Here is a 144,179-nt window from a genome sequence, read left to right as displayed (position 1 = left end):
TAAGCCTGTGTTTTGTCACATTTGAAGGCAGGGACCTATCTTGAGTTTCTCTCATCCCTAAAACCTCACATTAGAGCCTGGCACATTATCAGGGCTCAATAGCTGATTAATTGACTGATTAATTCTTAATAGCTAGAATGCAAACTTTGTGTGAGTAAGGATGGTGCTTGTTTGTTTTCCTGCTTTGTTTATTGACAAATTCTTACTGCCTTGATGACTATCTGGTGCACAGTAGGCACTCAATAAATATTAGCTGAATAAATTTAACTACTGGTTTGTAAACTTTACTCCTACATTAGGTACTTTCTGCACATCTATAAAATATTGAGAAATAATATTAATGGTCTTGAAATAAACACACAACACAAATCTAAATCATCCAATCAAAATCAGTTTTGAATATTTATATTAACAAATAAGGAGGAGCCATAAATTCTTACAATTTTTTCAGATCATCTTCCCATTTTCTGGTCACTCATGAATATAAACCTGCTGATGGAAATAATCTAAAATATATTTATTCATTTAAAACTGTGAAAGTCGCCGGGCATGGTGGCTCATGCCTATAACCCCAGCACTTTGGGAGGCCAAGGCGGGTGGATCACCTGAGGTCAGGAGTTCTAGACCAGCCTGGCCAACATGGTGAATCCCTGTCTCTACTAAAAATACAAAAATTAGCCCAGTGTGGTGGCAGACACCTGTAGTCCCAGCTACTAGGGAGGCTGAGGCAGGAGAATTGCTTGAGCCTGGGAGGCAGAGGTTGCAGTGAGCTGAGATCGTGCCATTTCACTCTAGCCTGGCCGACAGAGCAAGATTCTGTCTCAAAAAAACAAAAAAGCAAAAAATTTATGAAAGTCAATTGTACAAAGTGGGTCATTCTTGTCATAGCCGACTAAAGCAGAGTTGAGAAGTGAGTAGAAAAAGCACTCAGGGCACAAAACATTGCTGCAAAAATGTAATACTTTGCAAGCCTGGCAGCTGACTGCCTAAAGTAACCTGAACCAGTTTTACCTAATGAGTGCTGAAACAATCTGCAGCAGGTCAGACTAATTTTGTCCACCGCCTTCACTTCAGAGCTTCCCAGTTCCTCAAAACCTTACTAGTGCCAATGAAATTTCTCAAGGAGCAATACCTAACACATACTTATTTATGAAAATAAAACCTCTAACCTTTTCTTCATTCTTTGGAGAGAGCACTTTCAGTTCACAACAGAGAATATTTCTCCCCAACTTATAAACAGATATTAACAATAAAACTCTCTTTTCCACTGTGTAGCAATCCTGTTGGTCCTTTGGATGACAACATTTACTGAGTACATGCTTTGTATGTCTGCTTATCAGTCAGAGAAGCAGAACCCATTGGAAAGAAACAGATGAAAAGGAGATTTATTACAAGGAATTCTCATATGCAATTGTAGGGTCTGGCTAAGCAAACTGAAAGTGCACAGGGCAGGCTGTCAGGAAAGGAAGTACAGCACGCCAGAGATGCGTAGGCACTCGCTGAAACTTGTAGTCTCTGAACACAAAGAGGACCTGTGTCCCACTATAGAGCTTCTTACTAAATAGGAATATCCAGTAGTTTCTATTTTAATTAAGTTAAAGTCAACTAGATTAGAGAATTTAATAACATCTGAAAAATCCCTTCACAGCAACACCTAAATTAGTGTTTGTTTGAAATACTGGGAGAAGGTGTTTTTTACTATAAAATGGCCACTGTTTCCCTTCTGTTCTCTGACACTTACTAGAAAACATCACTTGTAGTCCACTCTATCTGGAAATGCATTAGAAAAGGATCCTGGAAAATATAGTTCAGCTTAGCTAAATTAACAAAACAGAAATTGTGGAGGGAAAATAGCAGATAGGAGGCAGGACAACTTACAGCTCCCACTCAGACAGACAGAGCAGTGCGTGGAGACCCACGCTGTGAACTTTTGCACCAAGAACTACCACAGGAACATACCAGGAAAGCTGAGAGAATCCGCATACTTTTTGAAGGATGTGAATTGCTGCCGCAGGCTCCATGAGACACCCAAGGAACTCCAAAGACAAAGGACATCATCTCTTGAAAGCTCTATAACCCCACCTCCTGCCTCATCCTCCCTATACTATCTCAGCTGATGCACTCTTGAAAGAGCCACCTCCTGGCTGGAGGCCAGTCAACCCAAAACCAGTGCACTTAACAAAAATACAACCGAGGACCCTCACAGAGTTCACTTCACTCCCCTGCTACCTCCACTGGAGCACATGCTTGTATACATGGGTGCAAGGCCTGAAGACAGATCACAGTACTCCTTGCTGACACTCCGCAGTACCAGCCCAGAGCCTCGTAGCTCCACTGGGTGGTTAGATACAGAAGAGAAATAACAATCACTGTAGTTTAGCTATAAGGAAACCCCATCCCTAGGGGAAAGAGGAGAGCACCACTTCAAAAGAGCACCCCATGGGACAAAAGAATCTGCACAACAGCCCTTGAGTCCCAGGTCCTCACTTGTAGTCTACCCAAGTGAGAATAAACCAGAAAGACAATTCCGGTAAGATGACAAAACAAGGTTATTTAACACTCCCAAAAGATCACACCAGCTCACCAGAAATGGATCCAAACCAAGATGAATTCTCTGAACTACCAGAAAAAAACATTCCGAAGGTCAATTGTTAAGCCAATCAGGGAAGCACAAAAGAAAGGCTAGGTCCAACTTAAGGAAATAATAATTTAAAAAAAAGATACAGCATATGAATGGGAAAATCTCAGTGAAATAGGATAAATAAAAAATAGTTACAACTTCTGGAAATGAAGGACACACTTAGAGAAATGCAAAATGTACTGGAAAGTCTTGGAAAAATAATTGAACAAGTAGAAGAAGAGCTTTAGAGCTCAAAGACAAGGTTTTTGAATTAACCTAATCCAACAAAGGTAAAGGAAAAAGAATTTAAAAAATGAGCAAAGCCTCCAAGAAGTTTTGGATTATGTTAAACAACCAACCTAAAAATCACTGGTGTTCCTGAAAAAGAAGAGAAATCTAAAAGCCTCAAAAACATATTTGAGAAAATAATCGAGGAAAACTTCCCCAGCCTAGCTAGACATCTAGACATCCAAATACAAGAAGCTCAAAGAACACCTGGGAAATGTATTGCAAAAAGATCATCACCTATGCACATAGTCATCAGGTTATCTGAAGTCAAGACAAAGGAAAGAATCTTAGGAGCTGTGAGGCAAAAGTTATCAGGTAACCTGCAAAGGAAAACCTATCATCAGATTAACAGATTTCTCAACAGAAACCCTACAATCTGGAAGGGATTAGGGTCCTATCATTAGCGTCCTTAAACACAAAGGCAAATGATACAGTGGCAAATGATATCATTAGCCTCCTTAAACACAAACACGAATGACACAATGGGAGTTCTCGACTAGCCTGGCCAACATGGTGAAACTTCATCACTACTAAAAATAACAAAAAATTAGCTAGGCGTGGTGATGGGCACCTGTAATCCCAGCTACTCAGGTGCCTGAGGCAGGAGAATCACTTGAATCCAGCAGGCGGAGGTTGCAATGAGCTGAGATGACACCATTGCACTCCAGCCTGGGCAACAAGAGCAAAACTCCATCTCAAAAAAAAAAAAAATGATACATTGGACTTTGGGGACTCAGGGGAAAAGGTGAGAGGGGGGTGAGGGATAAAAGACAATACCTTGGGCACAAACAACAGTGCTCAGGTTATGGGTACACCAAAATCTCAGAAATCACCACTAAAGAACTTATTCCCATGACCAAACACCACCTGTTGCCCAAAAACCTATTGAAATAAACTAATAATAATAATAATAGTAGATATTTTTTTAAAAGCAGTTACTTTGAAAAAACAAAAAAAAAATTTCTAATTTTTTAAATTGACAAATCATGAGGCCATCTCATGTGAGCAGACAATGAAAACACAATAGTGACCATGACAAGGACCCAGCCTTCAAAAGGCTCACAGTTTATTAGCAAAGACTCACAGGCATTCAAACAATTATGCATAGAGGCAGTATCAAGCTCTGATTGTGATACATTAAAGATATTGTAGTAGGAAAGAGGAAAGTTTAAATTTATTTACATTATAAATTATATCATGGCTTGATCTCTTTCAGCATCATCTCCCAAGTCTAGCCAACTTGACCTGCTTGCCTATCCCTAGATGAACCAGGCCATTGCATGCCTCTATGTATTATATACTTATTAGGTTTTGCAGTCCCACCCAAATCTCATCTTGAATTGTAATCCCCCAAATCCCCATAATCCCACATGTCAAAGGAGAAACAAGGTGGAGGTAATTGAATCATGGGGATGGCTTCCCCCATGCTGTTCTCATAATAGTGAGTGAGTACTCACGAGATCTGATGGTTTTATAAAGGACTCTTCCCCCTTCACTTGCTTACTCTTCATCTTCCTGCCATCTTATGAAGAAGGTACCTTGCTTCCCCTTCACCTTCTGCCATGATTGTAAGCTTCCTGAGGCCTCCCCAGCCATGTTGAACTCCGAGTCAACCCTGTTTCCTTTATAAATTACTCAGTCTTGGGCAGTTCTTTACAGCTGTATGAAAATGGACTACTACAGGCTGCCATAGAAAAGACAGGTAGGAATTCGATGTTAAGGCAAAAAAAGAGAATTAACACATTTGTCCAAACAGAGTAGTAGAAAGGTTTTTATAATTATAGAATCTTATAGCTTGAACAACCATCACAATCATTTCTATCAATCGCTCATTTTACCAACACAGAAATTAAGAAACGGAGAAATGAATCATCTTCTCTATGATTACCTAACTAGCCTAACTAATTATCAGTAAAGAGAAGGGAACAAGAAAGTCAGGTATGCTAGGATGCTATGATAAAATGTTGTGATATTGTATAACATGTGTAACTCTACATAAAATTTTCCACAACAACATACTAAAGCATACCAAACACTTTTATTTTAACTTGATATATCTTTGCTTTGTAAGTTTTTATTGAAGCTGTGCCTCGTACAAGGGAATTTTATCATTCATTGGCATTATTGAAGCATTATTTGGTAGCATTAAAGCATTCAGCCCAATAATTTTTATATAGGTTCTCCTTTATCAAATAAGAGGTATATTGGGGAAAAATCAAATAACTCTGCATCCAAGAAAAAAATAAATATAAAAAATATATAAACTCAAATTTAATTTCTTTAAAATAATACCTTTGATAAAATTGATATAAAATTTTGATAAAACTAAGACAATGTCTATTGCAAAGAAGCTGAGAGTATGTGTATTTCTATAAGAAAACAAACTGCTATAAAAATTCTTGGCTTGTCTATAATTGGAAGGATTAAATATAAAATGTTTATTTTCAGTCTGGCAGCAATAGAATGAAATACACTTTCAACTAAAATAGTACTAAGTTTGCAGAACATAAACATAGTATTCCACTTTGCAAACTAATTTTCTTTTCTTTTCTTTTGTATTGTCTAAGACCATATATTTATTACCAGAATTTATTACACCCTTTTTGACAAAAGGTATGGTTCCATTGGTCTTTTGCAAGAGGTCACTCACTACAACATGATTTAACTTTTTGTACTACAAATGAATGAGAAATTGCTATCAAAATAAAAACATGTAACTATAGAAGCATAAAAAGAAAAATTTACATAAGAGAAAAAAATGTCTAAAGTTATATGCTTGTGTAATGTTGACTCCCAATGTTGAACAAATACCTTGGCAGTTATAAACCCGATTTGATCCACAATTGCAATATGATATTTTAATATATCTTCTCAGTAAATGAAAGAGACCATAACATTTGTTACTATATAACAAGTATACTATATATAATTACATACTATATAAATATATAGTATATTTGTTATATATAAATAACAAATATAGTATATAACAGTTCTATACTATATAACTGTTTGAAAACAGTTAATAAACAATATTTAAGATACATGTACAGAAACTTTGAAGAAAAAAATAAACATTTTTTTCTTCCAAGACAGAGTCTTGCTCTGTCGCCCAGGCTGGAGGTGCTATGGCATAATCTTGGCTCACTGCAACCTCGGCCTCCCGGGTTCAAGCAATTCTCCTGCCTCAGCCTCCCTAGAAGCTGGGATGACAGGTGCCCATCACCACGCTGGGCTAATTTTTGTATTTTTAGTAGAGACAGGGTTTCACCATGTTGGCCAGGCTGGTCTTGAACTCCTGACCTCAAGTGATCCTCCTGCCTCGGCCTCCCAAAGTGCTGGGATTACAGGCATGAGCCACCACACCCAGCCTACACATTGTTTTTAATCACATGCAATCAAACAGTTGAAAATGAATGGAGGCAGTACATTCAGCTGTAATGGGAAACACTTGTAATCTGCAATCTTCCTGATATGAGGAAGGTGCTTATTCTCACATGAAAGGACAGGGTGACATCAGGAGCTGCACAATGTGGCAGAGCAGAAAGCTCTCATCTAGTTGGTTTTGATAGAACCATTTTAGCTTAGACTCATTTTCTAATGTCAATTATAATGCTTGTATTAAACCATCTCACTCCCGATTGCCAAAAGCAATAAAATCCTTGTTTAATCTGGCTTAAACCCTGCATTTAGTCTTTTACTTAAAAATCTCGAGGTTGGAGGATCCAGTGATATTCAACTATTCAATAATATTGTGGTCCTGGTGTCACATATCTGAGGTTCTCTTGGCCTTCTCCTTATGGTGATGGCTCCAACCATCAAGTCCTAAGACATTTGAAAGCAATAAGAAAGAGGTGAAGTAGAACATAATTTTTTCACTTGAGTAACTCTTTCAAACAGAAAAGAAAAATATCCCCAGTAATGGGATGGCTGGGTCAAATGGTATTTCTAGTTCTAGATCCCTGAGGAATCGCCACACTGACTTCCACAATGGTTGAACTAGTTTACAGTCCCACCAACAGTGTAAAAGTGTTCCTATTTCTCCACATCCTCTCCAGCACCTGTTGTTTCATGCTTTTTTAATGATGGCCATTCTAACTGGTGTGAGATGGTATCTCACTGTGGTTTTGATTTGCATTTCTCTGATGGCCAGTGATGATGAGCATTTGTTCATGTGTTTTTTGGCTGCATAAATGTCTTCTTTTGAGAAGTGTCTGTTCATGTCCTTTGCCCACTTTTTGATGGGGTTGTTTGTTTTTTTCTTGTAAATTTGTTTGAGTTTATTGTAGATTCTGGATATTAGCCCTTTGTCAGATGAGTAGGTTGCAAAAATTTTCTCCCATTCTGTAGGTTGCCTGTTCACTCTGATGGTAGTTTCTTTTGCTGTGCAGAAGCTCTTTAGTTTAATGAGATCCCATTTGTCAATTTTGGCTTCTGTTGCCATTGCTTTTGGTGTTTCAGACATGAAGTCTTTGCCCACGCCTATGTCCTGAATGGTATTGCCTAGGTTTTCTTGTAGGATTTTAATGGTTTTAGGTCTAACATTTAAGTCTTTAAATCATCTTGAATTAATTTTTGTATAAGGTGTAAGGAAGGGATCCAGTTTCAGCTTTCTACGTATGGCTAGCCAGTTTTCCCAGAACCATTTATTAAATGGGTATATACCCAAAGGACTATAAATCATGCTGCTATAAAGACGCATGCACATGTATGTTTATTGCGGCACTATTCACAATAGCAAAGAGTTGGAACCAACCCAAATGTCCAACAACGATAGACTGGATTAAGAAAATGTGGCACATATTCACCATGGAATACTATGCAGCCAAAAAAATGATGAGTTCGTGTCCTTTGTAGGGACATGGATGAAACTGGAAAACATCATTCTCAGTAAACTATCGCAAGGACAAAAAACCAAACACCGCATGTTCTCACTCATAGGTGGGAATTGAACAATGAGAACTCATGGACACAGGAAGGGGAACATCACACTCTGGGGACTGTTGTGGGGTCGGGGGATGGGGGAGAGACAGCATTAGGAGATATACCTAATGCTAAATGACGAGTTAATGGGTGCAGGAAATCAACATGGCACATGGATACATATGTAACAAACCTGCACATTGTGCACATGTACCCTAAAACCTAAAGTATAATAAAAAAAAAAAATGAAAACAAAAAACAAAAAATAGACAAAGAGCATGTTGTTCTAGAAGGTATGGAAAAGTGATAAAGCAGTAAAGATGAAATTATGACCCTGAGAGCCAGAGGGCTGCTGCTTTTAGAGACAGCCATCTTGATTCAGAAGGGTAACTTCTGAGATGCTGGTGATGGCCTCTTGATCTAGTGGTTATTCCTTCAACAACACTAAATACTGTATAAGTTTAAATCACTTTATCTATGTACATATATCATCTCACAATAAATAAATCTTTAAAAAAACACAAAGGATAACAGTTAGGAGAAAAAAAATAAAACACCATGTGCCTACTGCTCAACTCTACTGTTGAGAACAGCTCAGTGTATTTCCTTGCAGTCAAGAAAACACACTTCTCGCCCCTCTTCTGTTTCACTCATGGCTTCTGTAAAAGTACAATGGAATGAATGAGGGAGAGGAGAGGGAGGATCTCTTTTGTTTGGTTGCCTTTCAGTATTTTTCTCCCTGCATTTGAATGAGCCACATTGAATAAACAATGAGTTGATGGAACAATATGTGTCTAATTAAAAAAAAAAGAAAAGAAAAGAAAAGAAAAATATCTTCCCAGAGGCATCCTCCTGTGGTGGATGGTAAAAACGGCCACAGTTCACTGCAGTTCCTTCTATCAAGAGGTGGACCCTATTTCCCCGATCCAAAAATTTGTGCTATCTGTGGTTTGCTTTGGTCAATAGAATGCATATATGTGATGCTGTTAGAGTTTCAAGGCTGGACCTCAAGAAACTTGTACATTTCAACTCCTGGTTTATTAAATATTACAATTGTCATGTGAAAATGCCTGCCCTAGTCTGCTGGATGGTGAGAGACATGGGGCCTAATTATTCATTTTTCCCTGGTTGACAGATTGCCAAACACTAGACATATGAATATGGTCATGCTAGATCATACAACCACCCGCCCACCTGCCATGTGAACACAGAATCATGAGCAAGCCCAGGCCATATCAGTGGAACCTATCTTCACCAGAAGAAACACCCAGTCAAGTCATAAAACCATGAGTTAAATAAATCTCTAGTTTTTTAAAACCACTACATTTAAGAGAGGTCTGTTATGCAGCAAGAGTTACCTAATACATCTCCCATCAGCCTTATCCTTAAATCTATTTGGTCAGAAATCAAGTTGCATCTCCACACCTAGACCAAGCATGGAAAAAAGGAAATTATAATGACTGAAGTAGACACACAATGCTTTATCCCCTGGCACTGGACACACGGCCACCCAAATAACAGAGAGTTTCACTAGCAAGGAAGTAAAAGCATTGGCTTTGGCTAAGCAAACAACAGTATCGTCCACTGACATACTGAGGTCTTCAGAAAAAATGAAAGAGGGAAAATGTTAGAGGTGATTAAGAGGTCAGGAATTTAACTTTGACATAGTATCAGATACGAGCCTAAATATAGAATAAGCAGCTTCAACATGTGCCATAATTTAGATTCTAGAGATATTTAATTATTGGAATTTATCTTAACCTCTAAAGGCAGTTACTCTTTGCTATTTCTAGATGATCAGATTTAATTTGAATTCAATTTCTTCCAAGGGCTAAGATTAAGATGTCTATTTAGATATGAATAGCCATAGACATATTTTTTGGAGAAAAGATTTAGCTATATACATCCATACACACAAATCATTTCCCTGTAGTACTTCTCTTGAAATTCAATTTCTCATTTAGCATAATTCATTCACTTGAAAATTCAATATCCTATTTAACATACTTCATTTTTTCCTCTTAATCTTCACAGTGTTCAATAAGTATGGTCGAGGCAGGAGAATGGCGTGAACCCAGGAGGCGGAGCTTGCAGAGAGCCGAGATTGCGCCATCGCACTCCAGCCTGGGCGACAGAGCAAGACTCCGTCTCAAAAATAAATAAATAAATAAATAATAAAATAAAATAAAATATAAACGTACATACTTTATCTGCTTAATTCTTATTAAGTGCCAGCTGTACTATATATTAGCAAAATTGGTAGAAAGTACATTTTTAAAGAAAGAATACACTAAATGTAGAAGGCCAAAGATTTCACAACTGCAGTTTGAAAGAATAAAAGAAATTACCTTCATTTTATAGCATTAAAAATGAGATGAGACTGCTACTGTATTTTGAGAACAAAATAAATGTACTGACAAATACTCTTTTATCTTATTTTAAAACGTCAGAATTGTGCATATTTTTAGAAAACACAAAATGTTGAGCATCTATGAATATCACAAGAAAATGATGATATAGATTATGTTGAATGTTAGTTTTAAACTACAGATGGCTGCAAGTTGATTATCCAAATCAAATACAGCATGGCTTTCCTGGATGGACATCAGTTCTCACTAACGCTCATATATTAAGAAATTTTTGGAGTGGAGTCTGGGAGTAAAGTTTATTCTGTTACAATTAGTTGCACCTGAAATGCTCTTCAACTAACTAGTGTAAATTAATCAAGGTCTTATATCCAGGATACTGAAGTATTCAGAGTAATAAATGGTCTCTGCATTTGATTAAATGTAAAATGAAGCTGATGTGTTTAATCAACCACGAATGCCTTTTTACAGCAAATAAGTACTCTCTAACACATGGGCCATTATAACTTCCCTTCTAGCAAGAGAAAACTTTCAGTGTTTTCATCTGGCTGATAATGACAATACCATCCTGCTGTAAAGGAGTCGCTTCTGCCTTTTGCTGCTTACAGTAGCATCCACACAAGACTACCCAAATTATTATTTTGTTAAATTGAGCAAAATATACAACTGCTTTTTCTATAAAATTACAGATATTTTTACTCTTAGATTAGTGAAGTGAAGCTTAGTAGAATAACAATCCATAAGTAGTAAAATGTTATCTAAACCAATAAAGATAATTAAATCAAGCAAATGATCTGAGGTGGTTAAACATCAAAAAAGTACAAAAGCAATACATAAAGTGATGAATTGTCCTTCTCTTTTTCAGGAGAGGAAGATTAATGTCACAGGCTATAGTGTTCTATTTTTCCACTCCTTCTCACTATTTATTAAAAATCTAGGACTGTTCTGAGAGACCGTGTACTCTTCACTCTTGATTGTCTCTGTTTGACCTGGGACACAGCTAATAAAACCAACCCAACATCACTCAAGTTCATGTTTGCTCATTGACTCTGGCTGTCAACATTAGAAAATCCTCTTCCTCAAATGTGATTTTCCTCTCTGCAGATTCTTTATTCCTTATAGAGAACATAGAAAATTTCAAAACATTCATACTGATAGTTTATTCCTCTAAGACCTATGTAATCTATCCTTTTTCAGTGGTATAAAGGGCCTAAAATTCTCTGTGCAACATCCCTACTGGAGACAGGAACTGAATCCAATCCCATGAAAAAATCAGAACATTCTTAGAGATACAATTAAACATGTGAGATACAATTAAATTGCAATCTGTATCAGATTACTGCCATCCACAGAGCACAGCACTTTGAATACTCTAAGATGTAAGATCTACAAGGGTGTTCCATAAATGTTAAGTTAAATATAGAATTTAATCGAATTCCTAATATTCATAAGGAATCAACATGGCACATGGATACATATGTAACAAATCTGCACATTGTGCACATGTACCCTAAAACCCTAAAGTATAATTAAAAAAGAAAAAAAAAAAAAAAAAGAAAACACTATTCTAGACCCTTAATGTGACCAGCTGAGAATTTCCTAAAATAAGGTGCAAGTACAACATATCCCAGTGCTTCTTTATTCACCAATAAACCACAAGGTTATAGATTGGCCAATCTGATAAACCCACTGATGGTTTTGTGGTTCTATGATCAGTGTGCAAGGATTTTTGTAGCTCAGTAAAACACAAGACAGTTTTACAGCCCAAGACTAAACCTGTGATAAAGAGAAAAGGAAAAAAAAGCACACACATATCAAATAAAAACATTCAAATGTCACGGAAAAGTGTGTTTACATATTAAAATCACACACATCAAATATCCAAACCACTGCAAAATACAGAAAGTGAGAATTTTTTCTAAAGTGTGAAACACACATAGCTGATATTCATTATAATGACTTTAAAGGTTTGCTTGATCCTAAATGCCTAGAGGAGATAAAACATAAGTTAAATCCTGTATAATATGATTATAATATTTTTTGTTTCTTTTTCTTTGGTTTTGTTTTGTTTTGGTTTTGTTTTTTTCTTTGAGACGGAGTTTCACTTTTGTTGCCCAGGCTGGAGTGCAATGGTGTGATCTCTGCTCACTGCCTCCTGGGTTCAAGCGATTCTCCTGCCTCAGCCTCCCAAGTAGCTGGGATAACAGGCATGTACCACCATGCCCGGCTGATTTTGTATTTTTAGTAGAGAAGGGGTTTTGCCATGTCGGCCAGGGTGATCTTGAACTCATGACCTCAAGTGATCCACCCGCCTTGGCCTCCCAAAGTGCTGGGATTACAGACGTGAGCTACCGCACCTGGCCTATAATGTTAATTGTATTTTATTATATGCTAATTTCTTCAAAACTTAAAATTGTATCTTATAATAGTTAATAGGAAAATTCAGTTAAACATTATATCTTATTTTTAACATTTAGGAGTAATAAGAGTTACTTCATTAAGAAACTTGAGGGAGGTAGGCTAAAGATGCCTTCCCAAAGGAAGAAGAAGAGGAAAAAGGAGGAGGAGAAGGAGGTGGAAGAAGAGGAGGAGGAGAAGGAGGTGGAAGAGGAGGAGGAGGGGAAGCCATGACAAGGACAACCTGATACTTCATGTTTTCTTCCAAAGGCCCATGGTCTTTTAGCCTCTATGTCCACTAATTTTCAAATACTTGTGCAAATTTGAAAATTATATTGAAGTGTTCATTCATTTTGGGCATGTTTGCTTTTTCCATCAATTTGCTACATGAAATGCGAGACCAGGTAAAATATTATGTGTTTATATTTGTATTTTTGTATTTTCAAAGAATAATTATCTGGAAGATGACAATTTTATATACCATTATTTTAATTAGTATTTTTTAAAAAACAAAACAGGTTTAAGAATTTTTACACCAGCAATCCAGCTATTCAAGTAAAAAGGCAGCTTCATGTTGAAATTTGTTTCAGTATCACTTAAGATAAACTTGAAATGAGATAGCATTCTGTTTGCGTATGTTATTTGAATTATGGAAGTTTTTATCTTAACTATCTACTACAAGTAAGTGATTTTGATCAGAGAATGCAACCAGGAAAGCTATCATATTAAATGATAGAAGTTCCCAGGATTCCTTTGAATAAAATGTCCATTATTCTTTGGATTATTAATAACTCTATACTACTGAAAAATAATGCCCCAGAATGCTTTGTGTTCTCTCTAGAGATAAACTGATTACTCAGAACACTGAAGACATCTATTTTACTGAATAGAAATGAATCACACAAATGAACCAAGAACTCACTACTTGGAAGAAGTATTGTTCATACATATTTATTCCTGTTAGAAAATTCAACATGCTTGCCTTATAAAATCACCATCATGTTAGATTAAATCAGAGGGGACTGTTTTATTATGATACTGCTTTTGCTTTGCTTATTTATACTTTATGTAATTCACACTTTTACTTTAAATTCCACTTTAGAAGATATTATAAATTAGGTTGTCAAAAACAGTTCAAATCAGAAAATTTTGATATTATATTTACAATGAAGCTGATACACTTAAATTTGTCCTACAGGGATCCATTAGACAAAATATATACCATACGGCACACCACAGGAGTTGTATCCTAAATCTTCCTTCTATTTTTCCTCACTGAATATATTAACATTCTCTTGGGCCCCCTGAGCTTGAATCACTTTATAATTGGATGAGGGGGGAGAATTTGATATTTCTAAAAATAGCTTGATACATATATATTTTGAAATAAGGTAATTTTCAACAAAATGAGTTAAATAAAATAACTTGGGAATTTTCAGGCTCTCATCCTGGATTGAGTTTAATTTCATAATCTAAACTTCTAAACACTTGTCAGTGTCTCTCAACTGACTGCATCCTCTCTGGAAAAAAAGGGAACAAGGCCAATTTTAACTCACATTTTGGTAACAAATATCTTCCAATTTTGTAGCTGATTGGTTCACAAAACAGAAAAATGAATTCACAAGAAGGCTGTGTTGGTTTGTTTGTTTGTTTGTTTTTTGTTACAGAGTCTCTCTCTGTTGCCCAGACTGGAGTGCAGAGGCTTGATCTTGGCTCATTGCAACCTTCACCTCAAATGATCTGCCCACCTCAGCCTCCCAAAGTGTGAGGATTACAAGTATGAGCCACTGTGCCTGGCCACGAGAAAGACTTTGTTTCATTTTTGTCTCATATTTCTAGATTATAAACATATTTACATAAATTTCTACAGAAAAGCATGGAGATTGTGATTCTTTTACTCTCTGTTTTTTTCAAGTTGCATACTACTATACTTCATGGTGCTCTTCATTGAATTATTTTCCGTCTCAAAGTATTTTTTTAATTTCCATATAGAACAGTTAATATAATTGTTTACAACAGCCAAGAAATGCAATGCTAATTCTCAATCACAATTTTCATTGTATTTAAGTCTTGGTTTTAAAAAGTCAATTAAATGAGAGTATATACGTGACTGAAAATGAATCTATCAACACTACTGGAAAAAATTTAAAATATAGTTCCACCTAATGCCATCTTTGAATATAATTATCAACATTATCTAAACTGATAGCATAATGTTGAGATAGCATAATGGAATCAGTAGGATATTTTTTCTAAAATATTTTTAACATTATAATTTAAATTTATCAGCTTTCCTTTTTTTTGCTTACATTCCACAATGGCAGAATGGCAAGAAAAAGCAGCAAACTTCTCAATATCTCAAGTTTTTATACTTAAGATTGAGTGAAATCATATTTAAAGTTGTTTTTATGGTCTCAGACAGACTTACTTGGATTTCAGTTTTGGTTTAGTTGCATGATCTCAAACACATTAGTCACTCAATCCATTTTCTTATCAATAAAATAAAGTTTGTGAGCGTGTGTGTGTGTGTATGTTGTGGTAATGGTGATGGTGGTGGTGGTTCACAGTTTAAGTAAGAATGGAAGTACAATAGGGTAGTCTCTTCCGGCTTAATTGGGATGTGAATGTCATTAGAAGAAACATACCTCACCTCTCATTCAATGTTCCTCAACTCTTCACCTCCCTGAAGTAAAAGAAGAAGGAGGAGGATACATAGGATTTTACAGAGCCTATTCTTCAGCTGGTCCATGGACTAGGTAAACTCTTGTGATTAAATAACAGAGGATGGGCAGCTGATATACTAACTGATGCAATTGGTAAGATTGTGGACACAGATATAGGTGCTTTTAAGACAAGAAAACAAAGTATGGCAAATAATTGGGGAGAAGTCTATTCTCCTAATTCTTCAGTAATAATGACTGAAGTCTTCCAAGACTAGAAGTCTTGAAAGATATCATTCAGAGTCAGGTTACTTAATATTGCCATTGGAGGTCCCAATACAGGCAGTGGCCAATTGGCTTCTCAGGCAGTGTAGGTAGACAAATGAGAAACAGAAAAGGATGAGAAAAGTGATACCCTTAATAACTGTAGCTGACTGGATGAATTATAAGAATATCTGCAGTCTCGTTTAAGTACTTTTGAAAATCACAAGAAATACATTGAGAGAGATTAACATTCAGCCTCCTAGAGAGACGGAGCTTCAGTCCATGGAACCCTAATTTGGATATAAGAAATTTTACTGTTTTTTGTAGATACCAGCTGGTAAAGCCTAAGCCATAATATTATTCGTGACTGACTCTTACTGTTCTTTTTTTTTACAATTATCCTGTAAATAATTATCATATCTTCTCCCCTTTATATCCTGAAATACAGAAGGAATTGAGACTTTGACAAGTTATATGGACCAATATTTTGTCTCCAGACTAAACTATACTTTAAAACTGACACGTGGGAGGGGTGGAGCCAAGATGGCCGAATAGGAACAGCTCCGGTCTCCAGCTCCCAGCCCCAGCGACACAGAAGATGGGTGATTTCTGCATTTCTGCTTGAGGTACCGGTTTCATCTCACTAGGGAGTGCCTAACAGTGGGTTCAGGACAGTCGGTGAAGCGCACTGTGCGCGAGCCGAAGCAGGGCGAGGCATTGCCTCATTCGGGAAGCGCAAGGGGTCAGGGAGTTCCCTTTCCTAGTCAAAGAAAGGGGAAACAGACGGCACCTGGAATATCGGGTCAGTCCCGTCCTAATACTGCGCTTTTCCAACGGGCCTGGAAAACGGCACACTAGGAGATTGTGTCCCGCACCTGGCTCGGAGGGTCCTATGCCCACAGAGTCTTGCTGATTGCTAGCACAGCAGTCTGAGATCACGCTGCAAGGCGGCAACGAGGCTGGGGGAGGGGCGCCCGCCATTGCCCAGGCTTGCTTAGGTAAACAAAGCAGCCAGGAAGCTCGAACTGGGTGGAGCCCACCACAGCTCAAGGAGGCCTGCCTGCCTCTGTAGGCTCCACCTCTGGGGGCAGGGCACAGACAACCAAAAACTCAGCGAGAACCTCCACAGCCTTAAATGTCCCTGTCTGACTGACAGCTTTGAAGAGAGTAGTGGTTCTCCCAGCACGCAGCTGGAGATCTGAGAACGGACAGACTGCCTCCTAAAGTGGGTCCCTCACCCCTGAGCAGCCTAACTGGGAGGCACCCCCCCAGTAGGGACAGACTGACACCTCATTCAACCGGGTACTCCTCTGAGACAAAACTTTCAGAGGAACTATCAGACAGCTGAATTTGTGGTCTCACGAAAATCCACTGTTCTGCAGCTACCGCTGCTGACACCCAGCCAAACAGGGTCTGGAGTGGACCTCTAGTAAACTCCAACAGACCTGCAGCTGAGGGTCTTGTCTGGTAGAAGGAAAATTAACAAACAGAAAGGACATCCACACCAAAAACCCATCTGTACATCATCATGATCGAAGACAAAAAGTAGACAAAACCACAAAGATGGGGAAAAAACAGACCAAAAAAACTGGAAACTCTAAAAAACAGAGCACCTCTCCTCCTCCAAAGGAACGCAGTTCCTCACCAGCAACGGAACAAAGCTGGATGGAGGATGACTTTGATGAGTTGAGAGAAGAAGGCTTCAGACGATCAAACTACTCTGAGCTACGAGAGGAAATTCAAAACAATAGCAAAGAAGTTAAAAACTTTGAAAAAAAATTAGAAGAATGGATAACTAGAATAACCAATGGAGAGAAGGGCTTAAAGGAGATGATGGAGCTGAAAGCCAAGTTTTGAGAACTACGCGAAGAATGCAGAAGCCTCAGTAGCAGATGCGATCAACTGGAAGAAAGGGTATCGCTGATAGAAGATGAAATGAATGAAATGAAGAGAGAAGGGAAGTTTAGAGAAAAAAGAATAAAAAGAAATGAACAAAGCCTCCAAGAAATTTGGGACTATGTGAAAAGACCAAACCTACGTCTGATTGGTGTACCTGAAAATGATGGGGAGAATGGAACCAAGTTGGAAAACACTCTGCAAGATATTATCCAGGAGAACTTCCCCAATCTAGCAAGGCAGGCCAGCATTCAGATTCAGGAAATACAGAGAACGCCACAAAGATACTCCTCGAGAAGGGCAACTCCAAGACACATAATTGTCAGATTCACCAAAGTGGAAATGAAGGAAAAAATGTTAAGGGCAGCCAGAGAGAAAGGTCGGGTTACCCACAAAGGGAAGCCCATCAGACTAACAGCTGATCTCTCAGCAGAAACTCTACAAGCCAGAAGAGAGTGGGGGCCGATATTCAACATTCTTAAAGAAAAGAATTTTCAACCCAGAATTTCCTATCCCGCCAAACTAAGCTTCATAAGTGAAGGAGAAATAAAATACTTTACAGACAAGCAAACACTGAGTGATTTTGTCACCACCAGGCCTGCCCTAAAAGAGCTCCTGAAGGAAGCACTAAACATGGAAAGGAACAACCGGTACCAGCCCCTGCAAAAACATGCCAAATTGTAAAGACCATCGAGGCTAGGAAGAAACTATAGCAACTAACGAGCAAAATAACCAACTAACATCATAATGACAGGATCAGATTCATACATAACAATATTCACGTTAAATGTAAATGGGCTAAATGCTCCAATCAAAAGACACAGACTGGCAAACTGGATAAGGAGTCAGGACCCATCAGTGTGCTGTATTCAGGAAACCCATCTCACGTGCAGAGACACACATAGACTCAAAATAAAGGGATGGAGGAAGATCTATCAAGCAACTGGAAAACAAAAAAAGGCAGGGGTTGCAATCCTAGTCTCTGATAAAATAGACTTTAAACCAACAAAGATCAAAAGAGACAAAGAAGGCCATTACATAATGGTAAAGGGATCAATTCAACAAGAAGAGCTAACTATCCTAAATATACATGCACCCAACACAGGAGCACCCAGATTCATAAAGCAAGTCCTCAGTGACCTACAAAGGGACTTAAACTCCCACACAATAATAATGGGAGATTTTAACACCCCACTGTCAGCATTAGACAGATCAACAAGACAGAAAGTTAACAAGGATATCCAGGAATTGAACTCAGCTCTACATAAAGTGGACCTAATAGACATCTACAGAACTCTCCACCCCAACTCAACAGAATATACATTTTTTTCAGCACCACACCACACCTATTCCAAAATTGACCACATAGTTGGAAGTAAAGCTCTTCTCAGCAAATGTAAAAGAACAGAGATTATAACAAACTGTCTCTCAGACCACAGTGCAATCAAACTAGAACTCAGGATTAAGAAACTCAGTTGAAACCGCTCAACTACATGGAAACTGAACAACCTGCTCCTGAATGACTACTGGGTACATAATGAAATGAAGGCAGAAATAAAGATGTTCTTTGAAACCAACGAGAACAAAGACACAACATACCAGAATCTCTGGGACACATTCAAAGCAGTGTGTAGAGGGAAATTTATAGCACTAAATGCCCACAAGAGAAAGCAGGAAAGATCCAAAATTGACACCCTAACATCACAATTAAAAGAACTAGAAAAGCAAGAGCAAACACATTCAAAAGCTGGCAGAAGGCTAGAAATAACTAAAATCAGAGCAGAACTGAAGGAAATAGAGACACAAAAAACCCTTCAAAAAATTAATGAATCCAGGAGCTGGTTTTTTGAAAAGATCAACAAAATTGATGGACCGCTAGCAAGACTAATAAAGAAGAAAAGAGAGAAGAATCAAATAGATTCAATAAAAAATGAAAAAGGGGATATCACCACCGATCCCACAGAAATACAATCTACCATCAGAGAATACTACAAACACCTCTATGCAAATAAACTAGAAAATCTAGAAGAAATGGATAAATTCCTCGACAAATACACCCTCCCAAGACTAAACCAGGAAGAAGTTGAATCCCTGAATAGACCAATAACAGGTTCTGAAATTGTGGCAATAATCAATAGCTTACCAACCAAAAAGAGTCCAGGACCTGATGGATTCACAGCTGAATTCTACCAGAGGTACAAGGAGGAACTGGTACCATTCCTTCTGAAACTATTCCAATCGATAGAAAAAGAGGGAATCCTCCCTAACACATTTTACGAAGCCAGCATCGTCCTGATACCAAAACCTGGCAGAGACATAACCAAAAAATAGAATTTCAGACCAATATCCTTGATGAACATTGATGCAAAAATCCTCAATAAAATACTGGCAAACCGAATCCAGCAGCACATCAAAAAGCTTATCCACCATGATCAAGTGGGCTTCATCCCTGGGATGCAAGGCTGGTTCAACATACGCAAATCAATAAATGTAATCCAGCATATAAACAGAACCAAAGACAAAAACCACATGATTATCTCAATAGATGCAGAAAAGGCCTTTGACAAAATTCAACAACCCTTCATGCTAAAAACTCTCAATAAATTAGGTATTGATGGGACGTATCTCAAAATAATAAGAGCTATCTACGACAAACCCACAGCCAATATCATACTGAATGGGCAAAAACTGGAAGCATTCCCTCTGAAAACTGGCACAAGACAGGGATGCCCTCTCTCACCGCTACTATTCAACATAGTGCTGGAAGTTCTGGCCAGAGCAATCAGGCAGGAGAAGGAAATAAAGGGTATTCAATTAGGAAAAGAGGAAGTCAAATTGTCCCTGTTTGCAGATGACATGATTGTATATCTAGAAAACCCCATTGTCTCAGCCCAAAATCTCCTTAAGCTGATTAGCAACTTCAGCAAAGTCTCAGGATACAAAATTAATGTACAAAAATCACAAGCATTCTTGTACACCAATCACAGACAAACAGAGAGCCAAATCATGAGTGAACTCCCATTCACAATTGCTTCAAAGAGAATAAAATACCTAGGAATCCAACTTACAAGGGATGTGAAGGACCTCTTCAAGGAAAACTACAAACCACTGCTCTATGAAATAAAAGAGGATACAAACAAATGGAAGAACATTCCATGCTCATGGGTTGGAAGAATCAATATCGTGAAAATGGCCATACTGCCCAAGGTAATTTATAGATTCAATGCCATCCCCATCAAGCTACCAATGACTTTCTTCACAGAATTGGAAAAAACTACTTTAAAGTTCATATGGAACCAAAAAAGAGCCCGCATCACCAAGTCAATCCTAAGCCAAAAGAACAAAGCTGGAGGCATCACGCTACCTGACTTTAAACTATACTACAAGGCTACAGTAACCAAAACAGCATGGTACTGGTACCACAACAGAGACATAGATCAATGGAACAGAACAGAGCCCTCAGAAATGATGCCGCATAGCTACAACTATCTGATCTTTGACAAACCTGACAAAAACAAGAAATGGGGAAAGGATTCCCTATTTAATAAATGGTGCTGGGAAAACTGGCTAGCCATATGTAGAAAGCTGAAACTGGATCCCTTCCTTACACCTTATACAAAAATTAATTCAAGATGGATTAAAGACTTATATGTTAGACCTAAAACCATTAAAATCCTACAAGAAAACCTAGGCAATACCATTCAGGACATAGGCGTGGGCAAGGACTTCATGTCTAAAACACCAAAAGCAATGGCAACAAAAGCCAAAATCGACAAATGGGATCTCATTAAACTAAAGAGCTTCTGCACAGCAAAAGAAACTATCATCAGAGTGAACAGGCAACCTACACAATGGGAGAAAATTTTTGCAACCTACTCATCTGACAAAGGGCTAATATCCAGAATCTACAATGAACTCAAACAAATTTACAAGAAAAAAACAACCGCATCAAAAAATGGGCAGAGGACATGAACAGACACTTCTCAAAAGAAGACATTTATGCAGCCAAAAAACACATGAAGAAATGCTCCTCATCACTGGCCATCAGAGAAATGCAAATCAAAACCACAGTGAGATACCATCTCACACCAGTTAGAATGGCCATCATTAAAAAATCAGGAAACAACAGGTGCTGGAGAGGATATGGAGAAATAGGAACACTTTTACACTGTTGGTGGGACTGTAAACTAGTTCAACCATTGTGGAAGTCAGTGTGGCGATTCCTCAGGGATCTAGAACTAGAAATACCATTTGACCCAGCCATCCCATTACTGGGTATATATCCAAAGGACTATAAATCATGCTGCTATAAAGACACATGCACACGTATGTTTATTGCGGCACTATTCACAATAGCAAAGAGTTGGAACCAACCCAAATGTCCAACAACGATAGACTGGATTAAGAAAATGTGGCACATATACACCATGGAATACTATGCAGCCATAAAAAATGATGAGTTCGTGTCCTTTGTAGGGACATGGATGAAACTGGAAACCATCATTCTCAGTAAACTATCGCAAGGACAAAAAACCAAACACCGCATGTTCTCACTCATAGTTGGGAATTGAACAATGAGAACTCATGGACACAGGAAGGGGAACATCACGCTCCGGGGACTGTTGTGGGGTGGGGGGAGGGGGGAGGGACAGCATTAGGAGATACACCTAATGCTAAATGACGAGTTAATGGGTGCAGGAAATCAACATGGCACATGGATACATATGTAACAAACCTGCACATTGTGCACATGTACCCTAAAACCCTAAAGTATAATAAAAAAAAAAAATAAATAAATAAAATAAAAAAATAAAAAAAAAAATAAAACTGACACGTGCATTATTCCCAACTAAGAGGTAGAAACTTTGCAATGATTGCTAAGATATTGACATTGTCTTATAACAGCTGGATAAAGAAAAAGCAGTCACACAGTTTCACAATGTTGTCATCTTTCTTACTATGAGTTGTGAATTTTGTAATCACTCATCTTTCATGGAAGAAATGTGATATGATTTGGCTGTGTCCCCACCCAACTCTCGTCTTGATTATAGTTTCCATAATCCCCATATATCATGGGAGGGACGCAGTGAAGGTGTTTCATCGTGAGGACAGTTACCCTCATGCTGTTCTCATGATAGTGAGTGAGTTCTCACAAGATCTAATGGTTTTATAAGGGGCCTTCCCCTGCCCCTTTACTCTGCACTTCTTCTTGTTGCCGTCATGTGCAGAAGGACGTGTTTGCTTCCCCTTCTGCCATGATTGTAAGTTTCCTGAGGCCTCCCCAGCCATACAGAACTGTGAAACTATTAAACCTCTTTTCTTTATAAATTACTCAGTCTTGGGTATGTCTTCATTAGCAATGTGAGAAAGAGCTAATACAAAATGTCAACGTATTTTTGTTAACCATGCAGTGTTCAAAATTGAATAAGGAGTTTTATTACAGTGCAGAATGTGACAATTCCAAATTTTCAAAGCCATATTAAATCTTCACCTAAAAAAATTTCCAAATAGCCTGGCACACTCAGAAATATATATAAAGAAATGAACATTGTCATCATTATATCATCAAGAAATTCTGAACAATTTAGCAACAAACTCTGGCACCTACCAAGGGTGTATCTAATCTCTAACAATTTTTTCCACACAGACATAAGTGCAAATCCATTGCTATTTTAATTATTTAATTCATTATACTTAAGGCTTTCCTCCCTTACTAACAACTGGAGTTCTCTGATCTCATGCAAATATGAAATGGGAATACATCATGAGGGCTTCTTGGGGATTCAAATGATATATGTAATTTTTTCAGGACACAGGCACTCATATAATAAGAATACATTTCAAAAGTGGCACTCCTGTCTCATGGTAATTGCTAGTCCTCTCAATTTCCCATCATCTACATCCTGTAATTCTTAATATTTATGAAATATGAGCCCCTGTCATTCTATTAAAGCTGGCTTCTTTCTCATTTTCTTAACACAGGAATACATATGCCAAACCCTGAAAAGTAAGTTCAGTGTCGCTGATGCTTTATTTTTTCTTGATGTATTCAGGAATCTCACTATGACATCTTATTGTATTCATGCAGTCTATCCATGAGACAGTGTTATAATGAGGTTACACTGTACAATTGACTAAATACTGGTGTCCCCCTGAAGTTCCTATGATGATATCCTAATCCCCAATATGATGCTTATGGATGTAGGGCCTTGGCAGGTGATTAGGTTATGAGGGTGGAGCCCTCATGAATAAGATTAGTGCCAGCCCTTATGAAAGAGAACCTAGAGAAGTCCCTTGCCCCTCCTGCCATGCAAGGTTACAATGGAAGGCAGGTGTCAATAAGGAAGCAGACATTCCCCAGTCAACCAATCTTCTAGTGCCTTCATCTTCACCTTTCCACTGTCTGTACCTATGAGAAATAAATGTTAATTGTTTATGAGTCACCCAGTCTATGTTATTTTATTAGAGCAGACCAAATTTAATTAGACACACTGTCTGTGCCATTGATCTTTAAGCGCTTGAAAAACAAAAAATGGTTCAAAATAAATTTGTGACTTTCTAAATTTTACTAAGGAAAAAAATGAACCATTATGTAAGGCCACATTGTAACGTGTTTTTTACAAAAATCCCATTACATAACATCAAAATGTAAGGAATAGCTATGTGTCTTCAAAATGCTAAGTAAAAATAATAAACACAACTGGTAAATTAAGAATCCAGGATGTGAACTAAGATCTGTCTTAGTGCCCTGCCAAATTTCACCCCAGAAACAGGATAGTTAATGCCACAGGGGCAACCTTCAACCAATGAGTGTAAGGGATGGTGGAAAAATGTCTCCCAATTTTTCTGGATGGGTAATTCTGGTAAGCCTCCTGCCCATTTCTCAGGATATTCCAGTGGAATCAAACCCACATTCCTCAGAAAAGTAGCCCTGGAAATATACCATAAAATTGTTTTTTCCTTCTGCCCTATCTCATTTTCCCCAGCTCTCACTCTTGCTTCCTTGGACCACCTCCACAATAAGCCACCTGCACCCGAGTCCCCATTATCAGGCTCTGTTTTGGGGAAAATGTAAACTGATACAGTCATGTGTGCATCACCATAGCCTGCTACTTCCTCTAAAGGCTGACCCCACCAGGACTGTGTTGATTTAATTTTGCATACTTCTGAAAGTTATATGTTGCAAAAACACAAGATGTTATACAGGCAAAGGAAAGAGTCCTGGCAGAGTGAATAGCTTTTGAATATCTAAATGTTTCTTGATCAGTTCGTCAAAACTTGGCCTCAGTTTCCTCATCTAGAATGATATGACAACATGGTCTATAAATTATTTCCTTCCCAGAACCTAAGTTCAGTTACCTTAAAGTCTCATGAGTAAGAAAGAGATGTTTGATTAAGCAATCTGTACAACCTAAATTAGCCCAAACTGGAATGCTGAAATGATAAAGCTAGTTCTTCTTTATGGTTAGTCAAAGACCCATGGTCTAAGTGATATGACATGAGAATATTTTGCTAATTACTGAACACTTTTTTGAGAGCTTTTTTTTGGCAGCCACTGTATAATTCAGAGGATTCTATTCATACTGACATTATCTAAGATAATTGCTCTCCACAGCTATAAAGAAAGAGAAATGCTGCAATGAGATGATATACCTAAAGGTAAGCATGAGAAAATCTAAATTTAGCAGGATATCTATTTTTCCTATACAGGACATTTTTGCTGATTATTGAGATGGCAAAAGAAATTTTAAAAGGAAATATTATTTCTGTAACCTATGCGTTTTAAGCACTCTTACCATTGAGAGCCTTAAACCAGTCCAAGTTTGGAAAAAAGAGGAAGTGGGTGAAGGAATCATTAACCTCATTGTTTCCTAGGTTTTCTCTAGTGTGTATAAGTGAACAGGACTTTCTATCTGATTGGAATAAGTCCTGTTCCCACAAGGCAAGATGATGATAAACTAGACAAATTATAATGGTCTCTTTCATCACACTGCTTCTAAAATAAACTATAAAAATATTTTGAATTATTGAAATATTATGCATAAATGGTATTTTGTATTTTAAAACGTGGTCCTTTCATAATATTATTTACCTATAGCATATTTATGATGTTCCCATTATAAATTAAATTTCTGAAATTTACATCTCTACTCCCAATCGCTTTCCTCTGTTCCATATTTATAGACCCAATTTCATGCCAAACATCTTTACTTAGGAACTTCAACTTTGCAAATGTCCCCCACTCCAATATGTTCCAAAGGACTAATCATCATTGCTCTTCAAAACTTTCCCTCTTTTCTTCTCACAATTTTCTTTCTTCTAACAATTCCTCTCCTGGAAAATTACACCCACCTTGAAATCTTTTAGAAAGTCCTGAATAATCCCTATATCCCTCCTCTCATTATCTGTCTTAGTCTGCTCAGGCTGCTGTAACAAAATAACATAGATTGGATGGCTTAAACAACAGATATTTATTTCTCACAGTTCCTGAGGCTACAAAGTCCAAGGTCAAAGTGCCAATCAATATAGTTTCTGTTGATGACTCTCTTCCTGTCTTGCAGATGGTCCCCTTCTCATTGTTTCCTCACATAGTGAAGGGGGACAGGGAGTGAATTCTGGTCTCTTTTCTCTCCTTATAAAGATACTAAGTCCATCGTGGGGGGCCCTCTCACATGACCTCATCTAAATTTAATCATCCCCCAAAGGCCCTTCTTCCAAACATTATAAATACTAAATATTCGGGAGTTAGGGCTTCAACATATGATTTTGTAAGGACACAAACGTTCACTGTATAACATTATAACCCTGATTTCTAAAATGTATAATCTTCTTGCATACAAAATACATCTATTCCATCTCAAAAGCCCCAAAAGTCTTAACTTGCTTCAGCATCAACTCTAAAGTCCAAAGTTGTATATAAATATCATCCAAATCAGATATAAGACATGAGGTACAATTTATCCTGAGGCTAAAATCCTCTACAGCTGTGAATCTGTGATGTGAGACAAATTATGTCCTTCCAAAATACAGTGGTAGGACAGGCATAAACTAGATATTCTTATTCCTAAAAAAACAAACAAACAAACAAAAACAGAAATCAGAAGGAAGAAAGGGGAGATGGGTGCCAAGCAAGCACCAAAACTAGCAAGGTAAATGCCATTAGATCTTAAGGCTCAAGAATAATTCTCTTTGGTTCTGGGGCTTTTGTCCCACCTCTGTGGCTCTGTGAGTCTCCAGGCAACTGCTTTCTGGCCTGTTGAAACCCGGGTGGTCCCTTACCTTCCACTCACTACTTTGAAACTGAGGAGGCTACTCCAATCATCTTTGAATTGCCTTTGGAGTCTTTCTTTCTTGTTTGAAGAATAGTGAGTGTTCACAGCCAAATAGCTCTACGATCTGGTCCTGTAGAGTCTAAAAGGATCAACATCCTTCCTTCATCTTGTTCCATCTCTGTTTTCTCCTGTTCAGCATGGCAGTGGTTCTGCTGTGGTGGCTGATTAAGTCCAGAGTTCACACTCAGCCCAATGTTATTATCAAATTGTTGTTTGCTATATGGATAGGCTGATAATTTTCCAAGTCTTAAAGTTTGGGTTTCTTTGTGCTTAATAGTTCCTTCTTCATTTTCTTTCTCTCTTCTCATCTTTTACTATAGGAAGTCAGGAAGAACCAAGCCATTTCTTCAATACTTGGCTTAGAAATTTTAGCCAAATATACAGTTTCACCATCCACAAATTCTACCTTCCACAAAACATTAGAACACAGTTCAGCCAAATTATTTGCCACTGTATAACAATAATGTGCACCCATTTACATCTAAGACCTCACCAGAGTAATCTTTGCCAGCATTTCTACCAACATCCTGTTTATAATTATATATGTATTCTCTAAGAATAGATGCTCTATCTACAGATGTTCTCTTTTCTTTCGGAGCCCTCACCAGAATCTCTTCACAATCCTTAACAATCCTTTCATAACAATCTCAGCTTTTCTAGCACACACCTTAAAACTCTTTCAGCCTCTGCCCATTACCCAGTTCCAAAGCCACTACAACATTTCTAAGTATTTGTTACAGTAGCACTCCACTTCTCAGTACCAAAATGTGTATTAGTCATGATTCTCCAGAGAAACAGAGCCAATAGGATGTGGGGAGAGAGACAGACAGAGAGAGAGATTTATCACAAGGAATTGGCTTATGCAATCATGGAGGCTGAGAAGTCTAAACCCGAGAAAGGCAATAGTATAGTTCCAGTCCAAAATAGAATTACTGAAAAGCCTATTTGATAGCACAACAGAATGACTAAAGTCAATACTAACTTAGTTGTACATTTTTAAAAAACTAAAAGGGTGTAACTAGATTGTAACACAAACGATAAATGCTTGAGGGGATGGATACCCCATTCTCCGTGATGTGATTATTATGAATTGCATGCCTGTATCAAAACATTCCTGTAACCCCATAAATATATATACCTTCTATGTACCCACAAAAAATTAAGAATTCTATTAAGTTAAAAAGACAAGTGCAAAAAATAAAGAATGACTGAAGAGCAAGAAAACTAATGGCATAAGTCTGGTCCAAGTCCAAGTCCAAAACTAGGAGAAAACTGTTGTCCTAACTTAAAGATAGTCAGACCCAGAGAAAAAATTCTTTCCTACTCACTGTTTTATTCTATTCAGGCTTCAACTGAGTGGATAAGGCTGACCCAAATTGGGAAGGGCAGTGTGCTTTACTTTACCAGTTTAAATATTAATCTCATCCAGAAACATCCACACAAACACACCCAGAAAGTTTAGCTAAATATCTAGGTATGCCATAACACACAAAATTAACCATCACATTATCCATCCAAAATAGAAGCATCAAATTCAAATTTTCATCATTTATTGCCTAGAAAAATGTAATACTCAAACTAGCCTTTTCTCTGTCTAGTTCATAGTTTCCAGAAATATGTACCTAAAATAAAAATTTATTTCTAGCACCTTAGGATATGCCATCTGTATACTTTTGTCAATGTAATGTATCATCCTTCTTCACTCTTTCTCTTTGGTTAACTAAATTATTTGCATTTCCTCAACTCTACCATATATTCTCTTATCCCTTTTGCCTTTGCAAGTTACCTATGCAAAATTCAACTCATATTCCTTTATCTAAGTCAACTGTAAAATTATTTTAAGGTCTGTCTATACAGAAACAGTGAAATAGAAATACACTCAACACAGAAAATTATGAAAAGAAAAATAATCCATATGCACTCTATATTTGTTATGCTCTGGGAGATAAACTCTGTAGGCATATCCCAGATGACACCAGCCTGAAGGCAGAGGAACAAGAAGCTTCCATTATCATATATTCCACCAGATAGCAGAGGATACTTTGAAGTTTTTCCTTCAGGTTTCTGACCGTTTGGATTAAGGTATGGTCATTTTAATAACTCGCAGTAGATGAAATAAAGTTTCAGACTTGATCAACACTGAAGTGATGGTCACTGAGAAAATGAGAATTAGAGGTGTATGAAATCCTGTATCTTCTAACATGCACCCTCTGAAATGGGGGTACTCAGGAAGGGTGTTGCACTAGGGAGGAGGAAGCCATTAGATGCTCTATGTGAGAGAGGATGCGGAAAGAGGTGAAATGGTAGATCTGCCCTCCTCACAGGTTCCCGCAGGAACAAGCATGCATACCTCTTACTTCTCAGTATGCTGCAGAGAAACAAATAGGAGATTATGTTGTGCAGACTTCAACAAAGAACAGTAAGATACCCCCTCATGTTTATGTTAAGCAGCTATGTGAGTTGTATCAAGAGAACAAAAAATATACAGTATGTGTTTCAGTCAAAATAAATTGTTTATTAAGAATGGTAGCAAATACATTCTCCATCTCTGTACGCTTATTGATCTCATCCTCATACTTATTCTTGATGTTCTCCACCAGCCCCTGCATGTGGCCAAGCTCTGCCTCCAGTTTCAGCTTCTCCTATCCCAGAGTCTCCAGCTGCCACTGAAGGTTATGGATGTAGCTCTCCAACATGTTGTCCGTGTTGCTCCAAGCCATCTTCTCTGCTGCAGGAGGCTCCACTTGGTCTCCAGCATCTTGTTCCGCTGCTTCAGGACACGTACCTTGTCGATGAAGGAGGCAAACTTGTTGAGGGTCTTAATCTGCTTCTTCTCCTGGGTGCACACTGCGTGGATGTTCGGGTCCACCTCCAGGTTAAGGGGGCTCAGCAGGCTCTGGTTGACCATGGCCCTGGTTATACTGCTGGCCCCACCATAGCCTCTGCCTAGGGCACCCTGGAATCTACTGCCGCCTACTCGGGAGAAACTCGAGGAGCTAATGTGAGCACCAGGCCCCCTGGCGTAGGAGCGCCTACAGAAGGTCCCAGGGATAGAGGTGGGCACCTTGTAGGACTTCTGGGTCAACCTGATGGACATGGTCGAGGCAGGTGGGCTGAACCAGGTGGAGATTCCAGAAGGAGCAGGGAAGCTACTTCTTGGGACTTTTATTTCTTATTTCTTTTTTTTTTTTTTTTTTTGAGACCGAGTTTTGCTCTTGTGGCCCAGGCTGGAGGGCAATGGCATGTTCTCCACTCACTGCAACCTCAGCCTTTCCAGGTTCAAGCGATTCTCCTGCCTCAGCCTCCCAGGTAGCTGGGACTACAGGTGCCCACCACCACGCCTGGCTAATTTTTGTACTTTTAATAGAGATGTAGTTTCACCATTTTGGCCAGGCTGGTCTCGAACTCCTGACCTCAAATGGTCCACCTGCCTTGGCCTCCCAAAGTGTTGGGATTACAGGCGTGAGCCACCACGTCCAGCTGGGATTTTTATTTCTTTAAGTAATCTCCATACTCTTTCCCATAGCAGTTGTACTAGTTTACATTTTCACCAGCAGCCTAGAGGTCTTCCCTGTTCACCGCATCCACAGCAACATCTACTATTTTTGATTTTTTGATTATGGCCATTCTTGCAGAAGTAAGGTGGTATCACATTGTGGTTTTAATTTGCATTTCCCTGATATGTTGAGCATTTTTTCATATGATTGTTGGCCATTTGCGTATCTTCTTTTGAGAATTATCTATTCATGTCCTTAGCCCGCTTTTCGATAAGTTTTTTCTGTTTGTTTTTCCTTACGGATTTGTTTGAGTTCGTTGTAGATTCTGGATATCAGTCCTTTGTCAGATGTATAGATTGTGAAGATTTTCTCCCACTCTGGGGGTTGTCTGTTTACTCTGCTGACTGTTCATTTTGCCAAGAGAAAGCCCTTTAGTTTAATTAGACCCCAGCTATTAATCTTTGTTTTTATTGCATTTGCTTTTGGGTTCCTGGTCATGAAGTCTTTGCCTAAGCCAATATCTAGGAGGGTTTTTCCAATGTTATCTTTTATAATTTTTAGTTTCAGGTTTTAGATTTGTCTTTAATCCATCTTGAGTTGATTTTTGCTTAAGGTGAGAGATGAGGATCCAGTTTCATTCTCCTACATGTGGCTAGCCAATTATCCCAACACCGTTTGTTGAAAAGGGTGTCCTTTCCCCACTTTATGTTTTTGTTTGCTTTGTTGAAGATCAGTTGGCTGTATTTGGGTTTATTTCTGGATTCTCTATTCTGTTCTATTGGTCTATGTGCTTATTTTTATGCCAGTAACATGCTGTTTTGGTGACTATGGCCTTATAGTATAGTTTGAAATCAGGTAATGTGATGCCTCCAGATTTGTTCTTTTTGCTTAGCTTTGCTTTGGCTATACAGGTTCTTTTTTGGTTTCATATGAATTTTTAAATTGTTTCTTCTAATTCTGTGAAGAATGATGGTGGTATTCTGATGGGAATTGCATTAAATTTGTAGATTGCTTTTGGCAGTATGGTCATTTTCACAATATTGATTCTGCCCATCCATAAGTATGGGATGTGTTTCCATTTGTTTGTATTGTCTATGATTTCTTTCAACAGCGTTTTGTAGTTTTCCTTGTAGAGGTCTTTCACCTCCTCAGTTAAGTATATTGCCAAGTATTTTACTTTTTTTGCAGCTATTGTAAAAGAGGTTGAGTTCTTGATTTGATTCTCTGCTTGGTCACTGTTGTTGTATACAAGAGCTACTGATTTGTTTACATTAATTTTGTATCCTTAAACTTTGCTGAATTCTTTTATCAGTTCTAGGAGCTTTCTGGCGGAGACTTTAAGGTTTTCTAGATAAGCAAGCATATCATCAGCAAACAGTGACAGTTTGACTTCCTCTTTACCAATGTGGATGCTCTTTATTTCTTCCTCTTGTCTGATTGGTCTGGCTAGGACTTCCAGTACTATGCTGGAGTGGTGACAGTGGGCATCCTTGTCTTGTTCCAATTCTCAGAGGGAATGTTTTCAAGTTTTCCCCATTCAGTATTATGTTGTCTGTGTGTTTGTCATAGACAGCTTTTATTACCTTGAGGTATTTCCCTTGTATGCGAATTTTGCTGAGAGTTTTAATCATAAAAGGATGCTGGATTTTGTCAAATGCTTTTCTGCATCTATTGAGATGATCATGTGATTTTTGTTTTTAATTCTGTTTATGCAGTGTATCATATTTATTGACTTGTGAATGTTAAGCCAGCTCTTGCAGCAGGTTCCCTTAAACGGAGAAAAACTTTATACCACATCCACCATGATGGTTTACACAGATTTCCATTCCACCCCTGCACTTTCATATCTGTCCGTAGAGCAGATTTATAAGTGTAACCACACACACAAACAGGTTGAGAACTCTTGGTATAAGACAGTACACATACAAACATATTTGTTTTTTTTTCTTTTTCAAGCCAGGGTCTCACTCTGTCACCCAGACTGGAGTGCAGTGGCATGATCTCAGCTTACCACAGCCTCCGCCTCCCAGGTTCAAGGGATTCTCCCACCTCAGCCTCCCAAGAAGCTGGGATTACAAGCGTGCACCACCACCACCTGGCTAATTTTTGTATTTTTAGTAGAGACGAGGTTTCACCATGTTGGCCAGGCTGGTCTTGAACTCCTGACCTCAAATGATCTGCCAGCCTCATCCTCCCAAAGTGCTGGGATTACGGGCATGAGCCACTAGTTCATGTATTTTAAATGAATAAGTCTAACTATCAAATCACTACAGATTTTTCATTTTCTCATAGGTAGCAGTTTAATTTTTAAATATCAGCATTTATAAAATACAGGTCAGGTGCGGTGGCTCATGCCTGTAATCCCAGCACTTTGGCAGGATGAGGAGGGTGGATCACTTGAGCTTAAGAGTTCAAAACCAGCCTGGCCAACATGGTGAAACTCTATCTCTACTAAAAATACAAAAATTAGTCAGACATGGTGGGGGACATCTATAATTCCAGCTACTTGGGAGGCTGAAGAAAGAGAATTGTTTGACCCCGGAGTCAGAGGTTGCAGTGAGTCAAGATCATGTCATTGCACTCCAGCCTGGAGACAGAGCAAGAATTTGTAAAAAAAAAAAAAAAAAAAATTGTAAGATACTTAAAATTGCGATGTAAAAAAAATCACTGTCAAGTTAAAAATATCTGAAGAAAGACATTGTTTTTCACAAACTTTAAGGTACAAATGAGCAAAACTTGTAAAAAATTATTAAGCTAAATGTTGTCTAAGATCATTTCTGAAACCATGATTCCATGCAATATTATGCTCAATGATATTGCTACTATTCAGCTATAATTGTTTTAGCTAAAGAAATATTATGCTATAATGATAAACTATTAACAGAAAGCAAACTACCATAAGGATATATCCATATATTCCCGAAAGGTAATACATTATGTGTAGCAATTTTCCATGGTATAGGGTTGAAAGATCCTTTATGTTAAGAATTAAGAAAAACCAAAAGCTCGATTTGAGCGCTCATGAGTAGCTTTCAGAAATTTTAGAGACAACAAAAGGGATTTGAGAGCATTTTATTGTTTGAAATGTTATTAAGCAAAATTATACTTCCCCATTCTTTGCCTTCTCTCTTTTTCCTAACACATCCCACAGGAGGATCTGTAAATAAACATTTCCAACAAAAATTGTCATTCTAGTGGAAACAGTAAATTCTTTTTTTTTCATTCCCAGGGTTTGGGGTTAAAAAATGTAATATATTTTTCTATTCCAAACTCTTAGATTGATTGGAAACTGTATACTATCAACTGTAATGAAAAATCTTTCCCCTTCTTCAATAAATGCCATGGTTTTTATTTTATTGCTTAATAAACTATGTTGTAATATAATATTAAAATATTTGCTATGAATATAAAATATTTATAAGTAACATATTTATGCAAAGCACAGTTTCACAAATTATATGAGATGAATGCCTGTGTGTTTAACATAAATTATAATTTAGTTTCTTTGTGCTTTTAAGTGGCTAATATAGAGTTAATAATTCAGACTGTTCAATTGTATTTGTTGTATTTTTCCTCAAGTTTTTATTACATATTTGTCAGTTAGAATTTCTTCGTCTAATTTTCTGTTAATAAGGGGGTTTAAATTATAGTGAAAGCTCACTAGCAAGGGAATTCAATGGGATGTTAGCAATATCCAATCATACATGTCCAGAGTTCTCTTCAATCATAAAACACATGAGATCTATAATTTCAGCACTGATGCATGACTGTAGAAATTCTAAGATTAAAAAGCCCCCAGGTACTATTGAGTTCATTATAGAAAGCTGACAGTGCTTCTTTCAGCAGATAAAAGGAATATAATTATGGCCCTGTCCAATAGACAGTTTATGTCTACTTTGAATGTTATAGGTGTGATGTTTGCTTTCAGATTTTTTTATAACCTGTCTTCTTACTAATTCTCTATAGCAATATAGTTCTCCAAATTAATCTTGTATTTCAGGCAACAGTATTTTCAAAAATCAATCACCGTAGCAAAATGTCTCTTTTTTAATTTCTTTATCACATAATAAATATGAACTACTCCCTTCAAAATCTACTTAAGACTCATAGTAGAATTTCAAAGACTTTTACTCACTTTTGATTTTTATCAAAGTTGTAACTATGGTGCTCACTGGCTTTTGTATAAAATGCTGAGAACAGAATTGAAAACTGTGAGAAATGCTGACTTTTATTTCTAGTGTTTATAGGGATTTTTAAGAAAAATAATAATATAAGGTGTAAATGAATGCTTTCTTTTCTTTGAACCAAACAATGTCATTGAATCGAGAATTGAATGCCTGATAAGAAAACACTAATCTGATAAGAATACCTTTCCCAAAGAAATTAGACTGTTTCAAAAAATGATACATACTTTTTAAATTCATTATGCCTCCCCTGGACTATAAATACCATTAGTGAAAGTATTCACCAAAGAAAATAAGTATTGAAAGTACTCACCTCCAAATTATTCAAAGCAATAATGTATTGCACTCATTAGAAAACATCTAACTATGTGTAATTTTTTCTGTATTTTCACATTTTGCCATAATTAGATTAAACAGAACATATTAGTAATATTTGTATAGTAATTTTGATTTGCTTTCATTGACAGTAATAAAATAAAAGGAACAAAGTAAACACATCATCTTCAGGGTATAGACAAGAATGCTATATCCACAAAGTCAAACATCTACCCATGGAGTAGATAGTTTTACTATGAGTCATAGAACTGACTTTTTTGTGGAATTAAAGTAGATTCTTCACTTTTCAAACAAGTACATTGTTAACCTAAAGAAGTCATGTATCCTCTTCAAAACCAAATGTTACACAAAATGGTACGCAACTTTTAATACTTTTCATATGAAATATTAGGCAAGACATTACATAATTATGTTTTCTACTTGGACCCATTTAACCTATAAGTTTTTAGAATTTCCACTATGGATTAATACCTAACATAGCAGAAAGCACTGTAAAAATACTAATTGTCCACCTCATCAAATAAAATGAGTCATTTTTGACAGATACTAAGTAAGGCATTCCATCCATGAAAAGACTAATTTCAGGGGAGGCAAAGCTTCTGGGGTATTCAAAAAACATGATAGTAGACAATGAGACACCTGGGAGTCATCATAGGTATGCCATCAACTCAGCATTTTACCTCTCTAGGCCTCTGTTTTCTCCATCATCAAAAGGATGGGTTTAATAAATGAGCTTTAATAACATGCCATTCAAGCCACACAGCAGAACTCTTCAAATAGTTAGATGCATAGTAGTCACTATCCTTGTTCTTTAGCAGATACTACACTAATAATTCAACATTCATCTATCTTCTTATTCTCAACCTCTCTGTGCCAACTCTTACCTCTCTCCAAAAAATGCAGAGGACAGGAATACGGAAACCGTCTGATAACTGTTTGGGAGAGTGATTTATATAAAGACTCTTAGGAAATACTTGGGTATTGGTTAGTGGGTACTCCCAGCATATTAGAAAATCAAATATTTCAACTGCCTATCCCAGTTTTTTTCATAATAAATCTCTCATAGGGTAGGTAGCTTTTACTTCTAAGAAACACCTAACTTACATCTTCTGGTGACTGTATTAGCTGATCTTGCACTGGAGAAGGAGACACTGACGTATAGCATGACAATACCTGTGTCTAGCACTTCTCTCTGCTTAAGCTGATTACTCCATCACAAACAAGAATTAAAGAAATAGGCAAAAATAACTCATAATTTGTCATGTAGGATGAATACAGAAAAAAATTTTGAGGCTACTGTGGGGAGGGTGTATCTATGTGTATGAGTAAGTGAGTTGCTTTATACAGTTAAATTTAAAAAGAAATAAAGAGGTCATATTATCTAGTGGCTACAGTGGATTCTCTGAAACCAGAAGACCCGGGCTTGAATACTAGATCTGCCACTAACTGTGTACCATTGGCCAAGTAGTTTAGCTTCTTCATTCCTTAGCAAAGCTGCGATTTCATTTTATACTGTGCCCAACAAATTATGTAGCCAGTCCTGAATGTTAGCTGTAATTTATCTAAGTCTATTACAATAGAGTAATAAATTACAGCTAATATTTATTCACCCCTCCTGTACTTTTGCAATCACCCCTACTGTACTATTTACCCTTGAAGGTAGAAAATAAGTCTTGTTTATTCTACACCATAACAAAATAATTATTCCTTGGTGAGTCAACAGAATACAGCATGTTTTCTGAATTCCAATAACTTATAGAGCAAATCCCCATGATAAATCGAATTGTGATATGTCTCAATTGTGATTGGCACCCATCATGAACCTAATACCCATTCTCCAGTGGGGAAGACTCAAGTTCTAATCTTTTGTGGGGAGATAGAAACATAAAAGGAAAGATTACCCCAAAGAAATAACAGGTGATGTGTCTCAGGATATGGCAAGAGGATGTGGAAAAGCAGAAAGTAGTTTCTCTTTTCCAGTCTTTTCCTGCACCAAGGAATTGGAAGATTTCTAGAATCACTACTACTGTACTGGACGTCCCAGTCAATATCAGGACTCATAATCCTTTTCACTAATATTTCAAATAAGTCAGATAATTGCCACCAGGTAACACCAAAATACAACAGAGATTGGACTTGTCTCACGTCTATATTAATTTGAGGTCTTTCAGAACTTGAGGTCATCAAGCTCATTCACTTCATTAATTTCAAAATATGCCCATTCATTTAAATAATCTCACAACAATCTATTTTTGACCCAAGTTATTGTATTTGGTAGGGATTTTGTGGCTGGAAAAAAATAACTTATAATTGAGTGGCTTCTTTAAGTGTGTTTCACAGAACATGAATCCTGTGAAATATATTTTTTTCTTAAATAGTTAGTACATACTATTTTCCCTTACTTCATGAGTCTCACTACCAAACAGCATAGTAAATATTGAAAATTCTTACAGAAAAGGAAGTCATTTAGTTGTGTTTAACCCCATATATTTTCAAGTTACACTTATTAGCATTCTCATACTGGTTTCTGCAGAAAATATCTAAGAGAAAGTTAAAATACTTTCAAAAGAGATGAGAACTCAAAGACAGGAACATCTGTGTGGCCTAGGAGAGTAAGAAAAATATTCAAGTTTAACATCTTGTATCTCTGTTATCACTTCAAATCCTTCATGCAACAAGAAGTACTTTGCCATATTCTCTGAAACATCCACTTCAACAACACATTCTTAAAATAGCTATTTTACTATTTTATGAGAATATTGGAGCGAAAACATTTTGTCATATATAACACAGTAAAAACTTAATAAAATTCCCTAATAGATATTTCTATTTCTCATTCTTTCCTACTAAATTCTTCTTCCAACCTTGCCACTTAATTTCTTTTCCTTTTCCTACACAGAGCTTCCAAGAAACATCCACAATTGTGTTTCCTAAACTTACTTACCCTCTTCTACAAAATAATCGTTTACTAATTACACAGAAAGTAAATAGTAACCATCTATGTTTCTTCAAGCTTTGACTCCCTGTGCAGATGGCTTATCAAAGCACTTGCTTAGAAAGTCTCTTTGCTGCAAAAATTTATTACTAGGAAAGTAAGATTCCCTTCCTATTAAAAATATATATATTTAAAGAATTATTATCTGATATCTTAACCTAAGGACAAAAGGCAGAGCCTAAGCCATTTTTTATGGAGGTGTTGGGGAAGAATTAAAAGGGGCAAGAGGCCGGGCATGGTGGTTCACACCTGTAATCCCAGCACTTTGGGAGGCCCAGGCTGGCGGATCATGAGGTCAGGAGATCGAGACCATCCTTGCTAACACGGTGAAACCTTGTCTCTACTACAAATACAAAAAAAAAAAATAGCTAGGCATGGTGGAGGGCGCCTGTAGTCCCAGCTACTCAGGAGGCTGAGGCAGGAGAATGGTGTGGACCCGGGAGGTGGAGCTTGCAGTGAGCGGAGACCACGCCACTGCACTCCAGCCTGGGAGACAGAGTGAGACTCTGTCTCAAAAAAAAAGGGGGGGGGAGGGCAAGAGTACTAATGACTATTTAATGTATGTACCTATGTAACAAACATTAAGGAAGCATATGTCAGGCATTTTTCTAAATACTTTACAAACATTAACTCATTTAAAATATAGGCTTGCAAATAGCAACTGCAATCCCAAAAGGCAGTAATCAGACCTCCTCTTGTCTGCCTCTTTCTATCATGTAGTGTTTAAATTGGGATCCTCACCAGAGTGCTGCTGGAAAAGTCACTTACATTTCAGGCTACATCTTCCTAAACTCTGTCTTATTGGTCAACACTCCTCTGTAGCTCTTTAGTTACCCAAAAAATGTCTCATAGCTTAGCACTGGAGTGTCCAGAAGCTCCGTTCTTGGACTGAGTTTTTTCTCAGTTTATAATTACCCTCTTGGTAATTTCATTCCTTCACTTGGTTTTAAATATATCCATATGCTGATGACTTCCAACTTATACTTCAAAAACAAATCACTCCTCTGAGCCCCAATTTCTTTCAACTCAGTTTCCTTCTTGACATTGCCAATTAGATGAATAATAGACATTTCTAATTTAATGGTTCCAAAACTGAACTCCTAATCATTCTCCTAAACCCGTGCCTTCCACAGACTTTCCCATCTCAGCAATGACAACTCCATCCTGTCGGTTGCTCTATTAGTTTGTTTTCACCCTGCTGATATAGACATACCCAAGACTAGGAAATTTACAAAAAAAAAGAGGTTCATTGTACTTACAGTTCCATGTGGCTAGGAAGGCCTCACAATCATGCCTGTCTCACATGATGGCACACAAGAGAAGAAACCTTGTGCAAGGAAACTCCCCTTTCTAAAATCATCAGATCTCATGAGACATATTACTCTCATGAGAATAGCGTAGGAAAAACATGCTCCCATGATTCAATTGCCTCCCACTGAGTCCCTCCCACAACATGTGGGAATTGTGGGAACTACAATTCAAGATAAGATTTGGGTGGGGACACAGCCAAACCATATCATTCCACCCCTGGCCCCTCCAAATATCATGTCCTCACATTTCAAAACCAATCATGCCTTCCCAATAGTCCCCCAAAGTCTTAACTCACTTCAGCATTAACTTTAAAGTCACAGTCAAAGTCTCTCATCCAAGATAAAGCAAGTCCCTTCTGCCTATGAGCCTGTAAAATCAAAAGCAAGTTAGTTACTTCCTAGATAAAATGGGGGTACAGGAATTGGGGAAATATGGCCGTTCCAAATGGGAGAAATTGGCCACAACAAAGGGGCTACAAGCCCCATGCAAATCTGAAATCCAGTGGGGCAGTCAAATCTTAAATTTCCCAAATGAACTTTTTTGGCTCCAGGTATCACATCCAGGTCACACTGATGCAAAAGGTGGGTTCCCATGGTATTAAGTAGCTCTGCCCCTGTGGCTTTGCATGGTACAGCCTCCCTCCCAGCTCCTTTCAAGGGCTGGCATTGAGTATCTGCAGCTTTTCCAGGTGCACAATGCAAGCTGTCAGCAGCTGTACCATCCTGGGGTCTGGGGTATGGTGGCCTTCTTCTCACAGCTCCACTAGGCAGTGCCCCAGTAGGGACTCTGTGTGGAGGCTCCAGCCCCACATTTCCCTTCCATGCTGCCCAAGCAGAGGTTCTCCATGAGGGCCCCACCCCTGCAGCAAACTTCTGCCTGGACATCCAGGAGTTTCCCTACATCTTCTGAAATCTAGGCAGAAATTCCCAAACCCCCATTCTTGACTTCTGTGCACTCACAGGCTGAACACCATGTGGAAGCTGCCAAGGCTTGAGGCTTGCATCCTCTGAAGCCAGGGTCCACCCTCTACATTGGCCCCTTTCAGCCATGGCTGAAGTGGCTGGGACACAGGGCACCAAGTCCCTAGGCAGCACACAACACGGGGACCCTGGGCCCAGCCTGCAAACCACTTTTTCCTTCTAGGCCTCTGGGCCTGTGATGGGAGGGGCTGCTGTGAAGACCTCTGACATTTCCTGGAGACATTATCTCCATAGTCTTGGTGATTAACATTAGACTCCTCGTTACTTGTGCAAATTTCTGCAGTTGGCTTGAATTTCTCGTCAGAAAATGGGATTTTCTTTTCTATCACATTGTCAGGCTGCAAATTTTCCAAACTTTTATGCTCTGCTTACCTTATAAAACTAATGCCTTTAAGAACACCCAAGTCACTTCTTGAACACTTTGCTGCTTAGAAATTTCTTCTGCCAGATACCCTAAATCATCTCTCTCAGTTCAAAGTTCCACAGATGTCTAGAGCAGGAGCAAAATGTCTTTTTGCTAAAATATAACAAGAGTCACCTTTGTTCCAGTTCCCAACAAGTTCCTCATCTCCATCTGAGACGACCTAAGCCTGGGCCTTAATGTTCATGTCACTATCAGCATTTTTGTTAAAGCTATTCAATAAGTCTCTAGGAAGTTACAAACTTTCCAACATTTTTCTGTCTTCTTTTGAGCCCTCCAAACTGTTCTGACCTCTGCCTCTTACCCAGTTCCAAAGTCGCTTCTAAATTTTCAGGTATCTTTCCAGGTGCATTGTGCACCTGGAAAAGCTGCAGATACTCCTGGTGCCAATTTACTGTATTAGTCCATTTTCACACTGCTGATAAAGACATATGCAAGACTGGAAAATTTACAAAAAAAAAAAAAAAAAAAAAAAAGAGGTTTATTGGGCTTGCAGTTCCATGTGGCTGGGGAGGCCTCACAATCATGGTGGAAGATGAAAGGCATTTCTCACATGATGGCAGACAAAAGAAGAAAGCTTGTGTGGTTAAACTCCCCTTTTTAAAACCATCAGATCTTGTGAGATATATTCTCTATTGTAAGAATAGCATGGAAAAGACCCACCCCCGTGATTCAATTTCCTCCCACTGGGTACCTCCCACAACATATGGGAATTGTGGAAGTTAAAATTCAAGATGAGATTTGGATAGTGGCACAGCCAAACCATATCAGTTGCTCAGGCCAAAAATCTTGGAGTCATCCTTTACTCCTCTCTTTTTTAACACTCCTCACTTCATCCACCCTCTAACCAATTATCTTGGTCCATGCTACCACCATCTCTCACCTGGATTATTGCAGTAGCTTCCCAAGTGCTCTTCTCCCCTTCATCTTTGTTTCCCTTCAATTTATTCTCAAAGTAGCATCCAAAGGGATCTTTTAAAAATATAAGTCACATGTCATTTCTCACTCAAAACAAAAACCAAAGCTCCTATTATCTGAACTTATCTTCTATGACTCTTACTTTTGCTCATGCTGCATTGGCCTCCTCTAGTTCCTCAGACCCACAAGGCATACTTCTGCCTCAGGACCTCAGCACTAGCTGTTTCCTCTGCCTAAAATATTCCTCCTTCAGATATTTGCAAGCTCAATTTCTGTCCTTCATTTGTCTCTTCTCAAATATCAGCTTCTCAATGAGACGTGACCACTCTGACATCCCCATCTCTCTTACTCACCCCATAATACAATTTAACACATGAGTTAATTTACTAATTCATTGTTTTTATTGTCCATCATTCTCTACCAAAATGCAAACTCTTTAAGAGCAAGGATTTTTGGTCACTGAGTATCTTTTGAATTTGTATGAATAAAATCAAAAATGTCAGTTGTTACATTTCCTATTGATATGGTTTGGTTGTGTTCCCACTAAAATCTCAACTTGAATTGTACCTCCCAGAATTCCCACGTGTTGTGTGACAGATCCAGGGGAGGTAATTGAATCATGGGGTCCCGTCTTTCCCATGCTATTCTCATGATAGTGGATAAGTCTCTTGAGATTTGATGGGCTTATCAGGCGCTTCCACTTTTGCTTCTTCCTCATTTTTCTCTTGACACTGCCATGTAAGAAGTGCCTTTCACCACCCACCATAATTCTGAGGCCTTCCCAGCCTTGTGTAACCATAAGTCAAATTAAACCTCTTTTTGTTCCAACTTTCAGGTATGTATTTATCAGCAACATGAAAATGAACTAATACAGTAAATTGGTACCAGTAGAGTGGAGCATTGCTAAAAAGATACCTAAAAATTTGGAAGTGACTTTGTAACAGGGTAACAGGCAGAGGTTGGACTAGTTTGGAGGGCTCAAAAGAAGACAGGAAAATGTGAGACAGTTTGGAACTTTCTGGAGACTTGAATAGCTTTGCCCAAAACGCTGATAGTGATATGGACAATAAAGTCCAGGCTGAGGTGGTCGTAAATGGATATGATGAACTTTTTGGGAAATGGAGTAAAGGTGACTCTTGTTATGTTTTACCAAAAGACTGGTGGCATTTTGCCCCTGCCCTAGATATTTGTGGAACTTTGGACTTGAGAAAGATGATTTAGGGTATCTGGCAGAAGAAATTTCTAAAATGCAAAGCATTCAAGGGGTGACTTGGGTGCTGGTAAAGGCTTTCAGTTTCATAAGGGAAGAAGAGTGTAAAAGTCTGGAAAATTTGCAGCCTGATAATGCTATAGAAAAGAAAAACCCATTTCCAGAGGAGAAATTGAAGCCTGCTGCGGAAATTGGCATACGAAGCAAGAAGCCTAATGTTAATCCCCAGGACCCTAGGTAAAGTGTCTCTAGGCCATGTCAGAGACCTACTTGGCAGCCCCTATCATCACAGACCTAGAGGCTCAGGAGGAAAAAAATAGTTTTGTGGTCCAGGCCCAGGGTCCCATGCTATTTGCAGCCTAGGGATTTGATGCTCTCTGTCCCAGCCACTCCAGTCATGGCTGAAATATGCCAAGGTACAGCTCAGGCCATGGCTTCAGGGGGTGGAACCCCCAACCCTTGGCAGCTTCCACATGGTGTTGAGCTTGAGGGTGCACAGAAGTCAATAATTGAGGTTTGGGAACCTCTGCCTAGATTTCAGAAGATGTAGGGAAATGCCTGGATGCCCAGGCACGTTTTTTGCAGGGGTGGTGCCCTCATAGGAAACCTCTACTAGGGCAGTGCAGAAGGGAAATATGGGGTCAGAGCCCCCACACAGAATCCCTACTGGGGCACTGCCTAGTGGATCTCTGAGAAGAAGACCACTGTCCTCCAGACTCCAGAATAGTAGCTGGGAGGGAGGTTGTACCCTGCAAAGCCACAGGGGCAGAGCTGCCCAAGACCATGGAAACCCACCTTTGGCATCATCATGACCTAGATGTGAGACCTGGAGTCAAATGAGATTATTTTGGAGCTTTAATATTTGACTACCCTGCTGGATTTTGGACTTGCATGGGCCCTGTAATCCCTTGGTTTTGGCCTATTTCTCCCATTTGGAATGGCTGTATTTACCCAATACCTGTACTCCCATTGTATCTAGGAAGTAACTAGCTTGCTCTTGATTTTACAGGCTCATATGCAGAAGGGACTTGCCTTGTATCAGATGAGAATTTGGACTGTGGACTTTTGGGTTAATGCTGAAATAAGACTTTGGGGGACTGTTGGGAAGGCATGATTGGTTTGAGGACATGAGATTTGGAGGGGCCAGGGGTGGAATGATATGGTTTGGCTGCATCCCTACCAAAATCTCAGTTTGAATTGCATCTCCGAGAATTCCCATGTGTTATTGGAGGGACCCAGGGGGAGGTAATTGAATCATGTGGCCTGCTCTTTCCTGTGCTATTCTCGTGATATTGAATAAGTCTCATGAGATCTGAAGGGCTTTTCAGGGGTTTCTGCTTTTGCTTCTTCCTCACTTTTCTCTTGCTGCCACCATGTAAGAAGTGCCTTTCACCTCCCAGGATAATTCTGAGGCTTTCCCAGCCATGTGGAACTGTAAGTCCAATTAAACCTCTTTTTGTTCCCAGTTTCAGTATGTCTTTATCAGCAGTGTGAAAATGAACTAATACACCTATGGTTTCAATACCACCTTCAATGGAATAGTGACAGAGAGAAGAGAGGGACACCTTGTCTAGCACTTTGAACCAGATATAGGATAGTCACTTACAGGGCAATTTGCTTTTTATGAGGGAAACAAAAATTCTCAAAGAAATTATCTCTTCAAAATCAGTTAATAAACTGCATTTCTTTTTGTTTCTTTTAAACAGATTAATCATTCAAACACAGAGAAAAAAATATCTTTCATTCTTCCTCCACAATCCAGAGGTCAAACTTCAATTGCTTTTATTACTTGTACAAATGTTTAATTTCATAGCACCAAATTTGTCATTATGTACACAATTTACAATAATAATGACAGTTTAAGTCATGTGAGATTTCAATCTGTACTTAAAAACTCTTATGTTTAAAGGGCATAGTACTTGTCTCTTAAATTTTAGGACTAACAAGTTCATTTCTGAATCAATGTACTAGTCATTGAGTAATACTATCCTTCTCAGAGTCTAAAATTTGAAAGTCAACCAGTAGTAATGAGGGGTGGATGATAAAACTAAACCCACAATTTTCTCTATGATAGATCCACTGAGTGTGTGCAGTTGAGCCCAATCATGCAAGCATTCAGTACATTGAAGGTGACAAAGTACTCGAATTAAAACTATTTCAATCAAAATGATAAAATAGTTTTGTATATTCAAAAGTCAGTTTCTCTGAAGGACCGTTAAAGTTAATGGAAACGATACTTTAACATTAAAGAATAATATCTGTGAGTTTTGGAAATATACTTTTGATAAGCTCTACCTCAAGAGCCTTATGAAATAAAATGAGAAAATAAATAATATAAGGTATAATCATATAAATGATGTAAGTAAGTGGAATGCCACTACATGGTGGATATACGTAAGTCATAATTCACCAAACCAACTATGAGAGAAAGCAATTAAGGAAATTGAATAATGAAAAGTATATTTTCAGATTAGATTTGAAAAGCAAAATAACAAGTTGACAAGATGTTCTTAGACCTTCCTGGAGTCAACACAGAAATCCTTGTGCATCTACAGGTGGACACATGAATGGCAGAGTCCTTATATGCTCAGAAAATAAATGTAGGAATATTCAGATCTCTGTAATTTAAGACAAAATTGGATTCTCACCTAAAGACTTTAGTAAACCTCAACTTTGTTTCAATCTCCTTATTTTTTTCATTTTCCTCAATGGCTTTTTTCTTAGATTGTTCTTTTAGTTTCCCTGTGTGTAACATTTCTAATATTTCAATCTCTTGCTCACTAAACTGCTTTTTCTTCTTCCTTCCTACTTTTATTATTTTCCTATCTTAAATTCTTCTTCAAGTTGTCAAAGGATAGTATAAAACGAAAAAAATGTTGAAGTACTACATTTTAATATTGGTTTTAAAGTATTTATTAGTTAACAAAATCACATGAAATGATATCAGTTTTGTACTATTAGTCAATTTAATTATTAATAATTGTGTCTTTGCTAAGATAACCCTAGATACAGATAAAATAACTCTCCACATCTTGAATTTTTGGTCAGAAAAACAACATAACTTAAGAATCATATTGTTCAAAATCCCAAGGTTTCAGATAATAAGTACTATTGGCGTTATTGGTAAATAACCCAAATAAATTCCCAGTTGATATGCCTTCCTTCTGATTACATTTTGGAGAGCAGTTAATTCTTCAAAGAGGGAAACTTAACGAGACATTGTGTGTGTAATGGAAATGTGATGTACATGAGTTTATGCTTACAAAATAATCAATAACTGCAGTGTAAAATCAACACTCAATCCTTGTAAGACCACAGTATGAAAATTTCTACTTTCCTTCAAAAAGGGTTTGTAAATGATTTTAAAAGAAGAAACAGCAGCCTTGACTCTTAGAAAATTTAACTAGATAAATTTGCACATTACAAGTCTTAAAACTAGAAACCATATTATTAACTGTGAAAGTATGTAATTAGTTTCCTTATGAGCTTTCAATTTTTTGCTAGATAAAATTAAAACTGCCACCAAAAATTGAGGCCATTATGAACATGACAGATCATTTGTTGAGAAAAGGGTTATGTAGAAATAGCATCTGATAATTTGTTGGAAATATTAGCACATAGATGGCTATGAAATGTGTGAAGTATTATCAGAAGATTTCTAATCAAAAATTTTTGCAATGTAAGTCGACTATGGTTCTATTTCAAATGTAGTTAGGTTCTTAGCCCTAATGGCAAGCAGAGGCTACACTAAATGTATTTAACCTAAAGACACGTTGATAAGAAATTTATAATTCCACTGTTCTTTAAAAATTACAAAAATAAAAGGTATATACACATAACACCTACAGCAACAAAGAATGAGAAAACATTCTTTTCACATAGAAAGAGTTAAATGTACATGCTTTCAAGAACAATAGCAGCTTCTCTTAAACTTTCTTAACTTACCTAGTGTTTTCTGTCACTAAAAAAGCTGTATGTAAATCATTAAGTTTAGACTACTGAATCTGTATCAGTCTTTGTAAACCAGACTCAAAGCATATTTCTTTTTAAGTTAACATGAACATAGAACATAATAGAACACACAGAAAGAAAAATGTAACTGTGAGTTTATATGCAAAGTACTGGACAACTCTAAAATGTATACATCCTTCCTTTTTTCTTTAAAATGTCTCTCTAGGCAGAAACCTGACAACAGTGGCTACACTAATCGTAGTATACTATTTAGATGGACATCAGTTAATTCATTTGAGCAAAAGTTTTAGAGATCTGTTTTAGACCTTTAAATCAAACTCCAGGTATATACAATAGTATCCCTTATCCACAGTTTTGCTTTCTGCAGTTTCAGTTACCCATGGTCAATAGTGGTCTGCAAATATTAAATTGAAAACTTCAGAAATAAACGATTCATAAGTTTTAAATTGCACACTATTCTGAGTAGTGTGAAGAAATCTCAAGCCATCCCGTTCCACTCTCACCTGACTGAGACATGAATTATCCCATTGTCCACCATCTCCACACTGTATACCCTTCCTGTCTGTTAGTCACTTAGTAGCTGTCTTGGTTATCAGATCAATTGTAAGGTACCTAAGAGCTTGTGTTTAATATGTACCCCTTATTTTACTTCATAATGGCCTCAAAGTGCAAGAGTAATGATGCTTTTATATTGTTATAACTGTTCTATTTTATTATTAGTCATTGTTTTTAGTCTCGTTGTGCCTAATTTATAAATTAAATTTTATCATAGGTATGTATGTACAGGAAAATATATAGTATATATAGGGTTCTGTACTATCTGTGGTTCTGTGGTTTCAGGCACCCACTGGGGATCTTGGAACGTAGCCGCCACAGATAATGGGAGACTAAACACAATGTTAACAAAGAAATGGTAACACTTCCAGTACAGTGAAAAAATATCTGTTTAGAGATTTTTAAGTGACTCATTCAAGACACTTGCCCAGAAGGCACTAATATACAATTTGTAGACTTTAAAAATACAGTATGGGCAGGCGACGCGCCGAGGGACTAGGCAGAGCCGTGGAACCGCCACCAGGTCGCTGTCGGTCCACGCCGCCAGTCGCACTGCCTGCCCGCTCAGCGTCGGCCGCCGCCATGGGAGTGCACGTGGAAACCATCTCCCCAGGAGACCGGCGCACCTTCCCGAAGCGCAGCCAGACCTGCGTGGTGCACTACATCGGGATGCTTGAAGATGGAAAGAAATTTGATTCCTCCCAGGACAGAAACAAGCCCTTTAAGTTTATGCTGGGCAAGCAAGAGGTGATCCGAGGCTGGGAAGAAGGGGTTGCCCAGATGAGTGTGGGTCAGAGAGCCAAACTGACTGTATCTCCAGATTATGCCTATGGTGCCACTGGGTACTCAGGCATCATCCCACCACATGCCACTCTCGTCTTCAATGTGGAGCTTCTAAAACTGGAATGACAGGAATGGCCTCCTCCCTTAGCTCCCTGTTCTTGGATCTGCCATGGAGGGATCTGGTGCCTCCAGACGTGTGCACATGAATCCATATGGAGGTTTTCCTGATGTTCCACTCCACTTTGTATAGACATCTGCCTGGACTGAATGTGTTCTGTCACTCAGCTTTGCTTCCCACACCTCCGTTTCCTCTTCCCCTTTCTCCTGGTATGTGAGTTTACCTAAACTATATGCCATAAACCTCAAGTTATTCATTTTATTTTGTTTTCATTTTTGGGTGAAGATTCAGTTTCAGTCTTTTGGATATAGGTTTCCAATTAAGTACACGGTCAAGTATTAACAGCACAAGTGATAGGTTAACGTTAGAATAGGAACTGGTGTTGGGGGGATTGCAAGAATATTTTATTTTAATTTTTTGAATGAAATTTTTATCTATTATATATTAAACATTCTTGCTGCTGTGCTGCAAAGCCATAGCAGATTTGAGGTGCTGTTGAGGACTGAATTATTCTCCAAGTTGAGAGATGTCCTTGGGTTAAATTAAAAGCCCTACCTAAAACTGAGGTGGGGATGGGGAGAGGCTTTGCCACCAGCATTCGCACCCCACCCTCCCCTTAAAGCCTCTGCCTTTGAAAGCAGATCATGTTCACTGTGATGCTGGACACTACAGGTATCTGTCCCTGGGCCGGCAGGGACCTCTGAAGCCTTCTTTGTGGCCTGACATATTTTTTTTTTCATGCTGTGGTTTTTCTAATGGACTTTCAGGAATTTTGTAATCTCATAACTTTCCAAGCTCCACCACTTCCTAAATCTTAAGAACTTTAATTGACAGTTTCAACTGAAGGTGCTGTTTGTAGAATTAACACCCAGTGAAAGCCCAGCCATCATGACAAATCCTTGAATGTTCTCTTAAGAAAATGATGCTGGTCATCGCAGCTTCAGCATCTCCTGGTTTTTGATGCTTGGCTCCCTCTGCTGATCTCAGAGTTTCCTGGCTTTTCCTCCCTCGGCCCCTTCTCACCCCTCTGCTGTCCTGTGTAGTGATTTGGTGAGAGAAATCGTTGTGCCCCCTTCCCCCAGCACCATATATGAGTCTCAAGTTTTATTATTGCAATAAAAGTGCTTTATGCCGGCTTTTCTCAAAACATAAATAAATAAATAAATAAATAAATAAATAAATAAATAAACTAAAAATACAGTATGCACCTGTTCACCAAAAATCTATGGAAATAAAAAAATTAAATAACTAAATATAAATAAAAATACGGTATGGAACCAGCCTAATTACTCATAGAACTGCTGTTTATGGTTTCTTTTGAATAAACATAAAAATTGAGACTCCCATCTTAAAACTTGAGAAAGTTACTTTTGTCTTATCCAGGTTCCTTTCTGAGGAAAGTACTCATCAGGCCTCCCAGACAGTATCAAGGAATGGAAACTTACCAGATCACCACATCTGGACAATAAGATGAAAGACTCCTCACCTGTCATGATCGCCTAAGTGACTGCCTGCTTCCTGTTGACCAACTCCTCTTCTTTACCCCTCCCTAATTCCTGTTTTCCCACACATAGTTACATTTCTTCCCTGCTATACAAACCCTTAGTTTTAGTTGGTTGAGGTGACTAATTTAAGGCTGATCTCCCATTCTCCTCAGCTGTAGCACCCAAATAAAGCCTTCTTCCCTGGAAATTCTCATTGTCTCAGTGATTGGCTTTCAAGGTGGTAAGCTGCAGGACCTAGACCACAACCCTGGCATTTTTATAACAGTATGAATTTTCAGTTGTACAATTCTTTTAATGAAGAGTGGTAACGTAACTTATAGGTGACTTGGATTAAAACTATTGACCAGACTTTTTAGTTTCAATTACTTAACACTCTAAATCATAGTATATTTAAATGTAAATTAAATGCTTGCAGCTAAAAATGCATCTTAATTCATATTATAGTAGCTTCAAGTTATGCTTTATTGATCTCCATCCTTTAGTATTTGTATGCAACTATAAGATAAATTTTAAAATTGTGAAATAATTAAGGGCAAATGGGACAGACTGTTTGTTGCTGCCCCCCAAAAAATCTGTTCTTCTCTTTTTTCTTTTCTTCCTTTTTTTTTGTGATAGAGTTTCACTCTTATTGCCCGGGCTGGAGTGCAATGGCATGATCTCAGCTCACTGCAACCTCCACCTCCCAGGTTCAAGCAATTCTCCTGCCTCAGCCTCTCAAGTAGCTGGGATTACAGGCATGCACCACCACACCTGGATAATTTTGTATTTTTAGTAAAGATGGCATTTCTCCATCTTGGTCAGGCTGTTCTCGAATGCCCGACCCTAGGTGATTAAACAGCCTCGGCCTCCCAAAGTGCTGGGATTACAGGAGTGTGACACCATGCCTGGCCCTCTTTTTTTCTTTTGTAATAACATTTCAACAATGCACATAGCTGCCCAGATTATATTATCTGGCTTCTCTCAGAGGTATGGCTAGCCGTGTATCCTATTTCTTACCAGTGAACTGTGCGAGAGACAAATGCACGATTCCCACATCTTGCACTTGCCTTAAAGAAAGATCACTTTCCCTTCCCTTCCCCTCTCCTTTTCTTTCCAATTGTAAATGCTGCAGTAACATTGAAACCCTCATTATGCAAGAGCAACCAAGTCAGCCTGAAACCTCAAGAAGTAGAGCCCAGATGCCCACTGACTGCTAAAAGGAATAATGTGCTTTCTGGTTTGAGCCTTTTCATTTTGGGACCTCTTTGTTATCATAGTTTAGCCTATCTCTAATCTATGTCATCCAATTATATATAGTATTTTTAAAATTATTCTAAAAATTTAAGTTCTGAGTATTAAAAAATACATTGTTCTCCACTCTTTGTTACTGAAGCAGATGTTAAAAGAGAAAAACAAGTTTTCCTGTACTTGGCTGACTCACTCCAAGGCACTCAATAGGCAGGACCCTGGCCGAGATGTGATAACACTATCTAGGAAGCCAGAGTCCATAGGAATGAGCCCCAGAGACTCTCCCAACACCCCCCTCAGAGCAAGGACAAGAAAACAAATTCCTTTGCTATCTCTTCATCCCTTACTGTTTCTCAATTTCCCAAGTTTTCTAAGTTCCTGTTTTTCTTTCAATGCAGCTACAAGGTCACAATCTTAACCCTGTCACTGTTTGATTAACTGTGTTTGTTCTGCTTCTGTAAGCCCTCTTGCCTGCACCATGAGTTTCATGCCATTAGACTCCCGCCACCTCAATCAAGCTAGCCAGCCCCTTTCAGGAGTATGTATAAAAGTCAAGCCCTGTCTTTGTTCAGGGCTCAGCTTTTGGATGTGAATCTGCTGGGCCAGTGGCCACTTAAATAAAATCCTCCTGTTTCACCCATTGGTCTCTCTGGTCCTTCTGATTCCTGCAACATTACAAATTCACTTGTAAGGCTACACATTTATATTTCACTATTATTCACCATGATTATACAATTTTCTTAACAAGACTATTTCAGATTTCAAAATTATGAGCCTCATTTCAAAGAAAAAATTTAATTGATTATGTTTAAAAGCAAAAGATTCTTCCTGAATCTGTGGCCTAAAAAGTTCTATTTTCTCATTTCTGATCTTCAGTTAGAATATAGAGTAGGATGATAAATAGATAAATAATCTTGTATGGACAGGGGTGGAGCCAAGATGGCCGAATAGGAACAGCTCTGGTATACAGCTCCCAGCCTGAGCGACACAGAAGACGAGTGATTTCTGCATTTCTGTTTAAGGTACCGGTTTCATCTCACTAGGGAGTGCCAAACAGTGGGTGCAGGACAGTCGGTGAAGCGCACTGTGCACGAGCCGAAGCAGGGCGAGGCATTGTCTCACTCAGGAAGCACAAGGGGTCAGGGAGTTCCCTTTCCTAGTCAAAGAAAGGGGTAACAGACGGCACCTGGAATATCGGGTCAGTCCCACCCTAATACTGTGCTTTTCCAACGGGCCTGGAAAACGTCACACTAGAAAATTGTGTCCCACACCTGGCTCGGAGGGTCCTATGCCCACGGAGTCTTGCTGATTGCTAGCACAGCAGTCTGAGATAAAACTGCAAGGCAGCAGCAAGGCTGGGGGAGGGGCGCCCGCCATTGCCCAGGCTTGCTTAGGTAAACAAAGCAGCCAGGAAGCTCGAACTGGGTGGAGCCCACCACAGCTCAAGGAGGCCTGCCTGCCTCTGTAGGCTCCACCTCTGGGGGCAGGGCACAGACAAACAAAAAGTCAGCAGGAACCTCCACAGACTTAAATGTCCCTGTCTGACTGACAGCTTTGAAGAGAGTAGTGGTTCTCCCAGCACGCAGCTGGAGATCTGAGAATGGACAGACTGTCTCTTAAAGTGGGTCCCTCACCCCTGAGCAGCCTAACTGGGAGGCACCCCCCCCAGTAGGGACAGACTGACACCTCACTCGGCCGGGTAGTCCTTTGAGACAAAACTTCCAGAGGAACTATCAGACAGCTGAATTTGTGGTCTCACAAAAATCCGCTGTTCTGCAGCCACTGCTGCTGACACCCAGCCAGACAGGGTCTGGGAGTGGACCTCTAGTAAACTCCAACAGACCTGCAGCTGAGGGTCCTGTCTGGTAGAAGGAAAACTAACAAACACAAAGGACATCCACACCAAAAACCCATCTGTACATCACCATCATCAAAGACAAAAAGTAGATAAGACCACAAAGATGGGGAAAAAAAAGAGCAGAAAAACTGGAAACTCTAAAAAGCAGAGCACCTCTCCTCCTCCAAAGGAACGCAGTTCCTCACCAGCAATGGAACAAAGCTGGACGGAGGATGACTTTGACGAGTTGAGAGAAGAAGGCTTCAGACGATCAAACTACTCTGAGCTACGGGAGAAAATTCAAAACAATAGCAAAGAAGTTAAAAACTTTGAAAAAAAATTAGAAGAATGGATAACTAGAATAACCAATGGAGAGAATGGCTTAAAGGAGCTGATGGAGCTGAAAGCCAAGTTTCAAGAACTACGCAAAGATTGCAGAAGCCTCAGTAGCAGATGCGATCAACTAGAAGAAAGGGTATCGCTGATGGAAGATGAAATGAATGAAATGAAGTGAGAAGGGAAGTTTAGAGAAAAAAGAATAAAAAGAAATGAACAAAGCCTCCAAGAAATTTGGGACTATGTGAAAAGACCAAACCTACGTCTGATTGGTGTACCTGAAAATGACGAGGAGAATGGAACCAAGTTGGAAAACACTCTGCAAGATATTATCCAGGAGAACTTCCCCAATCTAGCAAGGCAGGCCAACATTCAGATTCAGGAAATACAGAGAACACCACAAAGATACTCCTCGAGAAGAGCAACTCCAAGACACATAACTGTCAGATTCACCAAAGTTGAAATGAAGGAAAAAATGTCAAGGGCAGCCAGAGAGAAAGGTCGGGTTACCTACAAAAGGAAGCCCATCAGACTAACAGCTGATCTCTCAGCAGAAACTCTACAAGCCAGAAGAGAGAGGGGGCCGATATTCAACATTCTTAAAGAAAAGAATTTTCAACCCAGAATTTCATATCCAGCCAAACTAAGCTTCATAAGTGAAGGGGAAATAAAATACTTTACAGACAAGCAAACACTGAGTGATTTTGTCACCACCAGGCCTGCCCTAAAAAAGCTCCTGAAGGAAGCACTAAACATGGAAAGGAAGAACCGGTACCAGCCACTGCAAAAACATGCCAAATTGTAAAGACCATCGAGGCTAGGAAGAAACTGCATCAACTAACGAGCAAAATAACCAACTAACATCATAATGACGGGATCAGATTCACACATAACAATATTAACGTTAAATGTAAATGGGCTAAATGCTCCAATTAAAAGACACAGACTGGCAAACTGGATAAGGAGTCAGGACCCATCAGTGTGCTGTATTCATGAAACCCATCTCACATGCAGAGACACACATAGACTCAAAATAAAGGGATGGAGGAAGATCTATCAAGCAACTGGAAAACAAAAAAAGGCAGGGGTTGCAATCCTAGTCTCTGATAAAATAGACTTTAAACCAACAAAGATCAAAAGAGACAAAGAAGGCCATTACCTAATGGTAAAGGGATCAATTCAACAAGAAGAGCTAACTATCCTAAATATATACGCACCCAACACAGGTGTACCCAGATTCATAAAGCAAGTCCTGAGTGACCTACAAAGTGACTTAAACCCCCACACTATAATAATGGGAGATTTTAACACCCCACTGTCAACATTAGACAGATCAACGAGACAGAAAGTTAACAAGGATTTCCAGGAATTGAACTCAGCTCTACATAAAGTGGACCTAATAGACATTTACAGAACTCTCCACCCCAAGTCAACAGAATATACATTTTTTTCAGCACCACACCACACCTATTCCAAAATTGACCACATAGTTGGAAGTAAAGATCTCCTCAGCAAATGTAAAAGAACAGAAATTATAACAAACTGTCTCTCAGACAGTGCAATCAAACTAGAACTCAGGATTAAGAAACTCACTCAAAACCGCTCAACTACATGGAAACTGAACAACCTGCTCCTGAATGACTATTGGGTACATAATGAAATGAAGGCAGAAATAAAGATGTTCTTTGAAACCAACGAGAACAAAGACACAACATACCAGAATCTCTGGGACACGTTCAAAGCAGTGTGTAGAGGGAAATTTATAGCACTAAATGCCCACAAGAGAAAGCAGGAAAGATCCAAAATTGACACCCTAACATCACAATTAAACGAACTAGAAAAGCAAGAGCAAACACATTCAAAAGCTAGCAGAAGGCTAGAAATAACTAAAATCAGAGCAGAACTGAAGGAAATAGAGACACAAAAAACCCTTCAAAAAATTAATGAATCCAGGAGCTGGTTTTTTGAAAAGATCAACAAAATTGATGGACCGCTAGCAAGACTAATAAAGAAGAAAAGAGAGAAGAATCAAATAGATGCAATAAAAAACGAAAAAGGGGATATCACCACCGATCCCACAGAAATACAATCTACCATCAGGGAATACTATAAACACCTCTATGCAAATAAACTGGAAAATCTAGAAGAAATGGATAAATTCCTCGACAAATACACCCTCCCAAGACTAAACCAGGAAGAAGTTGAATCTCTGAATAGACCAATAACAGGTTCTGAAATTGTGGAATAATCAATAGCCTACCAACCAAAAAGAGTCCAGGACCTGATGGATTCACAGCCGAATTCTACCAGAGGTACAAGGAGGAACTGGTACCATTCCTTCTGAAACTATTCCAATCGATAGAAAAAGAGGGAATCCTCCCTAATACATTTTATGAAGCCAGCATCGTCCTGATACCAAAGCCTGGCAGAGACATAACCAAAAAAGAGAATTTCAGATCAATATCCTTGATGAACATTGATGCAAAAATCCTCAATAAAATACTGGCAAACCGAATCCAGCAGTACATCAAAAAGCTTATCTGCCATAATCAAGTGGGCTTCATCCCTGGGATGCAAGGCTGGTTCAACATACGCAAATCAATAAATGTAATCCAGCATATAAACAGAATCAAAGACAAAAACCACCTGATTATCTCAATAGATGCAGAAAAGGCCTTTGACAAAATTCAACAACCCTTCATGCTAAAAACTCTCAATAAATTAGGTATTGATGGGACATATCTCAAAATAATAAGAGCTATCTATGACAAACCCACAGCCAATATCATACTGAATGGGCAAAAACTGGAAGCATTCCCTCTGAAAACTGGCACAAGACAGGGATGCACTCTCTCACCGCTCCTATTCAACATAGTGCTGGAAGTTCTGGCCAGAGCAATCAGGCAGGAGAAGGAAATAAAGGGTATTCAATTAGGAAAAGAGGAAGTCAAATTGTCCCTGTTTGCAGATGACATGATTGTATATCTAGAAAACCCCATTGTCTCAGCCCAATATCTCCTTAAGCTGCTTAGCAACTTCAGCAAAGTCTCAGGATACAAAATCAAGGTACAAAAATCACAAGCATTCTTGTACACCAATCGCAGACAAACAGAGAGCCAAATCATGAGTGAACTCCCATTCACAATTGCTTCAAAGAGAATAAAATACCTAGGAATCCAACTTACAAGGGATGTGAAGGACCTCTTCAAGGAGAACTACAAACCACTGCTCAATGAAATAAAAGAGGATACAAACAAATGGAAGAACATTCCACACTCATGGGTTGGAAGAAACAATATCGTGAAAATGGCCATACTGCCCAAGGTAATTTATAGATTCAATGCCATCCCCATCAAGCTACCAATGACTTTCTTCACAGAATTGGAAAAAACTACTTTAAAGTTCATATGGAACCAAAAAAGAGCCTGCATTGCCAAGTCAATCCTAAGCCAAAAGAACAAAGCTGGAGGCATCACGCTACCTGACTTCAAACTATACTACAAGGCTACAGTAACCAAAAGAGCATGGTACTAGTACCACAACAGAGACATAGATCAGTGGAACAGAACAGAGCCCTCAGAAATCATGCCACATATCTACAACTATCTGATCTTTGACAAACCTGACAAAGACAAGCAATGGGGAAAGGATTCCTATTTGATAAATGGTGCTGGGAAAACTGGCTAGCCATATGTAGAAAGCTGAAACTGGATCCCTTCCTTACACCTTATACAAAAATTAATTCAAGATGGATTAAAGACTTAAATGTTAAACCTAAAACCATTAAAATCCTACAAGAAAGCGTAGGCAATACCATTCAGGACATAGGCGTGGGCAAGGACTTCATGTCTAAAACACCAAAAGCAATGGCAACAAAAGCCAAAATTGACAAATGGGATCTCATTAAACTAAAGAGCTTCTGCACAGCAAAAGAAACTACCATCAGAGTGAACAGGCAACCTACAGAATGGGAGAAAATTTTTGCAACCTATTCATCTGACAAAGGGCTAATATCCAGAATCTACAATGAACTCAAACAAATTTACAAGAAAAAAGCAAACAACCCCATCAAAAAGTGGGCAGAGGACATGAACAGACACTTCTCAAAAGAAGACATTTATGCGGCCAAAAAACACATGAAGAAATGCTCATCATCACTGGCCATCAGAGAAATGCAAATCAAAACCACAGTGAGATACCATCTCACACCAGTTAGAATGGCCATCATTAAAAAATCAGGAAACAACAGGTGCTGGAGAGGATGTGGAGAAATAGGAACACTTTTACACTGTTGGTGGGACTGTAAACTAGTTCAACCATTGTGTAAGTCAGTGTGGCAATTCCTCAGGGATCTAGAACTAGAAATACCATTTGACCCAGCCATCCCATTACTGGGTATATACCCAAAGGACTATAAATCATACTGCTATAAAGACACATGCACACGTATGTTTATTGTGGCACTATTCACAATAGCAAAGAGTTGGAACCAACCCACATGTCCAACAACAATAGACTGGATTAAGAAAATGTGGCACATATACATCATGGAATACTATGCAGCCATAAAAAATGATGAGCTCATGTCCTTTGTAGGGACATGGATGAAACTGGAAAACTTCATGCTCAGTAAACTATCACAAGGACAAAAAACCAAACACCGCATGTTCTCACTCATAGGTGGGAATTGAATAGTGAGAACTCATGGACACAGGAAGGGGAACATCACACTCTGGGGACTGTTGTGGGTTGGGGGGAGGGGGGAGGGACAGCATTAGGAGATATACCTAATGCTAAATGACGAGTTAATGGGTGCAGCAAAACAACATGGCACATGGATACATATGTAACAAACTTGCACATTGTGCACATGTACCCTAAAACCTAAAGTATAATAATTAAAAAAAAAAGAATGAAGGTTCGAATTTACTTTGATGCAGAATTCTTAAATCTGGGGAAACTATATCAGTGGGCTTCAAGGAACAAAGCTCTTTCACAGAACTCTATAAAATGTGATTTAGAGAAAAGTTTCAGCTCTACAGATTGTTTCCTTTAGAAAAATACGTGTGTTTTGCTATGAATTTAGACTGCCTTTTTTGGTACTACTACATATTCTTAAATATTCTGAATTCACTGTTGTTTGTGCAGGTTCTCATTAGAAATTAAGAACACACACCTTCAAAAGCCCCTTATCTGTAGGCCTGGTCTTTACCAGGAGTCAAGCTAGAGGAAAGATTTGGAAGGATAACTGAATTGAGCTTTCGGCAGCCAATGAAGACAAAACTGGTTAAAGGTGTTCATTAAGGCTGAGTGTAAAAAAATCTAGAATTTTTACTATTTTGATCATTATTTCCTAGTAAAATTTAATTTTATAAAATTTTTGCCCTGGGAATTTAAAAGCAAGGCCACTCCATTATGGCTAAAGGTGAATTTTTTCCAGCATGAATAAGTGGACTTTGTAAGCCATTTTAGTAAGAATAATTTTAAAGAAGACTTGATTGAGTTTAGAAAGAAGGCTTGATTTCTACTTTTAGCCAAGATGGAATAGCAAAACTGGATTTATTCTTCATCCTTAACCGAAAAAAAACAGACAAAATATGTGAAACAATTATTTTCAAAACAATTGATATCAGGCAACAAAGGACAGAGACCCCTGAGAGAGAAAAGAGAGAGAAGGGAAATTATCTGAGCTCTATGATTGCCCCCAGGTTACTGCTTAGGGACTTTCTAAGATTCATCGAAGAAAGAATTCAAGTGGAGGCTGGTGGTATCTCTAAATTTAGTTGGTCTGGGAGTATTGAGAGGTTAAGGCAGCTAGTGTTTTTAAGAGAGATTACCAGAGAGGTCATAGCTGCACAGAGGAGTTCTAAATACCTCTTTAAAGGGCCCTCCTGTAGTCTTCAGCTGAGTATTAATCAGAATATGCATACGAGCAAAGAACTCAAGGCCAGGAAGAGAACCATGCTAAAAATGTAGAGAAACCAACACCCAGAACTCATACATGGCACAGAATAGTTGTTCTCAAGAACCATAGTGGAAAACTTCATAAATCATGGGACATTGGCTAGGATTTTCTAAAGCAATTTGGCCTCCGTGGGAAAACTTTAGCTCTAAACAGTGCTCTGATCTGATCTAACAAATATTAAAAGAATACCCAAAAGATATAATCTCTTACCAAGTAACTTGATGAAATGGAAGAACACATCTCAAGAATATTTTCAGAAATATAAAAATATGCAATAACCTACAAGGTAAAATTCACAATACTAGGTATCCAATAACAAAATTACCAAGCATTCAAAGAAGCTGGAAAATAAACCCCAAAATCAGGAGACAAATACATAACTGAAATTGATCCAGAATTGACATAGATGATAGAAATAGTAAACAACATTAAACAATTATTATAACTGTGTTTCATATGTTCAAAAACCTGTTGGAGAGATTGGCCATGTCAAGAAGAGCCATGGAGATATAAGAGACTCAAACTTCTAGATATGGAAGCTACTATGTCTCATAAGAAAAATATACTAATAGTATATATATAAGCAAATTAGACATAACCAAAGAAAAGAACCAGTGAACTTAAAGACCTAAAAATAGACCTGTCCAAAGTGAAACACAGAAAGAAAGAAGACTGAAAGAAGAAAAGAACAGATCATCAGTGAACTGTCAGACAACTTCAAGTGGCTAAAATACATGTAATTGGAGTTGCTGAAAAGGATAGGGGAAGGAATATCGTTGAAAAAATATGGCCAATTTTTTTTAATTTATAGAAATTCCACAGATCCAAGAATCTCACTGATCCCCAAGAACAAGAAACATAAATAAAACTACATTAAGGGACATAATAATAAAATTGCTTAAAATCACTGAAAATAGAATTTCTTAAAAGCAGCCAGAGAAGGCCGGGAGCAGTGGCTCACGCCTGTAATCCTAGCACTTTGGGAGGCCAAGGTGGGCGGATCACGAGGTCAGGAGTTCAAGGCCTGCCTGACCAACATGGTGAAACCCCATCATTACCAAAAATACAAAAATTAGCTGGGCACGGTGGTGTGCACCTGTAATCCCAGCTACTCAGAAGGCTAAGGCAGGAGAATCGCTTGAACCCAGGAGGCAGAGGTTGCAGTGAGCCGAGATCGCACCACTGCACTCCAGCCTGGGTGACAGAGTGAGATTCTGTCTCAAAAAAAAAAAAAAAAAAAAAAGTAGCCAGGGAAAGAAACATATATTATGTAGAGAGACCACAGATAAGCAGTCTTAGCATGTCAAACCGTACAAGCCAAAAAGATAATGGAGCAAGATCTTTAACATAATGAATGAAGGAAAAAATCTGAAAACAGAATTGTATTCCAGTAAAAAATATTTTTCAAGAATAAAGATAAGTTAAAGATTTTTTCCCAACATACCAAAGCAGAAAGAATTCATCACCAATAGAGAGGACTTTTACTACCTGATTTTCAGATTTATTTTAAAGCTATAGTAATCAAGAAAGTTTGGTATTAGTGTAAAAATAGACAAATAGATCAACTATATAGAACAGAGTCCAGAGATAGATTAGAACATATATGGGCAATTCATTTTCAATAGATCACAAGCAATTCAGTGGAATTGCACCATGGGAATGTAGCTAAGCAGGTCATCCATCTTTTACAAGACCCTCAGAATGGTTATGTAAGTTGTACCTATTTTCTGTGTATACTACCCTTTCAACACTCTTAAACCTTTAATAAAGTCTTATTTGAAAGTTGCAGGTTGGTCATATGTCGTACTGCAGGAAAAATTAGTAGGAATGTCTGGTGCTTGGGCCTAATTCGCCATTGTCAGAGTATCAGGTACCCCCTCAGATGTGTGTCAGCAGCTATCTTTAGCAGAGGACATCTGTGTCCAAAGGAGAGGCAATCTCTCTAGAGCTAACAGTAGCAGCGGCATCCTAGTAGGCTGTCAGGGAAGCTAGAATGCTGGGTTTTTATTTCCATCATTATTTCCAGTGGGAGATTATTTCCAGTATGGAAGTGAGAAAGCCTAGGAAACTCACAGTAATAGACAGTGGGACAACATGACAGGATAATTTTTCCCATCAGGCTGGTGCTGCCCCTTGCCACTATAATTTAGTGTATTTAAAGAAATACACCATTGTTTTGCAGTCACAACATGAAAAGCAAAGAAACATGGGTAAGCAATAGAAAAGGAATATCAACAAGGTGCTAAATTCCTAAGTTCACGGGGGCATGCTGAGTTCAAAAGATGACAGTGACGATTCATAGAGATACACACAGATGGCATGAGACTTGAAGGAGCCATCACAAATCTCCTGCCATATTTTCACTAAGGCAAAGTGGAAACAATTAAATAAGCAGAACACTTCCTTGTCCTATCCAACCTGAAACATGGAGGATGAGTAGCTTCCATTCAAAGGAGCCACAAAGAATTAGTCTCTTCAAGAAAATGCCACTTTCCAGTTAAAGCAAATAAATGACAGATAAAAGAATATATGTTTTTAGTGGAACTGGAATCACATAAGGTAGATTCTCTATTTATTTCAACAACGAAAAAAATATGTATTGATAATTACTGTGCCTGGCTTGGTGGGAATTGTTGGAAGAGAAAACAGAAGTAAGTAAATGGCCGATGGTAGCAAAAGAACCAGTATTCTGAGAATAACAGTGACACTATGAATTAAAGAAATATATGGATATATTCCTTATATTTTGTGTGATGTTTGAGAATTGAGAGGAAATGGTAAAACTAATACATTGGGTGGCTCCCTGAAGGTACAGGCTGTGGCAACTAGTACTGTCAGAGACCTAAGATTATGGGACAGAGATTACTAGCTCTCCACCCAGATCTATTTTCTCCTTCTTCTTCTTTATTTATTTATTTTTTTTTTGACGGAATCTCGCTATGTCGACAGGCTGGAGAAAATTTAAGTTATTGGTTTTCTTATATGATTCTTTTTCTTAACTAGATATTCTGCATCACTATTAAAAAAGCAAAAAGTCATAAATGAAATTCAAGTCCTGTGTTGAATGAGCACGTGAAGGAGTAAGAGGGAATGTGATATTAATCACCTGAAGGGGAACAGAGCTTTTGCTGCTAATGGGGGCATTTGCAAGACAGATTTTGGTGAAACTTAAAGATTCTATTAAAAGAATTTTTCTTCTATTCTTTTATAGACACCTAAAAAGCCTCCAAAAGTTGAGTTTGCCAAATTTAAGAACATTTCAAGCTCACTTTATATCGTTTTGGCAAAAGCTAATACAATAGGAATCCAGCACAGTTTACCTGGGGACACTGAAGTTCTTGAAGAGCCCATTTCACAAGGTATATTTATATTCAGTTAAACTTCTATGTCTGAGTGATCCTATAAAACTGCATCTCTCACTCTCCCAAAAGGATTGACAGATTTAGTGAATAGAAAGATGCTCAGCTATATTTGCATTTCCTATAAACAAAGAATAATTTTTTATATAATTATATTCCCAATATCTGGAAACCATGCTCACTAAGTATGGGCAATATTCTGGCAGGGAGTCTGGAAGGTTGTCATAAATTAATATTTTTCCCAATGCTTGATATGTCATGCTTGTACACTTTATAGTTATCATGAAAGATGTGGCTGGGCACTGTGGCTCACGCCTGTAATCCCAACACTTTGGGAGGCTGAGATGGGTGGATTGCTTGAGCCCAGGAATCGGGACCAGCCTGGACAACATGGCAAAACCCCATCTCAACAAAAAAATTTAAAAAAAAAAATAGCCCAGCATGATGATGCGCACCTGTAGTCCCAGCTATTCAAGACACTGAGGTAGGAGGATGACTTGAGAACAAGGGGCGGAGGTTGCAGTGAGCAGAGATTGTGACACTGCACTCCATCTTGGGCAACAAAAGCAGACCTAGTCTAAAAAAAAAAAAAAAAAAAAAAAAAAAAAAAAAAAAAAAACATCCCCAGTTCCCATACCACCTGGGATAGAGACAAATAGGCAGTTGAGTTTGTCCCTTACACACTACTTAAAGGGAAAGACTGACCCTGCTGATTCGTGTCTAATTCCTCAGGAGAAAGGGAATGCATGAAGTTACTTGGAGATGGATTGTCACGCAAAAGTTCTCTCTGTATCCTTAAAAGGACAATGTACTCTATTTGGGGATCAGGATGTTAGAGTAATGCTCACAGTCTATGTGGTAGAGGCAGAAAAAAATGTTTTTTTCGCCTTCCATAGTGAGGCACTGCAACAATAATAGCATGGTTCAATTTTGGTAAAAACTGCAAGTAACAGCAAACATTGTATTGCTCTTACAATGAGCTTGGCACTGTCCTAAACATCAGCAGCACACATTAACTTAGTGAATCTTCACAATCCTCAAATGGGGGAAGTAGATGAGGAAACTAGTCATGGGGTAAATATTGATCCAACTCACACACTATTTAGTGGCAAGTTCAGGTTTAGGACCTATACTGTCAGGTTCCTAACTATTGCATCATGCTACCTCTCATACTGAAATTCATTTTGGAAGTCATCCAGTATGGACAGAAACATTTGGGGCCAGAGGTGCAGTAGATGGCAACTTGGAGTATTTAGCTTTTCACTGGAATATTCTAGGAATCCAGAAATACTTGTGATTAAGTTCAGGAAATCTGGCAATCCTAAATACTTGCTGTTACTTATGATGTTAAGTATTAGATACACTTTATGTATTTTTTTCTCATTTAACTTATTTTATATACATAGATTATTTTATTTTATTTTAAGTTCCAGGATACACATGCAGGACACCTGCAGATTTGTTACATAAGTAAACGTGTGCCATGGTGGTTTGCTGCACCTATCAACCCATCACCCAGCAGTATTAGCTATTTATCCTGATGCTCTCCCTCTGCCTACATCCCCCTTCAGGCCCCAGTGTGTATTGTTCCCCTCCCTGTGTCCATATGTTCTCACTGATCAGCTCCCACTTATAAGTGAGAACATGCAGTGTTTGGTTTTCTGTTCTTGTCTTGTTACTGTATGAATATAATTCTCATGACCCATCAGAATTTATTATTCATCCCTTCTTTAAAAAATAAAACTAATATTAAGTGGTCACAAACTAAGTAAAAGAACTAACAGTGGAACCCCCCAGACTCATATCCCACTGCCTCTAGGAAATTGCTCTAGAAATATGTTATAATTACATTTACTTGCACTTTGCTTTTAGAAGGCTTGGTGGTCAGAATGAGCTGTGGCTTTTTGAGAATTTATACTCAATGACTACCACGCTGTGAATCCCTAGTTTCAGAGGTTTTCTTTAAATAATTGAAAAGTCCTTTCCTTCTCCAATTAAAACAGGTGTACAATTTGAAAATGGAACTATTTCCTCTATCTGTCTTATCTTATTTTAGCCATACCTGACATTTTATTGGCATGTATAAAGCAGTTTAATTTAATGAGATGAGCACAATTTGAACATAATATACATGGGTTATCCTTATTCCTCTAAACAGCAAATGTACTCTTTAAGCTTCTATCTTCGCAGACTGATTTCCCTAAATTATGTTTGAAAAAAAAATTTTAATTGAATTCCAATCCACATACATATGCATGTACATACACACATACACAAAATTACATATGCAAAACCTGGAAGCTCCTTCTGCTCCAACACTAAAAATGTTTTCCTATGAAATCTCAACTTAATAAAAAATCCTGTCTAAAATCTTATAATTAAAAGAGCTACATCAATGTAGAGGAAAGGAGCTGAAGACTAGAAATTTCAGTCTTGCATTAAAAAGTTATTTTTTTCTACAAGAATTCAATAATATTGGGAAAATTTTTTCCAAAAGTAATACATGAACATATTACCTTAAACATTTCAAACAATATAGATAAAAACAAAAAATAGGCCAGGTTCAGTGGCTCACGCCTGTAATCCCAGAACTTTGGAAGGCCGAGGCAGGAAGATAATGAGGTCAGGAGATAGAGACCATCCTGGCTAACATGGTGAAACCCCATCTCTACTAAAAATACAAAAAATCAGCCGGGCGTGGTGGCGGGCGCCTGTAGTCCCAGCTACTCGGGAGGCTGAGGCAGGAGAATGGCCTTGAACCCGGGAGGCAGAGCTTGCAGTGAGCTGAGGTTGCGCCACTGCACACCAGCCTGGGTGACAGAGCGAGACTCTGTCTCAACAACAACAAAAAGCATAGTCCAAGCCCCCTTTTTTCCTTTCCCTCCGCTTCTTGTTGCTAGCTATAGCTCCATAAACCATCTGATGTGTATCCTTCTAGATATTTTCTGTGCATGTACATGCACATACACATTTTTCTTATGATACAACCCTTCCACTCCTATTTATAAAAGAGAAATTATATCAGCACACATCTATACAAAGAATTAACTACAAATTTTCATAGCTGTTTTATAAGTAATAGCCAAAAACTTTATATAACCTAAATGTCCGTTAGTACGTGAATAAATAAATTGTAGGCTATCCAGACTACAAAACACTCCCCAGCAATAACAAGGAATCCACTATTGGTATACACAGCAATCTGTTAAATATCAAAATAATTATGCTGAATGAAAGAAGGCAAATAAAAAGAGTGCACACTGTGTGATTCCATTAATATAAAATCCTAGAAAGTGTAAATTAACCTATAGCAACAGAAAGCAGATCAGTGATTGCTTAAGGAGAGGTACACGATGAGGAAGAGCAGGAAGGGAGGGAAATGAGATGAAAAAGAAAAGTTCCTGGGTGATGAAATTGTTCAACTTGATTGTGGTAGTTTCATGGTTCTACTCATATATGAAAACATCAAATTGTACTTTCAAAAATGTGTAATTTATTGTATGTCAATTTCACCTACACACACATACACACTTCCATTATGTGGTGAACAAGAGATCCCATATCAATTGGAATTACAAATATTTGATGCTATCCTATCAACAAGAATAAAAACAGGAAAAAGTAATTGTCTCTAGGAATTGGGACAGGGGTTGGGAAGACTTTATGCTTTATATTAGAATCTTCTGCTTCATTTGATTTTGTTGGAGGAGGCGCCATGTGGAGGTATGTATCTTACTTCAAAAGTCATTTCTGAAGATAGTGCTAAATGCCTACACATTTTACAGAAATGAAATTTAACAAAAATATTTATAGTAAAAGTTTACCAGGTGTGAGGTATCATAAATGACTTTTTTCATTTTTCTACTTTTTAAAATTTTCTTAGAAACTTTAACCATTTTTTAAAACTTATTTTTAAATACAATTTTCAACCTTCTTAGTGGTGGCATTCCTTTCAAATAAAACTTTACATGATTTTCAGTTTCTAAAATGTATAAAAGTTACCTACCTCAGGCTCTCATTATTTTTGCTTTTTGTCTCAGGTCTCAGTATCTTGCAGCCCATCCTCGATCTTGATGTCACAATGATGTTTCTAAATTTATCCCCCTATGTACAAATGTGCCATTTTTAGTACAGTAGTATCCAGCCTTATCAGACTCAATGATATATTTTGTAAATATTTCATAACTCCCCTTTACCATTCCAAATGAAATTAATATATAACATGTTGTATATATGTCATATATTTGTATATGTTACATATATGGCATATACATGTGTGTATATATATTGCATATATTTCATGTGTATATATATGTATACATCATACACATATGAAATATATATACACATATATAAGTAAATATAATTATGTCACCTAATATTTTGGTGAAACTATTAAAATATTGGCATCCAAAACAATGAGCAAGTTAAAATGGAAAATTTTTTTTTCCTAAATGTACTCAGAGTAGGAGAACAGAAGGTCAAGCATGGCTTCAGACACATAACTTCATAATTTTTCTTAGCCTTTCAAACTTTTTTTCTTTTATGCATTTAAAGACTAAAGCATAATTTTTGGACTAAAAAACCTAATGTCTTGGATTCTAGAAAAATAAAGAGATTGGGGCCAGGCACGGTGGCTCACGCCTGTAATCCCAGCACTATGCAAGGCCGAGGCAGGCAGATCACGAGGTCAGGAGATCGTGACCATCCTGGCTAACGCGGTGAAACCCCGTTTCTATTAAAACTACAAAAAAATTAGCTGGGCGTGGTGGCAGGCGCCTGTAGTCCCAGCTACTTGGGAGACTGAGGCAGGAGAATGGCGTGAACCTGGGAGGCGGAGCTTGCAGTGAGCCGACATCGCGCCACTGCACTCCAGCCTGGGCGAAAGAGCAAGACTCCGTCTCAAAAAAAAATAATAATAATATAATAAAATAATAAAGAGATTACTGAGGCCTGGAGGCAGCTTTCATGATCTAGGTAGAATTTTAACAGAGCCTTGAGAAAGGAATAGGGTTAGGATTTGAATAACAGAAAAGGCTTGTGGCTAGGTTAACTTTTATTTCACTTTCTGAATTAAAACCCAGTAAACTACTAGAATGAGGATGAAATGAGATTATTTTAGTTTTGCTATTTGCAAATTAATAGCTAAACTAATACTAAAAAGCCTACACAATCAGGCTCAGTCCCATTTTTCCAAGCTAACTTTGAAGCTATCATTGAAATGATCCACAAAAACCGTACTCTCCAAATAGACTGACTGATTTCTACAAATGCCTTGCACGTGTTTTGGAAAGAGGATTAAAAATCTCAATATAATTCCAATAGTGGCACAATATAAATATAGTTCTTATCTGCATTAAACTATCCATAGTATAAAGCAATGCAAAATCTGATTGTTTTTCTGAGAAATTTTTAGGAGACATTTCATGAAGAGAGTAACAGTAAGATTAATATGACAGAAATATAGTAATGTAGGTGAGAAAAGAGGGCAGTGACCCTTGATGCTCAAAGTTAATCAGTGTACTGTTAGTCCAATCAATTGTTACACAATTTTTAGCTAAGAGTTTTACTATCTTTATTCCATGCACCATGAACGCTTTCCTGCAGTAGATTTTATTTGCTCACAATTATTTGCTCTCTTGCCAATTTAGCCATGCCTAGTTTAGTTCCCCAGCCTACGGTTTTGGGGCTTGTCATGCAACATCCTTTGGCCAGTAAGATGTGAGTGGACATAATATTTAACATATCTGCACAGAAGCTTCCCATGCTATTGCAGTATTTGGCTTGGTCTTTCTTTCATGTATGCCTTCTGACAGGAAAAAGAACTGTCTCCAATGGAAGCTATTCCTTCCTTCTGAGTCATAAAATGAAAACATTTTGGAAGATACACAAACCTGACCTACAACCGAGACCCTATTCCAGCTCAGTACAACCCATAGTTAGCCCAAGCCCACATGTAATGTGAATAATAACAAAAAAAGTATTGTTTTAAGCCACAGGAGTATTGAAATTACGTTACTGCAGCAGAAACTGACAGTTAAAATTACATTTTATATTGTTTTTTGTATTTTCTTATTGAAAAAAAAGAGAATGACCAGATATTTCTAAACATAGTAACAACAAAATAGTTATTTTCACCTTTTTTAATACTGAAAAAATATTCAAGTAGCATTTGTTTACACTTAATATTAAAAAGATGAGTTGAAATTTGCAGTTTCTTTCTATTGCTTTTATATCATAGCATAATTTCTGTCTTGGTGTTGAATGTACGTATATATTATACATACGTTATATATATAAACTATATATATGCACTAGCATGGAAGACTGTGGTGTGTTATATTAATTTGTGGGGTTCTAAATATTTATTAATTTTTTTCGTCATCTGCAAATATCTGATGCATGATCTCCTAAATGAATTTTTTATGCTTTTGGTTCATTATCCAAAAAATGTTAGTTTAGCTCCCCTGATTAAGTATGACCTATTGCTTAGCCAAGCAATTTAAAGTGAGAATAAGTCTCAAAACTGTGAAACACTGATTTTTATTAATAAATTTTTTATAAATGCAATCAAATGAATCTCAAAATACTAACTCATTTTAAAGACCCAACTATTGGAGAAAAGTCCCTTATTTCTTTTAATACAACATTCACACTATTGTAGCATTAAAGATACAAACCATGCTACTATGGTTTGAATGTGTCCCCAAAAGTTCATGTGTTGGAAACTTGTCCTCAATGCAGTGTTGTTGAGAGGTGGGGCCTAATAAGAGATGTTTGTCATGGAGGCAATGCCCTCAGGAATGAATTAATGCAATGAATTCATCTCAAAAATGAGTTTATTATCAAGGGAGTAGGTTCCTTATAAAATAATGAGTTCTGCCCTTTCTTACTCTCTCATCCTCTTTTGCCCTTCCACCGTGAGATGATACAGCAGAAAGGTCATCACCAGCTGCCAGCCCCTCAGTGTTGGACTTCCCAGCCTCCAGAACAATAAGCCAATAAATTAACCACTCTCAGGTATTCTGTTATAGCTGCACAAACCTGACCAAGACACATGCCTTGGATATTTTAAAATACATGTAGAAAATATAATAAAATGATCATATAGACCTGCTTAATGAGCAAGTATTTTATCAGCTGTTATTTAAAGTTAAATAGTTCACTTGTCAAGAATAGCAAAATGTCTAAGATTATTCACTACTCGAAAACCAGTAAGTTAGTATGCCAGTTTCATGGATGTTTATGTTAGAGATAAAGAACTTTATTGCCCTCAGCTCTTCTGAGCCCAAGCATACTTGCATCAGTGTTTATTGCCGCCAGGTCCAAGAGTGGGGATGCAATGGGCCCAGATTGATATCTGCATATATGTGAGTTGCAGTACAAAAGAGGAACCCTAAGTTCAGGAAATCCAAATATTTTATAATGTTCAGTAAGCATGCCTGCCCTTTGCTCTGAAGGGAGACACTATGCCTATCTTCCAAGCCTGCTTGCTAGACCAATATCCTTGAAAAGAGTGTGAGAAACAAAGAACAGTTAGTGCCTTTCAACACAAATTGTGCCAAATCATGAAAGACCCATAGAGCATTATCTCCCAACACACTTCCAAATAAATCCTAAGAGGCCTAAGTGAGCTCAAATTAATATTAAATAAATCAGTAAAACCAGTAATTTAAACTCCAGATTAAAAATTCATAAGAAAATACAAATGAATCTAAAATCTAAAATATCATATTTAGACATTATTTTAAAATTTAAAATAATATCATATTAAATACAATAATCTATATATAAAATATAAATATCTTGAGGGAGGAACTTTCTAAGATTAAAAATAATAAAGGAAATTTCAACAGAAAAGATTGATGGATTAAATTGCATAAAATTTGAACACCAAAATAGCAAAGCCCATTAAAATAGAAATAAAAGACATATAAGAGACTGGGAAAACATTTAATATTATTTAAACAATAATTACAATAGATACATGATTAGCATTCTTACTATGTAAGATGATTTTAAATGACAAAAAAAAAAATCCTGCTCTCTCCTAACACTAATAATGAACAGATAAGTCACAAAAGTTCAAATAAACTATTAAAATAATTAATTTTCAAAAGAAATCAAAGAAACACAATGTTGTTAACAAAATTTCAACAAAAATTCTCATGACATAATGTTAAGTGAAAAAAGATGAAAAATGTAAAGTGTAATTTTTTTAAAAACAAACCTGAAATAATGTCAGAAAGAAGTACCCAACAATATTACTAGTGATTGTTAATATGGCTTCATATTATAGTAATATTACACTTTATTGTATTTATACTTTCAAAATTTTTTACACTGACCAAAAATTATTATTGAAAAGTTTTAAAAATTCAAGATAAATCAGGTTGAAATTTCTGCCCTACCAGAACATACCACCATATGTTGAAATTTGAGAAACCCCAGCACGCCTTCTAGCCCTGCCTAGTTTCTCTTACATTTCATGATACTTAAAATCTCCCTGACGGTGGCCTGGCGCGGTGGCTCACGCCTGTAATCCCAGCACTTTGGGAGGCCAAGGAGGGGGGATCACGAGGTCAGGAGATCGAGACCATCCTGGCTAACACGGTGAAACCCGCCTCTACTACAAATACAAAAAATTAGCCCGGAGTTGTGGTGGGCGCCTGTAGTCCCAGCTACTCCGGAGGCTGAGGCAGGAGAATGGCGTGAACCCGGGATGGGGAGCTTACAGTGAGGCGAGATCGCACCACTGCACTCCAGCCTGGGCGACAGAGCGAAATTCCGTCTCAAAAAAAACTTATGAGACACTCTTTGGCTTTAGTTTTGCATCTATATGAATTACATAAAAATAAAACTGAATCCTATTTCTTGCTCTGCATTTTTGTACCAACAAATATATTGACTACATAAACCTGTTTGTTATCAACTTTTTAAAATGTGGATTTGTTTTCAAAGCATAGACATGCTTTATTTGTTTTCTATTGCAGCTGTTAATTACCACAAATTTGGCGGCTTAAAACAAAATTTATTACTTTAGAGGTCTGGGGATGGGAAGTCCAAAATCAGTCTCCTTGAGCCAAAATCAAGGTGTCCTCAGGTTCCAACAAAATCCTCCTGGAGGCTCTTAGCAAGAACCTGCTTTGCCTCTTACAGAGTCTGGAGGCTGCCACCATTCCTTGTTGTGGCCATATCACTCCAGCCTCTGCTCTTGTCACATTAGCTTCTTAACTTTGATCCTCTTTGGCCTACCCTGGGACCTTCTTTCTGTTATCTACTTATCTAGCCTTCTTAAAAGGACATTTATAATTATGATACATTACATCCACCCAGATAATTCAGCATGCTCTCACTATCTCAAGATCCCTAACCAAATTACATTTCAAAGTCCCTTTTGTCATGTAAGGAACATAGTCACAGGTTGCAGGGATTAGGACATGGGCATCCTTGGGAGACCATTATTCTGTGTCTACCTCAATGTACAGCAGTGTATTAAAAAAATCACTTACTAGTATTTTAAATCTTTGAAACAAATTATGGAGATATAATAAGATGATAGCCATATTGAAAACTAAGAAAAATGAAATATTTTTACTATATCAAATACATCATCAATATGTTTGAATGGCACATAATAAATTTCAGAAAGTATTGTCATTTTATGGACAAAAGATCTGTCAATAAATTACATGAAATGATTTTAAAGGTAAAGGAATTCAAACATTTGTTTTATGAGCATTTGCCAAATTTGTGAGAATTTTTTTCCTTCTGAGATAATTTGAAGACTAAATGTGTGTGGATGTAGCAATTTATTGAGCAAAGAATGTCATTTAATTAAATTGTAACTAGTATAGTTGTTGTGACTGTGCCCTCAGGACCCTTTGAAAGTAAGAAAAGGATGTCTTAAATTGTTTCTTCTGATTAGAAGTAAGGAAATTTCTGGAAGAAAGTAGTGGCAAATCAGAAAAGAAGAAAATTAGGCACTCTGTACAAGTTCTAAAGTTCTGGTAGTGCCAAGCAGTATGAGTAACAGAGAGATCTGGATAAGGGTCTGAGGAAAAGGGAAAAGCAGTGCAACTAACTAAACCCCAAATAGGACAATAACTAGACTGAAATCAGTGAAATCAGCTCAGTCACTAGAGGGTGAAGGTCTCGCTCAATACTTCTACCAGGCATAAGTCAGAAAAATCCCTCTTAGTAGAAAAGTGGTATAATGTTTAAGAAAACTGAATTACTTTAAATTCTCCCAAAATTTGTCATAAGTTTCCAGAGCACTTAAGAAGAAAAGATAGGACATTTCATACTTACTGACTTTTTTATAAGTCAGAATTTGTTCACTTTCTAAGATCTAATTCTTTGGAAGATAAAAATTCAAATACATTATTAATAATCTTCAGTCAACCTAGACAACTGGCAATAGGCTGATGGAAATTTCCTTGTTTGTTTTATTTTGTCAACCATTTTAGCATGCTGTAGATGCTATTGTGATCAAAGAAAATCATGAGTAATCATCAAAAATATGAATTTTAATTCATAAGCATTGCCAGAGGTATACTGGGTATCCACTGTGTTCCACACACTAAACATGAGTAAAATAAAAGGCAGGTCATATCATTTTTGCTCAGCCCCTGCAACGGTACCCAGTTTGGCCCAAAGGAAAACCAAAAATATTGACAAGACCCTACCAGGCCCTAAATGTCTACCATTGCTTACTCCCATCCTTACTTCTCTGACTGTAATCTCCCACTCCTTTCTCTGCCCACTCACCCACCTGTAGCCTCCCCTGAAATCCTCCAGACAAATCCTTCTACCCAGTGATGTTGGCCTACCCCAGAAGCCTTTTCTCCTTGATACCTACTTAATTAACTCCCTCACCTCTTTCAAACATTGCTTAAATCACCTTCACAGCCTGCTCTGAATACTCAGTTCAATACTGTAGTATGGCTCCTGGGTCACACCCTGTGATTTCCATCCTCTCTCCCTCATCTTTTTCTTCTTTCCAAGGCACTTGTGGCCTTCTAACATTCTATGCAATTGATTGATTGGTTGGCTGATTGATTGACTGATTTTTAAATTGTTTCTTCCTAACTATACCACAAGTTCTATGATAGCAAGAGTTTTTTTATCTATTCTGTTTACTGACATACCCCAAAATATCACAGAACTCTGCCTAGGACAGAGCAGGCATTCATTAACTGCATGTTGAATAAATGAATACAAACTGAGGATAGAAATTTTTAAGCATACTCATTAATCCTTGCAATAAAACTATAAATTTGATATCATTACTAACTTATTTTTACAGTTGGTTAAACTAAAAACTTGAGAAGTTAAATGATTTACTCTTATCATAAAGTTAGTACATGACCAAGCTGACACTCAAGCTCAAAACTGTAAACATTTTCACATAACACACAGTGATATCGGTTTTATTTCTTTAATTAAATAATTATTTCTCAAGTGCTTATGCTATACAAAGCATCATATTGAAGGAATCGTAAAGGGGAATAAAATATGGTACTTGTTCTCAAGGAGCTCACTTACTGTCTGTTTGATAGGTTTTTAAAGGAGAACGCTCAATGAGTGAACTAGGATCGGTCTGGTCATGCAGCTAAACATGCAGAGTTTGTGTTTGTTTGTTTGTTTGTTTGTTTGTTTGTTTTTGAGACAGAGTTTCTCTCTTGTTGCCCAGGCTGGAGTGCAATGGCGCAATCTCGGCTCACTGCAACCTCCGCCTCGCAGGTTCAAGTGATTCTCTTGTCTCAGCCTCCCAAGTAGCTGGGATTACAGGCATGTGCCACCACGCTCGGCTAACTTTGTATTTTTAGCAGACAGGAGGTTTCTCCATGTTGGTCAGGCTGGTCCTTTGCCCTGACCAACCTATCTCAGCTCCTTCTGTGGTTTCTAGTTCTAAGTTTTTAGCATAAATAACACCTTATCTAATATCTTACATTTTATTTTCTGAGATAATGAAAGACTATCTGCATCCTGTTTTGTTCTAAAATATTCTACAGCTTGTAATTAGGGTATAGTTCAGTATTTAGAAATGCTTTCATTGCCCTTATCCTGTTTGTTCTGCAGGTTTCTCGTTTTCCTTAGATTTATAGACTGGACATGAGGAAAATAAAAAATAAGCAGAATACTTCAGGCAAAGATTTCAGGCATTCACCAAAGCCTTACCGTAGTAGATCTTAGCAGGCTCTTGTACTAGAAACTTAGCAAGTGCAAATATACTAAGACAAGACATTAAACAATAAGTGCACTAGATGAAATATCTGAAGAGAAATACCAAAACTTTCCTCCGACTGCCTCTCCCTCTGGGTCTCTTAATAATGGACCTATCAAAACCAAGATTAGAAATTTTCTATTTCAGCATATGGCAAGGGGGCTGAACTAATAAGACTTTGAAGAAGACATTGTAACATTGACATGGAAATTGTCTATGTTAGATGTAAGAAAATGTTCACTGATTTGAGTCTGACTTAGGATGTTACATCGATTATTCACGAGATCCTGGTTGAGTTTGTGATATTCACAAAATCTCCTCCTAATGTGCCAGCTAGACCAAAGAAAACACACACACACACACACACACACACACACACTTTAAATGGAATATGTGGCATGAAGGGACTAAAGGATAGAATGGTGACGAAAACATTGTAGCTAGCTTTAGAAGGACAGAAGATCTGGACAGATGACAGAGATGTGGATAAAAGGCAGTTCAGGTGAAAGGAATTCCAAGAGCAAAAGCAGGTACAGAGGTGAGAAATGCCAATTGAAAACAGGATTTTAAATAGTTGCATTTTGCTGGGCTATAGTGTCTTCAAGGAAAATGCACACTGAATTAAATGTGAAGGAATATAAATATTGTGCTGTAGGCAGCTGTGAGTCATGGTTGTTTTTGTTTAGGATGTGACAGCATCTGAACTATACTTCAAAAAGATTAATCTGTATATAAGAAGGATTAATATACATATTATATGTGGATATATCAACAGTGAGAAAAAATATGTGTATAAGATGTCACTGCACAAACACAAGAAAACTTATGAGGAGGCATGCACTTATTTTGGCATCCAAGATCCAAAATAGGAAACACAGGACAAGAGTTGGGCATTTGTTACCTAAGTTACTTCCCTATCAAAAATGACCAGGTGTACGCTGCCCTGGGAGGCCTCAACTGTCACTAGGCTCTTAGATTACTCGTTATTCTGACTGAAAAAATCTTTGGAGAGCACATACACTGTAAAGACCTAAATCCTCCAGCCTGGAAGAATCCGTCCGTTTGTTAATGATGTGAGTCCAATCTCAGAGCTATATTCTTTTGCACAAATAATGGAAGGCATATTAATCTCCCACCCAACAAATGCTACTTGGCTATTGTGAAAACTGCCTAGCATTCTTAGCATATCCTAACACATAATTGCTCTGGTCCATTCCACCCTGGTTGTCATTCAGAAATACTGTGAGAGTCATTAGAGAATGAACCACACATTGAAGCTAATTAGTCTACAATGCTACTAAAATACAAACTACTTTTAATAAGCTATTCGCCATCAACATTGTATTAGGCCATTCTTGCAGTGCTGTAAAATATACCTTCCTGGCCAACATGGTGAAACCCCGTCTCTATTAAAAATATAAAAATTAGCTGGGCGTGATGACAGGCGCCTGTGGTCCCAGCTACTCAGGAGGCTGAGGCAGGAGAATCGCTTGAACCTGGGAGGCAGAGGTTGCAGTGAACTGAGATCACGCCATTGCACTCCAGCCTGGGCGACAGAGCGAGACGCCATCTCAAAAAAAAAAAAAATACCTAAGACTGGGTAATTTATAAAGACAAGAGTTTTAATTGGCTCCTGGTTCTTCAGGTTTTACAGGAAGCGTGGTGCTAACATCTGCTTGGCTTTTGGTGAAGCCTCAGGGAGCCTTCAATCACGGCAGAAGGGGAAGGTGGAGCAGGCACATCACATGGCAAAAGCAGGAGCAGATGAGAGAGAGTGTGGGAGGAGGTGCCATACACTTTAAGCCACCAGATCTCATGTGAACTCAGAGAGCTCACTTACTGCCAAGTGATTTATCACTCACACCATTCATGAGAGATCTGCTCCTATGATTCAAACACCTCCTGCCAGGCCCCACCTCCAATACTGGAGATTATAATTCAACATGAGATCTGGCAGGAACTTACATTGAAACTATATCAAACATTATAATGTTACACAACACTATAAATGACCTTTATTATTGAAGTCAACTTGGAGTCTTCTTTTCTCCTCTTATCTTTAAAACCAGTTAATTTCTTATGTTTGTTTTGCAGTGTGGCTTAAAGCTTGAAGCCCTCATACCACAACCTTAAGTTACTTTATGAAATTCACTGCTTCTGTTCTTTATCCCCCTGGAGTTACTCATCTAGAGAACATACGCCTGTGGTTCTCACATCCCTGTTACCACTGAGGCGTTGGTGGTCTTCTTTCCCTTATGAGTTCTTCTGCTGTGCATTCCTTTTATTTATTTATTTATTTTTTCTTCCGAGGCGGAGTTTCACTCTTGTTGCCCAGGCTGGAGTGCAATGGCATGATATCGGCTCACCACAACCTTCACCTCCCGGGTTCAAGCAATTCTCCTGCTTCAGCCTCCAGAGTAGCTGAGATTACAGGCATGTGCCACCACGCCCTGCTAATTTTTTGTATTTTTAGTAGAGACAGGGTTTCTCCATGTTGGTCAGGCTGGTCTCGGACTCCCAACCTCAGGTGATCCGCTCACCTCAGCCTCCCAAAGTGCTGGGATTACAGGAGTGAGCCACTGCGCCCGGCCTCTTGTGTGCATTTCTAGGCCTGTGGTAGTAACTAACGATGCTTTAAAAATATAGGTCACTAGTGTATATTTTGTAAAAAGGGATAGTTGTAGTATGACTTGCAAGTCTTGGAGGTATTGTGTGTTGGGGGTCATACTAAGAAAGAAGGAAATTCTGTTATACAGTCGTGTGCCATATAAAGGCAATTTTGGCAATGGTCCCATAAGATTATAATATCTTATTTTTATTGTACTTTTTTTTGTTTAGATACACAAATACTTACCAGCACATTAAAATTGGCAACAGTATTCAGTACGGTAACAAAGTGCATGGCTTTGCCACATAGCTATATTGGTATATACACCCAACCATATATTCACAAGATCCTGGTTGAATACTAACTATATTGGTATACACCTCCTAGGTGTGTAGTAGGCTATATGACCTAGGTTTATGTAAATACTTACACAATGATAAAATCACCTAACAAATAATTTCCCCAACTGTATTCCCACCATTAAGTGATACATGACTGCAGTAGCATACCTTCCTTGTTTTTTCTCTATCCCTCTCTTTCTTCTATCTGAAACTAGGCAATGAAGATAGTAGATGAGATTATTTTCTATTGACACATCAGGAGATATTTTAAGTCTTTTTGCTGTTTATAATCATAGAAATACAGCCAGTCTGCTGTTCACATGGACTGTTCGGAGACCTAAATATATTAAAATTGATGTATCATGTCAAATAGATAACATAGTTAATACATATCAGAGTCAGATTTCACTTATTTTCCCAAAATTTGAGAAATTTATAGGTTTTGGAAAACAGTAAAATACAGTATAATTAAGCCAAAATTGATCTTTTGGGCTATTTTTGCATATATAAGATGGAAAAATAATAATTCTGTGGATGATTATAATACTGGTGATAATTGCAAATGTTTTTAGACAATTAGATAGAAGACGCTAATGATTTTTTAAAGAAAATATTTCAAAATAAAATTGCATTTTTGAGACCAACTACAATTTTAAAACAATGTAATAACAAGACTAACATTAAAAACAATCTTGAAATTTTTGTTTTTCTTTATTGGATGACAATTAAGGTTTATGATTGTTCCAGGGTTGGTATACTTCTGCCTAATTTTCCTTCTCTCCTGATAATCCTCTCTATATGTATTATCAGTCAATGTATAATACATATATACACATTTACACATATATATTTTTATAATATGTATATTATGAAAATAATGGCTGCCTCTTACTATCAGCCACATGAAGACTGTACTAGGAACCTTCCATATGTTATCTCACAACAACCCCAGAGAAGAGGTGGTGCTATATCCATTTCATAGCTAGAAACACAGATCCCTCAAGTTTACATATTGGTAACTGGCATATCTGGGATGCAAATCCAGCTCTTTCTGCAACATTAGAAAGTTACTTGATTGATTTCTACATAAGTCAAAAGATAGGTTTATTACTAAATAGTACTGAATTTACACAAAAATTTTCTCTTCCTTTTTTATATTCCCCCTATTCTTCTTCACTCTTGGAAGGTATTTTCCAGCATAACTTCCACTTCCCTGCACACTCTCCTCCCCGTCATCAGCTATGAGTAGTACTAACAACTGCAGTTCCTATGAGTGCAACGGACCTAAACCAGTAGAAATTAATTTAGTAATTGTCAGAGCAGACAAATAATTCTGTTTCTCAATGTCTGGCTGCTAAAATATCATTGAAAAGGTATTTTCTTAAATGCAAATTTTGGGGGCACCTCCTTCAAGTAATTCTGTTTAGGTGAGCTGGAAGAAGCCTAGGAAATCTCTGTGAAACCTTCTAAGCTGATTCTCATTCACAGGCAGGTTTGAGAACCACTGGCTAAATCAAAAGCAGAACTGATAGGCAATACTTCATTAAGGCCAAGCTTAAGAATGACTCGGCTGCATATTAGAATCACCTTTTGACCTCTTTGAAATCCTGATGTTCAGGCCCTGGCCCAGATCAATCACATCAGGATGTCTGCAGGTGGGATATTTTTAAAGTATTTTTAAAGCTCCCCAGGTAACTACAATACGCAGCCAACATCGAGAATCTCTAAGGGTGGAAATAAGCAGTCCGAGTTTTGTTATCAGAAGCGAATCTGTACAGGTCTGCAGCAACCCAAGTTCTTGCCTCCTCAGAAGAATGAATTTGACTGAGGCGCGTAAGGCAGAAGGAGAGACTGAGGCAAGTTTTAGAGAAGGAGTGAAAGTTGATTAAACGACTTTAAACCAGGAATAAAAGGAAATAAGTTACACTCGGAAGAGGGCCAAGCAGGCGACTTGAGAGAGTAAGTGTACAGTTTAACCGTTGACTTACGGTTTTATGTATCAGCATGATTCCAGGGTCTTGTGTTCTTTACCCCCTGATTCTTCCTTTGCAGTGGCCTGTCCGCATGCGCAGTGGCCTGCTAGCGCATGTGCAGTGTGTTTGCTGGAATTGTATACATGCTCACTTGAGGTGTTTTCTCCTTACTAGTCCAGTGTTCCTAAAGGAAGGTCATCCGTTATTTTGCCTCTTAGTGCACATGCTTGCGTGCACTCACCCAACTCCTGAGATCTTCTCAGGAAGCTGCTGATCACCAGTTTCAGGTGTTTCTGTCTGTTGGAAGACTGCCTTTCCCTGGTGCTGCTGCAACCAATTATTATTTTAGAGAGCCCGGGTAACAACTGCCTGACCATCACCTGATGGTTGCCTGACATTCCTTGGGGGTAGGGGGCTCTCTCCTGCCCTGCTCCTGTGTGACCAGCTACCTACCATTACAGTCTATTTTGGTTGTTTGTCCTGCAGTTCTCCTCTCTCTTTTCAGTGTTCCACTCTCTGGGCTAGAGTTGCAGAGTTGTCACCCTGAATGTGATGACATGTGAACATCCCTCTCCATCTTGACTATAGCTCCAACAGGGAGCAGGGAACTGGGTTTGCAGCTTCTAGGTGGCTTGTCTTCTACTGGATCAAAATATTTAAGTGTTCAAAACTGAAATGTGAAAGAACAATGTATCTTAATTTCATTTATTTATCCAACAGTTATTTAAGCTGAATGTAAACATTACCTCTCACTCACTAAAAGAAATGTAGGTTATACTCTATTTCTAACTTGCTTACACATATCCACGCACAAACGCTGACACAAACACACACACACAGAGAGTTATATAATCTCTATTGAAAATTTTTGCTTAAAAGTTTGTCGCTTTGTGTATTTCAGAACTGTGATGGGAAGAAAGGCAGGCAGAATTGTTAGGCACTCTAGACTCCTTATAACTGCCTGTTTTGTCTGTGTAAGACTGGACACACAGAAGATAAAATTAAAATCTCAAAGATTATTGACGTTTAGCAGTAAAGGTGCCAAAAACAGATACAACATTTGTTACACAGCATTTCTCTGCTACTCCAATTCCCAAAGGGCGTTGTTGGTAAAAGCTTTAAGTTGAGCGGGGGATAATTCAGATTCCTCAGAGAAAACAGGAAGCCAGGGTGAGCATCCAGGGTCAGGCAATCAAAGCTAATGAGGTGACAAAGGGCTGGGAGGCTATGAGTCATCGACACCTGCTGGCATGTTTTTTCGGGAACACGTTCGAATATACTTTTTATCTAAAATCTACCTCCACTCCTTTTTTCCCCTAATGTGTTTGAATCTGGTCCAGCATGCTCTTAAATCACCTCAAGGGTTGGGATGCTTTCCTCAGTGTCTGTCATAAGAACGTGAAATAAAATAGCAACACTCTGGCGATTGGGAAGTAGAGAAAATTTTAAAATGGCATCCAGTTTATATCTAAGTCAATTTAAATCAGGGGATGGGATGGGCCCAAACTCCAGCAGGACAAGCTCAGATTTTTATGAGTCAATTGTAAATGAGTTTGAAAACAAGTTTAGAACCTAAAATACAATTTGATTCAAAATTCCTCTAGGGAAAAAAAAAGACTTTAAAACACAGCGAAATGTGGCCAGGCACGGTGGCTCACGGCTGTAATCCCAGCACTTTGGGAGGCCGAGGCGGGTGGATCACGAGGTCAGGAGATCGAGACCACGGTGAAACCTCGTCGCTACCAAAAAATACAAAAAATTAGCCGGGCGTGGTGGCGGGCGCCTGTAGTCCCAGCTACTCGGAGAGGCTGAGGCAGGAGAATGGCATGAACCCGGGAGGCGGAGCTTGCAGTGAGCCGAGATCGCGCCACTGAACTCCAGCCTGGGCAACGGAGCAAGGCTGCATCTCAGAAAAATAAATAAATATAATAAACTAAAATAAAACACAGCAAAATGCACATAAAAGGGCAAATTCAAGGGTAAAAATATTTTACAAGTTCCAGTAACCACACATACACACACAAAAAATCCTATTTAAATATGGGATAGTGGGAAGCTGACATTGTACAACAACAACAACAATAAAAGTACCAGGCTGATCCTGATATTGTTTTAACTCTGTCAGTAACTACGAGCCCTGAGGAAGTCATATACAATTTTCAAAACCCTAGGTTCTTCATACTTAAAAGAAAGGTAAGGCATAATTAGTATCTTCCACATCTCCAAAACGTTTAGTTCTGTATGTACTTGGAAACTTCAAACTTTGGATTGTCTAAAAGATCTACGTATGTTTTATAAAGAAAATTGCTTTAAAATTGAATTTGGTACTTACAATTCCCTCCCCTTTAAAAAACTAAAACCACCTGAATTCACCCTACTTCAATTTAGTCTGTAGAAAATTAACAATGCTCTACTAAAATGCAGGCATTTTCTATAATGGAGAAAACATTTCAAGGTAAAACATCTTTATAGAAATTGTTTCCCCTTGAGATTGTGCCACTGCACTCCAGCCTGGCGATGGACTGACTGTTTTAATTAAAGAAGACCATGGAGCCAGGTGCGATGGCTCATGCCTGTAATCCCAGCACTTTGGGAGGATGAGGTGGGCAGATCACTTGAGATCAGGAGTTCAAAACCAGCATGGCCGTCATGGTGAAACCCCATCTCTACTAAAAATACAAAAATTAGCTGGGTGTGGTGGCAGGCATCTGCAATCTCAGCTACTCGGGAGGCTGAGGCGGGAGAATTGCTTGAACCCAGGAAGCAGAGGTTGCAATGAGCCAAGATTGTACCACTGCACTCCAGCCTAGGCGACAGAGCGAGACTCCATCTCAAAAAAAAAAAAAAAAAAGAAGAAGCAGAAAAAAGGAGACCATGAAGTCAAGTAACTATCTCTGGAAAGAAAGAATAGATTTTACTATTCATGGATGGGATTTTTCAATGTTTGACCAACATAACATCCTCTTCCCTCTTACAAGTTTCTTTTTCTTGCTGAATCCTTTTTTCCACCATCATCTTACCTCCAAACAACAGAAATATTTCTCTTAGTTTTCAGTTTCTTCATGAGTTTGTGGTTCAGAAAATTGTCTTGTCATTTCCAGAAGATTTTATTTCTTCCATCCAAGTGATTCCAATATTTGACATAATAGAGGTAACTACCTTTTATCTTGAGAAACTCATTAGCTATTTTGAAGCAAGTTTTGCTAATAGGACTTCATTATTATCAGAAATGGTCTGCCTTTAGCTTTATTGTCTGATGTGATGGCAACCATCCAGTTTTAAAATGAATAAAGACTGCAGATTTACCATGCAATTCATAGAAGCTAAAAGGTGAAACCTACTGTGAATCTACATTGATTTAAAGTACAGAGAAGCTTACCATGTAATTCTGTTGTAAAACGCTATTGATTTTCTGTACGATATAGAAGCTCATACTGTAGCTTTATTGTGAGACTCCTATTCACTGTGCAGTAGCATGAAACCAACTGAGTCACTTTATGGTGAAACTCTGATTTAATATGGATCCCAAGGGATTTATTATGTCTCTCTATGGTAACAAAACTTGAAATTTTGTTAATTCATTGTGAATTTCTCAGTAGAAGCCCTTCCACAGCGAAATTATTAATAACAAAGTTCATAGCATAAATATGCCCAAATCTGAGAGGGGAAATAACAATGTGATCATCTTTAGTGTTAATTCACTTTAAGATTAGCTATGTTTTATAAATGCTTTGAGATTGCTAGTGACTATATTCATTTGCCCACATTTTATTTCTTATTAAGAAAAGTCTATTCATCATTATTTGAACTACAAAACTAAATAAGATAGCATAAAATAGATTATTATTTGAGGAGTGATATTTTAAATCTTCAGAAAAAAGTATATGGTGGGAGGATTGTCAAATTTGAAAATGATATAAAAGAAGCCATAAAGTATATAAAATTTTATGCTATTTATTGGTCTAAATACCATAACTAATTTATAATATTTTTACTAAATTTATAGATATTTTTCATTGGTAGTTATTGCTTAAAAGATTATAAATCTGTTACTCATTAGAATAGGCTTACTTTTCTTGAAATTTAATAAAATAAGCTCTTTTCAGAAGAAACTCAGTGTCAAACTTTTTTTATATATGTTGGGGTTTTTTCCTTTTTATAAATTATTCAAATCTGTCTTTTTCTTAACTCTGCATGTTTCTTCTCTAACTTGTAAATGTGTGCTTAGTAGTAAGAAAATGAGTGAATAACCCTGTATTTCAGTCCTGTCTATTCAAGAACTACATTGTGATTTAGTGTGCCAGAAAGATTCGTTTGAACTTTATAGACAGATACAAATCTGTAAGATATCTTCCAGAAAGTTTCATTTTTGAATATCCCCCTTTTCTTAAATGTATATAGAATTTAACTGTGAAGAATGATGTTTGAGGGACTGCTTGAATCTGATATATCATTATATTTTCTGTCAGTCAAAAACTAAATACCTCGGCAGTCTATTAAAAGTAATGAAGTAAATTATTTTTAAAAAATCACACACACTCAAAGAAAAAAGTGCTCCTCTATCCTATCCAAAGCAATGAGAATGATTGAGAATGGAAAGAAGGAAACAAGCCAAGAGGCCAAAACATATTGAGATTGAAAGCCTGAAACTGGTCCCACATTTGCTTCCTCCTCTCCCCGCAGCACGCACAGCATGTCTGCCCCCAAGGGAACTCCTTTTTTAAGCTGTAGCCCCCAACTAAAGAGGTCTCAAACCGTATGGGAGTGGTAAAGAGAAATACATGTCTTCTCTCTTGTCACAAAAGATTAAAAATTCTGAAGGTCATTTGCAAATACTTAATTCCTGCTTCCTTCTCCAACTGGAATAGTTAAAAAAACAAACAAACAAAAAATTTTAAAAATATTTAAATGCGTGCTTAACAAATATCAGGTACTATTTTAGTAGTTCTGCATGCATTAACTGATTTAATCCTCACATTGACTTTTGAAGTTTTATTGTGACCCTCATTTTACCAATGCAGAAGCTGAGCACAGAAGGTTTAAAAAAAAAAAAAAAAACTACCCAAAGACTCAAGAGATAGTAAGTGGTAGAGCTGAGCCTCCAACAAAATGACCCAAAGACTCAAGAGATGATAAGTGGTAGAGCTGAGCCTCCAACTCAGATAGTCTAATTCCAGAGACTACACCATGTAAGACTCCACACTCGACTTCCCCAATAAGCCTAGTGACTATACTTTTTCAGGTTGTACAGTTGGTTGTGTTTCTTTGTAGAGATTTAGATCTATTACAGATAAATACATTATTTCCTTCTATCCCATTACTCTCTCTCTCTCTGTACGTGTGTGTATGTGTGTGTGTGTGTGTGTGTGTGTGTGTGAATCTGATGTGAATAATGCATTTCAGAATTCTTTACAGTACTGTGGGCAAATGCAATGTGTAAAATGTCCTTTCCTGTTGTAAGTACATATCCTGAAATAGCTGTTTCTGTCCTATGAAAAACTGCGCTTATTATTAATGAGAATAAAGAGGTGTTGCATAACTCCAACTAGTATCAAACAAAAACCATGTAATCTCTTGACATTGCAAGAATTTTCCCTCCTGGGAATATCAGATAGCTCAAAAAGGTTAAACATGCTGCCAAAATTATATTCTTAAAAATATCTGAAACCATATAAGACAGAAGCCATTCAATCAGAAACCATTCTCTATAGAATCTCTCTCCTTCCTAAAAGAAGTAAGTGATGAAGTGAAATGAGATCATTCACATGTCAAGAAGGTATTAACTGTCTTAGCTGCAATCTTGATTAACAGTTATCACATTGGACCTAATAGCACAGCGGATAACACACTTTTTTAAGCATGTAAAAGCCTTCCTCAGATATTAAGAAGATATTCTAGGTATGAGAACGGCTGTTTGGCTTCTGTAGCAGTTTAGAATAGCAAACGTTAGCTCCAAGGACACATGAAACTATAAGCATGGAAGTGGCATCTTGAAAGCAGCAAAAACCTCTGTGGATTTTATCCCCCCTCAGATTCAGGGCTTATGGAAACCTCCGTAAACTATTGGACAGGTCTTGATCCTGCAGGACAGTGCTTCTCAAACTTAAGCATTCAGAGAATATGCCTAGAGCCCTTGTGAAAATACACATTTCTGAGCCTGTTAGTTTGCATTTCTAAAAAGCTCAGAGCTAATGCTTCTGCTGCTACAAGGACCCCAGTTTAAGTCACTTTGAACAGTGCTATTTCAGGGCATCCTGTAACCACTGTGAATCCTGAAACTGCCTCACTTTTTTCACTATTCTTTTCTTTTCTCTCATACCAGTGAGACAGAGAAACAGCTCTGTCAATCATAAGGTCGCTGTGCAGCATAGGGCTTCTCTAACTGGGAACATGAGCATGAATACCCAGTATTTCTGAAACGGGGGACCCATTCTATCCCACCTTCTCCATAAGATTCAACTGAGGCAGGTGGCCTTGCCAATTGAATTCCCGGTTGTTGTTTCATTCTATGAAGAGAAGCCATGAGGATTTGTAGTACATGTAGGGTCCAATTCAAATGCTCTTTGCAGATTTCAGTCAAAATATTTCTTTATTGTCCACTTGGCTTTAGGCTTCTGTTAATCTAACCCATAGCATAGTTTTCAGTTGAACTGTTGAGTAGTTAAATCACACAATCACTCAATTAGTGTCACATCTTAAGAGGGATGTCCAAAGAAGCTTAATATAATACATTTGTTAAGCTTCTTAGCAACAGGATCTGACTTCGTATGTAGTATTTTTATGTAAAAAAGAAAAAAGGAAAACAATTAGTGTAACAGATTTGTTGTTGTAGGTAAAAAGGACATGCTCATTTAATAGATGGGGGAATTGTGGCTCTAAAAATTAGATTACTTTTTCAAGAACATGTGTCAAGAACATTGAGACAGACAGCAGGCCTGCTGTGTGCCACAGTATGTGGAACGAGGTAAAGCTGCAGCTGAAGCAAGCTGCCCAGCAGGCCTCCTAGGTCCATCATTGGATAAAAGGCACAACTGAGGCTAGAGCACCTATAGTGCCAGAAAGAATTGAAGTAGCACTGAGATGGCAGAAGAGAGGGAACTCGAGGATGCCCTCACCCTGTGAAGAGAAGAGACTGCATGTCTCACCAGCCCTCCTGGCCTGAAACAATAGGCGGCAGCAGATGACTAATTACCAGGTGTGACAAGGGACTTCTTCTAGAGGGAGGCCAGTGAAGACTCTAAAAATAGTAAAGAACCAATATGTAGATTTTTAGGCCAACAAAGTGAGGAAGAGGTGATAAATTAAACACCGATGTGTTGACTTTGAAATACCTGTGGGACATTTGAGTGGATGTACACTTTGAGAAACTAACTTGACAATCATTTGATTGTAAGTAAAAATTGAAGATATAGGCTTTACTATCAGCATCATTGGGTTTTTATGCCATCCCACCAGGACTTCCTTTGCCTGACCCATCCGTGTTATAATAGAGAGAAAAGCCATGTCCACACAATGTGACATCTCCTTTCCAGGCCACAGTTCACTGGATGAGGAGTCAGTACTTTGCCCACATTAAACTAATGAATTTAGAGTTTGGACTACAAGAGACTAGCTTCAAACAGGTTGCTTGTTCAACATAAAAGATGTAAATTTGGTAGGTTGTTTCAGCAGCCATTTGCCATCATGTAGAGAAAGAAACAGAGAAAGCCAGTCTAAAGCAGGAGCGAAAGGATGATGCTGGCATGAGGAGAAACACAACAGAGGTAAGAACAGATAGAAAAGATGTTCTGGGTTATCTACAGTGCTTCAGTTTCAGGTTAGATTCATTCCTAACACCTAGACGCACTGAAGGTCTTAGGGTCCATGAGGCATTCTTCTATCTCAACCAAAAAAATTCCTTATTTTGTTTAATCAAGTTCAATTTGATTTCCATTACTTTAAACCAAGAGTCTTTGCCAGGCACAGTGGCTCATGCCTGTAATCCCAGCACTTTGGGAGGCTGAAGCGGGTGGATCACTTGAGGCCAGGAGTTCAAGACCAGACTGGCCAACATGGTGAAAACCCATCTCTACTAAAAATACAAAAATTAGCCAGGCATGGTGGTGCGTGCCTGCCATCCCAGCTACTTGGTAGGCTGAGGCAGGAGATTCATTTGAACCTGGGAGGCAGAGATTGCAGTGAGCCAAGATTGTGTCAGCCTGGGTGACAGAATGAGACTGTCTCAAAAATAAGTAAACAAATACATAAATAATAAATGTCTTAATCCGTGGAAAATAATAGTAATAATAACTAAGATGTTGTGGAGACAATTTTTAGAGGGAAGAAAGGACCAAGAATGGAAGGATCTTGAATAATATTCAACATCGAATTTCAGGCAGAAAAGAGGAATTCACAAGACATTGAAAAGCTGAGAAGTGGTCAGAGAAAGAACATCTAGAACCTTTAGTTCCTTTCAAGTCAAGAGAAAACCATTTTGACAAAGAGGTAGAGGTCAGCAATTTCAAATTCTGTTTACTAGTCATAAAACATGAATGAGAAATGTCCCCTGTATTTAACAAGTGGGAGGTTATGATTAACCTTGGTGAGAACAGTTGAAGTGGATTGGTGGAGGTAGAAACGAAAATATTTGGGGGCAGTGACGGGAAGCTATGAGGAGTAAATAGTAAGAGGAAGTAGAAAGAGCAAGGACATGTAACCTAACCAATAAATTTGATTTTAAAGACAAGGACAGAAGTGAGAAGGGTACTTGGGATTAATAGATTTTTTCCGTGTGTGTGTGTGTGTGTGTGTGTGTGTCTGCGCGCGCGGGTGCATTATGCACCTTGCAACCATGTCAATGTGTTTAAATTCTGATGGGAAAGAAACACCAGGAGAGGAACATACTGGAGGTACAGTAGAAAGAGGGTACTGGTATGAGAAGTTCCAGAGTGGTGGGATCCTGACAACAGTGAGAGGCACCCCTTGCACTGAAAGTTAAGAGAAGGAAGAAAGGTGCTAAGTCTGAGATAAGATGCCTGTTCTTTGTCAGGGAATTAAGGAAGTGTGGCCACGGGACACAGCACTATTAGAGTTAGTTGTATCTGCCCTTTCCTAGCCACATTTCTTTTCCTTCTTCAAGTGCTGGGGACATGGGACCTTATAACCCTTGCCATCCAGTGAGAAAGGTGGTTGGAGCCAAAGAAATCTGTGATCCAGCCCAAGACTTCACATTGCTTGATCAATGTCATCCTCCTCTATGCCGTTTTGTTCTCTCCTCATCACATAAATTCTATCCTCCATCCACAGACATTTAGAAACATTTATTCTCTCACTTAAAGTTAAAAGCTCTCTGTGGGAGAAAAACATGTATTGTCCAGTTTTGTATCTTCCCCTTCGTAACTTACACACATATGGCTCTCAAAAGCAATTATTTCAAAAATTGAATAAAAATGCTACCTAGTGTCTAACTTAAACAACAATTCATTATCTATCTAACAATCCTTTTTCACTTCAAACACTAAAGTATCATAATTTCTGTTTACCTCATAAAAAGTGAATTGATATATATGTTTTCTAGTGATCATGGAAAGAAGACAAGCACTTTGTGGCATTTATTTAATTTGTAGATGTTGTAGAAGCTTTTATAATGTGATTCATTTTAATGAACTTCCAAATAAGTAACAAATTACTGGATTTTCTTTTTTTCATAGTTTATTAAAGATTTCTTCTTTAGTTCCTTTCAGACCTATTTATTTCAAATCCATTGTAGAGTCATCCAAAATTTAAGACATTTAGATTAATTTTAGGCATCACAGAATGCAGCTAATGTTTCTATGGTTTCATATTTTTACATCTCTTGAATATACCCTTAAATATTGGTAATATCGTATCCTGTCAACACTCCTTCCCCCCCCGATATTATTGAGCCTGTATTTAATATCTATTAACCTAAAAATATTCAAATGCAAGTCATGTGATTGGGAATGCCTTTCTGCTGTTAGTATTTCTAATACATTTTTTTCAATTTTCATTTATTCAAAGTAACTAGATTGAAAATCCAGTTACTTTTATGTTTAATATTCAGCTTTGCACTGAATTCTGAGCCACCAACGCTGTTTAATGGTACATTGCTGCCCTCTAGCTTATGTTTGAAAAGTTTTCTATAATGTAACAATTTATCCACTAGTCTCTTGGATATGCCCAATATATTGATATTAATTTGTATTTAATGAATCCTATATTAGCGATTTTATAAACATTAAATTTTTATAGTTATTAATTTTAAAGTGTTGTTTTTCTTTCCAGGTAAAACTGATTTTATTAATCTTAGGAAACATCTTAAAAAGAAAAGACAAGAAAAACTTTATGTCATTGTGTAGCAGGTTCTCAGCCAATTTCTTTTTCCCTTAATTTACACATTTCCCCTCCATGTAGGTTGGCTATTTTCAAAAATCAATGTGTTTTCTTGTCTTTTATTTCTTAAGCAGCCAGAGAGAAGTATAAAATCTTTTATGCTCTCAATGAATGCTGAGTTCTTGTCAAAGAATATTTCTAAAAATGAAACAAAATAAATTGATTGGCACTATTTCAAATTCTAAGGATGGTCAGAAATTTCAGCCAGGTATTTTTTGTGTTCAAACAAATTATGAAACTACTTAAGGCTTGAATTACTATTATCTGACCAAAGTTCTGAAATAATGTTATGGCATCATACTTCTTTGTGATAAGATCTTCTGGCCTGGATAGAGTTATCAAGCATGTATCTACTACCTACTTCTGTTCATTTTAATGCCTAGAAGCCTTAAAACTAAAACGTAATATTCAGCATAATTTTCAGTGTTGTACTCAGCTGAGACTGTGTAGTGAAGGGCATTTTGGTGTAGCACAGAGACCATGAGACTGAGAGTAGAAACCTGGATTTGATTCCTAGTTCTTTCAACACAACCTTTTAGGGTCTTAAATCTCTTGTCTTTAAAAATAATAGGTCTACCTTTCTCATAAAATTGTAGACAGCATGAAATAAGGAAATGAATGAGAAAATGCCCACATGATGTATTAGTTATGTACTAGGAGCTTAATAAACCTTTGTTTAATCCGTATCTAGTGTAAACATTCAATTGTTCCTAGTCTTCTGATTAAGGGTAATTCTCTGCCTTTCTTTCTTCTTCCTTATCAAAGTTTTCTTGCTCTTTGCGTGTCTTTTTATATACTGTTTTTCAGTCAGGCTTCTTTTTAAAAATTCTAGCTACTTTAAGAAAAAAAGAAATTTATTTTAAAAATATTAGATATTTAACAGAATCTTGGAGGACCAGAAAATCAGGTTCAGAAGCTACGCTTGACTGTTCCAGAGACCCGACAGCCACTGGCACTGGCAATAACACCACCAATGCCCCCCCACAATGCCACCCCAGGGTGGCACCCATGGATGCCTATCACTACTGCCTCCCTCAAGCTCAGCAGAGTGCAGTTCATGAGTGTTTTATGACTGCATCTGATTGGCAGAGTCCTTGTACCATGGTGTGTCTGGAATTGGTGGGGTCTTGGTCTCACTGACTTCAAGAACGAAGCCGCGGACCCTCGCAGTGAGTGTTACACTTCTTAAAGGTGGCGTGTCCACAGTTTGTTCCTTCTGATGTTTGGATGTGTTCGGAGTTGCTTCCTTCTAGTTGGTTCGTGGTCTCGCTGGCTCAGGAGTGAAGCTGCAGACCTTCACGGGGAGTGTTACAGCTCTTAAGGCGGTGCCTCTGGAGTTGTTCATTCCTGTCCGTGGTCTTATGGTCTCGCTGGCTTCAGGAGTGAAGCTGCAGACCTTCGCGGTGAGTATCACAGCTCATAAAGGCAATGTGGACCCAAAGAGTGAGCAGCAGCAAGATTTATTGCAAAGAGCGAAAGAACAAAGCTTCCACAGTGTGGAAGGGGACCCGAGCGGGTTGCCACTGCTGGCTGGGGCAGCCTGCTTTTATTCTCTTATCTGGCCCCACCCACGTCCTGCTGATTGGTAGAGCCGAGTGGTCTGTTTTGACAGGGCGCTGATTGGTGCATTTACAGTCCCTGAGCTAGACACAAAGGTTCTCCAGGTCCCCACCAGATTAGCTAGATACAGAGTGTCCACTGGTGCATTCACAAACCCTGAGCTAGACACAGGGTGCTGATTGGTGTGTTTACAAACCTTGAGCTAGATACAGAGTGCCGATTGGTGTATTTACAATCCCTGAGCTAGACACAAAGGTTCTCCACGTCCCCACCAGACTCGGGAGCCCAGCTGGCATCACCCAGTGGATCCCGCACTGGGGCTACAGGTGGAGCTGCCTGCCAGTCCTGTGCCGCATGCCCGCACTCTTCAGCCCTTGGGTGGTGGATGGGACTGGGCGCCCTGGAGCAGGGGGCGGCGCTCGTCTGGGAGGTTCGGGCAGCACAGGAGCCCATGGAGAGGCAGGGGAGGCTCAGGCATGGCAGGCTGCAAGTCCCGAGCCCTGCCCCGCGGGAAGGCAGCTAAGGCCAGGTAAGAAATTGAGCACTTCCAGATGCTGGCCCAAGTGCTAAGCCCCTCACTGCCCAGGCCGGTGGGGCCGGCTGGCCACTCCAAGTGCGGGGTCCGAGGAGCCCATGCCCACCCGGAACTTGCGCTGGCCCGTGAGCACTGCACACAGCCCCGGTTCCCGCCCGCGCCTCTCCCTCCACACCTTCCGGCAAGCCGAGGGAGCCAGCTCTGGCCTTGGCCAGCCCAGAAAGGGGCTCCCACAGTGCAGCGGCAGGCTGAAGGGCTCCTCAAGTGCCGCCAAAGTGGCAGCCCAGGCAGAGGAGGTGCCGAGAGCAAGGGAGGGCTGTGAGGACTGCCAGCATGCTGTCACCTCTCAATGGCAGCAAGAGAAACTGGGAAGGTGAGGTTCTGACATCTACTTTCTGAGACAAAAGCCCAAAGAAGAGGGATTCCACAAATCTAAGAGAGCTATTGAAAGGTTCCACATGGCTAAAAAGGGTGACAACTTCACCTTGCTCTTTTTTGTTTTTAATGTTGTGCTTTTGATCCCCATCAAGCTAATCAGATGGTGTTTACTCAGGAGTTTCTAGAAGCAGAAAACCTGAAGAAGTTCTAATGACAGAAATTGTAGGATCAATAAAAAAACACAAGCTGTTGGTCTTCTCCACTGTCTGTATTCCTCCCTCTCTCTGGGTATGTGAATTTCTGTGTTTTATACTGGACAAGCATAGTATTGTACTATGCTAATAACATATGCATTGATTGATTGATTAAACATTAATTGAATTCCAGAACATATGCAAGGAACAAGAAGTATTAATGCAAATGTAAGTAAGACCTGTACCTTTTATTCTAAGAATTCACATCCTAATTAGCAATTGGGAAGTATCATGTAAACCCCTAATTATAGGCAGCATGAGAAGAGCTTTAACAAGGAAGGTACTGTGCACATAGGTAATGTTTAAAGACACAAATTCTTACCCCTGTAATAGAAAACCCAAGGTTAAAGGTATTGTCCAGTCATACCTGTATCATAAACATATTGCTAAGCATATTTTGTCAAACAGGTGACTGGAGATATGTCAATAGACTGTTCTGTTTTACTGAGAAGCTCAGACTTCACTGTATGCTTTCGATTTTTATTCAGATTAAAGTTTTTTGATCTTTCATTGCCTTCAAATAATCATTTCAAGCGTTGTTGTTATGCACACACTGTAAAATGAAATTTTAGATTATGGAATGTCCTTGAAAATAGAAACTTGCTACTACAATACTAATGTTTTAGTTTCTGGTCTTAAAACATTATTGCTTTTAATTTACATTTCTTATGTATACTCATTTAATAACCAACTTTAAATTCAGTAATCACATTTTTCCCCTAAGCTTTGATTAGAACAATTATAGTAAATGAAAATAAGAAAGTAATTTTTGTAAAGCTATTTATAAAGCACCCTTTTCGAGCCATAAAGAAGCTTTCCAAATAGTTTTTTTCAGCATTAGGCCTACAAAAAAATTATTTATGTTCTGCTTAAGATACACAGATCCAAAACGCTTTCATTGTCTGCTCATCTTTGTTTTGGTCTCCCCTAGTGTGATGGCTCCCAGCAGAAGGCTTAGCACACAAATGGTGCTCAATAAGTGCTGCTGAATGAATGTCTGACCCTCTTAACCCAGACCAAGAAGGTAGAAGCATCCGCAGAAAGTCCCTTCAACAATAGAAAGCCTATGAACAGATGAAAGAAACAGAAAAATAGATAACTGATTTTTACATGTACCTACCCCAATTTGTCTTTGGCCCTGAACTCTGCTGGGTAATGCCTCTTTTTGGGTTGCCTTAAAGAACAAGAATATACATCAGCACACACCTAACTGAAATCTTGGTGGAGAGTGCCACACCAACTTACGTTATCAACTGATTTGTAATCTATGGCTGAATATTTTCTTTGACTCACTACTGTACACTTAATATGGAAGATAATATTCCTAGTTATATAATTCCTTCACATGGCATCCTGAGTACTGTGTTTTTAAGTTATGCTAATAATGTGAAAGGGGAAAAAAGGGCTTCAAACACTGTGATTATCAGACTTTTTACAGCATCTTTACTCATTATGGTAAAATGAAGTCAATGCATTAGACATGTTTCATCAAGGCCCATGGACTATAAAGGGATATGCCACTTTATAGGGATGGGTTAGAGCCGATACCATTTTTTGCATGTGTGGATCCCTTGGATTAACTCAGATTATCCTCTCTAGAAGTGGGAATATTGAGGAAGTGGTCTTTCATTGGTTCTTTTACCTTTATTCTTTCATCCTCAAATCCCTCAAATTCCCCACTCATATGCACACACACACACACACACACACATGCAAAAGAGAAAATAAATTTCATTGCAACTAACAAAGAATCAAAATCATCGTGGCTTAAAGAAGATAGAAGTTTGGTTCTCTCTCAGGTAAATATCTGCACGTAGGCAAGTCAAACTGCTCTACAAAGCAGAGGTCCCACCTTATTACTGCACCCTGTGTAGCAAACCTCCCTTCCCAAAGACATTATCCTAGCCACATTATCTGTAGGCCAGTCAGCAGGAAGGGTGAAGGCAGCAAGAGAGAGAAAGGGCAGAGTACACAGCATCAGTCATTTTAAAAAATGTCTTAAAGTGTGGTAGGGCATGGTGGCTCACGCCTGTAATCCTAGCACTTTTGGAGGCCAACGCAGGCTAATCACTTGAGTTCAGGAGTTCAAGACCAGACTGGCCAACATGGTGAAATCCCATCTCTACTAAAAGGCCAGGCATGGTAGCAGGCACCTGTGATCTCAGCTACTTGGGAGGCTGAGGCAGGAGAATTGCTTGAACCCAGGGGGCAGAGGTTGCAATGAGCCAAGACCCCGCCATTGCACTTCAGCCTGGGTGACAAAGCGAGACTCCATCTCAGAAAAAAAAAAAAAAGTACAAGAAAAGAAAAGAAAATGTCCTAAGAACTTACATACAACACTTCTACTTTCACCTCTTTGCACTGAACCTAATGACATGACCACATCCAACCTTAATTAAGGTTCAGAAATATCATCTCATTTTTCATTGCTTTCAATGAACATATTGAGGTTTTATTACTGAGAACAGAGGGGAAAATGAACAGAGGGGAATTTTCTAGCAGACAGCTGGAAAATTGGCATGAGAGTCTTCCTTATCCCTCCCATGATGTAATGTGTGGGATTTCATTCTGGAGGTTTCAGATTCCCTTCCTTCCCCCACCTACCTTACACTATCTTTCTCTCTACCCCATATGCATCCATGAATTTTATTCTTTTCTTTTTTTTAAGACAGTGTCTCACTCTGTCACCCAAGCTGGAGTGCAGTAGTGTGATCATGGCTCACTGCAGCCTCAAACTCCCAGGCTCAAGCGATCCTCCCTTCTCAGCCTCCCACGTAGCTGGGACTACAGGCACGTGCCACCATGCCAGGCATTTTTTTTTTTTTTTTTTTGTAGAAACAGGGGTCTCACTATGTGGTCTAGGCTGGACTCAAACTCCTGGCCTCAAGCAATCCTCCTGCCTTGGCCTCCCAAAGTGCTGGGAACTTTCTTCTTATGTATCCAGACACACTTCTCCTGCTCAAAGGAGAAAGGAAGGGAGTAATTAGTGAAGGATAGACTGACTTTCACTGTTTAAGCTACTGAGTACTATGAATTTTAATAAGAGGATCTGAGCCAACTTCTAATCCTCTGCTTGTATGTTTGCTATCTAAATTGAGACCACAGTCAGTTTTAATTGAACATAAAATCTGCTGTTTGATCCTAAGCAGTGGAATAATGTTTCATTTGCTAGTAAGTGGATTTTGGACTTCTTCCCAAAAGAAGCTAAACTTTTGTGACAGTTACAATATTATCTCATTCAAACAAAGGCCTGGAACACATAATATTCTCTGGGGAGGTACCAACCTCTGTGAGCAGCAGATTCAGTAATTTGAATAACAAACTTAAACTCCAGACATGACCCTGGCTAGCCAGGCAGTTGTTCTCACACTCCACAGAGCACTACAGGTTTCAGAGGGACATCTAGTTTCAAAGAACGAAGCAGAGTAGACAGAGCCCACCTACCCTCACACACAAACTTCTTTCTATCTACACTTTGCGTATTGAACTTCTATATGAGGCATTGTTAAAAGAAAGGCTTTAACTACTTTTAAAATCTGACCTCGTTGTTCCCAGCTCCAATTCTATTCCTTAGAGATTTGTTTCTTGAGGACATTATAACCTTGAAGTTCATAAACTTTTCAGGAGCTAGTGGAGAAGGGTGAAAAGAGAAGAGACTTAGGGGAAAACTGCCTACCTGTCATTATATTTTGGCAAAAGTTTATTTAACTTGTTTAAAAAGACCACAATGGTGCATACAACCTGGATTCACAATATTATTTGATTAGTGAGACTATATTAGTATATTTGTCTCGCTGGAAGTCATAACCTATGTGTACCATTAAAATTTTTTCTCCTTTTTTTTTCTTTTTTAGTCATTTAAATTTTGCTTTCTAATGCTTAAGTCTTTTTTTTCTTAATGTGTGAATATATTTATTGCCCCCCAAAATTGGATATTCCTATCCGGGTCAACATACACATAGGAAATGACTCACTGACAAGATCTGGTAAGTTTGCATATTATAGCTTCACCACAACTTTGTTGTTTGTTTCTGTGATCAGAATCTTCTCAGCAGTCCTACTTCATCTGTCAAATATTCCATGGACAAAAAAAAAAGTCAAAAGCATTCGTAGTCTTGTTATTGTTGCTGTTGTTAATTACAAAAGTTCAGTCTTTTTGTTTTGGTAGATTAGCCTTAAGTAACAATTACATCTCTAAAGGAGTAGTTGTGAGTTCTATTCTAAATAAAATACTCTAAGAATTTATTTCTCTCGGCAGCTATTTTTTCATTCTCCAACTCATATTTCTTCATGGCAACAAAATACCGAATAAAGGTTTCTCCTAGAGCCTGTCTCAGGCATTGATCTTCTTCCAGTGCCACAAGGGCATCTTCTAATTTTAAAGGGATCTCAGAAGGTTTCACTTGGTAAAAGTCTGTGCTCTCATCTGGACCAGCCAAGACCTCATTACCGCTATGAAGTCCATCTAAGCCTGCAGCAACAGTTGCAGCCAGCACCAAGTAAGGGTTTGCGGTTGCTGAGCCTAGTTTATTTTCTATCCGGGTGCCTTTCTCTCCGTGACATTTGATATTAAATATACAGCTGTTGTCATTATATCCCCATGTTGTAGGCACACTCTCCTTCAGGTCTTTCCTGTCCTTGGAATAACGCTTTCGGCAGCTAACAGAAGGCGCCATCAGGCAGCTGAGAGCAGCAGAGTGCTTCAAGAGTCCTGCCAACCATTTTTTCCCAGGGATCGTGAGCTGCTCAGTTTCAGAAGTGCTGCAGAACATGTTTTTCTTCCTATCAACATCCCAGAGACTATGAGACAAAATCCCTGAATTACAAAATCCAGTCTCAATGAAGAAGCTGGCAATGTAATTATATTTGCTTGCCACTTCTTTGACACCTGTTCTGAGGGTAAATGCATTATCAGCTGAGCTAATGCCAAATTCAGGCAGGAAACAGATTTCCATCTGACCAGGCCTGGTAGAGGAGGAAAAACTCTCGACATTGGCTCCAGTGTGATACAAGCCATCAACAAGTTCCTGCATGAAGGGCTGATCATGGTTATTTAAAAATGCTGAAGCAGGAAAAGATATAGTCTTTGAATTTAAAATTTCGGCCACACCAAAAATGCAAAAATCATAGATGAAAGCAGAAAGCAGGGAAAAGCCAGAAGCCTGCAGCTGGCTCAGCTGCCTCTTTGCAATGTACCTTGGGGAAGTCAAAAGAGGCTCACCAGTCACAGTGAAGGTATCACATATCACTCTTGCAGTTCTCTCAGCCCATGGCAAAACTCTAAAGGTTGATATCTCTGGCATTAGAACTATGTCACTATTAAAACATGTGGCTCTTATGTGATTCATTTCATTGTCCTTAGGACTTGGTATCACTTCAAGATAACCTCGGGGCATGCAAACACCATGGCTCACTTTCTCCTAAAGAAGGAAAAAAATGAAGAAATTAGGTTTTGAAAACAAACAAAAGGGTCAGGGGGAAAAAAAGCCTTGCTAATGAAAAAAATATATATGTGTATATGTGTATATATATATACATATATATGTGTATATGTGTATATATATATATACATATATATGTGTATATGTGTATATATATATACATATATATGTGTATATGTGTATATATATATACATATATATGTGTATATGTGTATATATATATATATACACACACATATATATGTTTAACATTTGTTGGTTAACACTAACTTGATATCAAATAAATGTTAAATATTTTAAAATAAAACCCCCAAAGGCAACTTTATAAACAATGCATTGCTTTAAGCCTTGAAGGCCTTATATGCTCTTAGATCTGAAAATAGCAGTTATAAATAAAAGGTATAATGATAAAGAAAATCCGTTACAGCAAAAAACACAGGTAAAGCCTTATGGAATTATTTGAAATTATCATCATCAAAAGTGCTTCCTGAAGCACTTTTTATTTTATAGTACAGTTGTTAATTCTTCAGATAAGGCTTTATTTTTGCTTATTTTATTGTAATCCTGAGTTAACTGACCCTCAAAAGTCTACAGTAAACAATTCTCAATCCTTCTCAAATTGCAGACTATGGTCAGTACTGTGGCACACAGCACATTTGTCCTAACACCAGGAGAGCCAGGACGCTGACAGCTGCATTCCTCTCTTTATTCACTTTTACAACCATTTAAGAATTAAAAACCTCACTGTCTCAGAGTCCCAGAACCCTTGTCCGTGAATGTGGACCTATAACTCCAAAGTTATAGCTTCCAAAATGTAGCCTTCAGGTCAGCACGAACTGGATGTCAACAGATCTGCCTTCTCATCCTAGCTGTTTCGTTAATTGCTTCTGTGAATTTCGGCAAGTCATTGGATTATGTGCCTCAGCTTCCACATCGGTAAAACAAGTGTTAGACTAGATGACTGCTAAGGTACTTTCTAGCCATCTATCTCTAGGGTTCAGTGAATTTGGTCATTTATTTAACTTTTGCTCTGTGCCAGGCAACAGGGAAGAGATAAGGTTATTAAGTTGAACAGACACATAAAACAATTTCTGGAAATTATATATTAGAAATATCAACAAGGTTGAAGGTTACGTTAATAGATGGAGAAAAATCACTGAGTATAAAAGGTCGGTTCCCATGAAGTCAGTGAAGATCATGAGGTTAATAAAACACCCTAACAATCTGCAAGCCAGACACATTCCTTTTCTTTCTTTCTCTTTCTTTCTCTTTTTTCCCCCTTATAAACAACAGAAACTTATTCCTCTTTAGTTCTGGAGACTGAGAAGTGCAAGATAAAGGCAACAGCAGATTTGATGTCTGGTGAGGGCTGCTTTCTGGTTCGTATATGGCTTCTTCTTGTGTATCCTCACATGGTGGAAGGAAGCCAGACTATTTCTTATGTTATCTCCAGACCCCAAGAAGCATGGCTGTCAAAGAGGGGCTGGTATTAGCCAAAGTAATTTACTGGTTCACTCTTCCGCATTTGCCCACGAACCACTGCCTCCACTTCCCACCATCTCTACACATATTTTCGAATGCTATTTGACTGAACTGATCCAAGTCTACTTTAACAAATAATAAAGTTGAGTGAGCCAAACACTATTTGGTGCCTGCCTAATTTTCCAACTCACTCATGGACCTGTACATGTAAACTTTATACACACACACACACACACACACACGCATACTGTGGGATATTAGAATATTATAGCATGGAATACTTCAATTCATATTTTCACTATAAGCAATAATGTCATTTCCCTGCTTGTCAGTTTTTTAGTTTGAAATTCTGTATATTAGTTCTTTACATATCTAAAATGAGAAATAACATATTTTATTCATGAGACTTCTATGAGTTCCTGCAATTTAAATCTGTGTTTGTATTCACTTGGCTGTAAGTAGTAGAGAACAGCTGGTTGCCATTTCACTCCAATAGTCCTATATGAACTCAAAACATAGTAAAAAGTCACACTTTATTCTTTAGATTATTTAATTCGTATTTTTTTGAACACTCTTTTCTGGCACTGTAATTTGCTTTATTCTTTTCTTGGACATAGAGAATGCAAACTACTCTCTATTCGTTAGGGGAAATATATGAATATATATTAATATATTCACGATAATATATTGTCTTAAGTAGTGTTTATAGATATAAAGCACTGGAACAACTTCATCTTCAATATAGATCACTATGGACTCAATAAAATTTTTGCAGAATAACTTAAATCCTTATCACAAATGAAACTTGGACCATAGTAAAGGTCATCTTTTGAAATAAGCCAAGAATTAGTTACGAGTCCTGCAGCAATATATCATGGTTTGGCTAGATCAAATATGGAAAAAGCCTACATTATTTGCATATAATTTAAATGAAAATCAACCCTCTTGATAGAACAGAGATAATATAAGTTGGTTGTAAGGTTTAAATTTTAAACACCACACACACATGCAATGTTTAGGTTACTTTGCACAAATGAATTTTTTTTTTTTTTGAGATGGAATAAGGTACACACACACACACACACACACACACACATACGATGTTTAGGTTACTTTGCACAGATGAATCTTTTTTTTATTTTTTATTTTTTGAGATGGAGTTTCACTCTTTTTGCCCAGGCTGGAGTGCAATGGCACCATCTTGGCTCACTGCAACCTCCGTCTTCCGGGTTCAAGTGATTCTCCTGCCTCAGCCTCCCAAGTAGCTGGATTACAGGCCCCTGCCACCAGGCCCAGCTAATTTTTGTATTTTTAGTAGAGATAGGGTTTCTCCATGTTGGCCAGGCTGGTCTCGAACTCCTGACCTCAAATGATCCACCTGCCTTGGCCTCCCAAAGTGCTGGGATTACAAGCATGAGCCACTGCGCCCGGCCTCTTAAACCTATTTTTACTGTCTATTCACAGTAAATTTTCTGAAATAAATTATTTTCTCTTAAATTACAAATATTCATTGTGCTAATACTCATTATTTATACGTTCACACGTTTCAAAAATAAATTTAAAGTGGCTTCTTAAAAAAATATAGATACTCTATGATCATTAAATGAGAACAAAATAATAATAACTAGGTAATGAAATAGGGAAGTTAGTTATTAGGAAACTGGGACTAAGAATAAATATAGCCATTGAGAAGGTGTATAATGAGTTACATTAAAATTCTCATGATAAAAGAACTTTTTCTCTAGCTAAACTCTAGGAAAAAGAGTGTTTTTTATATGTGGGATATTGAACAAAATAATGAAAAATATTTTCAGTAGCAGTTGGATAAAAAATGTATGCAGAATTTTTCTCTTTATGTCAATTATATCAATCCTTAGCAAGTATAAGCAGCATACTGTTTTATTTTTGTAAAAGGATTCCACTGAGAAACTAGAGTAATGTCCTCTATATGGACTTTTAGGTGCCATTAGTAAAATAAATGATTAAAATTTGACAAAAACTGAATAGCAAACAGTTTTACATTGAGGTCTTTGGCAGGTACTTAAAGTGCCAGTTACTTTTTCTTATGATTGAAAGAGACTCATTTGAATTATATTCTGGGCCTGTCCACAAGAAAATCTGCATTTTTTATAAAAATTAAACAACATGTATTCTTGCCTGGATGACGAAGAAACAATATCTGCAAGCAGGTCCAAATAATTCCTTAAGAAACAAGTTTGAATCTGTTAGAATTATTTAAAAGCTGTTTTTGAAGATGTCCAGTTTTCCCCAACATGAAGCAAATTTAAAAATTAGAATCTGATATTAATGTAATAAAAGTATAATATTTGTAAATAGTTAAACCTAGAGGATGCTTAACTTTCACACTTTCTTAAATAGTACCCACCTGATGTCCCTTGCTAAGAAATTTGATATTTAATTAACACAACAACTCAGTCATCAAAATGAACACATGACAAAAACTGATACAAAAAATTAAGGAAGTCTCAAAACAACAAAAACACAATATTTCTTGATATCATCATTTTCAGGAATTTAATAACATTCATTAAGTCATCCAACAACAATGGAATATATTCTTATCAGAATTTGGAGCTGAAAGGAATATGTTTTTTATCTAGCAAATATTGTCTATTTAATCACTTTTTCCTTTTTATGTTTGCTCTTGGGTCTTCTGTTGCAATTTTCTCATGTCAAATAAAATATAATCTTCATAATTGCAGTAAGGGAGAAAAAATAATTCTGTAGAGCAAAATTATTCAAGGCAGAAGGACTAAAATTACCAGTCTTAATTAGTTTTATATTTCTATTGGGTAAAGAAATTGCTATTTGAGAGCTGAGAGTACATGTTTAGCTCCTTGGGGAGCAATAATGTGTTTGGGAGGAAGAAGGGAAGAAACAAAATAAGTTATTGATTTTCAGCTTGAATTGCTGTATAGATTACGAGAAAATAAGAAAGAGTAATAAGAACCATTTGCTTGCTAATGGTCATGAAATTACATTTAGTCACAACTGTGTGTAAAACTCACTTGAAAAAAGTGTGCAGGGATAGTCTTAGACCTGGATACGCCATGGAGGTCTGCTGCTTCAAATCGTACAAACTGGAGGCGATTTTTGGCCATGGCTTGTCTAATGTGTTTCATTCTAGAAGAGAGTGGAGGTGGGGCCAAAATTTCACTGCTGTCCCTTATGCAATCTGCAAAATAAAAAAATAGGTTCTAATTCACGAGATCATGATGGACTGAGAAGCAAAAGGAGACTGGAGACTAGTGAATTAGTCAATATTATTAAGAAAAACATTATATATTCATCATGTCACTGGCTTAGAGTTGGATATCTTACCTTTCTTATTCTGCCTTTACCGTCTTCCCAAGAACATTGTGTCTAAACAACCTGAGGGATCATTTATCAGTTAAGACGATGTCAAAATTGACATTATTTGCATAAGGATATAGCGATATCATATGTAGATACTTACTGAAAATCCCTTTGCTTATGGAAATTAGAACATATTTGCATAAGTTCACAGCAAAAAAGGGACCATAAAAGCCTGTCTGTAGGTGACTATTATTGAACACATTTGGGCTTCTTGAACTGTTAATTTCTAAATTTAAATTTCTATATGATTAAAAGTGAATTTGGTTTTGTTTATTTTCAGGGGTTTTGTCTCATCCTGGGAGTTTTTTGCCCAAAGGGCTTTATATCTTTTTAATGGCATCTAACTCTAAGAAATGTACATATTTCTGTCAATTTAAGACTTGCTTAAATAAGCAAACAAAAGTGTGTTTGTTTTTCTTTTAAGAATGAGAGTGTAGGAGATGAAAAATCTGGACTGCATACTCAATTTAAAATTAGACACATAAAAAACGTTCTTTTCAAGACTTTTAAGATAGTTTGAAAATTCTAACTTTAGAGCTAGAAGAGAACTTTGGAGATAAAGTATCTAATCTAACCAACTCGTTAGCTTGAGTCCCAAAGTGGTACAATGAGTTACTCCAAACCACACTATCAGTCCACTGCAGAATTGAAACTAGAATGCAGACTTTTGATTCATGCTGGGTGGCTTATTACCACGAATTAAATTAATGGTCAGGCAAATAGTACTCATTTATTATAAATGTTAGTTGCTGTCAGAACTTTTAGGAGAGGCAGCAGAGTGTAGTTTGGGTTAGCAAAAAACACTGAAGCCCATCTACCTCCCTTCCAATCCTGCCTTTGCCCTAGCAACAATCTTAACCTCTTTATGCCTTGACTTTCTCATCAATAACATATGACCTACTTCATAGGCTTGTTATGAAGATTGACAAGTTATTAACAGTTACTGGCAGACAGTAAGCACCATGTAAGTGCTACTTAAATGCATAAAGTGAGTACAATTACTCTAGCCCAAGTAAATGTTATCATGATCAAGTCTGCATCCAAACACCCATCAATCTGTCACATCATTGATGTTGAGCAGCTATAATTTTAAAGTGATACCTGAGTATTCTTTTGCAAGATATAATTAGGCTTTAAAACTAAGCATAAAGATTGACAGTTTAGAAACATAGATTAAGTAGATTTTAAGTACATGAAGCATGGGAAAAACAAATTACTGGTTCCACATATGCAAATATATTAGTGATAATGTGCTATCACTGATACATTTGGCTACTCTGAAACTCGGAGGCTTTATAACTACCTTCCATTTAAAACAAACAATTAAACTGTAGCAATTAAAGTATTTCATGCTAAATTAACACTTGCTGTATTCCCAGCCTACTCTGAAATATTGGGTTTTCAGCCCAAGATGAATAATGGTCCTTAAAACAAAATGTATAGGCATTTTAAAATATGGAAATTTGGGTCAGGCGTGGTGGCTCACTCCTGTAATACCAGCAGGAGTGAGGTGGGCAGATCACTTGGGGCCAGGAGTTCAAGACCAGCCTGGGCCAGTTCAAGACCAGCCTGGGCAACATAGCAAAACCCCATCTCTACTAAAAATACAAAAATTTGCTGGGTGTGGTGTCATGCGCCCATAGTCCCAGCTACTAAGGAGGCTGAAACACAAGAATCGCTTGAGCCTGGGAGGTGGAGGTTGCAGTGAGCCAAGATCACGCCGCTGCACTCCAGCCTGTGCGACAGAGAGTCTGTCTTAACAAATAATAATAATAATATGGAAATTTTTAGATAATGAGTATTCTAAACATAATAAGCAATTATACATAGGCTATAAAGAAGACATCTCCTATAAAAGGAGAAAGGGTAATTTTTTTGGTTCACTAGTAATAGGATAACAGGTAGTCTTACTAGTTTTTTGCTTTATCTATGTCTCCTAAACTTTCTACAATGAATGCATATTATTTTAAAATAAGAATAATATTCAGCTGGGCGCAGTGGCTCAAGCCTGTAATCTCAGCACTTTGGGAGGCTGAGGCGGGTGGATCACGAGGTCAAGAGTTCAAGAACAGCCTGACCAACATGGTGAAACCCCGTCACTATAAAAATATTTTTTAAAAAAATTAGCCAGGCATGGTGGCATTCACCTATAATCCCAGCTCCTCAGGAGGCTGAGGCAGGAGACTCTCTTGAGCCTGGGAGGTGGAAGTTGCAGTGAGCCAAGATGGTGCCATTGTACTCCAGCCTGGGCGACAGAGTGAGACTCCATCTCAAAAAAATAAATAAATAAATAAATAATAATAATAATATTCATTCACTCAACATAGATATTTTTCATCATCACATACTATTCATACTGAACGTGTGTCTAGGAATCAGCCAGAAAGAGCCCTACCCTCATAGAACTTTGTATTATAATGTGCAGCAAGTATAGATAATCAACATGCCATCAAATACAAGGGTGGGATAAGTTCACACAGTGAAAGGGCTGGAAAAAAAAAAAATACATAATCACCTGAAGTATTAATTGTATGAAATTGATCACAACATGGACAGCTCTAACCCTGGATTCATTCTGAAGTCTCCAAGTTGCCCTGTGACTGGACAGTGAGTAGGGTACATGTACTAGTTTGCTGAAGCTACTATGACAAATGCCCCAGATAGGCAGCTTAAACAGAAACTTATTTTCTCATAGTTCTGAAGGCTAGAGGTCCAAGACCAAAGGTGTCAGCAGGATGGTTTCTTCTAAGGTCTCTCTCCCCTCGGCTTCTAGACAGCCGTCTTCTTCCAGCACCTTCACATGTTCTCTTCTCTGTGCATGTCTGTGATCTAAACTCTGCTTCTTATGAGGACATGAATCATACTGGATTAGGGGCTACCCTACTGACCTAAGTTAACCTTAATTATCTCTTTAAAGAACGATCTCCAAATTCAGCCACATTATCAGGTACTGAAGGTTAGGATTTCATTTTAACAATTTTGGAGAAACACCATTCAACACATAACACTGTATCATTCTGTTTCTATTTTCTTCAGTGTCCTTATTGGCACCTGCCACACTGTATACTCACATGTTCCTGTCATTCCCCATTGCCTATCAGCTCCTTGAGAGCCAAGGCTTAGTTTTACCTGCTGCTGTTTTCTTGGTACTTATAGCAGTGTAGGCATCTCATAGCCACTCGACAAATATTTTTTAAATAAGTGAGTGAGTGAATGAATGAATACATCCTGTGTGATTTGGCCTTGTCTAATTAATAAGTAAAAGTTGTCATCATATATTTTAGTACACATCCTAAGCACCAATTTTTCATTTAAAAGTTCAATTCTTTCACCGAATATGAGAACCCTATCCAATCCCATTTCATTTTCAAGGCATCAACTGATCTTGCTGCATCATTGTCTGAATTTCTTTTCTTCAATAAATCATACTTCTTATTTACAATTAAACCTTTTGGTCAGCCTTCCCCCGTTGCACATGATGAATAGCAGGCAGATAATTGCCAGTTCAGGAGCTCATTTGTTTTTCCTACAGTGTGGTTCCTGGGAGATTTTCTTATTTTCTATTCCCTCAGAGGATTAATAAATTAAATCAATGTGTTTTTACAGAAGATGTTTTAGTGCTGTGAATGTTTAGGGAAAAAATAAGAAAACTTTAAAAAAAAAAAAAAAAAAAAAAAAAAAAAAAAACCTCAAAGCTCTATAGCAACTAGGAGGCCTTGGAGAAATTTTGTCTGTGTTTAGTGACAATGAGGACATATATCAGTTATATACAGAGAACAAGCCATGGTCACTTATAAAAGGGAGATTGAAGAGATGTTTGGGCTTTCAGAAATACCAATTCAAAGAAAGGGAAAAGTGCATTTGAGAGAAAACTCTGGAATACATTCAGTTCATTGCACACCTAGCATAATGTACCATGCTCTTTGAAGGTCCTGCCATCTTTCATCATTGTGGCTATGGTGAGAGCCACCCTGTTTGTGCTGCCTTCTTGGCCACATCATATTAGCGCAGACATTGTTGGAAAGCCCAGGTGGCAGAATAACAGGTACAAAGCAAGGGAAAAAAGCAATACAATAAAAAGTGGGGGGGAAGGGGGCTTTTCTTTGAAAAAAAAAAAGTATTATTTTTGGAAAAACTCAGAGAAGTTATTCCAAAGAAGAAATACCATATCAAAATTCCTTACACTTATTTTGGGAGTTTATTTTTAAATTATGTATATATATTGGTTTGTGGTTTAAATTTTTAGTACTGAGGGCATATAGAGAACTTAATACACTCTGGGCCAAAAAGGGAGCTTCTGAGCTAAGGAAGTTGAGTTAGTAACTGTACCCATGCTGTAAGTCACAATTGACAGTGCAAAGAGAGCTCATGACACAAGATCTTTCTCCGGATTTCTAGCTCAAGACAAAGAAATGGTAAATCCATCTCTCTTTTGTAACTAAAACTAGAATATATAAAAAAAAATGGCCACAAACTGTGGAGGAGCTAATGTGGCCAGCAGATGTTATCTGATGAGTCTTCCCAGTGTTTAGAAACTTTTTTGAAATAGTGGACAGCACTTCACTATTAGAAAATTTTATGTAAAAATCTTGAGTTCAAATTTATTTTGAAACTAGATCTGGCAACCCTGGGTAGGTATTTCTGCATGGCAACAACTGGTTGGAACTCTGAGGTAGTCTAGATGGGCAGGCAACCTCTACTTCATGGGGTGGCAAACATTTTCTGTAAAGGACCAGATAGTAAATATTTGCAACCGTGTAGGCCATATGGTATTCGTTGCAGCTATTCATTTAGCACAATGTCATTTTAGCATAAAAGCAGCTATAAACAATTTGTAAACATTACTTAGAAAAACTGACCAGCAAGCTGAATTTAGCCTTTGGGCCATAGTCTGTTGCTCTCTTCTCCAGTTTCCTCATGACCAGAACCACTCCCTATGTTCTTACACCAGCCCATCTTTTGTATTAACTGTGGCCCCTGTGGGCATTTGTATCAACAGCCGCCTGATGTTCAGAGGTTGTTAGTGCTCATGCCCTTCACTTTGGAGAAATTCATAAAGCCAAAGTAGAGAGAAATCCAGTTATGAGAGAGGGTGTGGTAGTGAGATGGGAGAGTTTGCTGACCTCCTCGCGAGCTTGCAACTGGGACGTGACTCATTTACTCGGCCATGGAACTCAAACCACTTATGGGAGGGGGAACATGCAGGTGAGCCAAGGTGCGCGCTTTCTGGTTGCGGCCCTACAGCAGTGTTTAGGGGTGTTACCATGCTCTTTTAGTTTTGCCATCCACGGGCGGCTAAGTGTTAACCAGCTCAGTGGAGAGTCCGGGTAACACCTTTTACACCCTATTCTCTAGGTACCTGGCTCCTTGTCCGGAGTCCAGGAAGAATCAGGTCACATGGACTAGAAGGATGGTGAATGTGGGGATTTTACTGAGTGATGGAGGTGGCTCTCAGTGGGATGGTTGGGGAGCAGGCAATAGGATGTAGTGGGAAGATGATTTTCCCCCGGAGTTCGGCTGTCCCACGACGGATCTCCTCTCCGACCGTCCACAGCTGAACTCCTGTCCACCTTCAGATGCTCCTTCCCTCCTTCTCTGCCATGCTGTTCTGCTGCTCTGTCACTGGAGCTTGGGGTTTATATGGGCATAGGATAGGGACATGGTGGGCCACAGTGGTCTTGGAAAAGGCAACATTTTGGAACAAAAACAGAAATGTCCGTTCCTATTTAGAGCCATGGGTTTCCAGGCTTGAGGGTGGGGCCTTTGCCAGGGAACTGCCCTCTTCTATGCAGTATTTCGCTGCCTCCTGTAGGTATCAGTAGACAGAATAACCCCTCGAAAATTTCTACCATACCTAATCTCTGGAATATGCGAATATGTTAAATTGCATGGCAAAAGGGACTTTGCAAATGTAATTAAGGTTATGGACCTTAAAATAAGGATATTATCTTGGATTATCCATCTAAGCCCTTGAAATTAGATGGCTTTCTCCAGCTGAAGGCAGAAAAGGGATGTGGAAGAAGGGGAATTCAGAAAAGCTCTAAATAGGAGAAGGATTTGAGGCATTGCTATCTCTGAGATATAAAACCAGAGAGAGGATTCTGGGAGATAAGGGCCACCCCAGCTGACAGCCAGCCAGGACACAAGAACCTCACTTCTACAGTTACAAAGAACTGGATTCCTCAACAATCTGAATGAACTTGTAAATGTACTGTTGCCTGGAGTCTCTAGATAAGAAACCAGATGGCAATACCTTGACTTCAGCCTTGGAAAACCTGAAACAAGGAAACCAGATGAGCCAACCTAGACTTCTAACATACAAAACTGTGAGATAGTACACTTGTATTTTTAAAAAGATAATAAGTTTGTGGTAATTGGTCATGGTGGCCATAGAAGACTAACACATATAGAATTCTGATAGTGTTTACTTTCCAGGCTCTAGCTCTTCCTTAGGCCCTGTGTGTACTAAAGGGTTTAACCTTGCCCAAAGAGAGCTCTGGTCTCTTCCCTTGGTCCCTGGGAGATAATCTCCAAGCATTTAGAATGTCTTGCCTGACAAGAGTGTCTTCGTTTACCAAGGGGTTCTAGGCCACGCCAGAAACTCTAACAATGTTATTTATAGTGGTGACTTCAAGTCATGCAATAACTGCTTGACCCCCAAAGGGGCTGGAGAGTGAGGTCAGCCAAATGCCCAGTTAACCTTGAAGCTCCAGTAAAGACTCCAGACACCAAGACTCAAGTGAGCTTCCTTGGTTGGCAATATTCCTCACGTTATTGCCAAAAGAATAGTGCTGTCTGTCCATGACTCCACTAAGAAAGGACAAGTGAACATTCTGTGTTTAGAACTTGCCTGGACTGCCCGTGGCTGATTTTAATCTGTATCCTTTTAGTGTAATAAATAAACCATAACCTTGAATATAACAGCTTTCAGTGAGTTCAGTAAGTCCCTCCAGCAAATTATCTAAACTAAGGTTAACTTGGGGAATTCCAAAACTTGTAATTGGTGTCAGAAGTGAGGGTAATGTGGTAGACAATATCCCTCTAACATCCCACTCTGGTATATTCTCATCTTTCCAAATCTTGTATGTTTAACCCTGTCATTATAGATTTCCTTTTTTCAGAGGGGCGTAGGGGAGTAGGGTCTCTCTCTGTTACCCTGGCTGGAATGCAGTGGCACAATCACAACTCACTGTAGCCTCAACCTCCTGGGCTCAAGTGATCCTCCCACCTCATTCCCCTAAGTAGCTAGGACCACAGGCATCTGGCACCACACGCAGCTAAGTTTTTTATTGTGTAGAAACGGGGTCGGCCTATGTTGCCCAGGCTGGTCTCGAATTCCAGGCCTCAAGTGATCTCCCCTCCTCAGCCTCCCAAAGTGCTGGGATTACAGGTGTAAGCCACTGTGCCTGGCTTTTAGATTTGCTTTTATAACTAATTTCCAGCATTTTCATTCAAGTGAGTTTTAACCAATACACTCATGCACCAAAATAGTTACATCACTATCAATAAGCCAGAAACTTAGAATAATAGGATTTTACTTTTAGAAAAGGCAAGACATCTTCCATTGCAACCCCTCTCTTTTCCAGATGAACAGCCTAAAGGGTAAAGAAACTACAAAGTATTTTATAAAAGATAGGTATAAAAATCTTTGTAAGTGTTCTGACTCCCAGGCTAGTATTCCTCAACCAACATTACATTCTCTCTAATTCAAATACAAACTTAAGGTTAGTGGCTAGAACCACATACCAGTTTGTTCCAGACTCCTTACCAGTAAATCCTTACCAGAGTTTGGGTTAAATTCACCTCCAGGAACATTGGTTGTTGTTCTGGGGGGCAAAGGTTTTATCACTGTTGTGTCATCCTGAGAGTCCTTGTCATCATGTGACAGATGAGACTCAGCAGAGCCAGGCCCCATGACAGGTTTGCTTGTATTCCCTAATTTGTGGCACACCATTTGGTTTCTGATCCTCTCTGTAGTAATAAGGAAAAATGTTAAAATATGTTCCCATTGTTTTCAACTGTCTCTTAATATAATATGGAGAGGAATACTTGAGAAAATAGTATATTCCTAGCAGTGACATATTAAATGAGGCGTAATGGGAGTGGTCTACCCTAGTCGCTGGCCAAGAAAGTGCATTGTTTATAGAGAATTTAAAAACAGGCCAGGTGTGGTGGCTCATGTTTGTAGCCTATAATCTCAGCACTTTGGGAGGCTGAGGCAGGTGGATCATTTGAGGTCAGGAGTTCGAGACCAGACTGGCCAACATGGTGAAACCCTATCTCTACTAAAAATACAAAAAATTAGCCTGGCATGGTGGCATGCCCTGTAAACCCAGCTACCCAGGAGGCTGAGGCAGGAGGATCACTTGAGCCCAGAAGGCAGAGATTGCAGTAAGCCAAGATCATGCCACTGCACTCCAGCCTTGGTGACAGAGTGAGACTCTGTCTCAAAAATAAATAAATAAATAAATAAATAAATAATAAAATCTACTAATATCTGACTGATTTTATTGTAACCATATGCTGGGAATTCCTACTGTCCTGCCTTAGGACACAATGATTCCTAGGATTGAGCCTGTTGCCCAAATTGACTTCTAGTTTTAGCAGTGTCTCAAATCTGTTGAAATCTAGTTGGAGTTCCAAAATGTGTTATGAAAACACCTTCCATACGTTTCTTATGGCCCGTCAAATCCTCTGTAACGATTTTTGTATTCATTTTCAGAGCAGAAAACTCTCTCTTCCTACTCATACATTCCTCTGTTCTTTTTTTTCTACTACTATCATCCTAATTCTAACCCTCTTTACATTGTAAATATTTTGATTGGTTATTTTTATATATTTATGTTGTAAGCTTATATTTGCCATCTTTTATGACACTTATGTAGGAATAAATTTTATTTGTCCTTTTGCTTCTCCCAAAAAAGAAATGAAGATGTTTTACGAAAAGAAAGACCAAATGGAGATTGCCATTGACCACACCATTTTTGAAGGCTCAGGGTAGTTAGATACCATTTGAATTGGACATATCCATTTCTCCCACTTCAGTTGAACAAACATGTGGTTTAGTGACTTTCTTCCTTGTCCTTCTTAATGTATTCATGCTGTTGGCTTCAGTCTCGTTGGCTTCAGTCTCACTGCCTTCATGTCTTGTTGAGTCCTGTTGATAATTAATAAACAAAAAGCCAAATAACAGATTATTCAAAAAATGATATTTGGATGTCAAAAGAGTATATTTGAATAGCTCAATTTTTTAATGAGCATAGAAGACTTTTATAATGATGAAAATTTTGTCACTTCCACACTCACCTGAATAACTCAAAATTTAAAAGCCCAATATTGTGCTATTAGGCCAGATATTCTCTATCTCCTTTTATATGTGATACGGAAATATCGTTAAGTAAATTAAAATCTTATCTAATTACTCAAGATTTCTATGTTTACTTTTTACTTTGGGAATATATTATTTGTTCCTAAATAATTTTGCAAAACCCATTTTAACTGAAAAGTTTACTTTTTATGATTTCTACTTTTTAGGATTTCTAACCTTTTTGTCTGAAGGCATAAGCATCTGAAGAATTGTATTCTCTGCTCACTTTTTCCTTATGAAAAAGGAAAAATTTAATCATGCAATTAATAATTGCATCAGTATTCACTTCAAAGAAGTACTTGAATTCATAAAGTGCTATTTTGTGACTGTATTTTATATGTGTAAAACAAACATCATATCCAAACCATTTTATAGCTTAAGAAAATCTAAGGAAATGCATTCAAAACAAAATAACCTAAATTTCACAATCTAGTTATAATCCTTGACATGACAGGATATGCCCAGCAGGCAGCTGGGCAGTGAGGCACAGGCTGGTGCTGGGGAGCTCAGGAATCTCAGCACTAACAGTGCACAGAGTCACCCCTGCAGTCCCAAGACACAAAAGCTGTCACTGAAAAAAAATATGAAAAATTTTGAAAAAGCTGACACTGGTATTTTTTAAGGTTTTTTACAAACCCCTCATAGTGGTTTGAGGAGAGAGGAAAGTGACAGGGTCGGGGTCAAAAAGTATATTGTAAACACTTTGAGCTTAGTATCTTTTTGAAAAGCAAGCTCCTAGAGGTTTCACATCTGTGGGCAAGTTGTATAAATATATGTTGAGTAGCTGCTGGGGAGCAGCTGTATCACTTCATCTATAAAACCAATTCATTCTCCCAAGGCTAAAATAGTAAAAGAAAGATTTTCATTTTTTGCTTGTTTATACGTAATTATGATGCATTGATATTATTGTTATATTAACAAAGTTATATTTCCTAGAACAAAGGCTTTTCTGTAATTTTAAAGTTTCACTTATTAGAAAATTGTGGTCTTTTTCACTCCAAATAACCTTATATTTGGGTAATATGATACTTAATATATGATACAATAATTAATTTTGTAAGTAGTTTAGTATTTAATTTCAATACTTGCATAAATTTTCCCAACACACTTCTGATAGAATCTGGCAGAAATATAAAGCTTTATTGTACATGTTCACCATGTCTAAAATTGTTTTGCTAGAAATGCATAGTCTATAATTTTACTTTTGTTAAATGCATATGTATATATTTATTTTTATTTATTTATTTATTTAGATAGTCTTTTAAAGAAGTATTGTTTAGAAAATGAAATACTTAGCCAGGTATATAATTATCAATACAATATGAGCAGACTAAATTTGTCTTAGCTTGACCCTTTGCTCATATATAATATTGTCACATACAAATTGAAGGAATTGGGTGAGATAAACTTTCATATCTCTTTCAGTTTCAAACTCTAACCTGCAACTGAATTAACAATTAAATAACAATGTGTTAAAATTAAGCACATTGTCAAGCATGCTTTCTCATGGTACCCCTTAAGTTAATAAAATCTCACCATTTTACAAATAAGAAAAATGAGACTCAGAATAACTTGCCCCAGGCCACAAGAGTGAATGAAAGATGCAGTTTCTAAAAATACCTTGTTTTTCAACATGTCATTCTGCTTCCTAAAAGCCAGAGATCCAAGACAAAAGAAAGATCATTTTAAAAACATTCACCTGCCCTCATATAAACCAGATCAAAAGAGAACGTTTATTAAGAAAAAAAAAAAAAACTATTTACCTAGTTACTAACTGAGAATTTCACCAATAAGAGCCCAAAAACTGGCCAGGCGCGGTGACTCAAGCCTGTAATCCCAGCACTTTGGGAGGCCAAGGTGGGCAGATCACGAGATCAGAAGATCGAGACCAGCCTGGTCAACATGGTGAAACTCCATCTCTACTAAAAATACAAAAATTAGCCAGGCGTGGTTGCACGTGCCTGTAATCCCAGCTACTCGGGAGGCTGAGACAGGAGAATTGCTTGAACCCAAGAGGCGGAGGTTGCAGTGAGCCGAGATGGCGCCATTGCATTCTAGCCTGGGCAAGAAGAGTGAGAAAAGAGTGAGACTCGGTATCGAAAAAAAAAGCCCAAAAGCTAAAGCACAGTACATACCTTTTACTCCATAAAAATGCTCAAAAAAGGGAGTAGGGGTTTCAAATGAAGAATACATTTCATTCAATCCTTTGGTTTTCTTTTACATACTAGGGTGATCAGCATATAAACATAGCTATAATAAAACAAATTTGTTGGATCCCTCATTTATCCCACCTCTACTCGAGTATTTTTATTCTCCTTAATCTTTGATCTTTTCATTACACTTAAGTGTAATGTGAATAATGCTTCAGTAAAAAACTTACTAGCCCAGATTGACTGAGGTTTGGGTTGTAATTCTGACCTTTCCACAAAGTAGCAAGTCCTTCTAGGGCGTTGGCATTCTCATCTGTAAACACTAATATAAATAAAATCATATTGTCAAATTAAATTGAGCCTAGAGCTACCTCTTTATATATTTTAAGTTTGACTTAAAAATTTCTAAGCAGACTAGAAACTATTCTTCTACCAATCACAGTGTTTCAGCCAATCACAGGTGGCCAGTTGTTCAAAACATGTTCAAACACTGTTTCTATATCTCATTCCCATCTTCTGTACCAAGATGGAAATCTTCTGTACATCACTTTTCTTTTCCTGTCCATAAATTTCATCTGACCATGTGACAGCCTAAGAGTTGCTCTGAACATATTCTGGTTCTGAGGGCTGCCTGACTCTTGAATTGTTCTTTAATTGAGTTTAAAATTTAATTTTCCTAAAGATTTTCTTTTAAAAGATGGCCTCAGAAGTGGGATTTGAAGTAGAGCTTCCAGCAACCCCCAGGAGCACTGAGTGATTAAGCAAGGTACACTAGCTCCATTGTATCTGTTGCTCTCTCGAGTCAACTGGGGATCATGGGTAAGTTGTCTCTCAGATTATGGAGATCCATGCATTTGTGTTTTGATTATCTGAATTTGTATGGGCACATTTTTTATCTTAACTGGGTTCAGAAGTCATGACAGACACTGGACTGGGTTAAACTCAATAACTAACCGGATTATATCCAGTTAGAATTCTTAATTGGCTGACTGGTTAGACAAACTGGCAGTAAATGGCAATACTGCAGAAGGTGTGAACTCTGGCTTTCAGAAATTCACCAGGATTTTGTGTTCTATCCCTTTTGTTTCTTTTTCTAATGCATTAGGTAGGGAAAAATCTTCGGCTTAGTTGATCACAATGTGAGAGCCAAACCCAATATTCAATATAAAAGTGGAATCCTTAATTTCTGAAGAACTGAGTGCTCCACTTTTGTCTACCCCATACCTCTACATGTATAATTATTAGGTCCCACAAGCTGCAAATACTTACAAAAATGGCAAAATCTTATAAAGATAATTTAAAATTATAGGGGAATGTTCCAAATAAACAACACCAACACCACACTTTAAGAAGTACATTTAAAAATGAAGGATCCCAAATTAGGTATATCCAGGGACACCTATTGATGTGCAGAATCTTCTAAAAAATGTTAATATTTCTATTGCCTCTTTCAAAAGCCTTTCAAAAGACAAACAAAAAGCTTAAGCAACTAATTGATAAGAAAAATTGAATCTGCTAATCTTTTGGCTTAATTACTATCCTGCCCCAGAGATAAAAAGAGAATTATATAAAGTGTTCATGAAAGGTAGGCCCTCAAGTAAAGTAGGCTTTTTTCTTTTTCAGAGCTATCCATGCTGAGTCCACACATAGAGAATTATTTCCTGGCCTTATTAATTAATAGGCTCCAACCTGAACTCAGTAATTTTAGCTAAAAAATAGTGGCTAACTTAAAAAGACTGCCTATTGAACTAAACTGGTCTCCAAATTCACCTTTCTGGCATTTAGCTGGCTATTTTGAAACATATTTGTAAAGGAAATTTGCATGTATAAAGGAAACCTCCATTTTTAAGGGTGTCTGCCTCTGTGCAGTAGGAAGAGAGGAAAGACTAAGTTACTAGAGACTGTTATCATTGACTTACATTTATGTAACAAGTCTCACGTCTAAAGTACCTTTTCCTATCCATCCTGTCTTAACTGGGCATTTATCCACATCCTCCCTTCTTGATTTGGGCAAAAGATGGTACAATATTTAGATCTAAAGTGTCAGCTGTATGCATTTGAGAGATAACATTTCTACCTTGTTTTACCTAAAAGTCATCCCTTTAGAAGTGAAATTTTAGGGTTTTCTAGCTAACAATTGCTTAGAACAATGAAACAGGTAATTGGAATATTGATAGTCTGAACTGGGGGAAAGAAAAACTATTTGGAAACTAGCAAATGAAAAATTTTTCTGAAAATTTTAACTTCTGCTCTTGTCTGTATCTGTCTATATGTCTATATATGTTACGTGTATCAGATATTTCTTTCTGATCTTATATAATATTTGGCAAATGAAGCAAGTTTTTACATTGTTGGCAAAATAAAATAGGAATGTCTTCAGAAATGTCAATACTAAATATAATTCAGACTTTTTTTTCTGGGTCTACTGGTCAGAAAAGTTTATGCTGTTTTTGCTATATGTTTTAGGGTCATAAAATTGCTGCTTCTGTCAAATTGTGATATGTGCTTGATTGTCTGTAAGCCGACACTGAAAAGCCTGGCTACTGGGCTTCCCTGAAGCTTTTCACACATCTTACTGTGAGCTTATGTCTTTGATTTTGAGCCTTTGAATTCTGAGGCCTGGAGAGGTGGTCATGGTGAGGCCTGGAGACATGTATGTCCACTGTACCTGGGCCACCAGCAGCAGGGCACAGCCAAGCCCAATATGGCCCTGCCCTTCCTCCTCCAGCTTTGCCTGCTGGCCATGCTGAGAGGGGTTGGATCCTCCAGACATCCTTTTCACAGCTCTGTCCTCAGTCCTTGACTCTACACCTGGTGTGTAAATTACGGACCCAGATGGGCCCTGGCCTTCCTAGCCATCCTAGGTGCCACTCAGGACATTAGGGAGAATACCTATATTATTTTTTCAAAATTATTTTCAGAAACTTAAACTCTTAAAGCCGTGTTAAATTCAGAAATAGGGAAAGGAGCAATGGCTCATTCCTATAATCCAAGCACTTTGGGAGACTGAGGTGGGAGCATCATTTGAGCCCAGGAATTTGAGACCAGCCCAGGCAACATGGTGAGATGCAACTCTACAAAATATATAAAAATTAGCTAGGCATGGTGGTGTGTGCCTGTAGTCCCAGCTACTCGGGAGGCTGAGGTGGGAGAATGACTTGAGCATGGAAGTCAAAAATTGCAGTGAGCCAAGATCATGCCACTGCACTCCAATCTGGGTGAGAAAGCAAGATCTACCTCAAAAAATAAAAATAAAAAATAAGAATAAATTCAGAAATAAATACTCATTAAATATGAGTCATTTCTAAGAAGTTAAAATATCGAAGTATTATTAACATAAATTTATGCATTAGCATCTTATTTTTATATGATATTGAAAATGTAAATATATTTAGATCTATTAAAAATAATTGAGGAAACATCTTTCTACACAATTATGAAATGGTTTTTATCTGCAGATACTGATATAAAACACTTCAAAATCATTTACTTCCTAGGTTTTACACTGGAAGTTAGAATTACTAAGAGTTAAAATTTAAGTTAATATATGTAATTATAACTACTAAAGTAAATAATTTGGCTGGCCACAGTGTCTCATGCCTGTAATCCTAGCACTTTGGGAGGCCGAGCTGGGAGCATCACTTGAGGTCAGGAGTTGGAGACCAGCCTGGCCAACACAGTGAAACCCCGTCTCTACCAAAAATGCAAAAATTAGCCAGGTATGGTGATGCACACCTGTAACCACAGCTAGTAGGGAGACTGAGGCAGGAGAATGGCTTGAACCTGGGAGGTGGAGGTTGCAGTGAGCCAAGATTGCGCCACTGCACTTCAGCCTGGGTGACAGAATACGACTCTGTCTTAAAAAAAAATAAATACAATAAAATAAATAATTCTATTTGCAAAGTGTACAAGAAAAGCAAGATTGTTTTTGATGAGAAAATTAAAATGTGTTTGTTGAGAAAAAATAATTTTGTCTAGTTTAGAGGTTATTTAAAGGTTCTTTCAAAATGAAAAAATGATATAAATAAAATTAAATGGCTATTCAAGGCTGGGGGAAAATAGAAAAAAATGTAAGAGGCTATAAAAATGATTATGGAAATCTTGTGTGTTCAAAAGCTGATTGAAGGTGAATGTATTTGTTTATAAGGTTTTCTTAAAATTAGCAGTAGTATTGATTGTATTCTAACACGAAAGTAAAATTCATATTTCTCTGCAAACTTCACAGGGAAAAAAAGTAAAATTCTGTTTTCTCCTTTGAAACGAAAAATAATAAAGGAATCGTCTTACCCAACTTAAAAATTGTTTTTTTCAAATTTAACATGTTTTAAAAGATACTGTTAAAAAATTAAATGATAAGCTATGGAATGAGAAAATATATATTCAAATCACATGTCTGACTTAAAGACTTGTATCCAGAAGATATAACCAAGTCTCAAAACTAAATAAATAGGAAGAAAACAAATGGCTCATTAGTAAATGGCCAAAAAACTTGAATAGATAATTCACCAAAAAGGGTTATGGTTGTCAAAAAAGCATATTTAAAAGATGTTCAATTTGTTAGTCATTAAAAACCTCTCTCTCTCTCTTCTTCCCTCTGTGGCCCAGTCTGGATTACACTCGGCTCGCTGCGCGCTCCCTGCGTCCGGCTCCCGTCACTCTCCTACCTGCACGCTACCTGGGATTCCCGGCGCGCGCCACCCCGCCTCCGGGGTTTTTCTCCATTGGCTGCAGGCGCGCTTTCGCCATGTCGCCCAGGCTGGTCTCCAGCTCCTGACCTCGAGTGCTCTGCCCGCCTCGGCCTCCCGAGGTGCTGGGACTGCAGACGGAGGCTCGCTCACTCGGTGCTCGGTGTTGCCCGAGCTGGAGTGCGGTGGCGTGGTCTTGGCTCGCTGCAGCCTCCGCCTCCCAGCCGCCTGCCTTGGCCTCCCAGGGTGCTGGGATTGCAGCCTCTGCCCGGCCGCCGCCCCGTCTAGGAGGTGGGGAGCGTCTCTGCCTGGCCGACCACCGTCTGGGTTATGAGGAGCTCCTCTGCCCGGCCGCCCCGTCTGGGAGGTGAGGAGCGCCTCTGCCCAGCCACCACCCCGTCTAGGAAGTGAGGAACGTCTCTGCCCGGCCACCCGTCGTCTGGGATGTGAGGAGCCCCTCTGCTCGGCCACCACCCCGTCTAGGAAGTGAGGAGCGTCTCTGCTCGGCCACCCCGTCTGGGAAGAAGTGAGGAGCGTCTCTGCCCGGCCGCCCCTTCTGGGATGTGAGGAGTGCCTCTGCCCGGCTGCCCCTTCTGGGAAGTGAGGGGCACCTCTGCCTGGCCGCCCCGTCTGGGATGTGGAGAGTGCCTCTGCCCGGCCGCCCCGTCTGGGAGGTCTACCACAGAGGCCAGAAGCAATGTGGGGGCTGGATGTGGTGGCTCACGCCTGTAGTCCCAGTACTCTGGGAGGCCGAGGCGGGTTGATCACTTGGGGCTGGGAGTTCGAGACCAGCCTGGCCAACATGGCGAAACATATGAAAAATACAACTGACAAACCAACCAACCAACCAAGCAACAACAAAACAGGTCTACCCTGGAGTCATACTCTAATTTTTTCTATTTTCCTCCCTTTCTGATCCTTTATCCCACTTTCTTTTTCTTCCTCTTCCTTCTCCTTCTTCTTTGTCAAATAGAGGATTGAGTTATTATCATTGATCCATACAAAGTCCCTCTCTCATTTATTTTCTTTAATTCCCACTCCCCATTTCTATTCCCCGTCTTCCCATGTGCAACCTTCCTAATGTGTTTGATATGCATCTTTTTGTTTGTATGTACTTTTAGAAAATGTTTATTGTTTTGTGTGCAAAAAAATAAAAAAATAAAAAAAAAAGTCATACCACTGCACATCTATTAGAAAAGCCACGAAAAATACCGTATCAATTACACACAAGGATGTGGAGTAAGTCGAACTCTTGTGTGTTATATATGTAGAGAACTGATGAACATTCTTAAGTGATAGCAGATTCCCCATCTATTGTCTAAATAGCTTTAAAACAAAACAAAACTTAAAAACATTGTTAATGTAGAGAATCTTAAAATATTACCAGATCCTTTCAAATATTTACATGTCATTTCACTTAATTTCTCTATGTTATCTCTAACAAAATTGATGTTGTCTTCTGAATCTGTTTGCCTGTATGTGTTTGTTTTGCTTGTTATCTTGTCTTTGAGAAATGGAAATATAGAAACATCAATAATACATTAAAAGAGAGTAAAGAAAAAAAAGAATTTATTGTAGTATTAATAAGAGTGAAAGATTTTCATCCACCTTTTGAGTAAAATGCAAAGAAAAATAGAGGAGAGACAGATTTTGTTTTATGCTGTCTTTATTATGTCTTTTGATTATTTGGAAAACTGAGTCTCCTCTTCATCAACGAATAAGGATTTTTGCTTTTGAAAACCTTTTAATTATCAGTTAGGCTAAATTAATTACTATTATTTTGCCGTAATCTGCGACTCTATTTTAATAGTGTTTAAAACCTTTGGCATATTTGATAGGCTTCCTAAAATCAAATTTCAAATTCTAAAATTAAGTCTTTTTCACTTCAAACTAACTTTAGGATGTTCCAAAAAGTCCCTGAAGCATCCAAAAAAGAGACAATAAATAGGCTTATTTGGTATGCTAAATAAAATGGAAAGCATCGTAAAATAAATAGTACTTAACATTCTCTGAGTTATATTTTATGAATATATTATGAATATGTGTTTCAAAATTATATGTGACTCCTAATATTCTGATATGTCTTAGTATATGTTATCAGTAATAATTATGTTTATTTATGTTAAATTATTATAGGATACAGAAACAGCCAAATTTCCTTGTCAATTGCATCTTTAACCATAACCATTTTAAGTCTTATTCGCAGTTTATTAATTCTGATGAACTTTCTGAAAGCTCATCACAATCGAGTAAAATCCTAAAATGTTGTGTCCTCAAGGAGGTTCATGGAAAGGTTTGAAAGAATGCTCACACACACTCTTGAATACAGGTTTCTGATAACTCTAGAATGATACACATTTGGACGGGATAGGAATACTAAAAACTCTAATGAAGAAGCTGACCAGTTTATAAACTTGCCAACTTAAGTAGCACAAGAACTAACTGAATACCAAGGAAATACTTTGGCAGATTTCCATGCTAGATCAGCCAGTACCGATGTTGTTAAAATATGCAATTTGAATGAGATTTATGGTTCAAGTCAAATTGCCTACAATAACCCATTTAATAAGCAGTGCTATGCACCTAAATTGAAGAAACAAAATTTGTATTTAAGATAATATAAATTCAGTGTCGAGTGTGGACTCATGGAGAGTCTGGAGAGCTGCCTGGTCCTTCTCGAGTAATTAAAACGTCCATCATTGAAAGCTCTACACTCGGCCAGGCATGGTGGCTTTCGCCTGTAATGTCAGCACTTTGGAATGCCGACGTAGGTGGATCACTCGAGGTCAGGAGTTCGAGTCCAGCCTGGCCAATATGGTGAGACTCCCATCTCTACTAAAAATGCAAAAATTATTCAGGCATCGTGGTGCACGCCTGTAATCCCAGCTACTCAGGAGGCCGAGGCAGGAGAATTGCTTGAACCCAGGAGGCAGAGGTTGAAGTGAGCCGAGATTGCATCCAAATTATATTTTTAAAAATATACTGGTGTCATGACTATTCTAAGTTGCCAAAGTGGTTTATTTTGTTTTGTCAAATCCATAATCCTAGGAAGACAAAAAAAAACTTCAGGTACATTTTTGCTACTTGATGGGCCATTTGAACATTTACAGATGGCTTCTATTCAATTGTCATTTGTAATGCATATTTTCTAGTTATATACAAGCTTTCTCATGCAAGAAGGCTAATGCAATAACAATAGCTAAAATAGCTTAACGGTTATCAAGAAACATGTTTCTCTCATGGAACATTCCTAGAGAAATCTCTAAGAATAAAGGTACTTGTTTCACTGGACAAGTTGTAAAACATAAGGTGTTACAGCTATAATAGCATTAGGCAAATCTAACTGAATGGACTGAATTGTCTTGGTCAAAGGTACTGCAGACTGATGACAATCAGTTCCTCTTCCAATCAAAACACGAGCTGACCATTTATGAAATAGTCACTGTAAAGCCTCTAATAATAGAACCTTATGTATCTTCTGCACCTAAATTCTTATATGACTAAATGCTACAATGCAGGCTTTAATGCATTGTGCCAAAGTGTATTTTCATTAGGTAAAAAGAGCTTTTTATGATCCACTGACCAGGTACAGTCAAACCCTTCATGGTCTAAAACTTAGAGACTGGGCCTTCTGGAAACATCATCAGAGAAAGATTTCCCTTGCCACCCACACTGCAGTAAAATGCTGGGACCTTGAACCTTGAGTCTGTAATATTACAACTTAGAAGGCCCATCCAGCCTCTTGAAACCAAACACTTGTTAGAGACCTGAAGGTAAAGCTAACCAGAGAAGTTTCTCCCTTGAAGCAGATGGCATCTTAGACATAGAAAGCTTTCCCAAGATCATGGAACAAGACTTCTCTCCCATCATAAGATTCTTAACCTTTCTTAATTTTTGCCTTGTTCACGCCTCTTTGAACAACACAGTAGGAAAAGGGGCCTGTGTGTGGAGTATATTTTTATTTGTGTTAGATTTCACAGACAACCTTATACATGAGCAACCTTATCTCTTGATGGATGCAAGATGAAGGGCCAGTGTAGGCTAGGAATTTTAATGACACCTTTGTTACTCCATAATGAGCTCGAAACAGAACATCAGTCCACTTCTCTTAACGTACATCCTAGGTTAAATAAAACATTGCCAGGAGGCCTTCACCTTTCTAGATGGCATCATTTGTTAGTTCCCTTTTTCTATGGCTTGGAATAAATGAGGTAATGATTAGAAATGTATCCCTTACAGTAGTCTGTATAGCAGATTTTACTGCAAAACCTGTGGCTGTGCAGCAGACTTCTTTAAATTCTCTTGCTAAAGTTGTGCTAGATAATAAAACTGCTCTAGATCACCTACAGGCTGAACAGGGAGAAATCTGTGCAGTGGCTTACACTTCTTATTGTACATGAATAAATACAATGGATTTTGTAGAGATTCAATTACAAGAGATTAATGAACAGGGTGCTTAATTAAAACGTGGACTTTTCATCTGGCTTATTCTTTGATCTATTTAATTTTAGCTGATTAGTAGGAACCCTGGCTAAGGAGCATACTCCAAATTCTTGGTATACTCCTGCCAGTCACTATAGTAGTCATTATCATTATCATTCTGACAGTCACAATAGCATTCTCCCTGGTATGCTATGTTCTCTTCAAAGTTTTAAATGTTTGCAGACAGCCATGTGTAGAATGTCAGATGGTCTCTTTGACTGGAATGACAAAATCTCAAAGAAATGCCTGATCGTGAGGACCCTATAACCTATCAATAATGTGCTAAGACAGAAAACCCAAAATAATGGTAATAGGAAGTAGCACCAAAGCCTTAAGTTTTGCTCACTCTCATCTAGGTGAGAACCTGACCAAAAGAAGAGAGTTGTTAAACAAAATTATGGAAGACCATTGTTCTGGACTGAACTCTTGCATTAGGCCCCAACAGAACAGACCAAATCAAAACAAAATCATTCATGCTAATACAACATAATCGCAGTGAAACTTTAAGGAAGAAGATAGATTCCAAAACAGAACAGTTTTTTTTTCTTCTGAAAACAGGAGATACCAGCATAATAAAGAAGTCCCCTCTGCTCTAACCCTTACAAAAAATTAACCTAAACAATCAGGTTATTTTTCTCTGATTCTGTTTCCATATTCCCACCTTACAAAATCCACTGTACTGCTATTTCCCAGTGGAGTTTGAGACCAAATAAATCTATTTACAATGGTGGGAGAGTGACGTCAGTGCCTCAGGTTTCAGTCAACCTCTCAATCTTAAGAGGTTGACCCAAAGGGGGGAACTGTTTACATAAAGCTACATCCTTACATATCTTAAGTTTGGCCTAGAACTTTATAAACAGACTATAACCTACTCCTGTACCAATTAGAATTTCAGATGCCTGCCAATCACAGGCAGCCAACTGTTCAAACCATGTTCAAATAAGGGAAACTCCCAGCTGTAACTAATTCAACTGTTTCTGTGACTCATTTCTGTCTTCTGTACATCACTTTTCTTGTTCTGTCCATAAATGTTATCCAACAATGTGGCAGCTCCAGAGTCGCTCTGAACCTATTTTGGTTCTCAGGGAGGCCCAAGTCTCAAATCATTCTTTGCTCAATTAAACTCTGTTAAATTTAATTTGCCTAAAGCCTTTTAAATAATATCCAGCCAGGTGGGGTGGCTCATGCCTGTAATCCCAGAACTTTGGGAGGCTGAGGTGGGTGGATCACTTGAGGCCAGGAGTTCAAGACCAGCCTGGGCAACATGGCAAAACTCCATCTCTCCAAAAAATACAAAAAATTAGCCAGATTTGGTGGCATGTGTCTGTAGTCCCAGCTACTTGGGAGGCTGAGGCATAAGAATCACTTAAACCCAGGAGGTGGAGGTTACAGTGAGCCAAGATTGCACCACTGCACTCCAGCCTGGGCAACAGAGTGAGACTCTGTCTCAACAACAAAAAAATAAAGTCTTTAAAACAATACCTTTAAAAATATTAACATTTTAAAAGCATTGCCATATCCAGACAATATTTTATATTTTATCAAATATCCACAACATACCGGGAATATTTATTATTACCTACATTTTTTCCAAAGCAGAAATAGGCCCACAGGGGTTAGGTAATTTGTTCAAGGTCATATCTGAGGAAGAATAGGAATTCAAATCTAAGTATTTTATTTGAGGTGCTTCCTACATCACCATAGCTTGATAATTGACTTAAATGGAATTCTGTTTTTATTATATAATGTGATCTGTGTAACTCATAAAACTTGTTCAACTTCTTCAATTATATATTCTTTTTCAATTGTATTTTTATAACTCTTTTCTGTATAAAAGCAAAACCCATCTTAAGTCACATCACCACCAGTTTAAACTTCATTAGTCCCAAGAGTGAGGATGTAACCTACTATGGATAAGGCAAAATCAAAGACATAAAAATAAACAAAACCTAAAACATGATTCACAAAGAATATTACAATCTAGTAGAGGCAATAAAGTGTTGTTGTGGCAGTTAAGGGCCTCCATGTTGCAAAGAAAGAGATATGCTTAGGTTAGCCTGGTTCAAGGAGAGCAAACTCAAATACCAGACAGATGACAAAAAAACACAATGGGCAGGAGGGCAAACACAGTAGTTGATACCCCTTCCCAGGAAGGAGCCAACACCAGAGTCCAGAAAATTGTTGCCATATTAAGGCGGGGCGCGGTGGCTCACACTTGTAATCCCAGCACTTTGGGAGGCCGAGGCGGGCGGATCACGAGGTCAGGAGATCGAGACCACGGTGAAACCCCTTCTCTACTAAAAATACAAAAAAATTAGCGGGGCGTGGTGGCGGGCGCCTGTAGTCCCAGCTACTCGGAGAGGCTGAGGCAGGAGAATGGCGTGAACCCGGGAGGCGGAGCTTGCAGTGAGCCGAGATTGCGCCACTGCACTCCAGCCTGGGCGACAGAGCGAGACTCCGTCTCAAAAAAAAAAAAAAAAAAGAAAAAAGAAAAAAAAAAAAAAAGAAAATTGTTGCCGTATTAAAACGTGGCCCTCATGTTGCCAGTTTTACAAATTTTCAAAAAATGCCAGAAATCTGGATTTTTATGTGAAATTTCATGATTCTTAAATACTGTCAATTGATTTAAAATATAAGGTAAGAAGTAAAGAAATAAACTTTCTCAACTACCACACAAATAGGTCTCAAGACTACCGGAATGCTCTTCAGAATATGCAGCAGCTCTAGGGATACGAGGCACAACTGTATCAGCAGTGACCACCTGTCTTTTCCCCAACAGTGGTATCTAGTGTGGTACTAAAGGGTGATGGTGAAAATACTTAGCCATTAGTACATCTAATAAACATAACCAACACTTATATTGTGCCTATTATGTGCTAGATCTCTTCTAAATGCTTTACATGTCTTTATTTATTTAGTCTGAAAAATATCCCATGTGATAAATACATTACCATCCTAGTTCAGAGATGAGAAAAATTGAGTCAAAGAAAGACTAATCAACTAACCCAAGCTCACAAGTCTCATAAGTGACAAAGCTCAGATTTGAACCCAGCCAGTTGGCTCCAGAGCACCAAGTACTTGGCACACTCTTAATGAACACTGTCACCAGGATATCCTCCCAACCATTGCTGGGGTGCTAGGAAGCTGTAGCAAGGTCCAGGAGGGCCTGTAGGGCCAGGTACTAGTTCTTTAACTCCTTAATTGACGGGCTGTGGACGGGTCCAAGAGCCCCAGGGAAGTGCTAGGACAGGTGGAAAAGTTTGGGTAGAGTGGACCATTAAGAAGCTCTTGTTAGCCACTGTTTACCAATCAGTTTAGAAATATTTGACCATTTATCAAGTACTCAGTGATGCAGCTCTCCCTGGTTGCACCATTATGTTGGAAAAGCAATGCCTGATGCATAGTAAGTACTAAACAGAGGTCAGCCACAATTATTACCCGGGCACCATGCATTACTGAGGATTTCTGGTGGAAAGATAACTCATTCTAGATTACCTCACAGGCCCTGGCCAGCCTAGAGGTGACTTTCATTGGGTCAGGCACTATTCCCTTATCTAAGAAGCTCCAGATTCTAAACACAATAAAATAGGGGAACCTCTCAGAATCATGAAGGCATATCAAGCAGTCCGAGAATTCTCAGAGTAGGGCAGTGTGACCCAAATACCCTGGCTTGGACTCTACAGGAATGCTATTACTACACAGGCAGAGTATTTCAGTCTTCAGATAGGCCAACCTTAAACAGAAGAGGGCGCATTTCAGCTGAAGATAGGGAGTGAGGTAAACCAGGCTGGAAGAATCATGAGCGTCAGTACAGATATGCAGTTTCATTTTGATTGCATGGCATAAATATACACATTTAATTCATGCTTAATTTGGACAATCCCAAATTTCTACTACAACAGGTTGATTTTCATTCTTTTGATATTTTCACCAGAGCAGCTTTTCACAATTCCAAAATGTTTCCACTATCTTTTCGTCAGATGGCTTTTTGTCTCATACATGGGAATGGCCATAAAAAATGTTTCCTTCTTACATTCAAGTTCATTACAAGGCATTTTCATAATTCATGTTTTTCTCACCATGGTGATTCTTTTGAAATGGTGTTTATATGGTTTAATATAAGTTTATCATTTTGCATTTCAACTCAGTGACTTGATCAAATTAACTAAAAAACGCTTAGCCTAAAGGAATACTGCCAAGCATTAAATGTAGACCCTAATTTTACCTAATAAATGTCTTTCCAATATAATAATGTGTTATTTAGGTTCTAAATATCACGGATTTTATTGATTTACTTTTAATTTTCTCTAACAGTTACCTTTTTAATGTCAATACAAAAAAAAAAAAACTTTTTTTGACCGCTGTATAATAGTCTGAGGTGTAGCCATCAATGCATTTACCAAACATCTGATTTTGTTAATGACAGAGGTGCATGAAAACGCAAACAAGCAAAACAAAATTTCATCAAGTTTTAACCTCTGTTAGAAATAGTGGAAAAAGGGATCGATAATTATCAAACTAAAAACAATATGTCAAAGAGGAAAGAATGTGCCTTCAGTTACCTTTAAGTGTGTTCTTCAAAGAAAAAAGAAAATGTGCTTAAAATATTTACAGAAGTGTTATTTCAAAGGCTACATCATAAACTTGTATTAATTACTTTAAAAATATCTGTACCTATTAACCTTGTATTCCTATTCCTAGCAACTTGGTTTAAGAAAATAATCCAAGATATGTCATGTATGTTCAGTGCTGCCTTCATTATAATAGTAAAAATGTGAAAGTAGCATACGAGAAAGTAGAAAGAGTTAAATACACGGGGCAATTCTTTTCAAGTGATTTACCATTTAAAAATAAGCGCTTCTGGCCGGGCGCGGTGTCTCACGTCTGTAATCCCAGCACTTTGGAGGCTGAGGCAGGTAGATCACCTGAGGTCAGGAGTTTGAGACCAGCCTGGCCAACATGGCGAAACTCCGCCTCTAGTAAAAATACAAAAATTAGCCGGGTGTGGTGGCGGGTGCCTGTAATCCCAGCTGCTCCAGAGGCTGAAGCAGGAGAATCACTTGAATTCGGGAGGCAGAGGTCGCAGTGAGCAGAGATCGCGCCATTGCACTCCAGCCTGGGCAACAGAGCAAGACTCTGTCTCAAAAAGAAAAAAATAAAGTGCTTCCATTTTCCATCTTTTGTCACCTGGATTGACACAATTTTTTTTAATATCTTCTTTTTTGAAGTGTCTTTCTAAAACTGCCCATTTTTATAGGATTGTCTGATGGGGTTTTTTTGGCGTTTTCCTTTAATTTTTTAAACTGACAGATAAAATTGTATGTATGGTATACCACATAATGTTTTAAAGTATGTATACATTATGGAATGGTTACATCTAGCTAATTAAATATGCATTATCTCACATAGTTATCATTTGGTGATGAGAACACTTAACATCTGCTTTCTTAGAATTTTCAAGAATGTGTATTATTAGCTATAGCCACAATGCTGTGTATTAGATGTCTTGAACTTATTCTTCCTATTTAACTGTAATTTTGTATTCTTTGACCAACAATCTCTAACCATTCTCTGTACATCCAATGTTATCCTTCTTCTATTCATCCTTCATACTACTGCCATGTTATTTTTCTATAGCACAATTTTGGTTTTGTTATTTCTTTGCTGAAAATACCTCCACAATTCTCCCTTCACCTTCAGGGAAAACTCAAATTGGTATTCTCTAAGGCTCTACATAATCCAGCCTCTCAACAATCTCTCCAGCCTTCGCAGCTGGGAATGTTCACATACAAACCCTATCTCCATCTGTACAAAACTAGTTTTATCATTTCTTGGGGCCACACTGTTTCCTTCTTTCCTAGGCTCCTGTTGATTATCTGGCCTGTCCTGATAAGACAGTTACCTACTTTTCTGGCCACAACCAAAAATTAACCTGCAGGATGGTTTGATGTAGCCATCCATTACAAAATGATTAATGTTCTTATTTGGGGACAGAAGGGCTACAAAAGGTGGTTCAGATCTCCTTTCCTTTTAAAATGTTTATTAATTTTAATTGACAAGTAAAAATTATATATGTTTATGGTATACAATATAACCTTTTGATATATGTATACATTGTGGAATGGCTAAATCAAGCTATTAGGATACATATTATCTTCCATTTTTTGTGGTGAAAACTCTTAAAATCTATTCTCTCAGCAATTTTTATATATACAATATGAAGGTGTGTCAAAAAGTTCATGGAAATGGAATTAAAAGATTAAAATATAAACTATTTCTCAACATAAGCTCTATCAAGGTTAATACACTTTTGTAAGCAATCATAGCAGCCATTTAGTGCATCCCTTTAAAAATGAGGGTCCTGGAATGTAAACATATTAATGCAGTCTTTTTTACATTATTAACTAACGAAAAATGAATCCCCTTTACAGAGTTTTGTAAGATTAGGAAACAAAAGGAAGACAGAAGGAGCCAAATCAGTGCTGTAAACTGGATGCTTGTGATCTCCCATCAAAATGCTCACAAAGTTACCCTTGTTCGATGAAAGGCATGAGCAGGAGCATCATCGTGGCGAAGTAGGACTCTCTGGTGAAGGTTTTCTGGGCATTTTTCTGCTAAAGCATTGGCTAACTTTCTCAAAACACTTTCCTAATAAGTAGGTCTCATTCTTTGGCCCTCTAGAAAGTCAACAAGCAAAATGCCTTGAGCATCTCAAAAAACAATTGCCATGACTGTTGCTCTCGACTGGTCCACTTTTGCTTTGACTGGACCACTTCTACCTCCTGCTAGCCATTGCTGTAATTGTGCAGTATTTTCAGGATCATACTGTAAAAGCCATGTTTATCTCCTGTTACAATTCTTTGAAGAAATGCTTCAGAATCTTGATCATACTGGTTTAAAATTTCCACTAAAAGCTCTGCTCTTATCTCCAATTGATCTGGGTACAATGGTTTTGACACACATCAAGTAGAAACTTTGCCGTACTTTAAGTTTTCAGTCAGAATGGTGTAAACTTAACTAATTGAGATGTCTATGGTGTTGGCTATTGTTTCTGCTGTTAATCGCCAGCCGTCTTCAATCAAAACATGAACAACTAGGGCAAATCGACGTGGATGATCTGCCACTTCAGCCTCCATCTTCAACATTGTTTAATCTCTTCTCAAAGAGTCACCCATTTCAAACTGCTGATTCATTTGGAGCATTGTCCCCACAAACTTTTTATAAAGCATCAAGGATTTCACCATTCTTCCACCCCAGCTTCACCATAAATTTGATGTTCATTCTTGCTTTGATTTTAGCAGAATTCATGCTGCGCTGATAGATGCTCTATTCAAACTGATGTCCTATGCTTAGTGCCTCAAACTATATCCTGTTCAGACATGTCATAACAAGTTAGCATGAATTTACTTTGGTTCAAAACGATTTTAAAATCCACACACAGTTTTTATAATATGCATTTTCCACGAACTTTTTGAGACCCCTTGTATATTATTATTAACTGCAGTCACCATGTGGTACAGTAGATCTCTTGAAACTACTCCTCTTTCTAAATAAAATTTTTTATTCTTTGACCAACATCCCCCTAATCCCTCCACCACCTACCCTCTGTTAACCACATTCTACTCTCTGCTTCACTGAGTTCAACCTTTTTACACATCACATATAAGTGAGATCATGAAGTATTTGTCTTTCTGTGTCTGGCTTATTTCACTTAATATAATGTCCTCTAGGTTCATTCATGTTTTAACAAATGACAGAAAATTTTATTTGGCACTTAAGGGATCATAATGCGTGGGCTAAGCTCATTATTGCCTGTTTAAGGCTTCCTTCCTTTTAAAGGCTGAATACTATCCCATTGTGTATATATATCACTTTTTCTTTATCCATTCATCTATTGCCAGATGCTTAGGTCAATTCTATATCTTAGCTATTGTGAATAATGCTGTAATAAACATGGGAGTGTAGATATCTCTTCAACATACTGATTCTGCACCCTTTGGATATATATCCAGTAGTGGATTGCTGAATCATATATGGTAGCTCTATCTTTAATTGATGATTGATGTTCTTAAGTCTCCAACGAAAGCAGAATCCTTATTAAACTTCCTGTCCTCTTCAAATAACTCATAGCTATGTTGTCTTCATTATAATTGGTAAATTATATAGTATCCCTTTGGAGATCTCACCTAATGCTTCATTAAAAAACTTTCAGTATCATTAAAGTAGAGCTTTCATTCATGTATAAGTTTTTTTTCTCCAAACTAAAAGGCATTAATTACTTTAGTCCCAAGCATTATGATCTCTTAAGTGCCAAGTATACACTTAATTATCCCTTGTAGAATTGAGAAACACTACAGCTAGGTCAGGATAGTATAAAACAAGGAACTATTTATATCTCTAATACCCACTTGGGTAATCTAGAGTAGAGATTACATTGATCTGAAGTAGGAGAACAGCTCTGGAGTAGGGGGTGAAATGAGCATAGTGCAGACATACTTGGGAAGTGGATTTCGCAGATTAGTAACTAGCTGGATATAGGAAGTGTCAGAGACAGAGGACTGAAAAATGACAACCACATTTCTGACTAGGAAACCCAAAAAGCAAAGACTTGAGAAGGGAAATTATAAGTTCTGTTTTGGGCATATGGAATCTAAGGTGATTGTGTCATCTAGAGGTGACCAGCAAGCATTGACCATAAGGGTCAAAATGTAAAAGACAAAATGGAAGGAAAAAATAGCCCTGACAGTGGTTGGAATTTTTAAGGGAAAGAACAGGGACTGAGAAAATAAGAGATGTAAAAGAGAACTGAGACGTTCATTTAAATGGTGCACAGTAAAAATAAATAAATAAATAGAACTGAAAACCCACCATAGTTAATGAGTAAACATAAAAAGGAAGTACCAATGGACCATGCTGCTGAAATGATAAATAAGGTTGGAATTAATACTTGTTCATTGTGTTTTGCAACCCAATTCACTGGAGGCCTTGGTAAGGACAGTCACGGTGGAAGCATGTGAGCAGCAGCTAGATCCAGTGAGTTGAAGAAGAATGTGAGTTGTTTAGCCCAGGATCTACACCCAGTAAGCACACAAGAAATATTATCAAATGAAAATATGAAATACAACTCAAAAGTATGAAGTAAAGAAGAGAGAAAAGATGTCTACCAGGGGAGTATATAGAGGCTCAAGAAAAGTTTACGTTGCTTTTAGGTAGAGAAGACTTGCATATATTTAAATGCTAAGACAGCTGGGCACAGTGGCTTACACCTGTAATCTCAGCTCTTTGGGAGGCCAAGGTGGGCAAATCAGTTGAGGCCAGGAGTTTGAGACCAGCCTGGCCAACATAAGGAGACCCCCGTCTCTACTAAAAATATAAAAATTAGCCGGACATGATGGTGCACATCTGTAATCCCAGCTACTCGGGAGACTGAGGCATAAGAATCACTTGAATCTGGGAGGTGGAGGTTGCAGTAAACCAAGATTGCACCACTGCACTCCAGCCTGGGCAACAGAGTGAGACCCTGTCTCAAAAATACATACATACATACATACATATATACATATATAAATACTTGCTTAATGAAAGGAAACAAAAAAGGAGATGTAGGAGAGAGTAGAAAAAAAATAAAGGGAGGTCCCTGGGAGGACAGAAAAGATGGAATCTGGGATTGAAATAAAGGAATTAACTTTAATACATTTTCCTCTATCAGAGGAAGGAAAAGGGGTACATCGTTAGAAGAAAGAGCAGAGTTAAGAACGGCATGTTTGTGTCCCCCACAATCCATATAGTAAACCCTAACACCTAATGCGATGATGTTAGGAGGTAGAGCTTTTGAGAGGTGATTAGGTCATGAGGCTACAGCCTTCATGGTACAATTAGTGCCCTTATGGGGGAAAAAAATAGAAGAGTGCTTACTTCCTCTCTCTCTGCTCTCCACCATATAGAATACAAGAATATGTACATCTACCAGCCAGAAAGTGAGGCCTCACTAGATACGAGATCTTCCAGAGGCTTTAACTTGGACTTACAGCCTCCAGAACTGTGAGAAATAAATGTTTGTAATTTAAGCCAGCCAACGTATGGCAATTTGTTATAGCTGCCCAAACTGACTGAGACAAGGAAGGAAGAGAAAAAATGAGGAGGAGGAAGAGGACTATCAGGAGGAGAAAGAGAGAAAGCAAAGAATTGTTAACGTTTCATGAGTGCCTTTCAGATGAGATAACGGAGCCTCAGAAAGATTTTCTCCCAATAAATGGCAGAATTTCAATCTAAAACTGATTTTAAACCTTAATCTATCTTATCCATTCTGAATAAGAAAAGGTGGAGAGTTGTGGTGCTTCCAATTTTCTCTTTAGGGTAAGAAGTGTTCAGATAGAGTAGGAATATGGAAGACTGAAGGCTTAAGGAGAATGGAAATTGTTTGACATAGTTATAGTGGAAACTGAGAAAGAGCCGATTCATTAAAGAAAAATATCAAGGGCCCAGAAAGAATTGGAGGTTTTAAAGTTTAAAGTGACACCAATCTGCACAGGTAATTATTTTCTCTAGCAAAGCTCAGCTGAAAATGTGAAGACACCATGGTTTGAGGTTTCATGAGGTCACAAACTCAGAAGGACAATGACAAAAATAAGTTGAGGATTTGGGCAAGGAAGATGCTAAAATAATGGGATATGGAATCCAAGACAGATGGGATAGGAAGTCAAGTCAGGAAAGGATAACAAAAAGAACATGTCAAAGACTGAAGATTCTTAGAAGGTGGCATTTAGATGTATCCTTGTGCCTAATATATGGCCTAGCATAAAGTAGTAATTGAGTAAATAATTTCTAATTAATTACAACCAAGACCTACCATGTTGAAGTATAAGGCCAGAAAGGACTTATACTCAGACTTCTCCTTTATAAAAGATTCTAAATGAGACTTCTTTGGATGTCAACAAAATCTGATGGTAACCCAGTAGGATGATTCAGTCAAAACAGCTTTCCTAGATGAAATATGGCATGGACTTCTTCAAAGTTTTCTCTAGAAGGCTTAGACCTGTGCTTCTTTACTTAGATGGGCTTGTGCTGGTGAAAGGCTGCTCTACAATGCCTCTGTAGCTTTACTCTATAAATTTTACCTTTTCTTTAGGGTTTTTTCACAGTAGTTATCCTCGATATCAGGCCTTTTCCCCATGGTTATGATTACCCCACTTAAGATACTGAGAAAACATTATTTCTCATGCTTTTCTGAAGCATAGCTAAAATGTTCCCTCTCTCTCTCTCTCTCTCTGTATGTGTGTGTGTGTGTGTGTGTGTGTATGCATGCTCTCACTCTCTATATATCTATCTATATATATAGATAGATATATATATATATGTTTCAGTGAGGCAACTGAGGATCTGATAAATGCAGCAACTTGCCTGGCTTCATACCTAGAACCTAGCAGAATTCAAATATGTGTGGTTTACAACTCTTACTTCATTTCTTCATGCTACTTACAAACTTTATATGTGACAAAATACTGAAAACTAAGGAAATCCAAGTCTTAAAAAAAAAAAACTCCACATTTCAAGTGAGAGTTCAATAGTATCTCTATCTTTTGAAGTCAAACAAAGCACAGAAGGAAAATCCAGATAAATTTCTTGGAATTTGCAAGGAATCAGAATTTTACTTAATATAATGGGCCCAAAATGGAATGAGTTATTTGTCAAAGTGTTGAGTTTCTCATCTTCAAGCACATTTGTGGGGAGATTAGCCAAATGTCAGGGTCAATCTGGTTAATTTCCACTTCTACGATCAAATTTTCACTTTCTAACTGTTTAATCCTCACCACTTTTACAAGAGAATAACCTAGACCTAAGGTGGCAGATTAGGTGGAACATTCCCATGTGGCCAAGAATGATAGAGCAACGATCATTATTGAGAGCTCTGTGTGAAAGAAGTATCAGAATGTAAATGATATAGCTGCTCCCATATGAAAAGCTATGAGTCTCGTTTTTATTCCTAACAAATTGGCAAATAGTCGACAGTGGCATCAACCCATAAACAAATCTCACCTCTGTGGGCAAGTTATGCAAAATCCACAATAGAAGTTCTGCACAAGAAAAATATACCTAACGAAACATTTTCAGAGAAGGAAAAACATAATTTTACAAAGGTCTAACACCATGTGATTTTGATAATATGAAGCTAAATAATAAAGAAAACTAAAATAATAAAGGAAGCAAAAAGTTTTGTTTTATTTAATATGTTCATAAGTAGATCAAAAAAGAATTCTCTGTATTTTTTAGAGAAATTAAGATCGTATGGCTAAAAATATATTTATCCCTGTAGACAGGACAAAAATAATTTGTGAAGGCTTTGTGGGTGAGCAGAAAAGCAACAAAAATGTTGCAAAGGTAAAAAGACATGTAGAAAAAATTTAAATGTTCATGAATATATAATATATATTTATGATAATGGGCTCTGTAATATAGTATGAAAAAAGATCCAAGAATATTATGGAACTGTTAGTGAAGATATCAGCTAATGGGCTGCTGCAGCATATAAAAATACTGCAAATATGAATATAAAAATACTTTAAATATGAGAGGGGAAGGTGTTCTATCCTTTAAAAAAATTATAATATGCCTGTAACTGATTGTTAAAAATAGTTCTAGTCATTGTGCCTTAGGAAAGCCTTAATAGGCTAGAAGTGGACGGATATATGTTTATGTAAAAAGATATATATAATTGTTATCATTACTATCATAAGCAAATAAATTCTATCATGTAAAGGAAAACATGTAAAACTCTTTAAGGCTGTAACAATGAAAACAGGAGAGCTAGTAGAGGTCAACATAATAAAGTATATGTAATGAATGACTCCTTTTTAATGAGTTCTCACTATATTGTAAGCACAGTTCTAAGCACTTTACATGTATTAACTCATTTAATCTCCACAAAATCCCTTCCTGTAGGCACTATTAATGTCCCAGTGAGGTACAGAGAAGTCCAATACTTTGCCCCATGTCACACAGCTAGTAAGTAGCAGAGCCAAGATTAGAATGCAGGCATTCTGATTTCAGGAAGTGCAAGCTTAACCCACTGCCCTTGAAACTCAAATCGAATTTTGGTCTTGTCTCTCCATGGAGATTTCTTAAATGGAGAGCTAGCTGATACACTGCAAGTAGGTAGGTTTGAGGTAAATAATTATAAAATGAACTATAAACCTTGAAATCTTCAGAAGACAAATCTTCTGAATTCTAAGAGACAAAACAAATGGAAAATACAAAACAAGAATCAGGCAGTCTCTAGAGTCACACAGACAATAGCATAAAGCAGGGAAAGCTGGGGTAGGTAAATCTCTAGCCTCTTGAAGCAAGCCTCTAGAAGGTCAGGTAGAGCCTCCCATGGGGCTGCACTTCATGCCTCCAACAGATACAGGCTGCAGAGCAGGATGAGTATCTGACTTCACCCCAGATGGCATTCATTCCTTCTGCGATATGGAAACGTCAGAACTGTGTCTACCTGTGTCAGTGTTCTCTGTATTGACTTATAAACATCTGCAGGATGGAGAATAGATCTTCCTCACTTGACATATTACCCAGCTCAGCACCACACACGAGGTTCTTGATAAACAGATTTTAATTGTTATAATATGCTACTCTTTCACTCAGTTTCACAACTTCATACACCCATAGGATCTACTTTAAGAAGAATGTGTTTTCAATCTATTTTTTGTTTGCCACTGCTAAGAATGTGGCTGAATGCATGACTGTACAGCATTGTTTTAAATACAGAATCTCAGTAAAATATTCTTTAGGGAAGTACCAAATCTAAGATTAATAACTGTTCATTTTACTGAATATTCTGACAAAGAATTTGTTCAGGTTGGGGAAGTAAGTATTCTGAGGGATTTTCTCCATATACACAATCTGCCCTTCGGAATCCACTGAGCTTTTGTTCAGCTGCTGTGTTTTGTAGTTAACTTCATGCTGCTCTTGCCCACATTACCAGAGCATCTAGCATGGAACCCAATCTTGTCCTTTTCCAAACATTAGTTAGCTGGAAAAGGAATGTCACATGTCATCTTTCTCCGTCCTTCCATATTCTTTCACTTCCTGAGAATGTGACCCTATACAGGGGAGTATAAAAGAGCTTACTCATTGGAGTTGGGTCAAGTGGCCAGCCAAGATTCACCTTTATAACATCTAGTAAATACGATGCTCTATTCCAACTTTGAAGGAACTTTTCCTCAAAAGACAGAGAATGTCTCCTGCTGTGATAATTGTGCAGTTTAAAAATCATATTGTTCATTTTTCTGCTCTGCTAAGAGTAAACAATCAACATTTGGTCTAGACTGCCCTTGAGGAGGGCATGGCTTTTAAGGACTTTCTTGGGAGCTGTATCACCTGGAATCCTGGGCTAAAATTGTGGGAGCTGGGGAAGAAAGCAGAGTTCTGCCATGGGGTCAGAAGTAGTAAGTAAAACTAGTCCAAGAAGTTACATAGTTAGAAATCAAAATCCCAAAAAGCTAATGATGTATATGCTAATTACCTTTACTTTCTTTCTATAAGCTTTCATTTGCAGCTATGAATTTACTTTTAGCTAAATTCATTATAATCACATAAACATGTCCACCATTTGAGGCCTACAACAGTGACATGACAGTACAGGATAAGCCACAGCTCCTCCTCAGGGAATCCCTTCTTCACATAGCCTTGCCTAGTTTCCTTATGGAAAGTGCATTTGTTCTTGACTCTATTTCAGAACAACTGCTTGTATTCACTATACAGATCAGTGAACCCATTCTTAGATGTTAGCTATCTTCTCCACTACATGCATAAGTGGGGACCAGGTTTGTTCTCTATATGCCACTATTTCATACATAATGCACTGGTCTTCCACTGCACTCTTCACATAGTAGGTATGCTTCTTGTATTATATTTTCTTAACCTACTAAACATAACTCACATCCTCCCAAATTTTACCACAGCTTGCCTCCAAGTCTGCACTTCAGTCTTTCAAAATGGTCGATCAGAAATACAAGAGTGAAGGTTGGGTACACACACATTAAGAAGTGAGGAGAAATGTCATATGTTGACAACTGATTATTTTAATATATGCTAGACCCTACAAGTGGCTATCATTATTCATGTTGTGCCTTTCAAATATAATTTGAAAACAGGTTTCCACCTTCAGTCATTTAATCTCAAAGCATATTTATTAGAATAAGGTCAAAGCTTTAAGAAAAACAAAGATTATTCTCTCAATAACAACCAAAATAGAAATAAAATTTTTATAGCATACTTATGCTTCTGAAACTCAGTGCCTATTGAACTTAAATGATTATTCAAACCAAATGAGCTTCCTAGATGAATATTTTGAATTGTTTAGTTTTTATTATCTTTATAAACTCACTGTGTAGTACAGAAGGGCAATTCTTCATAAACTTTTCCAAAGTGGACATATAACAAGTATAATTATGCTGCCCTTATTCTTACTGGCACTCAAATAATTGACATTTTTTAAAAAAGATTTACTGTCAATATTTTGGTTAAAACATTTTAATGATTAGCTTCATACCTCCTGCAGAAGGTCCTCTTCATTATTCATCTCAACACTTTTTAAGTTCAGCTTTAGAAACCACAATATCCTCAACAAATGCATTCAACATGTATTTATATGTGTACCTACAACAAAGACTGCAGATGATGAATTCCATGGAGGCTTTTCCAGAGGGGTCTGGCAGGTAATAAAAGATAAACATCAGACTCTGATGTGTCATGCCCAAGGCACAGTATGCTGGAAATGCACTAGAAGAATCGAATGACAAATGCTTGTTTATGCCTGACTCCCTGCAAACAAAAGGCATACAAAGCTTAAAATTGTGTTGGTTGACTTTTTTCTCCAACATACAGAATTTTTGTTACATAACAATTGTATTCTGGAATGATATCTATTGTCAGATTCAGATGATGAAACACGTATTAGACAACTATGCTATCAAAGCCCACAGACAAAAGCACAGATGGAAAAATACAGCTATAAGTGACCCAGATTTTTACCAATGGCAAAGATCCACTCATTTGTAATTCTCATTTTTTTATTTTCTTTTCTAGGTCCCTCTGGCCTCCAAATTAATTCTGGACCTTCATTATAATACTGAAATGTCTTTCTTTAGCCTTTCCAATTCTCCAATATCAGTCTGTGACAAGTCCCAGACCAACCCCACTGTGCACAATGAACATGGAATCATCTACAGGCTGCCCCATAGGGTCCCATAAACAATTCTAACTCAGTAGAGGAAATAGGGAATGCTTTCTCTTCACTAGTAAAGGGGGTTTGAAATCACACTTCTGCTGCCATCAACTCAACTTCAAGTATAGTTGATGAAGGAGGATATGGAGTTTCTTCTGAACCAAACCAAATTCTCTCTAAGCATTTTCCATGAGGAAGTGTATAGTCTCCATGGCTAATCACTTCTTCCTGGTCTTCTGGGCCTGAGGAAGGCCAAGCCAATACTTACAACCACTCAATCCTGCCTGACTTTCTTGGCCCATTTCAAAAGCCCCATGTCCTAAAGACAGTGATTAACTATTCCTATTTCCATTCCATTGGTACTTGTTCCATGACTGACTCTAAAGCTTCTGCTCTGTGTAGCCTGATCTACAGCCAGATCTTGAATTTGGACCTAGTTCTGAGGCTGATGCCCACCTGAAACTGCATCCTGAATATGGCTGTTTTGGACTCTTGAACCTCCCCAAGAAAAGGGATTCTATCTCCCATCCTAGTATTTGACTTGCTCTTGGTGCTTTCCTGCAGATCTCTAGTGGGGTGTTTAATTCCCACAATGTCTTGTACCAGAGCCTTACCAAGTTTTTCTAAATCCTCTTCTGAGACCACATTTGCTTCCACTTTTACAACTTTTTCTTGCATGTGCTTGTCTCCGTGCAAAACAGGTGCCATTGAGCTATGGAAAAAAACTGTTTTGTGAAAAATTTCGTTTTTGTTTCAGAAATGTTCTCTTTCCTATATCAAAGAAAAGAACTCCAAGCTGGTTTACATGTTCAGTTACATATTGGGACATGTTTAAAAAAAATCATTTCTTTATAGGACTACTTACCCAAATTTTCTCCTGGGAATTTTATTGTTATTGAATATGCAATTTGATTAATTTCATCTTTTTTTCCTTACCTTATTTTGACAATCTCTTCTTCTCAAGGTGTATCCATGAGTTTTTTATAATATCCTTTCCTGAACCCTTGATTTGCCCATTTTTGTAAAAAGTGTTCTAAAGCTTGGTTGGACATATGGTATATAACCTAATTTATGATATTAGCATGATACATATTTTAAAAGTATTACCAGTATTTAGAATCAGTTTTTCCAAAGGAGAAACCAAATGTCCGTAAAGGGCTTAACAAATAGATTAGAAAAATAATAAATGGTCAATAAGTCCATATTAAACACTTTCATTCACAAGCATTTTTTCAATGTGTACTATATCCAGAAAGCTATCTCAGTCAAAATGAATGTAGCCATTGAGCCATGAACGTAAATGATACAAGCCTTTCTCTTACCACTCTTCTGAGACAACATATGGAAAGACTGTTCAACTCAAGTACTTCTCCTGCCAAAAAGTTGTAATCTAATTGAATGGATCCAGAGAAGAGTAACTAAAATGATTAAAGGAATTATGGGATTCATTTCGTGAGAACAGATTGCAGAAGCTAAAGCTTACTAAGTACCAACAAGGGGAAACAATATGTTGTTTACCACTAAGTTACTGCCTTCTGATGAATTATTGAACAAGATTGGAAGAGCAAAGGATGCAAATTAGGTAAAGGATTAAATCTATTCTTTCACTGTGGGAGAAAATGAAATCACAATGAATGTTTTTGTTTCATGTTTACATATATTATATGTTACAGTACAGTGTATAAAATACAAAGTTCTTGTCTTCCCAGCACTAACTGATAAGGAAATAGGGTGAAAACATGCCCAATGAGACCAAGGGAATAACTGACTTGTGAGAATAATAGACAAGTTCAGTGAAGGAAATAGTCTTTCTTATGACCTTCATCAATCACAAAAATGTGGTTTCAGGTCAGCATAAGAACATAACAACCATAACAGAAGGATACTTCCACCCTATCTTTCTCCCGATTTGTTGTTGTTCTAGAAGCTGCATGGGTTTGTTCCTCCTTTATATGCATCTAATTATGACTTACATAACTGGAAGACTACATTGACACCCTTTATTGAATAGAACGTCATACAAAAATTATAAGGAGTAATATTTGAGCTTCCCTAGTGGTTCTAGAACTCCTGTTCACAAAGGCCCCCAAAAGTTCCTTTCATGAATCCAGTCCCCGCTTCTTTTCAGTTCTTCCCAGAAATACCTCATTTTCTAAGAAAATGGTAGATCTGTTTACAGAATTAAGATTTAAAACCGATGATTTAAAAAAAATTGGAGTGAGGACAGGTAGAAAATCAGTGAATTCAGGGCGGAGAGGAAACACATGTTGGCAGGGAAACTGAAGAATATTTTTGTATGTCCTTTTCTTTTGTCTTAGAAAGGGAATTTCTCCTCTCATCTGCCCCTTCGATAAACCTAAGTAAGCAACGAGTAGAAAACAGCGTAACTCCCTGAAAAAAATTTTTTTGTAACGTTGATACAATTTAAAACTAGTTTAAAATCATTTTAATTTAGCATTTTCAATGATTTTCACATATGCTTAAGCATTTATATATTTAGCACAAGCTTCATAAAGTTAAATGAAGTCAGTTGTGAAAGTGGAAGCATGAAATTCTGAATTCCAAGGCACATAAGGAGCTTGCAATCACATATAATAAGTTAAAAATTATTCCAAAACAGCCCAAGCTATTTTTAGAAGAAGGAGAGTACCACAGAATACATTTCTTTTTATTTGTAAGATTTATGGAGTCCAAGTGCAGTTTTGTTACATGAATATAGTGCATAGTGGTGAAGTCTCGGCTTTTAGTGTAGCCATCGCCGGAATAGTATACATTGTACCTGTTAAGTAATTTCTCATCACTCATCCCCCTCCACCCTTTTGAGTCTCCACTGTTTATTCACAGAAGACATTTTTATAACACTATTAATTTTAAAAAATTGGTAGCTGGTGTTGCCCTTGTTTCTTTCTTTTAATGACATAATTCTATTTATTGTGATAGTCCTACAAATTCTTGAGAGCACAAAAACCTCATATATAGATACACACACACACACACACACACACATACACAGGTTATGTTAATCAATATTAGCATATTTAAAAATATAATAATAATGGCCATTGTACATATTAACATAAATAGCATTTTTAATAGAAAATTGATGTATTTCTTATTTTCGCAAATTGCTCTAATGTCTAGCTTAAGAGAAAAACCACTGGAATCTCATATATGTTTTTGCATTCTTTTTTTTTTTTCGAAACACAGTCTGCTTTGTTGTCCAGACTGGAGTGCAGTGGTGCAATCTGGGCTCACTGCAACCTCCGCCTCCCGAGTTCAAGCAATTCTCCTGCCTCAGCCTCCCAGATAGCTGGGATTACAGGCACCCGCCACCACACCCGGATAATTTTTAGCATTTTTAGTAAAGACAGGGTTTCGCCATGTTGGCCAGGCTGGTCTGGAACTCCTGACCTCAGGTGATCCACCTGCCTCGGCCTCCCAAAGTGCTGGATGACAGGCGTGAGCCACCGCTCCCAGCTTGCATTCACTCTTTTGATACAGCCCATGTCATGTAACCTCCGGGAAACTTCACTATACACTAATGCTAGAATGAGAGTGAAAAGGCAAATAGAGTCTTACTATTATTGTGAAAATAATTTTGACCTCACAGTCTCCTCAAAGGTTCTTGGAATCCCGAGGGGTCCCTGAACCACACTTTCAGAACTGCTGCTGTAGTGAAACAACCAGCAGATTAAAGACCTGAGTTCTATAGGAAACACTGTTTTTAAAGACATATCACATAGTTTTCTTGATAACAGTTTCCTTTTGTGCAAAATGTGGTTTAGGGCAAGATGATCTCTCAGGTTTCTCTTAACTCTGTTCTGTGATTGTGTAAAATATTAAATGAATTTTATAAAACAACTGCACAATATACATTGTCTTCATGAGCACATGGAATATTCTCCAGGATAGACTATATGTTAGGACACAAAACAAGTCTAAACAAACTTTTAAAAATTAAAATTATATCAAGAGTTTTCTCAGACTCCAATTAAATAAAACTAAAAATCAACATCAAGAGGAACTTTGGAAACTCTACAAATACATGCAAATTAAACAACATGCTCCTGCGTGGTCACTGGGTCAATGAAGAAATTAAGAAGAAAACAAAAAAAATTTTTTTTTGAAACAAATGAAAATAGAGAAATTACATACCAAAATGTGTGGGGTACAGCAAAAGCTCTGCTAAGAGGGAAGTTGACAGCAATAAATACCTACATAAAAAAAAAAAAAGGAGGCTGGGCACGGTGGCTCATGCCTGTAATCCCAGCACTCTGGGAGGCCAAGGCGGTCAGATCACGAGTTCAGGAGATCGAGACTATCCTGGCCAACATGGTGAAACCCTGTCTTTACTAAAAACACAAAAATTAGCTGGGTGTGGTTGCATGCCTATAGTTCCAGCTACTCAGGGGGCTCAGGCAGGAGGATCACTTGAACCCGGGAGGCA

At 38.0% G+C, this 144,179-nt stretch overlaps 2 protein-coding genes across 4 annotated transcripts; one reads left to right on the top strand and one right to left on the bottom strand.

Moving 5' to 3' along the window:
- The first annotated feature begins 47,596 nt into the window (after nt 1-47,596).
- Nucleotides 47,597-48,176, top strand: LOC129462835 (peptidyl-prolyl cis-trans isomerase FKBP1A). 2 transcript variants are annotated; one of them, XM_055243274.2, is made up of 2 exons: nt 47,629-47,789; nt 47,903-48,176. In XM_055243274.2, exons 1-2 carry the CDS (start codon nt 47,708-47,710, stop codon nt 48,112-48,114), a joined length of 294 nt encoding a protein of 97 aa, XP_055099249.2. In that variant the 5' UTR covers nt 47,629-47,707; the 3' UTR covers nt 48,115-48,176. The 2 variants fall into 2 exon arrangements, with proteins under 2 accessions (XP_055099244.2, XP_055099249.2); XM_055243269.2 differs by having other exon boundaries at nt 47,597-48,161.
- A 44,518-nt stretch (nt 48,177-92,694) lies between these two features.
- On the bottom strand, nt 92,695-139,127 carry LGSN (lengsin, lens protein with glutamine synthetase domain). Of its 2 annotated transcripts, XM_055243255.2 has the most exons (5): nt 139,058-139,127; nt 111,836-111,983; nt 102,478-102,644; nt 97,747-97,945; nt 92,695-97,325 (listed from the first exon to the last, which is right to left on the bottom strand). In XM_055243255.2, exons 1-5 carry the CDS (start codon nt 139,085-139,087, stop codon nt 97,228-97,230), a joined length of 642 nt encoding a protein of 213 aa, XP_055099230.2. In that variant the 5' UTR covers nt 139,088-139,127; the 3' UTR covers nt 92,695-97,227. The 2 variants fall into 2 exon arrangements, with proteins under 2 accessions (XP_055099230.2, XP_055099222.2); XM_055243247.2 differs by having other exon boundaries at nt 92,695-97,945.
- Nucleotides 139,128-144,179: the final 5,052 nt, after the last annotated feature.

The sequence above is a fragment of the Symphalangus syndactylus genome, chromosome 2 (genome assembly GCF_028878055.3).
Source record: "Symphalangus syndactylus isolate Jambi chromosome 2, NHGRI_mSymSyn1-v2.1_pri, whole genome shotgun sequence".
NCBI classification, from domain to species: Eukaryota; Metazoa; Chordata; class Mammalia; order Primates; family Hylobatidae; genus Symphalangus; species Symphalangus syndactylus.
Note: the sequence above shows the minus strand (reverse complement) of the source record. Positions and strands in the feature narration are given on the sequence as shown.

Excerpts from the sequence above, each read along its gene's own strand:
- LOC129462835 (XM_055243269.2), top strand. The coding sequence starts at position 47,597 with ATGGGCAGGCGACGCGCCGAGGGACTAGGCAGAGCCGTGGAACCGCCA.
- LGSN (XM_055243247.2), bottom strand. The coding sequence starts at position 139,087 with ATGAATAATGAAGAGGACCTTCTGCAGGAG. Across the intron at positions 111,984-139,057 it reads AAGAGGACCTTCTGCAGGAG|GACTCAACAAGACATGAAGG; the intron begins GTATGAAGCTAA and ends AATTATCAACAG. Across the intron at positions 97,946-102,477 it reads TCCCTGCACACTTTTTTCAA|GAGAAAGTGAGCCATGGTGT; the intron begins GTGAGTTTTACA and ends TTCCTTCTTTAG.